The following is a 118,482-nucleotide window of genomic DNA, read 5'->3' as shown; positions in this document are numbered from 1 at the left end:
AGCAACCATTAAATTACTGTTGGGGGATTTTAAATGAGAATGTTTCAGTTTTTTGTCACTTTAATGTGAAAGTTTAGTAGGAAAAAAAAAAAACCTGGGATAAAAGACTTCATGGGTTTTGGCTCATAAACCTGTACAAAAACATGTGACCGTTTTCCATGAGTTTTTGCTGTACCGCTAGAACAGGGGTGGGCAACTCCAGGCCTCGAGGGACGGTGTCCTGCAGGTTTTAGATGTGTCCTTGATCCAACACAGCTGATTCAGTAGTTCTCCAGAGGCCTGGCAATGAACTAATCATTTGATTCAGGTGTGTTGACCCAGGGTGATATCTAAAACCTGCAGGACACCGGCCCTCGAGGCCTGGAGTTGCCCACCTCTGCACTAGAACAAACATCCTTCCCTTACTAGATTGTTCTGTTAAATCACGAGCCTCATGAAGACAAAATTGTGCATTACTTTACAAAGTAAAGAGTTGGAAATCATTAATCATCTCACAGTTCCTCAGCTTCTGAGGATACAACCCCCCTTTGGCTGGGAACCAACCTACAGCTGTCTAATAATAATAATATATCACATCGATTGCTGGGACGTTTTTCAGATTACTGATCACTGGCTTTAATATTGCAGTGACACTTCTTTTTTCTTTCAATTTAAAGAACTTTTAAGCAGATAATCTGTCTAAAGAAACACACCAAACCAGGAATTTAAACTTTCTTTCCCTCCTTCACTAATCTTGGCCCTTCACATTTGTCTCCTGGCCTCCTAGAGAGCTCCAGCCCCCTATGTTGGAAACCACTGAAGTAAAGTGTATAGAAAGAAGTTGGTAGTGGTTCCTTGGTCATTTTAAACGCCTTGTGCTGATAATTCAGAGCATCCTCGCACCTCATCGGGGACTCTGCTGTAGACCTTCCTCCTCCTCCCCCTCTTTTACACGGACGCGCCCTCCCCTTCAGCGCAGCGGATGAGCGCGCCGTGGATGCTCGCTGGAGTACAGAGCTGCAACGAGGACGGGAGGAGAACACTGACCGGCAGCGGGGGAGCGACATCGGGACTCTTCTTTTCTTTGAAAAACTAAAAGATAAAACAAAGGAAAACTTTGGAATTTCCGGTGCAAACTTGAAACTTGTGAGGTCGGAGGACGAACTGTGGGGTCAGCATGACATCTCTGATGAACTCTGCGTGCTTGCTCTTCTTGCCTGTTGCTCTGCTTCTGAGTGAGTACTGAAATTTAAGTGACTATGTCGCAACTTGTGTGCGCGAACAGTGTAAAAACTTGAGCATTGCATTTGGGAGAATTTTGAGTAATTCGAGAGGGGATTCGAGACTCTGTGCGTAACAGGACGGCACACGTCCTGACTTTTTAGAGCTTTAGATTAATGATCTTAGGTGATGTGGATGTATGTAGATGTTAAGCTGTTAGAGTTCTCTGTATGCCTCGTGTCTGATCTTAAATGAGGGGGTCCCGTAGCCTTAACTCGCTCATCTCGAGCATCCAGCAGAGCATGTGCTGCAGCTGCGGGAGCGATCTGCTCAGAGAGAGCTCGCAGCCGAAAGCTTGAATTAGTGCTGCTTAGTGAGAGTATTTTTCCCACAGCTGGATAAGGGTTCGTTACGCAAACTCACATCGTGCAATGAGTGAGGTCTGGGTGCATCTCTCCATTTCTTTCCACCCATTTAGTCCCCTTAGCTCAATCGGGTTACTTGTAAAGTAATGCAACGGTAGATATTTAAGATAAATAATAGTTCCCATGTTGTAAAGTGAGACATGTGCAAAGACTTTTAAGTACATTAATTGGGAAAATATTAATTCAAAGCGGCTATACTAGAATTTGTTAAGGAAATTGCAAAGATTGGTAAAACAGAATTGTCCTTAATGCAACATATGCTATCTTTTATTCAGCATTACTTGTCATGTATATTTAATAAATTACAATCCACAGTTTGTAAAAAGACATATTACAGCTGTTTTCAAACCCTGATTGGGAAAATAGGTGGATTATCCCTTTAAAGGGGGGCAAAAGTGATGTCTTTGAATTAAAGCTCTAAAATGTTTTAATGGACTACAGAAGGTCAGCTTCATCAGCGATTTTTAAAGCTCTTTTATAAATGTCTGGCTTGGACTAAATATAAATGCTGCTTCTCTTTTTCCTCTTTCAGAAAAATAATTAATAGTTAGATTTTTGTTGTGAGAGCAAAATTTCATTCACCTATTCTGAATACACGTTCTGTATATGTGTTTTGTTGTGTGGACCACAGAACTGAGTCAGACCGCTTCCTCTTTTCAGTCCAACAATAAAACGTTTTTAGGAGCTATAATTCAGACACTGTTGATCTAAATATAGCTCTCGATGTGCACACACCTTCTCTTTTTGCAAACTTATGATCATCATCATCATCTTTATCAGCCTTGATCATCTCACGCTGCTGCTGATGTCAGAGAAAAATAAAGACCAGGAGGCGGATGGGATGAGGTTCCCGTGGGAGTGTAACACAGTGGGGTAAAAGGGACAAAAAAAGTCCCACCGATGGGGATAAATGATAAATGAATCCCATCTGTCCCCTTACTCTGCTCAGTGGAGTCTCTGGAGACTCCATTCAGCCCTGCATACTAGCTTACCTGACCAGGAATTACTTCTATGTTGCTGCTGCTGCTGTCTGTCAAACTGCCTCCGCAGTCACTCAGTGTGTGTCACAGCTCATTCATGTTACTACAAGGGGACAGAATCAGCTCATTATATATTTATATGGTAGGATTTTTTTTTTTTATACTTGCAATTGCATTATCTATGAGCAGAGCTTCCAGGCCCGGCACCTTTGACTCACACTGTCTTACACATGCAACCAATTATGTTGCAAACTATTTTTGAAATATGTTTTTGCATGAACATTACACATATTGTAGCAACCTAACAATCTACAGGGTTTTATCTAACCTGCATGGTATTTTTAGTTTGTTGTGCACCTTTACACAGCCCACGGTGCTGTGTCATCCACCGGTGTAGAAAGTCTTCTCAGTGTCTCCAGGAAGCCTCTGCCGGGAGAGTTTCACAACATTTATACTAATATTTTTCACACGAAATACGGCAAGCTTTGATAGCCAAATGTAGACACAAAAAGGCTTTGACTGGCAGCAACACTGGATTGCAGTGTACTTCAAGCACTGGCACTTTTCTATGTCTGGATCAAGAGATTCTGACGTGTATCTAGAAGCTATGTGATGATAACTGAAATATCTGAAAGCTGTGGATACAAAATAGTACAGAAGTTTCTGAAACAAATACCTGAAGTTGTACAAAAGCTTTTATTATCTGCATTAACTACTGCAATCACATGCCAAAATGTGTGCTGAATTATTTTTTTAAGCCTTGGTCACTGCTTGTGTCCATGTGTTTTCAGTTTAGAGTATCCTCACTCAAATCATGATCTCACTAAGAAATGGAAAAACAGTGTTTAGTTCCGTCCCATCTGCTTTAATGACAAATAAAGTGCATAGCAGCTCCATAATATTGCAACAAGTGTGCCCAAACAGCTCGACAAGAGGCAAAAATTACTGTTTTTCTTAATTACATTCAGCCATATGTAGGCAACAAGATATTTAGTTGCTTTGTAGCTACAGGAAACAGCAAAACATCTTTACAACTGTAGAGACAGCCTAACCAGGGTACTGGCTCATAACAAGGTGCTGATAAGATGCTATAATGCCAGTCAGAAAAAAGTGCAGTGATGTAATACCTGATTTAGATCATTGTAATACATAAGAGAAGAAAAAATGTGAGTATGAAGCCACGTTTTTAAAGATATGGACGTATAACAACGATCATTTCATTACACTTCAGTTTTTCTGCTAGGAAACACTGAGTCACAGTAGCATGAGCATGAACGCAATGTTCATGCTCATGCTACTGTGACATGTACAAATCAACTAAACACTGTTACAACTCCTAATGCAAATGGACTTTCATAGACTGTATATTGAAGATGTCTGTAGACAATGCATTCTGTTTAATGCCCAGCAGGGGGCAACCTCTCTAGGAGCAAAAAGAAGTCTGTACAGTTTATCAGGAAATGACAGCTCATTTTGTTCTATGACGTCAACAAACACATTCCTGATGAGTCAGTTACTGGTTTCATGTTTTATTTACTATAATATGATGTTCATATTGTAAATTATAGTCACCAAAAGAATAAAAAAGGAGGATAAAGTGGTATTATTAGTTAGAGTGGGCCCCAACTTCTGATAGACAGGTTGCTACAGAATGACCAGTGACCTTGCAGGACACATGTGAAATGCTAAACTGGACTTCACAGTGACTATGTACATCTTTCATATACAGTACATACACCACAAAAATGTCAGATGTAGCAAAAATTATACTTAATATTTTATTTCTTCTTTCAAAAATTGTCAATAAGCACTCCAGTTTAAAAAGAAATAAACTTTCTAGCAAATATTTAATAGTTCTGGCTTTACAGGTCCTTCAAGATGTGTTGCAATGAAATACAGGTGTACATTTACTCAGCTTCAAGTCTGAAAAAAGGCTTACCTTTCCTTTTATTTCAGAACACACACAAAACCTGCTCCCTAATTTTTCTTACAGTTTATTTAATGTGCCAGTTAGCGTGTCTTTAGCACACCTACAATTTACTGTTGTGATTGAAAGTGCCAACGAGAAGTTTTGGTAAGAGCGTGAACAGGTAAAACCTCATCTCAAAACAAGTAGAAGGAGTCAGCTTTAATACGATAAACAGCATTGTTAGAATGCACACAGTGTCTTCTGTTTGTCTGCACTCAGAAAGCTTCAAAAGTCAGGACCAGAGAGGGGGAGAGGTTTCCCCTGGGTGCAGAGCTCCTCTCTGCGTCATCAGCGCTCCAATATTCACATTAAAAGCTGTCCATAGGCAAGAGGGAGATTATATTTGGCTTTTAATTGTTCTCCTCTGGAAACACTTCTTAACTCGCTCCCTCACTCTCCAAGTTCCCTCTTGGTGGGTCGACTCGAGCATTTTCTGTTTTTTGTCACTGCAGTACTGACACATGAAGTGGAATATTCCTCATTAAAATACATTTAAAAGTATCTTGAAAAATTGCCGGTGCCTGCCATTCGTCCTTCCTTCCTTCATAGCCCCATTTCCTTCATCCTTCTCTTCATTCACTCCTTACTTCTAGCAAACCTCACTTCTCCGTTTCCGCCTTGCATGTCTTCGCAGTCATTTTGATCTCTATGCTGTCCCCCCAATCTCTTCTTCTTCTTTTTTTTTTTTTTTTTAATTTCAGGCTTGCTCTATCTCTCGTGTCTACCCTTCCTGCTTCTTTAATCACCCTCCCCCCACCCCAACCATTCCTCCATCCTCTCTCTGTCCTTTCGCATTAGGGATTCACCAATATTGATAAATCTGATCCCAAGAATCCTGCGTCACATTTTTCAAATCAAAGCAAAGCCATTTCTAGAATTTTTTTTCAGAAGTTTTAAAATATACATCATGTACCCCACTGTTTGATTTGGTCTCATAAGATCAAAAGCAAAGAAACATCACAGAAACTATTGCTTTCATTTACTTACATTGAGGCCTCTGGAATGGACATATTCAGGGATGTGTGGCTAGCTTGTCCTCTTGTATCTTCTTTCTCATAATTTGAGAAATATGTATGTCAGTCCATTTTTTGGTCTTACTCTACATCCAAAACCATCCATTCCATCCACCTCTCACTTCCCACATTGACTACTGATGAGTAAATGCAGTGTTAAATCTGATGTCATTTGTTTCTAACCTTCCCCCTACACTGACTGCTACCAGCTCACCTGGGCATGCTTGTTTGGCTGTCTTTGTGAGGACATTCATGGACATTTCCTTGATTGTTACCCGCAAGTTTAACTATTTTAACTAAAACATAATACTAACTTTAACTAATATCAAGTTTTAACCTTCAAACCACAATTTAAAAAATGTTTTAACTGTTATTTTTCTCAAGAGATGTTTCTATTCACTTTTTCCTTTGCCAGGTTTCTTGTGACAAATGACTTTAGTAACTCACTCATGTTGTTTAAGCACCTCTGGAGAAAGCTGTAACCCAAAATCTTCACAGCACTGAACAGGCAGAATCACTTTATCAGTGTGTGTTGTGTATATATCCTTACATCCTTATAGAAGAACACTGGAAAGTTGTTGCTACAAAACTAATGTTGATTTATTAAATGGGAACTGAATAAGTGTGTGAACACAAAGAACTCAGACAGTCTTGTTCGGCACTACGCAACTAGTCGCAAGAATGCAGTGTGAATGTGTGAAAATGTTAGTAAGCATGGACAAAAGTGCTTGTATGAATGGGTGTGACCCGGAACCAGTTCATTTACCAGTTCCTATCTACGTCATCCCAAATTGGAGCTTGAACACACAAAAGCTCTAACTAAGAAGTAAGTTTATGTTATGTAACCAAAAAAGAAAATGACCAATCAGAGAGAGAGAAACAGCAAGAGAAGGAAAACAAGCTTAAAAATTAATCCGGCCAGGTGAGGTGAATCTGCCACCTGGGTTAGGCTCTCTCAAACATTCACGCACCTCCAAAGCTGATTATTATGACACTGACGCAGGTTTGGTCCATACACCCACCCTCCCTTCCCTCCGCCACTGCCACCATACTGTAAATCACAAGTAACGCAACTAAATAATTCACAAGCACTTAATCTGTCCAAAGTCTATAGCAAACACGCGGAACACAAAAAGACACGCACACACAAGCACGCAAGCATTTGTGTCCTTTGTGATCTTCACCAGGTGGGTTGTTGGTGTAGGTGTGAGGGTGTTTGTGTAGCCAAAAAGTGAAAGTTTGTGTGTACTCCCTACAAGAATTGGATTAAGACCATTTAAACAAGCTTTGTGCATTTGTGTGAGTTTCTCTAACAAATCCAAGTAATGAAGTACCAGCCAAGCATGACTCCTTTCTCCTTATCCCCAAATATGCCTGAGCATGAATATTCATGGTCACACACATACATACGGTTTGTAAGAGCTGTATTGCATCGTGCTCAAGCACACTCACTCACACACACATCCAAACTACAAAGGAGTAACTATTCCTTATTGTAATCACTCAATTGAAATTCATCCCCCACTCTGACTGTGGTCATGTGTGGGACTCATGTAATGGGTGGACGCAGATGGAAGTATTGTAATAGATATTGCCCCCCCCCCTCCATAATTTCATGCGTTCTTATCATTGTTATGTTATGAATTCAGTTCTTTATTACTATTTCTGACACATACTGTGCTCACTGGCAATCCAGCTAGGATATTCTGATGAATGATGATTCCCACGGGTGGTGCTCATGCAGGCACTGAATCAGGCAGCTTTGGGGTCCTGTGTGTTCTACTGCACAGATAGCCTGCAGAGTGCAGCTACGTTGAACTGAAGTGCTTGTGTTTTGTATTTGCAGTTTCAAATGAGCAAGTAAAGAGAACGATTCTGAACTCATGCACGCCTGGAAGTGTCATTTGTCCAAGTGTGCAACGCATGCGTGCTGATATGTGGCAGCTAAAACTGAAGTTTTTAATCTGATAGCATATGTTTGAGCTTTTGTTAGCCTTATATTTGTTTCATGGAGACCTTACCCATAACCACCACACACAGAAATTTCAGCTTTTAAGTGGCTGTTACCACATGAGACTGAAGCAAGTACCAAACTGCAATAATGAGCCATGAGTGCTAACTCCAAAATCAAGTTTTCTCATGAAATTTATATTCATTCATATTTCTTATTGTATATTATTGTATTTTTCCCATTGTAATGCCACTTTTCTAATCCTTATGCTTGTGGTTGTTTTATAAAAATTCTGTAAGTAATCAGCCAATAGGTCTTATAGAGACTTAATAATTTTGAGTTCATTTTATCTATGGCTTGTTGTTGGGCTCATTATATTAGGGAGTGCGATTTCCATTTTTTGTGTTTTTTAAGTAAATACTTTTTTATTTTTTTAATGGTTTCCACTTTTAATGCACTCTGTATGTAATAGTGTGCACAAACTATCATTCCTACCACTAACATACCAATCATGTTGTCAACAAAAGCTATGTCCTCCAATCAGATTTGATGTGCGACTCATCTTGGCTTCAACTGGAGGAGATAATATTGAACATAAAGGCATTTTGTACAGCCTTGATGATTCTGCTTGAGCTTAAACTTTGTCTTATAAGGACTTTTTGTTCCAAAAGGCAAGCTGATCCCCAAAGTGTGACTGTGTTAACAAATTAACGCTCTCACACGAGTCACACAGGTACCCACACAGAGAGAAAGAGGAGAACAATGGGTGTCCAAGGTCAGTGGAGCTTCTTTTTTTATCCTGTAGTGTGCATCCACACACACACACACACACACACACACACACACACACACACACACACACACACACACACACACACACACACACACACACACAACCTTCAATTTTAATGATTGATTAAAAAAAAGGTTTTTTTGTGATGAAAATTGAATAAAAACTAATACATGATGACAAAATCTATGATGTTTTCATCAACGGAAAAAAACTAGCTGACAATATTCTGGACAGACGAGATCCAATCAGACGTAATCTCTTTGTGCAGTAAAGTTAGACATTTAATTTTTTACATTTTCTTTGCAAATGGTATAATTCGTTCCTGTACTCCTTGCTTGTTCCTGTACTCAATGAGCTCGTCAATAGCTTCAATGCTAACATGTTAAATGTAATGGACACTATTGCTCCCATTAAGGTGAAGGTTATCTCTGGAAGGAAAAAGTCTCCATGGAGAAACTCCACACTGGTGAAAAATGAAAAAAGAGAGTGTAGGAAAGCTGAGCGCAGATGGAGAAAAACAAACCTCCAGGTTCATTATGACATTTATAAAGAGAAACTTCACAATTATAATTTACAACTGAGGAATGCAAGGAGGTCCTACTTCTCTGACATCATCACTAAAAACAGCCATAATGCTCGGGTCTTATTTTCTACAGTTGACAGGCTAACAAACCCTCCTGTGCCAGTGGCAGCTGAACTTCATTCAACCATGGCCTGCAATGACTTTGCCAAATTCTTCACAGACAAAATTAGACAAGCAATTGGTACATCAACAGCAGATCCAGGATATGTACTGTGTCCACCAAAAAACTGTTTAAACACCATGAAACAGTTTCAACCTATTAACAGCAAAGACCTGGAGGACATCTTAGGTCAACTGAACTCCTCCTCCTGCTGTTTAGATGTCCTGCCAACAAGTTTTTTCAAAAAGGTCTCAAAGACTTTAGAGTCAGACCTGTCAACTTTTCTTTATTATCAGGTGTGTTTCCAGAATCACTAAAAACTGCTGTAATCAAACCTATACTGAAAAAGGACAATCTTGACAAGACACAAATGAACAACTACAGGCCGATCTCAAATCTCCCATTTTTAAGTAAGATCATTGAAAAAGCAGTTTCTCAACAGCTCAGTTACTTCTTAAAACAGAATAATTGCTACGATGCCTTCCAGTCAGGTTTTAGACAGAACCACAGCACTGAAACCGCTCTGACCAAAGTGTTTAATGACATATGTCTGAATACAGACAGCGGAAAAATGTCAGTCCTAGTTTTACTGGATCTCAGTGCAGCATTTGATACAGTTGACCACAACATATTACTCAAACGACTGGAGAACTGGACAGGTCTTTCAGGAACTGTACTAAACTGGTTCAAAACATACTTAGAAAACAGGAAATACTTTGTATCAATAGGTAACTTCACATCTGAGCAGACAAGTATCACATGTGGAGTTCCCCAAGGTTCCATCTTGGGACCCCTTCTGTTTAACATCTACATGCTCCCACTGGCACAGATTATAAACAACAACAAAATAAACTATCACAGCTATGCAGATGACACACAAATATATATCACAATGTCACCAGGAGACCGAGGCCCTGTACAGGCTCTTGGTAAATGCATTGAGGAAATTGTGCCACAATTTTCTCCAGCTAAACAAAAACAAAACTGAGGTAATAGTCTTTGGCGCCAAAGAAAAACGATTACAGGTCACCAGAGAACTTCAATCTATACATCTAAAAACCACAAACCAGGCGAGAAATTTGGGTGTAGTGATGGATGCAGACCTAAACTTAGAAAAACACATTAAGACGATAACAAAGTCAGCTTACTATCACCTCAAGAATATTTCAAGGATAAAAGATCTGATGTCTCAACAGGACCTGGAAAAACTAGTCCATGCATTCATCTTTAGTAGGCTTGATTACTGTAACAGCATCTTTACAGGTCTACCTAAAAAATCAGTCAGACAACTACAGCTCATTCAGAACTCTGCTGCTCGAGTCCTCACTAAGACCAAAAAAGTGGACCACATCAGTCCAGCTCTGAGGTCTTTACACTGGCTGCCTGTCCGTCAGAGGATAGACTTTAAAGTTCTGATGCTGGTCTATAAAGCTCTTAATGGTTTAGGACCAAAATACATCAATGACCTCCTGACCCAGTATGAACCTTCCAGATCCCTCAGGTCATCTGGATCTGGTCTTTTATCAGTTCCTAGAGTCAGAACCAGACACGGAGAAGCTGCATTCAGCTTTTATGCTCCTTATATCTGGAACAAACTCCCAGAAAGCCTCAGATCAGCTGAAACACTCAGTTTATTTAAATCCAGGTTGAAGACACCTATTCTCAGCTGCATTTGAATAAAGCACCAAATCCACACTTTTAAGCTTAAATTTCAAAACTTACATTTAACTACTGATTTTATCTACTGTTCTGATTTTATCTGTTTTGATTTTATATACTGTTTTGTTTGTTTGTTTGTTTGTTTGTTAGTTAGTTAGTTAGTTTATTTGCTTGTTTTAATCAATTTTAAATCATGCTTTTTATTTGTTCTTGTTTCTAATGTCTCTGTAAAGCACTTTGAATCACCTTGTTGTTGAATTGTGCTATACAAATAAACTTGCCTTGCCTTGCCTTGCTTATCCTGAAAACGTGACCAAATGTCAACACTTGGTATGAATGAGACGAGTGGACATATGGACGCATTTCACACTTGAGTTTATAAAGCATGTGGAGCAACTCGCACTCAAAAACATGGGAAACTTTTACACTTAATATTTTTACCGAATGACTCAACTTTAGACTCACTCTATGATAATCTGATGATATTTAATCGACTAAACCTAAACAAATTTGGATCCCTAAATTATGACTAAAAGTTCATCAAAATCAAAATCTGCTGTCAAAACTAACATGCTAACACACAACAGGGGAGTCCCACAATGCTTACACACAAGTGAGTTACACCAACCCTTGCATAAACCATTATTATATACTTAACCCTAAAATCGAGGCTTCGAATAGCCCCTTGACGTTATGTGAGAAAGTTAGAACCAGCCGAAACGTCCTCTCTGGCAATGTCAAAAAACTTATGGTGGTCCTCACAAAGATAGCAAAACACGTCTACACACACTCAAATACACAAGTCCTCTGGGAAGAGGTGCAGAGAGACTTGGCTCTCACTGAGAAAGAAGCAGAGGTAAAAATTGCAATGCAGTTTACAGAAACACAATACAAGAGTAAAGTAAGAGAAGTATTATGGAGGTGAGAGGCAGAGGACAAGTAGAGAGAGAAGGAGGAGGATAGAGGAATTGAGAGGCACAGAGAGATCAGGACCTGTATTTATCAAGCCTGTCAGAAAAAGGCGAACCATCATGGATCACTGACCGCAGCCTCCGGACAATTCAATTTAATATGATCTGAAGCCAACAAAAGAGGTCCTGCAAAAGCTCTCCAACTCTGGAAACTTTGACTAAAAGCCAGCACAGGGAGAAACAGAAAGACAGAAATGGAAGGAGAAAATGTGTACAGAGAAAATCTTTTTCCCACAGGTTCAAAGGAAGACTTCTTTGACATGGGCACATTAGCAGTGTAAACAGAGACAAGGAGGCGCGAAGTGACTGATGATATTGTCATTAGTCAAAATGTAATCAGGCATCCCCCTGAATGGGCTGAAAATGTGATAAAGCCTGTTAGTGTAATAAATGGCCAGATTATGTAGCATCTTTAGATTGATAATGTTCTCATCTAATCCCTGATGGGGAGGACATTACACAGCAATACTGCAGTCAGCTGCTGATGTAAAAAGCTTCTGTGACAGACCTCTGCAGCAGCGGTCCGAAATCCTATGCTCAGTACTTTGCTCATTAGTGACCTTTTGTAGGATGCTGGGGATACCTCCTCTAATGCATTCTGTTATACAAAATCCCAATTAGGATTATTTACATGTAATAATTTACATGTATTAAGTCAAACTAATATCTAAAGTGAATATTTCTGATTTACATTCAGCAAGTCTTTTGCAGGTTTCTGAACAGTTTTGTTAGTTTGAAGCTTGCCGTGTGTTTTGAGTGTCTGCATGGTGCTGCAGATAAGAGAGGAAGTGGTTCGAATAAATGTACACAAGCTGAGGATGAGAAGTGACTTGAGCATTAATAAAAGATGTGCATGCCTCTGCGGATAAACATATATGCAGGCTTGCAGCTGCCGCGGCGTACGTGTGTGTGTGTGTGTGTGTGTGTGTGTGTGTGTGTGTGTGTGTGTGTTTGCATGCATGCATGAACGCCTGCGTGTCTGTGGGACGGAGGTGAAGTGGACAGAGCTCAGGTGTGTGTTTGCGGGGCCAAGGGCTTTGAGGCTTTGAGATAGAGAAAGAAAATAATTGACCGCAGACTCCTTTAGAAACCAGTCAAGATGAACCTGACACAGGCGAAGGGAAGCGAAAAGCAAGCCGATCAGAATTTCAAACAAAAGAAAATCAAAGTTTTGAAGGTTGAGGAAAATACATCTGTCTGTCTGCTTGTCGACAAGTGAATCATCCTACACAGACATTTAGAAATATATAGCTGTCTCAGTGTTGGGTATTTAATAACTTGTCACCCTAACATAACCTAAACCTATGATGCTTTGGTTCTCAACCATTTTCTTTTATATTTCATTCAAAACAGTCTTTGAAATATGCTTTAGTCTGGCACAGTTTATGTAGTGGTCTTTTGTATGTAGTATTTTCTCTTCACCTTTTCAACTTCTTGTCCTCAGAAGCAGTACAGTATCCTCTGCACATCTGAACTTCTTCCAAAAGATTTCAGCTCTCGCTTAATGTTCGCTTTTTCCTGAATGCTGATCGTTCTCACACAACATTTTGGACACGATAAAGGTGGTTACAACATGTGGCTAAGGCAGGAAGCGTGGGTGTGGGTGCCTGGCTGGAATCGAACAGCATGGAGGCTGTCCTCCCTGGGGAAAAAAACGTCAACAGATCATTTGTACAAGCTACTATAGCTCATACTTAGATTTTAAAGCTGGACATCACATGGCTGTGTAATAAGATACATATGAAATATGAACTGGTGTCATAACATTTTGACTGGGTTTAACGCTGCACACTGATAACCAGGAAAATGGGGATTTCTAATAAATGTTTAATATTTGGACCCCACCAGGGATTTTTTTCTGCCTAAACTTAACCAAACTACAAGTAAAAGGCAAAAAAAACATTAATTAAATTTTTATCAAGTCCCCAGAAGAGACTCTGATCTCCTGATGGGAAGTTTGGTGTGTTTGTGCCACCACCAGCCTACTTACCCCCTGATGTTTCAGTCTATTAAAGTCAAACCCTCTTATAAGTCCTTTTAGGAATGTCTGCATTCTTATACAGCAGGAGAAAACAACAAACGTAATTACTAATTGTTGCTTGTATGTCTGTACATTCCTGTATTATACTAATATTTAATTGTTGCTGACATAATGTTAACAATGAACAGTGTCAGACATTGGGTGTGAAGCTGACATAAATTTACTGAAAAAAGGAAAATCAGAGGAACAATGTACTTGGTTTTTATATAAACAGAGACTCATTCACCTCATAAAAACTTGTGAAACACTCAGGCTGGCTGCATGTACATACAGTCAAAGCAGGCCGAGCTAAAGTCCAGGTTTTACATGCCACGTGGGTAGAACAAGATCAAAAGCGAATACCACACAATGCATACAATAATAGTAAGAGCAAAAGAACAAAATAGCCTGTAGAAGTGAGAGAATTCACAAGTAGTTTAACTATAAAATCATCACTAAAAAGCAGATGAAAAAGTTGCTTTTCCATTTAAAAACACAGAGAAAAGGAGAAGAACTGATAAGTGAAAGATTGAGCGGAGGACCCTGAGGGAACTTATCAGAGGATCTTAATGGCCTGGGAGTAGATAGGAGGAGGCTGACGGGCTCTGGTAGGTTTGTGGGTGCCATACCATAAAGTTTTAAAAACAAAAGCGTCTTGAATCTAGATGATAGTCGTCGTCTTTTTCATTGACCTTTTTATAAGTCATTGCTTAGTCAATAACTGCTTTATTCCAGCAATGAAAGGATGTTATGCATCATCACTAGCATAAAGCTGTGATCCCAAGTTGATGTGAATGTACCTGCAGAACAACTTCAAGAACTAGTAGGTGTAGCTTTGAAACCTTAGAAAAGATCATTTAAACACCATTTAATGTAATCAACCTACAGATTTTAGCTGCTCATCCATTAATGGCTATAACCAGGAACTATATCAGTTTAGCTTTTGCTGAGCGACTCTTGAATTGTGTATCAAATGACGACCACTAAAATTTTAAACAAAAATCCCAGCTTGTGTTAAAGTAATCCGTCTGAAAGCTTAAACTTCAGTCTAAATGCTTTTTTAAACTCTTGACCCTGCATGATGTCAGTGAGAGGGGATATCCCTAAGTTGGTCGTCTCAGGCACAGAACTCTTACTTGGAGCATAGAAGCCCCACCCATTTGAAATCCTTTGTAGGTAGCCAATCAGAAGAAAGGTTGCTTAAAGGGAGCGGAAAGGAGCTATAACAGCTTATTTCATGAACTCCAGCAAGGCCCAGTATGAGATAACAATGATTATTTTGACCTTTGAATCATGCAAAGCTACACTGCTAGAGCCTATGAATAAAAGCATGAAGGTGGGAATTACCATAATAGGTCATCTTTAAAAGTAAACAGATCAGAGTTACTGATATTTGTGTTATTTAACTTTCCTCACTGCTTTTACAGTAAGAATTATGGCCACTGTTTTTACCTGTTTTAAAATAAGTGGCAACCATTTTTAAATGGTTTGGGGACTGTTACATGGCTAATATTTACACATGCACACAACTACATATACATGTAAATGAATGCTAACATATTTATCAGTACAATTCCAGGTTGTCACATTAGAATTACAGACGCACTAACAGAATCGAAACAAAACTATTTAGAGTTGCGCAATTTACTCGTGCATTCGGTAATTGTAAACATAAACACAACAACAGGGACAGGAAGACTGAAATTAGGGATTTATATGTGTCAGCTGAAGATGTCAACTGACTCTTAGTAGAACGGATCATTTAAACTTAAATAAAAAGCAAATAAAGTTTAAATGTCCATTTAATTTGACAAATGTAAAATAGAGACTGAAAGATTAATAATTCAGTCGATTGTGCATTATGGCAGTTATGACTGTGTTCGTCCTTACCTGCTACTGAAAACATCATAATCAGCATTTCAACTTGGACATTAAATTTTAAAGCCATATTGTCGGGGTTGGCTGGTGTTGACAGGGCCCAAGTGCAGGACACAGAGGAAGGTGAACTAAGCAGAAAATGAGCTTTTATTTAGCTGATGAACAAAGAATTACGATTCGGAAAAAAATGAGGAGCAAATACTGAGAAACAGGTAAGAAGAACAGGAAAGAGGCACAAGCAAAAGTAATCTGACAAAGACAGGACACAAAAATAAAAACAGGACATGGGAAAAATATTCAAAATAGTTTTAATTAAATTTGTAACTATTTTAAATATGTAAAAAGACAAATAATTCACACTGAGACAAGATTAACCCTGAACAAACTTGACAACAGACAGTGGGACATATAGTTACGGCAGAGGGAGGCAAAGATGGGGAAACATCTGCAAGACTGGAACAGTAACAAAATCAACACTCAAAAGTAGAGCTCGGGAACTGCAATATATTTTGGGTAGTCACCGCCATGTTGATAAGACAAAACCAAATCAATGATGAACAGCAACAGGTAATAATGGGGAAAAAACGCTGAAAAAAAAAAGAATGCTAAAAAAACATCAAAATAGAGAGAGCAGATCAGAGATACACAGAGAAACTAAAAAAGAGTGTTAGAAGAAAGGGTTGATACGTATGAACCATATGAAGATTGGATGCTTTATTTTTAGGATTATCGATGTTCAAGTTCCCAGAGATTTTCTCTAAAACCATGTGTGGTGAGTATCTACACATCTAACAAGTTAAGAATGATAAATCGCATGATTTCTCATCTGTCCAACAATTTGTTTCATTTTTATTATATGTTAACTTCCAAGCCTATCTATTTGGCTGCAGGGTAATTGGTAACCCTTCTATAGACTCTGGACAAAGTTTAAGCTACGGCCTAAACATAAAAACTGTTGAAATGCATTAGTTTAAAAAATTACAGTGACTGCCAGGAAACAAAACAAACAAACAAACAAAAAAGGCATGAAAATTCATGCATTAACTCAAAGTAAAAGATTACTTTTTCACCAACTCCTTCACATTTGTGACACAGCTTGACAGCATTATCAAGTCTTTTAATCTAGGTCATCTAAATTTTGAATTTTATCTATTGTCTCTTAACAATTTAAGTGCACGAGTGGGTTGTGCAGAGTTCTGGTTATGCATTCTCATGAAACAGTCTTAAAATTTCTTTCTTTCTCTTGGTTTGATAGTTTAATTGAGTATAGTACAGTGATTGAGGTTGTCTTAAAAGTAGGATTAGGTAGCGTGAAGTCAAATTCTTTCACCAGAACATCCAAAACTGCACCGCATAATTTTATAGTTGCCGTTTTCTAAAGGGTGTTTCTGCATTTAGGTTGAGTGACTGCAGTGTATCATGCTCACTATTGTCTTATGGGTTTGACAGCAGCTGTAATGGTTATGGACTGGGAGGGGAACCAACTCAAGGCGGTGGGCAGGTGCAATTACACATGTCATGTCTGACCACGTCACCCATTTAAGGCACAAACCATGAAAACCTGTTTGTGAGTTTGTCTACTTCTGAATCCCAGGAGACTCTGCAAGAGTACAGGCTGCAAGCTGACAGTGTGTGTGTGTGAGTGTGTGTTTCTGTGGCTCAGTGGATCTTTCCGCAAACAGATCGTATGTGTGTTTGCTTGCTTTTGTGTATGCACGCTCCCCTGTGTGCTGTGCATCTGGGGAGCGGGGCGCTAACAGTGATAAGTTACAGCAGCAGCTCCAGGTGCTGGAGTCAATAAAAGCTCATTAACTCAACAAGAGGGTCAGTGGTTCCGTCCACCACAATATACCTCCCACTTTGTCTTCTTCACAAGGTGCAGAGATGTGTGTGTGTGTGTGTGTGTGTGTGTGAGTGTGCGAGAGGGTGGCTGCGTTTTCCTTTGCATATGTGTGCATGTGTAAGCTGCCGGATCAATGATACTGCACGATTTGTTTCCTCTGACTTTGCAAAGATGGAGAGGGAGGAAGTGGAGGATGGAGGAGAGAAGGAATGCAAGCAATTTGACCAATAATAACAGTGATCGTGAGAATTTCTCATTATGCGTTGCACCAATTTACGAATTGGTTTCTGACAGAGTTTTGCGTCACTTCATTTCAGCATGAATTTCAGAAATTTAAGATAACTAAGATAACTAACATTCCTTTTTGTGCTATATATATATATATATATATATATATATATATATATATATATATATATATATATATATATATATATATATATATATATATATATATATATATAGCGGTTCCGAATGACAGCAATATCAGGAAGAAGGAACACGAGAAGCTGGAGAAATACCAAGGGCTCAGAGAAGAGCTCGAGAGGATGTGGAGGGTGAAGGTAACAGTGGTCCCAGTGGTAATCGGAGCACTAGGTGCGGTGACTCCCAAGCTAGGCGAGTGGCTCCAGCAGATCCCGGGAACAACATCGAAGATCTCTGTCCAGAAGAGCGCAGTTCTGGGAACAGCTAAGATACTGCGCAAGACCCTCAAGCTCCCAGGACTCTGGTAGAGGACCCGAGCTTGAAGGATAAACCGCCCGCAGGGGCATGCTGGGTGTATATTTATATATATTTATATATATATTTTTTTATCATGGCCAAAGTATTTAAAGTATGCGACTGTAGTCTGTGTCTATTTTTTCTACTCTTGCCTCTATGTGATGTCAGTCTATTTAAAAAATAAACATAAAAGGACCACCCACCTGCTCTATGAGGGACAGCCAATCAGAAGAAAGTTGTTTTAAAAGAAGGGCAATACAGCTAAAATGACTTATTTCAAACAGCAGATGAACTGAGGAGCTACATCAAGGCCTCATTTAAGATAAATAAGAATTGTGACTCATATGAAGCTACTCTAGAAAACTCCATGAATAAAAGTAAGAAGCTGACAATGGGCATACAAACTTTTTCCCAGGTAAAGAAATACCACCAGTTTGTCGTGGTATCCTGTTTTTAAAGTCTCCGTCTGCTTCTTTCAGTTGTTTTATCTCCTTTTCTGTTGACTGTTTCAATTACTACATAACGACTTTCTTTATCTAAAGCTAAGCTTGGACAACAAGATTTTAGTTATATCTATGCAGCAGGTTTTCTTTTTCCACACAAACTTTTGAGCTTAAGACAAAAGCCCCAAATGTGGACAGATCTTATCACTTTAGGTTAGAGCAATGAGAAAAACACAACCTCTCCTGCTCAGGAAGTCTCTCCAGAGCCTCTAATATTTTGTATTTAGCTTGGCATTGTTGTCAAAATAGAAATCAAAGGTGCTCTAAGAGAGTGGTTTGTAGTTTTAATCATTGAGGAGCATTTTGCTGAAGAGAGTACTTCTTGATGAACTACTTTGCCAGCCCATTGTGGTATATTTTAGCATGCTGGTCTGGTCTCTACTGTCATACCCTGCGTTCTGCTGAGTTGTGTTTGGTCTGAAGAGGTTGTATCTTGGGTCTCATATGGAGATGTTGGCGTCCGCCTCAGGGAAAACTTCGTTAATTCATCAGAGGTCTCTCTCTCTTGCTCTCTTTATGTGTACTAGCTTTGCTTCTGCTCCTCCAGCTCTTTCATTCTCTGGTTTTCTCATCATCTCCGTCCTTTTCTGCTGTTTTTTCCCCCACTTTCACACTTATTTCTTCTGCTCCGTGTTGGTGTGTTTGTCCTGAGTCTATCCAGTAATGCCATCTTAACTCTCTTCCCTTCCTCTCCCTGTCTTTACATGCCATCACCCGACCGCTGCTTTATCACTTTACATAACACCAGCAAACTAAACTGTTTTTTACTCATCAATGTTTCATCACAGCACCGTTGTGAGCTCTCTTTAACAAGCTTTTAAGCTGAATAATGCACCAACTGGTGGCCAGTGGCCTCTGCTGCAGGTCCATGAACATCAGTTGTCTGTGTGTCTATAACGGGGCATTCACATTCTTGTAGGTCAGTTCATTTCCATAGCAAACTGCAGTCACTCCATTGACCCATCTGTAGCTGCCATTGCATTGAACAGCTCTGTTCCCCTAAAGGGAGGTTGCAGGGTTAAGTGCTTGGCCTGAAGGGAAAAGTGGATAACTTGTGGCACGCTGTACCACATTGTCGCTGTGGCGTGAGCTATAATCTGTTAAATTAGGATACATCATCATTGAGAAAAATGAGTTGAGCTTGGAGGTTATTAGCAAACATAAATGCACTTTGTTTTGTTAGCAAGGTGCGTCTGTAATTCAGTGTAATTTTAAAATGAAATTCTAATTTAATTAAGATGAATATTCAGATAAAATAAGCACTTGAGTTTCTTTTTAGGATAGAAGAGCTCTCAGCAAGACAAAGTGGCCACTCCATTAAGCATAACTTTGGACCGTAATTCAACTACATGGATAGTAATGTAAGACATTATCCATGTATAGCTGGTAAATGGAGAGGTTAGCTGTAGAGTCCACTTAAGCAGTTTCACAATAGGCTTATATACTGATATATTTGGAAATCCTGATGGTTTTCATTAGTATAAGAAAAATACAGAAACTCCTCTTTCTGTTAAACTGATATGATGACATGATGCTGACTGAGCCACGATAGCCAACTGCTGAGCTCAGTCAGATGTTAAAAATGACAGCTGTCCTTATTAAAAGTGAACTCCGTAAAACTGGTTAGAAATGAACTGTTTGGGTTTATTAGCTATGATAAAGGCGAACAAGGCAACATGGAGCTCTGTGCACTATTTAGCTTATTCTGTTTAGAAAGATGAGGCTTAAGAGGGAAACAACTCAAAGTGCAACTCTCCTGCACAAAAAGTAAAATATAAATTGCAACATTGGGATGTAGGTATGCCCAGTTATTAGATTAGTAATTAACATCTAAGATTCATTAAAAAAAACAAATAATTTTACCTTTTAATTTTCACCTTGTATAGTAAAATAGATCCCTATTAATCAGTCAAGGTTAATAGGACACTCATTAGCCAGTCACAGCAACCTTAGCTTTGACTGAATCATGTTTTTGGCTACCTGATGAAGCCAAACTCCAGTAAAACTTCCTTTTGTATCTGTATTGGTTAGTAAAACATCAGGCTGTTGACTGACCGTAAATGCACCTAGTATAAACGTTAATTTGTCACTTGATAAATAGTTTAAATTAATGAAGCAGTGTTTGTTTGTTGTACATCACGGCTTATTACCCCCAAATTGCTCTCTGTTCCTGCAAATTTTGTGGGTTGTTCAATCTTAATTAGTTAAGAGCTGCTAAAGTGCTTCACAGACCTGCAGGAATAGACAAACTTTTGTCCATAGTACGAGTGACACCTAACCTCGGACTGTAGAAAAATAAAATTTGACAGTAATAGTTTAAATCACAGTCTGCACTGAACAAAAGTCTCACCGAACTGAATGTGATGTACCGAATAGTTCAGGACAATTGCATCCCTTCACTCCCCTGATGTTGTGGTTCAAGCATTTGATATTGGTGGACATAACTGATAGTGAATTACAATTATGAACAAAGTTGCAGTTAGGAGAGAATTTAAACTGCGATAAGGTCTGATTGTGTGTACAGTGGAATAAACATAGTGAGAAATTCGGCTACAATTGCAGTATGGATCCCTTAATCTTTGGCCTCAAGACTGACTTTAAGACTGACTGTGACTCAGACTTGTCTTTAGATCTCTCTCACTGAGCCATTTAAGATCATTAATATGAACATGATTGTTCCCCGTTGGTCGTATTTCATCTCGGGCATCCAAAAATCACACAGTGTGTGGCCGAGTAATTATACTGTAGTGATATGACCAAGTGAAATCCAACACTCCAAATCAACACCTGTAATATGTCCTATAAACAGTACAGTGCAAATGTCTTGAGACAGCACACATTTCTTTATATGTCACTTCCAGGAAGCTAGACTTCAAAGCTTTTCAAGTGTTTCTTTGCACATTGGCTGGTTTTTCAATTCAGTCCTTTACTTTTACCGTATTATTCAGGCTATAAGGTGCACTTAAAATCCTTTAATTTTCTAAAAAATCAACAGTGCCCCTTATAATCCAGTGTGCCTTTATGTATGAATTCTGGTTGTGATTACTGACCTCGAACTGATTTTATGTGGTACACGGCGCTCAAAAATATGTCAAAAAATGTTTTAGTATGACTTTGGTAAGCTACGAAGCTGCACCACTTGGTGGATTGTCAGAGCATTACGGCTGCCGTAGTCAGGAGCCTCGAGGAGTAATCCGGGTCCAAACTCCACTTCAGGTCCCAAAGTCAAACGAACACTGCGGCATCACTGAGAGTTAAAAACTGTCTAAATTCTTCCATCTTTAGTAAAATGATCAAAGTTGCTGCTTTACCAGGTGTAACAATTAAGTTTAACATCCAGGCATTAATGAAAACAGAATTTATTAAACTTAACGGAGTTAGAAGTTAGTAGGGTTGCCAACTCCCTGAAAAATAAATAAGGGACACCTCGTGGCCAGGGCCGGGCAACCCAGTTGTCTTCACCCTTCCCAGTGTGGTATCTCTTTTTTTTGGTGTGTGTGAAATAATTTTTTAACCATCTGACTTGAATTTGATTTAAGCAGATGCATATTCTTTGTGATATGACCATATGGGAAACAAATGATCATTTAGCCATTTATTTTTAGCTCAAAATGACAACATTAACACAATAAAACAGGTCTCTTTCTTAAACAGAAGCCTGTCATGCTTAACTTTTGAGAATATAAGTAAATCTTTCTTTAAACGAACTCTGTCCTGCTTAACTTAAAATAATATAAATTAATAGAAAGCAATAGAACAAAAAATATTCTTGTAACTGTGCACATTTAGTGCATTTAGTACAATTGGCTTCAGTTGAGGTATTATTTCAGCTTTTCTAATGCTAATCAGCTGCTCCTGTTTGTAAACCCGCTTGTTCCCATGATTACGCATCATAACTCATCATCATTATTCATCTATGTATTACTTTTATGTATTAGTCATCTATTTGTTGTAATCATCTATCCTTGCAGTTGTTTATTACACAAAATAAATGATATTATCACACTTCTGGCCACATAGCGCTGATATTCACTGCACATGCCCATAATAACCTTAACCAGAGGGTTTAAAAAAACAAGCCAGTGTTTACATACCATGTCTGCTTCTGCCGTGGCCTGGTGGACAAAAAATTGGTGCGCACAGTGCAGTGCGCTTTATAGGTGTTATCGTGCACTTTTCCAGCCAGGTGTTTCCCCCGTACTTTTGCAGCCTTTTTTTTTTCTTTCTCTGAGCGAACAAACATTGCTGCTCTAATGCTGGGCTTACACTGTGCGGTTTTTGGCCCATTTTGAGACGATTTTTGAGTCGTGCGACCGATTTGGTGATCGGCCCGATTTTGGCCTTCATCGTGCATGGCGTAGTATACGTGGGGTAACGAGACGGCTATGCAGCGTGTGATCTGGACACAAGCGATGGAACTTTGGAAAGCTCATCCGAGCCTTTTCGATGTGGCATCACAAAATTATCACGACCACAACAACCGTGAAAATAGTTGGATGTACATTGCTGCTCAATCACAGCTGCCTGATCAATGTTTTTCATTAGCAATTTAGCAAAGTTGATCGTATGTGTGTCTGTGTGAGTGAAAGACAGAGAGAGAGAGCGACAGAATTTCTGTTATAACCTTCATTTTATGGAGGCACAGTGTGAGCACTCAGGTCACATCAGAGCATCGGGCGGTATAGTGTGAGACCCTGCAACGTGACCTATGAACTTCTAACCCCTGCGAGTCAATCATGCAGTTTGAGCAGGAGCTGAATAACGTGACTGAAAAAAATCGCACAGTGTTTGCCCAGCTTTAGGTGTACTGTCGTCCGAGACTTGCACCGCAGTGTCGGCGTTTGTTTCCCTGTTGGCCATGCTTCTTGTTGTGGTCATCTGTTGTCTTCCGGTATTTTCTCCGTAAGCGACCTTTCCTCGACCAATGAGATGAGCGGTAATCTGAATTGTCATACTCGAATTGTCATAAGTGTGCTGTCAGCTCATTGGTCACAAAGCAGGAGAGGGGCTGGGAATTATGCTTTCAAACAAAGCGTTAATTCCATTAACATTTATAGACTACTTTTGATTCTCACTGTATTACGGGACAAAGTGCGTCCCTTATTAGCTCAATACGGGACGTGTACTTTTGTTTCGAAATACGGTACGATTCCGTTTTTTAAGGGACGGTTGGCAACCCTAGAAGTTAGCAGGAAGTTAGCTTGCTAGTTTTTACCTAAACATGATATAGCATGTTCTGACTGAGAGATTTCTGAAAAAATTCAAACGTACACCTCTGCTATCACTTCCAACATAAATGAAGATAGAAAACTAAACAGCAGTGACTTTTTTAGGGTTACTGAAGTTGGACTAGCTGACATATAATGAACAGTGTTGGGCAAGTTACTTTGAAAAAGTAATTAATTATAGTTACTAGTTACTTCTTCAAAAAAGTAACTGAGTTACAATATTCTAAAAGTAATTAATTACTTGAAAAGTAACTATTGCGTTACTTTAAAAAAGATGCTTAACCCTCTGGGGTCCAGGGTAGAATTGGCCATTTTTAACTACTTTTGATTTTACCTCCACATTTCACCTTTAAAAACTATTTACTTTGCCTTGTTTGGTATCATCCTTTTCAGCACAACCTCACATGTCTGAATTTACAGTTATGTTTTCATTTTGATGTACTGTATTAACACAATTGATCTAAAATCAGTCAAAAAACAAAATCAGAGTAGAACAAGTGATATTTTTTATTGTAAAAATCACAAACATGTTTAATGAATCATATTTCATAACTTTGACAGTTTATTTTTGCATTTAATCTTAAAATCCTATGCTCAAGTTCTGCAAACAACAAAATTATTTGCATCCATTTACCTTTTACCTTGATTTTTTTAAATAACCATTTCAAACCATTCACAGAACAATCAGCTGGTTCTGCATTCAATAAGATGCCACACAAATTATTTGTGCCACTCCAAAAAAATAATTTCTGTCCACTATGAAGGAGAACATCACAGCCTGATACCTGCAGGCCTGACAGCAGCAGGTGTATCACTCCTCCTGTTTTCATTCAGTAGTGATGTGCAATACCACTGATTTCCTTTCCGATCTGATACCAAGTAAAATTCAGGGTGGTATCGACAATACTGATCCGATACCGATACTTTTCACAAAAACTTATTTTTTTTACTGTATCTTTTATTGTATCTCAAATTATAGCTTCATAATGATTGCAGGACATCAGATTACTTCTTCTTCTTATCACTCAATATGCAAAATTATTATATGGAAATAAAAAAAACTGAGGTTGTGCGCTATTTGAACACCTTGCCTGCCTGGAGCACTAAAGGACTCCGTGAGAGACGTCTGTCTCGCCCTAGCAGCACCTGTCCTTCTCGTCTTCAGTTCGCCTCAACATACACTCATCATATTCTGTGATATGATTTACTGTGAGGTGTTTGAGGAGGTTAGTGGAGCTGCCACAACACCTCACTTTCTTTCCACATGTATCGCAAACTGCGTCTTGGCTGTTTGTGGAGGTAAAATACGTCTGTACATGACTCCAATTACGCTCAGCCATTGTTGTGAGTGTGCACGCCAAGGGCTGCGACACATTTATACAGCTGTATTTCGCACATGACTATGAAAGGCGGAAGAGGAAGTAGTTCCTTTGAATGTAGACAATCCGAATGATATAGTTTCTTTCCACTGTGTTCCTGTTAATGATAAACTACAAATTTACTCTAAATTACTAAAATATCTATATTTTAATATGAGAATCTGTCATGATACGTTGTGTGGCAGGCAGGAAAAGGACCCAATAGCAATATTCACAAACACGGGGATGAACTAAAGAAACACAGCTTTAATGCTGGCAGGACAGAATACAGGACATGCAAAACTAAACCGGAAAAACGTAAACTAATACTCGAAGGTAGACACAGGGAGATCCACACAACATGAGGGAGAACGCGACGCCGAACAGAGGGAGACTCAGACAGAAATACACAGAGGGTAAACGAGGAAAGTGGGCACACACGGAGAACACAGGTGATACTGATAATCATAACGAGACAGGGCGGGGTGAACTGAACATGACATGTACAGGCACAGAGGTTCAGACAGGAGGAGAGAGAGCACGGGGAAAACACAGACATAACGGGCTGGGGAAACATGAAACAACCACAAAGGGAGACGAGGGCTCATAAATACATAGAGGGCACACAGGGGGGAGAGAGAGCACGGGGAGAACTTAGACATAATGGGCAGGGGACACATGGAATAAAACATAAGGAGAGACGAGGGCTCACAGATACACAGAGGGGCACACAGGGGGTAAAAGCCATGAAGGAAAAACACTTAGGGAACAACACAACAGGGCAACTCAGAAAACATGGCCTAAATAAGGAACGAAATACAAAAATACAAGGAACTAAGAATACTGGGCCCACATGGCCCAGGACCATGACATCACCCCCCCCTAAAGGGCTGGCTCCCGACAGCCCAAACCCGAAAAACAAAAACAGAAAACAACCCACCCAGGGCGGGAGGCGGGGGACCAGGACGGAGGGACCAGAACGGGAAACAAAACAAACAACAGAAAACACAGGAGCACATGACCATAGTCAAAATAAAGTTCAGGGGGCCGACCCAGAGCCCACAGGCACAAGAGTTCACGGGTCACACGGTCGGGGGGCCGACCAGGCGGGTGGCACAGGTGGCAGAGCTGGTCCGGAGGCCGGCCGTGCGGAAGGCAATGGCGGCGGCGACGAAGGAGACGACGGAGCAGTTCAGGAGGCCGGCCGCGCGGAAGGCAGCGGCGGCGGCGAGGGAGACGACGGAGCAGTTCAGGAGGCCGGCCGAGCGGAAGGCAGCGGCGGCGGCTCTCCAGTGTCAGGCGTACTGGCCGAGGCCCGGTGGGCACGGGACCAGTCAAGGCGGGACCAGGCGAAGCACAGGCTGAGGCTGCAGCAGACGAAGGCTCTGAGGCTGCAGCAGACGAAGGCTCTGAGGCTGCAGCAGACGAAGGCTCTGAAGCTGCAGCTGACGAAGGCTCTGAGGCTGCAGCTGACGAAGCACAGGCTGGACCAGGCGTAGCAGAAGGTGGCTGGATGGGCTCCTCGGGCCCTCCAGCTGATGTGGCATGGTGCTGGACGGGCTCCTCGGGCCCTCCAGCTGAGACAGGAGGCTGAACGGGCCCCTCGGACCCTCCAGCGGAGACAGGAGGCTGAACGGGCCCCTCGGACCCTCCAGCGGAGACAGGAGGCTGAACGGGCCCCTCGGACCCTCCAGCTGACGAGGTAGATGGCGGCGTGGGAGCCGCGGAGTCCTGGATGAGCTCATCCGAGCTCCCAGCAGGAGCTGATGCAGAGCCAGAGAGATTTGAGACCCCTGGCTGAATGTTAAGCTGACCAGCGGACCGTACTGCTATCGGGGACTGGGCTACAGGAGCTACTGGGGCCTGCGCTACAGGCGGCACTGGAGCTACTGGGGCCTGCGCTACAGGCGGCACTGGAGCTACTGGGGCCTGCGCTACAGGCGGCACTGGAGCTACTGGGGCCTGCGCTACAGGCGGCACTGGAGCTACTGGAGACTGAACTGGGGGTGACACTGGAGCTACTGGAGACTGAACTGAGGGTGGCTGCGAGGGAGCTAACTGAACTGAGGGTGGCTGCGAGGGAGCTAACTGAACTGAGGGTGGCTGCGAGGGAGCTAACTGAACTGAGGGTGGCTGCGAGGGAGCTAACTGAACTGAGGGTGGCTGCGAGGGAGCTAACTGAGCTGGCCTGGGAGGAGAAACACGAGCAGGAAAAGGAGCAGGCTCAGGGTCGACAAAAATAGCTCTATCAAAAATGAACCCGCCGTCCACTTCATGTTTTGTAGTCTTAGCATTGTCCGGTTTATGGCGGCGGGCGCGCCGCCTCCTTCGAGCAGAGGAAGCTGGCGCGATGGGCGCTGATGGCGCCAACACAGAGGGTGACGTAGTGGTGAGTTCCCCGTCGTCCGCCCCCATCCTTGCCAGAAATGAGGCAGGCGAAAAATAGCCTAAGCGGATCGGAGACGGCGAGCGGCTGGTAGGCTGTGCAGCAGGTGAGAGGTCCTCCTCCGGGATGAGCCAGGGTTTCCACCGGAGCTCGTCCTCCCGATAAGCCCGTAACACCTGCTGCCGCTCTTCCTCGCCAAAGTCTATGGCTTCCGTTGTCTCCGTGCGCCACGCCGTGCGGCCAGACCGCGGTGAAGACGCGGAAGCCGGCGGGGTGCGGGCGGAAGGTGTGTCAGTGGCGAGCCTCACCGTTCCAACTCTGACCGTTACTGGCTCATGAGACAGCGGCGATGACACCCGTTCACGGGACGGAGGTGTGGGTGCTGAGGCGGCATTCAGGACCCTCTGGGCCAGCGCACGGGCACGAAGCTCCTCCTTAAGGGGGCCCAGGGAGTCAAACGCCTCGACGAGGTGGGGGAGCTGTCGCAACCGTGGCTCCCGCAACAAAACGGCGTCCACGGCCGCCAATCCTGTGGAAACCACACTTGGATCCGCGCATCCGATGATGCGATCCATAATGCGGCAGAGCCGGTTCAGCTCCTCCCCTACCTCCTCTGAAATGTCCGCTGAGTCCGACATGGTCGCGTCGTCCTGGAGGTCCGCGGAGGGGTTGTGAACTGCTGGGTCCATATCGTGGTCGCGTTCTTCTGTCATGATACGTTGTGTGGCAGGCAGGAGAAGGACCCAATAGCAATATTCACAAACACGGGGATGAACTAAAGAAACACAGCTTTAATGCTGGCAGGACAGAATACAGGACATGCAAAACTAAACCGGAAAAACGTAAACTAATACTCGAAGGTAGACACAGGGAGATCCACACAACATGAGGGAGAACGCGACGCCGAACAGAGGGAGACTCAGACAGAAATACACAGAGGGTAAACGAGGAAAGTGGGCACACACGGAGAACACAGGTGATACTGATAATCATAACGAGACAGGGCGGGGTGAACTGAACATGACATGTACAGGCACAGAGGTTCAGACAGGAGGAGAGAGAGCACGGGGAAAACACAGACATAACGGGCTGGGGAAACATGAAACAACCACAAAGGGAGACGAGGGCTCATAAATACATAGAGGGCACACAGGGGGGAGAGAGAGCACGGGGAGAACTTAGACATAATGGGCAGGGGACACATGGAATAAAACATAAGGAGAGACGAGGGCTCACAGATACACAGAGGGGCACACAGGGGGTAAAAGCCATGAAGGAAAAACACTTAGGGAACAACACAACAGGGCAACTCAGAAAACATGGCCTAAATAAGGAACGAAATACAAAAATACAAGGAACTAAGAATACTGGGCCCACATGGCCCAGGACCATGACAAGAATCGATTCTAGAACATAAATGACTGGTATCGGAGGAATCGATATTTCAGTATTGATCCACACATCACTATCATTCAGCAGTCACCTCATTGTTCTGACACACAACACAAAACAATCCACAACACTACACAAGACAATACATTGACTACACACTCCAAACATGCTAAACGTCACAGATCTCTCACATCTCATAACTCGCTCTCTCTCTTTTTCTGCTCTCTCTCTCCGTCACTCCTAAAACTTCCCCTGTTTTTTTTTTTTTCTTTTGCTCATAAGCAGAGAGTGCTCGCTGCGCTGTCCTTAGACAGTAAACGTGACGAAACTATTGAGGAAAACACAGGCGTATATATTGTTTATCATGACTCTGGTTTTACGTGGCCTATCGACACAATTTATAAACTGGTATATATCACCTTGTTGCTTTGTCATCTTTAAGTGGTCATGTGATTGGCTTACCACGACTACTTTATTCTTCCTCAGTCAAACAGCAGCACTCATGCGATTGGTTTGCCCCATTAGCTCCAGGTGTTGTGCTAGACAGTGATCGTGATTACCGTCCGCGGGAGCGCGCAGCTGCTTAAAGCTGTAGCGTCTAGATTACTTACACCTACTTCCGTGCAACTGATATAAGATGCGGTAAGCTGAACACAGCTTCAACCGTCTGTTTGTTGAAAAATAGTAACGGGCCGCATTTCCTTGTCAGTAACTGTAATGGCGTTGTAACGATAGGAATAGTAATTAGTTAGATTACTCGTTACTGAAAAAAGTAACGCCATTACTTGTAATGCCGTTATTCCCATCACTGATAATGATTTGCTACGTTAGCATAACATAAACACGTTGAAGCTGGAGGATGAATGCTAACTTTTTTCCACTCGTTAACAGAAGGGTTCCCGATGGTTAGGGACGAATGCAATCGCATGGCAGGATGCTGTAAACGGACCAAACTTCAGTCCAGAGAACAACTGAGATAATTCATCCAAAATACGAGGTTAGAAATACTGCAACAACACGGGAATAGAGCAGCTGTGAGAGAATTAAACATTAATGAATGAATGCTACGGAAGTGGAGGAAGCAAGAAGAATCAGTAAAGTTTGACTTATCTGACTGTTTTGTTTCGCTTAATGCGCCTTATAATCTGGTGCACCTTATTGTCTGGAAAATACGGTATTTGTTTATTTGTTTGCACAGGTCACACTGACCTAAGCATAAATAAAGCACCTAATTTGTTTCCATTTTTTTAGTCGAATCCTTGAAAAATGCTAAAGACAACACAGTTTGACTGGCGTAAAAGTACAAAGTATTTTTTGCACCAACGAGGTTATCCAAGCTATTAGCTGAAAACATCTCACCATGGTTTGCAGTGTGTCCTTCAAAAGAAAGGAAACTGGATAAGTAGAGGACAGAGGAGAGAAGAGTGACAGTGGAAAGGTGGCTATTAAGAATCCACTCTTAAGGAAAGGAAACAGGGAGGAAAAGGCTATGGTATGCCAATTTATGCAAGAACTCAACTGAATATCAATGGCAAGCAATCTTATGGAGTGATAAATCCAAATTTGATATTGACATTGTGATTACTATGTACGGAGGAGGTCAGGGGGAAGGGACAACGAGTGTCTACAGTCATTGTAGAACACAGAAAAGTACAGTCTGATTTTTAAAACACCTTGCAAAAACATCTGGAAAGTGAGTGGCAACAGCATCATTTTTTAGCATGGCAATGAGCCCAAACTGCAGTCAAAACATACCTGATAGAAAAACACAATATGGAGGACTGTCAATCATGGATTTGCCTCCCCAGAGGCTGGACTTCAACATTATTGAAGCAGTGTGGGATCATCTTGACAGAAAACAGAACAAAAAGGCAGCCAACATCCAAAGAAGTGCTTTTGATCCTTCAAGAAGCCTGGAGAACTATTTCTAAAGACTACTTGCGGAAATTACAAAAAAGCTTGCCTATGAGTCAAATATTGACTTTCAAGCTTGCGTCATATAGTGTATTCTGTTTGCATGTTTCAATAATTGCCAGCACCTTTTTCTGATTTTACTAGCAAAGATAGAGTTTTGCACCGCACTATATCTATAACAAATCTGTTGGTAAACGCAAAAGATTACTGGACAGCTTGTCAGTTGATAATATTTAACATGTTCTAAGGTCTTCTAATGCAGCGGTCCCCAACCCCCGGGCCACGGACCGGTACCGTGAGTCATTTGGTGCCGGGCCGCGAGAGTTGAGGCTCGGGTGTGAAATGTATGGTTTTCAGGGTTTTTATCGGTTTTCAGCGTTATTTTGTTATCGTTTTTATCGTTAACTCGGTTTTCCTGGGTCTTTTCACGTGTGTTATGAATAAATCTTCTTTTTTTCGGTACCGGTACTAGTTTTATTTTGTTGTATTTATCCGCGACACCTTAAAGGCCAGTCCGTGAAAATATTGTCGGGCATAAACCGGTCCGTGGCGCAAAAAAGGTTGGGGACCGCTGTTCTAATGTCTTTCACATTCGCAGGTTGAACGTTATTAGCAGATTTATACTTCAATATCTGTGCTGACAATAACTGCAACACAGAGGATCATCACATTGTGTTTCAATGTGAAAAGCCAGTTTTCGTAGCCGTCTCATTAACTAAATCTGCTCTTTGTAGCTAAAGATGAGGTTTCCTGTCTGTGTAGTGTAGTCTGGAGTGTTATCTGTGCCATTTCAGTGCTCTCTGATAGGCCGTTATGTAATGAGTGTATTACTCCACACAACACTTTGCAATGCCACATGGAGACTTGCAAATAACGCACACATTGTAACTGCATAATTTTCACAGAAACTGTTATAATTATTTTTAGTCCATGACTACATTTGCATAAGCTTTGAGTGGAATCAGAAATGGGCACAGACGTTGGATTATAAACAAGGTAATTATCTCAGGGTATCTTAGCATGAAGGAACAAAAACAAAGTGAAGTTTCACCGCTCACAGAGAGCAACTCTGAGTCTGACTCTTGCCAAATGGGCTTCCCAGAGGTGATGTCAGTCACAACAGGGCAGCCAGTAGTTCTAATTTTGTATTTCTAGAAATGTTTATTTTACGTTTTTCTTTTTCATGTTACCTTGAGGTGACGTTACAGTTAAACACCCACAGAGCTGACTCCGCCATCAGGCAGAAACTGCTAAAAGCAACAATAAGTTTCAGAAAAAAGTTTGCTTTAAATGTCTAAGTACCTGCCAGCTCGGTCTAAGGCACAGGACAAAGTACAAAGGTCAGGATGTTAGCGAGCCAAGATTTTTCATTACAAAAAAAGCTATCTGTATTCCATGATGATATATACTTCTGCCAAGAAACAGCTGATGCTTTTATGTGATCTTTTGGAAGAAGACTTCCTCTAATGGCTCCCCTCTCTGGTCTCCTGCGGCACCGGTGCGTTTGTTTTATTGTCAGGCCCCATCCCGACGTGCGGCAGGGCCGATGGGAGCGAGTCTGCTGAATAAAACACTGGCACCAACGTTAAAAGCTTCCTGCCAAAATGATTAGATCCACCACCTCCTGAGGTGCAACAGTCACTGAGGTGTGCGCGCGTTTGTACGGCTAGAGGCACATTCAGCTATTTAACGCCTGCGGGAACCCCGACCACTTTGCATCCACGCGCATAGATATTCCTCAACAACAGCATTTGCTCAGAGGTCTTTTTAATCACCCCGGTGTTCCTCTGAGGGGACTGAAACTGAGGCGTGAGTGTGTGCACTGTCAACACTCACACAATGGTGAGCAAGACCATTAGGGAAATCACCAAGAACAATCATGGCCACACATCGCTGCCTTCTTTATTTTATAGCAGAGACTGACAGATATTTACCACAGCAGAACAGCTTTGTCTGTGTCTCATTTTCTGTAGCTTTCTGTCATTCTCTTTTTGCTTCCTTGTCTACTTCCTCTCTGAACTTTTCCTCCTTCTTTCCTGTCCACAGCTGCAACTCCGTAAGGTTTATAACTAACTTCCAAACAGAAAACTTACGTCTGAGTGGACTGGCTGCATTTTCCCTTCAATGTCAGTCATTTTTTCCTTTTCTTTTCTCAGTCTCAAGGTGTCCTCTTCTTCTTCTTAGCCACCACTATAATTCATTCTTTCTTTCTTTCTTTCTTTCTTTCTTTCTTTCTTTCTTCCTTTCTTTCTTCCTTTCTTCCTTTCTTTCTTCCTTCCTTTCTTCCTTCCTTCCTTCCTTCCTTCCTTCCTTCCTTCCTTCCTTCCTTCCTTCCTTCCTTCCTCCCTCCCTCCCTCCCTCCCTCATCACCCTAGCTGTCCCCAGAGTCTTCTCCAACTTTCCTCCCATTTTTTGGTCCTCTCTTAAAATTCTTACCAGCTTTCCTCTTCTTCTCCTTGTTTCTCAGATAAGTGCATCAGTCACTCCCACTCAGAGGACTGCCGATGTTAGATCGTCTTGTGTGAGAGAGAGGTTGTACCCATCAGAGTCGGTCTCAGGAGGAATTCACTTTACACATGTGCTGCTGCAGTTCAGACTGAGCCTTATACATATTCATCAGTGTAACTCAGCATTTCCAGAAATATGGAAAGTCTGATGCATACTGTCTAAGTTTATTAAGCTAAGTTATGTGCCACTCTGCGTGATGAAATGATACAGAGGAGGCTCAGGGAACCCGCACAAACTACATTTTTTACCCCAGGTTTGATTCAGTAAAAGTTATAGTAACTCCAGGTTTTCAGTTTTCACTTACATAGTCAAATTATCATAAATTTACGTGTGTGTCTATCTATCTATCTATCTATCTATCTATCTATCTATCTATCTATCTATCTATCTATCTATCTATCTATCTATCTATCTATCTATCTATCTATCTATCTATCTATCTATCTCTATATCTATCTATCTATCTCTATATATATATATATCTATCTATCTCTATATATATATATATATATATATCTCTATATCTATCTCTCTCTATATATATATATATCTCTATATCTATCTCTCTATCTATCTATCTATCTATCTATCTATATCTATCTATCTATATCTATATATCTATCTCTATATATATCTATATATCTATCTCTATATATCTATATGGTGTTGAGGAATCAGGGCACCCTGACGAAAAGTGGGCTACTGGAACAAGAAGGCATCGGTGGGCAAGAGATGAAAACAGGGCGTTGTTGGAATGCTACTACGCAAGTAACCCCGGCGGAAGGGGCTACATGAATAGGATGAGGGACCTATGGATTCTTCGATACCCAACATCCACAATGACGGCGAAACAACTAGTAGCTCAGTGTTCCAACATTCGAAAGAAGGGACTGCTCTCACAGCTAGAGATTGACGAGGTACAACACAAATGCTACGGCAAGGAGGAGTCAGGACGCCAGGTCAGGGGGGAGATATCATCACCCCCACCCGAGATTGGGTACATAGCCCCAAGTGCGATAGGAGAAGGATCGTTGAGTGCGAGAGGAACTGACCTGAAAAATAGGATCATGGCCAAGCTTGAAACCTGGATCCCCCGTAGCCGTTACCAAGATTACGTGAAGTACCCTCAGAAGGTCTGCTAGATGATGTTAATGCAGCACTATGGACAATACCTACAACCACGATTACCGACACTAACAAGCTGATCTACAATACGGCAGCAGTGATCAGTGAGATGCTTGGCTACAAGTTGAACGGCTACAAGTTGAACAGCCACAAGGGGCAGTACCCTCCATGGAGAAGGAGGCTAGAGGGCAAGATCAAAGTAGCACGGAGGGATGTTAGCCAACTAACGGAGTTGCAGAAAGGTGCGACAAAGAAGGTGCATAAGAAATACAGCAAGCTGGCCATACCTGAGGCCTTGGAAACTGCCAAGCAAAGACTCACAGCCTTGGCCAGCCGCTTGAGGAGGTACACCAGAGAGATAGAAGGCAGGAGAATAAACCAGCTGTTCTCCACAGAACCAGCAAAGGTGTACTCTCAGTGGCAAGGGAACAATAATAATAAGAGAACAGCACCACAAAGGCTGGAGACGGAGCAATACTGGAAGAGCATATGGGAGAAGGACGCAACCCATAACGGCAATGCTCAGTGGCTAGTGGATCTGAGGGCAGACCACAGCGACCTCCCTGAACAGGGTCCAGTGGCACAGTGGCAGATATCCAAGAAAGGGTCTCCAGTATGAAGAGTTGGACAGCACCAGGGCCCGACATGGTTCACGCCTACTGGCTAAAGAAGCTGACTGCACTCCACGAGCGTCTGGCAGCACAAATGAACCAGCTGCTAGTTAACGAGAGACACCCGGAATGGCTAACCAAAGGTCGGACGGTCCTGATCCCCAAGGACCCCAAGAAGGGACCGGTCCCCTCCAACTACCGACCAATAACCTGCCTCAGTACTACATGGAAGTTCCTGTCAGGCATCATATCGGCTAAGATGAACAGGCACATGGGTCAATACATGAGCGGGACACAGAAAGGAATTTGCAAGAATACCAGAGGCGCAAAACACCAGCTACTGGTAGACAGAACAGTCAGCCGAGACTGCAAGACCAGACTGACCAACCTGTGCACTGCCTAGATTGATTACAAGAAGGCCCCACAGCTAGATACTGGAATGCCTAGAATTGTACAAGATCAATGGGACCCTAAGAGCCTTCATCAGGAACTCAATGGGGATGTGGCGTACAACACTAGAGGCCAACTCCAAGCCCATAGCACAAGTCACCATCAAGTGCGGGATCTACCAAGGAGATGCTCTGTCCCCACTGCTGTTCTGCATAGGCCTGAACCCCTTCAGTGAGATCATTAACAAGACTGGCTACGGATACCGACTACGGAAAGGAGCAGTTGTCAGCCACCTCCTGTACATTGATGACATCAAGCTGTATGCCAAGAGTGAATGAGACATCGATTCACTGATCCACACTACCAGGCTATACAGCAATGACATTGGAATGTCGTTCGGACTGGAGAAGTGTAGTCGGATGGTAACAAAGAGAGGGAAGGTAATCAGAACTGAGGGGATTGAACTACCAGAAGGCAACATTGCAGACATAGAGGACAGTTACAAGTACTTGGGGATCCCGCAGGCGAATGGGAACCATGAAGAGGCTGCTAGAAAAGCTGCAACCACCAAGTACCTGTAGAGGGTCAGGCAAGTCCTGAGGAATCAGCTGAATGGTAAGAACAAGATCCGGGCCATCAACACGTACGCCCTGCCCGTGATCAGGTACCCTGCTGGGGTAATAGGCTGGCCAAAGGAGGAGATAGAAGCCACTGACATAAAGACAAGAAAGCTCCCTACCATGCATGGAGGGTTTCACCCCAAGTCCAGCACCCTGAGGCTGTACGCTAAGCGGAAGGAAGGGGGCCGGGGACTGGTGAGTGTCAGCACCACAGTCCAGGATGAGACAACGAACATCCAAGAATACATTGGGAAGATGGCCCCAACTGACCGAGTGCTCAGTGAATACCTCAGGCAGCAGAAACCCAAGAAAGAGGAGGGAGACGAGGAACCATCATGGAAGGACAGACCCCTGCACGGTATGTACCACCGGCAGATAGAGGAGGTGGCTGATATCCAGAAATCCTACCAGTGGCTGGACAAAGCTGGACTGAAAGACAGCACAGAGGCACTAATCATGGCAGCACAAGAACAAGCTCTGAGTACAAGATCCATAGAGGCTGGGGTCTATCACACCAGGCAAGATCCCAGGTGCAGGCTGTGTAAAGATGCCCCAGAGACAATCCAGCACATAACAGCAGGGTGCAAGATGCTAGCAGGCAAGGCATACATGGAACGCCATAACCAAGTGGCCGGCATAGTGTACAGGAACATCTGTGCCGAGTATAACCTGGAAGTCCCGAGGTCAAAATGGGAGATGCCCCCAAGGGTGGTGGAGAATGACCAAGCTAAGATCCTGTGGGACTTCCAGATACAGACGGACAAAATGGTGGTGGCTAACCAACCGGACATAGTGGTGGTAGACAAACAGAAGAAGACGGCCGTAGTGATCGATGTAGCGGTTCCGAATGACAGCAATACCAGGAAGAAGGAACACGAGAAGCTGGAGAAATACCAAGGGCTCAGAGAAGAGCTCGAGAGGATGTGGAGGGTGAAGGTAACGGTGGTCCCCGTGGTAATCGGAGCACTAGGTGCGGTGACTCCCAAGCTAGGCGAGTTGCTCCAGCAGATCCCAGGAATAACATCGGAGAAGCTCCCAGGCCTCTGGTAGAGGACCCGAGCTTGAAGGATAAACCGCCCGCAGGGGCGTGCTGGGTGTGTGTGTGTGTGTGTGTGTGTGTGTGTGTGTGTGTGTGTATATATATATATATATATATATATATATATATATATATATATATATATATATATTAGGGGTGCAACGATACACAAAATTCACGGTCCGGTTCGATACTTTGGTGTCACGGTTCGATATTTTTTCGATACAAAAAAATGTTCATGCATTTTTAATTTGTCATTTATTAAAATTATAAATATATATTTTAACTCAAAAGTACAGTTTTTAAATTTAACCCTAACCCTAACCCTTGTGCGCGTTTTTTATTTTGACAGCGAATGCGCACCTGCGGACCACTTATGTGCAGCCCTGGTTATATAGCTCAGCAGAACTGAAATGCTTTTACACACTCACTCACATAAGCTCAGCAATTCTCTGCGCGATCAACCTCTCACATGTTTAAGCTTGCTGCGGGAGATTTCACTTGTCATGTTTGCATAGTAAGCTAACGATTAATAAGACGATGTCAGAGGAATTGGTGCACAAATTATCATCACTCACAGATCAGTGCTGTCGCTCTCTATACACAGTTCGCACGATTGCAAAGTGAAAGCAAAAAAACAAGCGCAAATTCAAACGCGACTTCAATATGTCACATATTGACAGTGGCTCACCGATGCCAATGACATAATTACCCAGCTACATTTCTGAAAGAATGCAAAAGCATTGACATATATTTTTCCTACAATAGCCCGACGGGCAGGGAAGAGATAGATTTTGGTAGCCCGACTGAAAAAATCGCTAGCTCCGGGACGTCGGGCTAGCGATATTGCAAGCCCTGTATCTGATTGAGGAATCACTCATCTTTGGAAAAGAGAGTTTATTACAGAGAAATGGCTCTTTCCAAAATAAAAGCTATACTATCCGCTTCTTCTGGGCTATATTCTCAGCAGCATAAGGAGAATCATGTGCTAACAGCTGTCTAAATGACTCGGCTAAAGTTAGTAGCATGCTTGTTGTTTTTGTCTTTGCACTAGGATGATGTCGGTGTAAATGTGCAGTCATATTCGTTGTGTTCCCACTAGTGCTTTCAGGTTAATCTCGTTGAAATGACCTTAACGCCACAACACGGCAAATCTCCGTTAACGAGCTACCGCCAATCGCTCCGTGCATGGGGCTAGACGGCCAACACGTTAACGAGCTAACTGCGCTAACACACTAGTTCACACCAATGTAATTGAGCATTGCATGGCACATCCAACATACTGTTTTACCTGGCATATGCATATATATATATATATATATATATATATATATATATATATATATATATATATATATATGTATATATATATATATATATATATGTGTATATGTGTGTATATATATATATATATATATATATATGTGTATATGTGTGTATATATATATATATATATATATATATATATATATATATATATATATATATATATATATATGTATGTGTATGTGTATGTGTGTATATGTATGTGTGTATGTGTATATATGTATATGTATATATATATATATATATATATATATATATATATATATATATATATATATATATATATATATATATATATATATATGTGTGTGTGTGTATGTATATATATATATATGTGTGTATATATATATATGTATGTATATATATATATGTATATATATATATGTGTATATATATTATCTCCCAAAAAAGATCTAATAAAACAAATAACAAAAGCAGAAATGACCAAAAGTACACATACATGCAAAAAAAAATCCTTAAGGTAGATGTGGGTGAAGGTTTTTTTTAATAGCTGCAGATTCAGTTGTGTAAATAGTATCATAAATAATAAATGGGTCAAAGAATGTTTGGCACCCTACACTGAGCTAAATCTGTGATATTACTTTCACTGTTTGCATCACAGTTAGCACCAAAGTGCTAGCAATGTATTATAATTTTTATCATAACATTAAAACTAGGACAGGAGCAATTAAGCAGCATGTATCACCTCCTCAAAACATCTCAGTTTTCTAACTTGTGTACCCGTCAAACTATGAAACATCGTGCAGAGTCACATCCATAAATATTGACTCTGAAGTGGCCAAGAGGTGGAGACAATGGAGGGTTGAATGGATGGATGAACAATAAAAATATTGCATTAGCTGTCTGGGCATTCCATTTTTAAATATGTGTTTTTGGATGAAAACCCTTTGCAGGCAGCGATGGCCTGAAGTTTAATCCCCGAGTGCCCTTTGAGATGCTCCACCGGGCCTCTTTTGCAGTTTCCTTCAGCTGCTGCTTGTTTTTGTATCTCTGCCTACGTAAAAGTTTGTTTTCAGTAACTGAAAAGCATGCTCTGTTGGGCCGAGAGATGGCTGCGGCCATTGAAGAATATCTAATTTCTTTGCCTTGAGAAACTCTTGGGTTGCCGTTGCAGCATGCTTAGGGTCATTATCTATCTGCACCGTGAAGCTTTGTCCAATCAGTTTCGCAGCATTTCACTGAATCTGTGCTAATAGTCCCGTACAGATTAGGTTGATGCACTTTTGTACCACCCTGGAGAATTTCTCTGGTTTTTGTCCTTTTGTTGTTGGGCATGATGATGGAACCAACAGAACCAACACAACAACTATTTTTGGTATCTTTTTGGAAATGAAGCCGATTGAAGTAGAAGCCAATTCCAGTAAATTTACCTCAATAGAAAAGGTAACCAAACTGGATAAAAAGGGCTTATTTCTGTGAACAGAAGCAGAAAGTAAGCATGTATTGAGACTAAATTAATAAATAAGAAGCAGCAACCCAACAGCATAAACAAGCTATGAACACCTGTGACCTAGTATGCTGATATTTATTTTAAAAAGGGAGCTAATAGTAGTAGCCATACAGTCTGTGGTGATAACATTAACATAACACACTTTCGTCTGCTCTATTTTGCTTTTTGTTTCTTTGTAGATTTGATAATCATGCTTATAATGCTGTTGAAGTCACATTTTTAGTCTTGTTTTTGTTTATAAAAACTAGCAATGATCAAATTAGTAAACCATGACTAAAATATGAGCTAAACTTATAAACGTTGCAAAGAAAAACTGCACAGTGTGGATGTTGGATGTAAAAGTGGGGATGCATTTCTCTGCTTGTTGACATTCTGGAACAGATCTAATCAATCAAATTTTTCAAATTTCCTTCAATCATTTCAACACATTTTGAGAATTAATCTTTTCCACCAGTCAGCTTGCTAGCTGGTTATCTGCCAGGGTGGCTGATTGAGGCAGTCACTCTGCCAAAATCCACCAGTATCGGCTGGTGTTCATTTCACATTCTGTGTGATCTGTCCAACTTTGTTAGCAGTGGTGCCCGCCTGTCTGGGCTTCAGCCCACCTTAATCACACTCTCGATGTTTGTTTGTCAGTAGGCAATATGTCTTTGCAGTCAGTCAGTGTAATTGGCTATGCACCAGCAGCCTAAAACCAAAACAGAGCCTTATTATGCAGCTATTCCCCAGCAAATCCTACACCAAATTGGGATTTCATCCGGTGACAGTTAGTAGGATATACAGTGCACAGTGTTGACTAAATAAGAGTTAACACATGTAGGGGTAAACAAAACTAGTGGGAAAAATGTTCATCAATTTATAAAGACGAAGTAGAGTGAGAATTTTTGCAAGAGCAAGATCAAGGAGGGAAACATTCAGCTGTGGTGCTTCTGCTATACACAAGTTTTTACTCTCACCTCTTGCTCCAACCCTTTATACTCACTTATTGATTCAAATGCCACAGACATATACTGTATCACCTGGTGGAGACACTATAGTCGCTGAAGGCTACTGCACTGTGCTGCAGTCATTTCCCATCAGTGGCCTCCTAACAGCATCTTGTTCTTTTGGAACAGAGGGGATGGACAAGACCTCAGTGCGGCAGATTTGCCTGGTGAACTGAGAGAAGCTCGGTGTAAAAGTGGAGTTGGGATGATGTTGCAGTACTAATGCAGCACAGTTCAGTGTTAATGGCTCAGAGACCAGGAGATCTGCATTTGTAAATACAGCATTTTTAACTTTTCTGTACAAAAGGGACCCGAAACCCCTGCCTGTGACGTCACCAAGAGACACTTGGAGAAGCTGCTGCATTTAAAATTAATGAGCTTGTGGATTCAGTCTTAATATGGAGGGATATGCATATAATAATGGATAATCTCTATTTATAGAGGGCATTTTTTAAATGAGATTACACGAAGTTGCACAAGTAGAAACAATAAATAAATAACCAAGTGGTGCAATAAAGAAAGAATCCATTCACACAAATTACAAGACAACAATTTACTCAGCCCATCTCTCACTGCTGCACTGTTGTGTTGCAAGTTACCAGGTGGTTGGGCGAGGAACCAGATACAAATGTTCTGTTTAGTAGAAGCAGTGATGAAAGAAAAGTGTTGATGTTACAGGGCACTCTCTACAGAATGCATTAAATAAAAAACTCATTATTCGTATATTATAGTCATGGCAAAAAGAAAAACCCTCTTTGACTTCTAAGGTTTTACACATCAGGAGGTAATAAACTAAACAAATTAGGGACATACAGCCTCAGATGAACTTGTAGCTCATGACATACTGCACTGAATCATCACTTATTTAAGAAAAGCTAAGCCAAAATGCAGAAGCACTGTGTGAAAAATAAGTACACCCTTACTGCTAAAAGCAGAAGAAGAGCACTGAGCTGTGTGCCAACACGGCAAGAAAGAAAGGAAGACATCAGCAATGATATTAAAGAAGCTATTTTTGCTGCCAAGAGGGAGGGGTTATAAAGCATTTGAAGAGTTTGAAGAGCATCAGTCTACAATAAGACAGATTGTTCCCAAGTGGAAACATTCAAGAGGGTTACCGATCTTCTCAAGAGTCGACACCCCAGCAAATTCACCCCAAGGTCAGATCATGCAGCGCCAAAACATCCCAAGAGCTACAACTCCTCCTCAGTTAGCATGTTAAATGTTAAAGTTCATGACAGTGCAATTAGGTTAGATGCCTTAGGTTTGCAAAGTTACATCTGAACAAACAACACGATGAACAAACCATTCTTTTGTATTCTGTGTTTCATTGGGTTTCATTGTGTCTGTTTGGAGACTAAATGTCAAGTCAAAGCAGGTCATTGTTATTCATATAACACATTAAAAATAACAGCAGCTGACAAAAAGCATTTTCCAGACACTTTGACCTTCCGGGTCTCCAAATAAAACCTATAAAACTCATTTAAAAAGCAAAAATCCTACATAAATATGATCAGGAATTACAAAAATACTGCAAATTTAATAAATTAATAAATAGTTTAAAACCCTGGGATAAATTATAGAAGGAGTCTAATAAAATAAATATATATTCATGAATGAATGAATAAATAAAATCTAACAAACTAACAACTGTTGGAATGAAAGAGCAGTAAGAAAACGTTCACAGTGAATATGATAAAAACCCCACATGTACTCAGCCTATACTAAAAGCAATAATAGAGGTAGAGTAGGTCATTAAAATTGGTTTAAAGGTGTCTGTCATTGGAAAGCACAGCAAAGCCATGGTAGAGACAGTAATTGTTGGATGACCTCAGCAATAAAACGTGGTGTTAATAGTTCAGTGATATAGTGTAGAGCTTTGAAAACAAATCATTTTCACAGGTAGCTCATTGCAATTAAGCTAAAGCAGGACTCGTTCTGCATTTCTTTGTGTAAGTTAGAGGTTTAAGGGCCACATTTTGAACAATTGAGAAAGAGTGGAATCTTACATACAGGGATTTAAAGTAGTCCAGCCCAGAGGTAATGAAGGCGTGGATGACTGTGTCTAAATCCTTTAGAAACAAAACCTACTTTAATTTAGGTTGGTAGAAGCTGCACTGGAGCAAGATTTTTAACTACAGTTCAAACATAAGTGGACAGAGAGAGGACCACGCCCTTTAGTTAGGATATTTGTGGTGTCAAATATCAGAATAAATATATGTGCAAGGTTAAAAATCTGTCTTCATTATATAAAAGTTTTTAGGATTGTACTTCTTTTCTAAATGGACTGAATCTTATATAGCGCTTTTTTATTCTACCGGAGTACTCAAAGCACTCTATACAACATGACACATTCACTTTCTTCTAAGCTTTTAGTGCTTCCTAGCTAACATTCATATACGGATGCATTGGAAAGCAACTTAGGGTTAGTGTCTTGTTGCCTGGAAAAGCCAGGGATCAAACAATGAGCCTTCCAATCATAAATGTATGTTAATTTGTTTGAACGTGAATGTTAAGGAGGGGTGCAACACAGCTTTGTTTTAAGGGACCTCCAACCAGACAAATAGATAAAGACTGGAAGAAAAACAAAGAATAGGACATAAAACGTGTTTAATCAATTCCACTCATTCTCAATCGTGAAGGAAACAGTCGTGGTCACAGAAAAGTCTGTATGAACCTTTAGTTTGGAAAAAAACTGATGAATCTCGTCAGTCATGCCTGCCACATGACTAAATTGTTACAGCACGCCATTCCTTTGAGAAACATACTTTGAATAACCAACACGCTTTAACTGTAGAGCCAACTAACTATATGTTAAACTACTCCAGTGTCTCAGAACTAGCTTAACACTATATATATCAACAGAATCAGGGAAGGAATCAAGTTCTCATTCTAATTCTGTATTTTTTAGGATAGAAGTTCTGTCTCTCCTTCAAGTTGTCTCAAGTCTTCTTCACATGCCCTAAGTTAGTATTTTACAAAGTACCATTTATAAATTATATGCCCCACAACTAACTGAGACCTAAGCCTGGAGCACATGTATGGTCCATGTATTATATCACAAATACAGTACATGAGAAAAAGGTCGGTGCATGAATGTGGCTAGACATCATTCATTAGCTGGTTACCAAGCAGCTGATGAATGAGCTGCTGATAAAGAATGAATGAAGTAATGTCGGTTTCTAAACTTGTCTGCAGTGTCGTCTGGTTGTTGCTCAGTATAGAAGTAATTTCCCTACAGTTTTTTCCCAGTAAAGTCTTAACATAATATATATTTTGTCTTTTCAGTCACAGTACATGAGATTTGTCTGATCAAAGGCACGTCTGACATTGATGCATTTCTGAACATTTTTTTTTTCGTCCTTATGTGAAAGGCTTTAAGTATAAAGTTAAGACAACAGTTGGAACAATTAGTAAACCCCTCCAATGAGCCTCGGTGGACTCATCATTTCTCTGCTGTGCTCCTGCCTGCTTTAATTTACACAGTGTACTACAGTTTATCTGTGTGACTGATTTCCTCCACAACTACAAGCCACCTATAGCATCGTTCTTTAATGAGAGCCAGTTGGATAAAGGCAGCTCCTGTGCAAGCCTTCACGATGAAAGTAGAAATAAATGCGATAATTGATTGGGAATGACAACTATATCAAGCAAATAATGTGTTTCACACATCGAAGTGCAGAGATATGAGCTCTTGTGTTTAGCAGGTAACTTTGGCCAGTCTCCTGTGATGGCTGTGAATAACACTTATTTTACACACAACAAGTGCTAAACTGTAGCCACGAGTCAATTCATCACCAGTGGAGAACAGGAGAGAGCACCTAAAAACAGACGAGGACAAACCACATTAAAGACGTCAGCCATCTGTTCTGGAAATTATTGACCTACTCCAACAAGATCAATCAAATGAGCTAAATCTGCCAATTTGTAAGAAAAATCAGAGTCTAGCAAAGAAGCAAGGAGTTCTCATTACATCCACACAGTGGGCAGCAGTGATCACCCCACTGTGTGTTGGAATATGCGAAGAGTCAGATCCACTTGTTAGCTAAATGATACAATTAGCACTGAGCTCTGGAGGAATTCTTGAGGAATGCGAGGAAAGTGGAATTTACTAAAAAATGTTCTTTTTTCTCCCCAGTGATCATAGTTTGTAAATGCTAGGGTGCCACATAGGTGAAGGCTTCATTAGCTGTGTGGTTGTAGCAGGTCTGAGAGTGCACCTGGTGTGGAGCTGAATTGATTTTCTCAGGCTATGTTGCCGCGGAGCACAGCGGAAAAGCTACAACAGCATACAAAGTAGAAGTGGATGTTCCGCTGACTCGGCACACAGAGTGTAACCATAGCATGTTGTAACCATAGCAACATTTATTACAGACCAAAGGTCTGGTTTTAAGGTTTTTGACATTTTATGCTATTTTGCTGCTTTAACTTAAGCCTCTTTCTTGTCTGATTTTTGTGCCAAATGCATTAAATCATTGGGCTACTGTTACGTTTAATGACTGTATTAAGCTGTTCGGCTAAAATCACCTGATTCAGCAGTTCCTGTTTGCGCTGGTAGTAGAATAGGTTGTCTCAGTAGCTCATTAGCATGTGTAAAGGATAACGGTCCCATGAGGAGAATGAGGAGCAACGGCCATACATCACTGCAGGGTGGGTGTAGCCTGTACGCTCCGACTGTTCTCAGGATAAACTCCAGCTGTGACCTCAGATGTGCAGCGGTTCGATGAATATTCATTCACTTACAGTCAAAAACCTAAAGGGGCTCGAGTCGCTTCCAATCTTTTGCTTTGGCAGAGGTGGACGAAGAGTGAGAAAACATTCGCTTGGCGAGTTATGAGGAGAGGAGGATTGATCTGAAGCATAAAAGGCGGGTTTTTCCTATAGTGATATTTGTTCTTTATGAGCACCTGCTCTGCAACAGGACAAGAGAGATCTGCAAAATACAGCTACAAGCTCCAATTTTACCAATTTATATCAAACAGGAGAACACCCACATGCTCAGACCTCCCTCTGATTAAAGCCAATTTAATCAGTGATCACAAGCCATATCAGACTTAAAAGCCCAGCGTAAAGCTTGAGGACTCATTTCATTTCGTGTCTGCTTTAGAGGGAAAGTTGTTCTAGTCCACCTAGTTGGTATTAAACATCTCATTCCTTGCCAACCTTCTAATGCACCAAACGTATTAGGATCAGAGCTGAGACTCGCTGTGAGTGCAGTAACGTCTTGAGAGTTGTGCTGATACTATAAACACGGCATCGAGCCAACTGTGAGAACATTATTCTTTCTGCTGTTTGCAGCACTAATAATGTTTTTAATGAAGAGAAGAAAACAGGATAACAGGATTTTTACCTATCGATTTTATGCAGTGTTTGATCCAGAATTATCTAGGAGAAGGTCACATCAGCTGGTCATACTTTTGTAGATTTAATAAAAGAGGTTATGCTAGACACTTAATCAATTACACTAAATATATTAGAATTTTAATATATTATTAAATCATATGGATAAAAAAGTAAGAAGATATCAGGAAAACTGTACATAGAGTACAATGTAGTATACAAACAGAAATGGCATTATATCGAGAGCTATGGTGGACATTTCTCTTCTTGTGTCTCTGTCATTAGAATAATTACTTCCCAAGAACATTTTTTTATTTCATTTCCTCCAATGGATAACGCAGCCTTTTGCAATTTTTGTTTTGCAGAAACATCGTTGTCCTTCCCAGCTGAGCCCGTAAAGAGCATGTGTAACTGAGGCAGTACAGTAGAAATACGGTCACAGCTTTTACATGTTCTTCCTTCAGAAGTGGTTAGTGCACCACATGAACATAACAAGGTGGCAACTCAGACTGGCCATTATGCCATCAATGACGCTCAAACTAACTGTGTTCCTGTGAGCCCAGATATGTACAGGGAGTGCAGAATTATTAGGCAAATGAGTATTTTGTCCACATCATCCTCTTCATGCATGTTGTCTTACTCCAAGCTGTATAGGCTCGAAAGCCTACTACCAATTAAGCATATTAGGTGATGTGCATCTCTGTAATGAGAAGGGGTGTGGTCCAATGACATCATCACCCTATATCAGGTGTGCATAATTATTAGGCAACTTCCTTTCCTTTGGCAAAATGGGTCAAAAGAAGGACTTGACAGGCTCAGAAAAGTCAAAAATAGTGAGATATCTTGCAGAGGGATGCAGCAGTCTCAAAATTGCAAAGCTTCTGAAGCGTGATCATCGAACAATCAAGCGTTTCATTCAAAATAGTCAACAGGGTCGCAAGAAGCGTGTGGAAAAACCAAGGCTCAAAATAACTGCCCATGAACTGAGAAAAGTCAAGCGTGCAGCTGCCAAGATGCCACTTGCCACCAGTTTGGCCATATTTCAGAGCTGCAACATCACTGGAGTGCCCAAAAGCACAAGGTGTGCAATACTCAGAGACATGGCCAAGGTAAGAAAGGCTGAAAGACGACCACCACTGAACAAGACACACAAGCTGAAACGTCAAGACTGGGCCAAGAAATATCTCAAGACTGGTTTTTCTAAGGTTTTATGGACTGATGAAATGAGAGTGAGTCTTGATGGGCCAGATGGATGGGCCCGTGGCTGGATTGGTAAAGGGCAGAGAGCTCCAGTCCGACTCAGACGCCAGCAAGGTGGAGGTGGAGTACTGGTTTGGGCTGGTATCATCAAAGATGAGCTTGTGGAGCCTTTTCGGGTTGAGGATGGAGTCAAGCTCAACTCCCAGTCCTACTGCCAGTTTCTGGAAGACACCTTCTTCAAGCAGTGGTACAGGAAGAAGTCTGCATCCTTCAAGAAAAACATGATTTTCATGCAGGACAATGCTCCATCACACACGTCCAAGTACTCCACAGCGTGGCTGGCAAGAAAGTTTTTCTTCTTTTATACCCTAATGACATGGCCACCTTGTTCACCTGATCTGAACCCCATTGAGAACCTGTGGTCCATCATCAAATGTGAGATTTACAAGGAGGGAAAACAGTACACCTCTCTGAACAGTGTCTGGGAGGCTGTGGTTGCTGCTGCACGCAATGTTGATGGTGAACAGATCAAAACACTGACAGAACCCATGGATGGCAGGCTTTTGAGTGTCCTTGCAAAGAAAGGTGGCTATATTGGTCGCTGATTTGTTTTTCTTTTGTTTTTGAACGTCAGAAATGTATATTTGTGAATGTGGAGATGTCATATTGGTTTCACTGGTAAAAATAAATAATTGAAATGGGTATATATTTGTTTTTTGTTAAGTTGCCTAATAATTATGCACAGTAATAGTCACCTGCACACACAGATATCCCCCTAAAATAGCTAAAACTAAAAACAAACTAAAACTACTTCCAAAAACATTCAGCTTTGATATTAATGAGTTTGGGTTCATTGAGAACATGGTTGTTGTTCAATAATAACATTATTCCTCAAAAATACAACTTGCCTAATAATTCTGCACTCCCTGTATGAGATATCTGAGTCTCTCAAGCCTCCTCTTTGAAAACTGAGCTTTTCAATTCCAGACTAACAGACGATCTACAAATGTTCAATCGCAGTCAGCACTCAGCACAATAAACCCAGTATTGCTGTCTAACAACAGTCGCCTCAAGGTACTTTATATGGTAATCTAAAGACCTCACAATACAGAGAAAACTCCACCAATCAGAGAGTCTGTTATTAAAAAATGTTTTGGGGATGCTCTGCCCCAGTACAAGGTTATAAAGAGCCTTTTTCAGTGGAAGCTGTTCTTCAGTATACACTGATTGAATATAATATTGTCTGTGACAGAGAGCGTAGTTTGGAAATTCACTTGCATTAACCCCCCCCCCCACACACACACACACACAAAACTAAAGACTTACCACCATGAGTTAGCAGGAGGTGGTCAGAGCTGGGGGTCATTTTCGTGGTGGACACAGACGAGGCCTCCCTTGCGCAAATAATCGATTGACTGTCTTGTTTTCTTCATGATGAATAAGTCTCTAGAATTAGCGGGGCTTGTGGAAACACAGACCCAACACTGTGATTATATTTTTTGTATTATAAATATATATATAAGGTTGTGATTATTCAGCAATGCTGCCTATTTCTGAATTTATTTATAAATATAAAAGAGAATTGCAAATCGGTCAGTAAAAAGGGTCACTAGTGCTCATTTCCACATTGACCAAAAAACTTTAACTTTGCTTTATCATTCTTTTATTGAGTCTATTTTATCCTTTTGTTTGGTGGCATGGTACGGTCAGACCTCTGTCACAGAGTAAAAACTCACTGAATGAGATAGTGAGATGATCCAGCCGTCTGAAAGGTGAGTCACAGGCCTGTTAAGCCTCCCTGTACTCTAAACCGGTACAACGGATGGCTTTATCAATTTTAAGTAATGGTTCCCATCCTTGACGGGGTGAATTTCAGTTTCTTTCCTAGGGGAAAGAGGTTTCTAGTTCCAAGATGCAGGACAAAACATTATAAAAACAGCTTTGTCGCTGTTGCTGCCACTGAACTCAATAACAAGTCTTTTGATTTGATTCATTTTGTTTAATTACAAAATATGTGTCTGTCAGTGTGTGTGTTTTGTGAAGGGTATCACAAATTTACCTACGGGTATAAATAAAGTAACCTTAACCTTAAACACCTGGTAGGCCCTTAAAAAATGCACCCTTTATAGGCCCTAGTGGACCAAAACGTCCACCCCCCAAAAAGTGCAATAAAAAGATTATATATTCATATTTTTTTCCACTTTAAATTGGTCAGTCTTTTAAAACTACTTCTCCCTGAAATATTCATATAAAGTTTTAATTACATTTTCGTTGTTTTAACCCTTTAAATCCCAGGTTTATTACAAGAGCGCCCTGTTTTTTTAGCCCCAAAAAACAAAAAAACTAAATATTTTCCAAAAAAAACCATTTGAAGTAATATTCGTTTGTTATTATAATTAGGCCTTTAGATGGACCAAAGATTGGCACTAACATTCATTTCGATCCACTTTTATTTTTTTTGCAGGAGCGCATTTCATAAAATGCACACACTATCGGTCCTAATCGACCACGCCCAAAAAAGTGCTATAAAAAAATTTATATAATAATATTTTATTCCACTTTAAATTAGCCAATCTTTTAGACCTACTTCTCCTTGAAATATTCATGTCAAGTTTTAATTACATTTCGCGGATTTTAACCCTTTATATCCTGGTTTCGTCACATGAGCGCACTGCTTTTTTTGCCCCAAAAGACATAAAACTTGAATATTTTCCAAAAAAAACATTTGAGGTAATATTCAATTGTTATTATAATTAGGCCTTTAGATGGACTAAAGATTGGCACCAACATTCGAAATGAATGTTGGTGCCAATCTTTAGATCGCCTTTTTTTTTTTTTTCAGGACCAGAAAATGGTCTCCAGGCGGCAAATGCTCCTCCTCTAGGCCGAAATAAATGCATGTTGCCGGGGTAAGTCGCGACGATTACCGGGGCACGATCACCGGGGACCCCTTTTTCCAGCGCACACGTCCGATACCACGTGACAACAAATACGTCATTTCCTGTTGACTAAAAAAAAAAATGCACCCTCTCACGGCCCTAGGGACCGAAAATGGTCCCGCCCGATCAGCGGGCGAAGCCGCTGCTGCACGCCGGAAATGAGGCTTCATTTCCCGCAGGTCTGTCCAAGCAGCCCGCTGTTTTCCAGCAGGGATCAAATGTGGAGCAAGGGCGCCACCCGGTGGACAAATAAAAAAATTACAACTCTAAGGCCCAGAGACCAAAACGAAAGGGAAACATAAGTAATCACCAAGACATTAACGGTAATAATTCTGCAGTGAAAAATAGCGTTTATAATGGAAGTCAATGGGACGAAAACGTCCACTAGGGCTCTAAGAGGATGTGTATCGTTAGCTTAGCCACTGAAGCTAATTTAAGGAAGTCAGACTTGAATTTTGAAATAAAATTATACCAAACTTTTTTTTGGAGAATTTGGCTATATTCAATTAAACACAATGCAAATGGCTTGGAATTGAAAAATGCAAAAGCCACAAAAGGTCCCCAGGGCCTTTCATAGTACAAACCCTCCCAAATGATCTTGCTTGTAGCTTAGAAATAGCAAGAAATGCAGACGGTGTGTGTGTGTAAAGATTTAAATGAACTAATTTTTAAATGAACAAATGAAAACTAATTGTTTTGTTTGCGCAACTCATGGAAGTGTGTGTGAATAAGGCTAATATAGTTGTAATTAAGCTATAAATTATGTGTGTTCCCCTTCGTCGCACATAGAAAGGAATAGTGAATCGTGATATCAAAGACATCATGAAGGTTCCTTTCAGAGTTCATTTTATGCCAGTTAGCTCTTCGGCAGCAGAGCGAGCACAGAACATTTGAGCGTTACAGAAGAGAGCAGTGTCAGTCCAAAGATCCTCCAAAGGTCCTCTGCTGCACAGACAGGAGGAAAAGATCACTACATGAGCTGCAAACAGTGACAAAAATGATGGTGCTCTTCCTATGTTATTTAAAAATCTCACATTTCAAAACATTTCATAAAACATTCCCAAAGGATTTGCAAATCCCAAGAACAAGCTGAATTTTAGCATTTTAATTAATAAACACATGATAGGTAAATAATAACAGTTATAAACAGTTTTTTCCAAAAGTTGATTCTGTTCATCTGGATGTAGCGTTTTTTGGGAGAAACGTTTCGTCACTCATCCAGGTGACTTCTTCAGTCTCAGCTGACTGCAGGTTTCCCCAAATCTTATAAACAGTATATTTGGATAATGACTGAAACCAGCCCACTGAAGGAACAATGGGCTGGGAGGTCAGTTCCTTAATCTTAATTATGCAAATTCTCATGACCATTGATCAACAACCACTGACCAATAACTCATGGATCAAAGACCACTGATCAATGGCCATGAGTATCATGATACTCATGATCAATGGCCATGAGTATCATTCACAGAGAGTTGGGGAATGGCTGCAATCACAGCATTGTAAGATGGCGAAAGATGTACGTAGCCTTCTTAGACTGTGAGATTTCCATCAGTAATGGGGGACATCTAAAAGCTGACGTGTACCGTAAACCTACACATACGGATCAGTATTTATTTATTTGACTCTCATCATCCCCTGGACCATAAACTGGGTGTCATCAGGACGCTACAACACAGAGCGAACACCATCCCCACTGACACAGCGGCCAGGGAGGCAGAAGAAGAGCACATCAAGAAGGCCCTGAGTAAATGTGGTTATTGCCTCCCCCCAAAACCCTAAACTTCTGAGCAAGCACAGAGCACGCTGCCATGGGAATGTGAAATTCACAGAGAAATCCCCGGAATCTCGGACACTGACATGTCTGCTGCAGCACACCTGCACCAGGGCAATCCTCCACCCGCCCCACTCCTGCTAAACAGGTGAAAATAGATTTAAAAGCGACAGGACTTTGTGTCGCTGAATCTTTGATTTCATTTATTTTCTGCTGTGTTTTACTTGCATCTATTTGAAAGAGTGAGTATAAACGCAAAAAATATTTTATTTTGTATGCTGGAAAATGCAAAAATAGGTTCAAATGTTCAACAATTTCCTCAAGTCAAAGACTGTTGCATATAGTTTAATTTTTGCTTGTTGCAATGTGCATACAGTTAAAAGATTAAAATGAATAAAAACAAATATTTAAAAGACTTTTTCATTTGATTACATTTTATATGATGGATTATGCATAAAAATAAAACCTTCCTTCTGCACAGTGGGACGTGACAGATATTTGTACACTGATGCCATGACGCGCAAAATTTTACTTTGGAGAAGTTGTGCTGCATCAGTGATCCCAAATCACTTTAACAAATATGTTTTTGTCACCTCTGAATAATGGTGTAATAGGTTGGACGTTCTTTTTGCTTTCTTAACTGTCTTAATTATTTGTGGCATAGATTCAGCAAGATGCTAGAGACATTCCTCTGTGGTTTTGGTCTGTACTGACATCATAGCTTCACATATTTATTGCAGATTTGTGCCATACTCCTTCCATTTCTGAATGATCGCTTGAACAGTGCTCCGTGGGATGTTCAAGGCTTGGGAAATCTTTTTGTAGCCTAAGCCTGCTTTAAATTTCTCAATAACTTTATCCCTGACCTGTCTGGTGTGTTCTTTGGACTTCATGGTGTTGTTGCTCCCAATATTCTCTCAGACAACCTCTGAGGCCGTCACAGAGCAGCTGTATTTGTACTGACATTAGATTGCACACAGGTGCACTCTATTTAGTCATTAGCACTCATCAGGCAATGTCTATGGGCAACTGACTGCACTTAGACCAAAGGGGGCTGAATAATTACGCACACCCCACTTTGCAGTTATTTATTTGTAAAAGATGTTTGGAATCATGTATGATTTTCGTTCCACTTCTCACGTGTACACCACTTTGTGTTGGTCTTTCACGTGGAATTCCAATAAAATTGATTCATGTTTGTGGCTGTAATGTGACAAAATGTGGGAAAGTTCAAGGGGGCCGAATACTTTTGCAAGCCACTGTTTAAATATCTGCTCCTCTTTCTTTTTTACTACTTTTTCAGTATTTCTGATGTGCAAAAATAAAGACAGTGTCCATAAATTAGGCAGATAAACCTAACATTGCATTTTAAAAATGGCAAATGAATCTAATAAAATAAAAAGTAAACTTAACAGCCAAATCACAGGGTGCTGAGCTGCACTCAACAGATCTCCCAATTCATTTGTTTACTTATTTAATTAAAGTGACTCCTCTGGGAGCGTTAAACTGTTATATGTGTTAGAGCCACAAATATTTGGGTTAATTAAATCTGTGGGAATACACATTTTATGGTCTTATCTCCAAAATAACTGTACAACCTTTAAGTCAAGTATCGCTTCCTAAAAGTCATCGCTGATTCTGAAAAGGCAGCATAGCTCCTTTTTCACACAGTTACACACATCCTTGCCTTGAGCTGCCTAATAAAACGGGTATTGGACACCGGGCAGCCCCAGTGGAGCACTTATGGGTTAAGCCTTGCTCAGAGGCATCTCACAGGTGGAACTGAAGGACAGGAATGGACAGTTCAAACTGGTGACTTTTCAGTCACTTTCCTGTAAGTAAGGAAATTGATTTATAGGCCACCTTTTGTGGAACTTTTATGCTGACAGTGCCGTTCAATTTATACTTTAAAGAGAAATGTATACTTAACTGTTCCAGTTCTGGATATTAAATGAGGCCAAAGCATCAAGTAAAGAAGTAGTAAGCATACACTATATGGACAAAAGCACTGGCTCCCAGCACACAGTTTTTGTGCTGATGTTAATGGTAGAGGAACTCGTTGTTTCGGCCAGTATAGGATACAGATGACTGGGAATAAAGTAATAAAGTAAATGAAGTAGAATAGCAATGTTGGGGTTTGAGGCTTTTGGGAATTGGTGATATATAAAATAAAATTGAACCAATACTATCAAATAAAAAGATAAAGCTACTTATAATCCATAATTAAGGTGCTTAAAGAGAGTAATCTGTCCATACATGCCTAAACTGCAACCAGGAACCTTTCAATAGTGTCAGTTTAGCAAAAAACATTAAAATTAGACTAAAAATAATGCAATGAGGTGCAAAGTCTACCTTCCTGTATACATCCTGAAGAATAAAAATTCTACACAATAAAAATTAAATGTTCAAGCAAACAGAATAAAGGTGAGTATCCAGTCGAGTGAACTTCTAGGAATTGCATTTCTCTTGTGAAGAAAATGTTCTGCCTCTGTGTGAGTGTGTGTGACGTTAGCAAGGCTCATCTGGGGTTGGCAGAGTTTATATTAATAACACATTAATTTTAACTCTGTGAAGCATTTCTGTGTGGATAAAACATGAGCCCCAATTTAAACAGTTGTCATCTGAGGAGGAGGAAAGGAGTCCTGCGTGGGAGGAACTTCACCTCCTCAGATTGAAGCTTCAAACGACTGGAAAATTAAGTTTACGAAACCCCGCCTCACCTAGTCTTTTCACTATACCTCTCTCTTGCCATCTTTTCATGTTAACGAGCGTTGAAGTTGGCCACAAAGGTGCCCTGTTCTCTCTCTTTTTACAGGTTGCACAATCATCTAAATACAGTCACCTAAAGCCATTCATTAATGAAGGGGCCTGCTGATTGGATGTCTTTTCATCCTGCTCCTTCCTTTACCTGTCTTTTTTTCTTCCTTTCTTTCATTTCCACTCCGTCCTGGACTTCCTCCTCTCCCATACAGAGATAACAGGCAGTGGGAAAACACACACACACAACACACACAGAGGTGTTAATGGAAAGGTTTTGTAGACCAGGTTGCCCAGTCACACTGAGGAGTCACCTGACCTGGACTGGTCTAATTATAAGATGTTGTTGTTCACCTCTAGTCCCGAAACACACACACACACACACACACACACACACACACACACACACACACACACACACACACACACTAAGATATGTTTGGATTAGGATGTGCCTCTGTACGTATATATGCTAATTTGTCCTATATTTTTTGTTTTACATAAATTGCTTTTAAAAAAGTCTTCTCAACCCCATCTCTCTCTCTCTCTCTCTCTCTCTCTCTCTCTCTCTCTCTCTCTCTCTCTCTCTCTCTCTCTCTCTCTCGCACGCATGCAGACACACACACACTCACACACACACTCCTACATGTAAACAATCTCACTGGGACGTTGTTTCTCACGCAATGAGTCTGGTCACCCTGAGCATCATTACAGCTTAATATATGTTTTCATGAAAGGGTACATCAGAGGCTAAAGTTTCCATAGTAAGCGTTACCATGGGATCAACTATAAACACTCGCTGTTTGTGCGTATGTGTCGGAGGTGGTGCAGGAGGGTCATTAGGAACCACGTGCATCATCCATGATTGGATTGACACCGTAAGAAAAATGGCTTCAGGTCAATCAATGTGAATGTGCTCCCCAGAGACACAGTGTCTCTCTCTCTGTGTGTGTGTGTACATGTGTGTGTGTGTGTGTGTACATGTGTGTGTTTGTCAGGTGAGGTGAGCAGCAGGCATCAGCAGCATTTCAGTCCAGTCAGCAGTGGTCTTGCCAGCCTCTGCACGAACAGACTCATGAATAGATCAGTGCACATGATTTTACTACGGATGTGTCCAGATGCTGTCTGTAATAATGGATTGGATTTATATAGCGCTTTTCAAGTCACCCAAAGCGCTTTACAATGCCACTATTCATTCACTCTCACATTCACACACTGGTGGAGGCAGCTACAGTTGTAGCCACAGCTGCCCTGGGGCAGACTGCTAGAAGCGAGGCTGCCATATCGCGCCATCGGCCCCTCTGGCCAACACCAGTAGGGTAAAGTGTCTTGCCCAAGGATGCAACGACCAGGACAGAGAGCCTGGGAATCGAAACGGCGACCTTCCGGTTACAGATACACTTCCCAACCCCCTGAGCCACGGTCATGGTAATTTTAGACATTTATGACATGTCTTTGCTTTGTTCTTTTTCCACAGTGGTAGTCCTTTTTTACAACTGAAAGTTTTTCTTTTCTAAGATTTGTTTCAGAGCGTTAATTGGATCGATCAATACTCTGAACAATGGGAAAAACCAAGGAACTCAGTGACAATCTACGAAGGAGCTTTACACCAGTTAGGAAGGTCTTTTAGAGCAGTGGTCCTCAACCTTTTTTGCGCCACGGACCGGTTTATGCCCGACAATATTTTCACGGACCGGCCTTTAAGGGGTCGCGGATAAATACAACAAAATCAAACTAGTACCGGTACCGAAAAAAAGAAGATTTATTCATAACACACGTGAAAAGACCCAGGGACACCGAGTTAACGATAAAAACGATAACAAAATAACGCTGAAAACCGATAAAAACCCTGAAAACCATACATTTCACACCTGAGCCTCAACTCCCGCGGCCCGGCACCAAACGACTCACGGATCGGTACCGGTCCGAGGCCCGGGGGTTGGGGACCGCTGTTTTAGAGCTATTAAGCTATTATTTAAACAACTACAGATTTCAAGATAATCAGTTCAACTGTACATAAATACAAGTTATTTGAATGCAAGAGTTTTACTTTGCCATGGAGAAAAGAGCCGACGAAGAAGAAAGCCCTGCTCGTGCTTGACTCAAATTTGGAGCTGCTCACATGAATGAATTGAGAAAAAATCTATTGGCAGACAAGACAAGGATTGAACTATTTGGCCACAATGACAACAAGTATGTTTAGGAGAGTAAATGTGAGGCTGTCAAACCTTAATATTGTACCAGCTGTAAAGCATGGTGGTGGTAGCATCATGATCTGGGCGGTATTGATTCCTGTAGGACTGGCACATTGGACAACGTGGATGAAATAATGAAGGAAGATTACCTTGAAAAACTTCAACTTCACCTCAAACGAACAGCTAAATTGTTAAAAAATGGGCACAATTTGCTGTTCTGAGATTACAGTGATCCCAAACACAGATTAAAAACTGGTTTTGGAACGGATAGAGCAGGCTAACATTTAGCTTCTGAACTAGCTTTCCCTAGAACCTAATATCAACCCCCATCGAAAATGTATGGACTATGCTTAAAATCTCTGTTTGTGCTAAGAAACAAATCAATAAAAAAAAAAAACCTACCAATTCTACATAGAAGAGTAGTCAAATTTGGTCAAAATTTAGATGGCTGCCAAAAGGATCTTGTTGAGATGCAACTTAGTAATCGGCAGTGTAGCTGTTACTGCGGGATCTTAGTCTAACAATATAAAGCGCCTTCAGGCAACTGTTATTGTAATTTGGTGCTATATAAATAAAACTGAATTAAACAAATATTCATCAGAGTGTATTTTTTAAGGCTGTACATATAAATCTTGACCCTATATGGATTAGAGAGAATGCAAAGTTGATATTTATGCAGCCACTTATTATTTTTAAGTCTTTCAAGATGTTTGCTGTACAATCATTCCACCCTGAAAAAAGATCAGTTCAAAGAAATCAGTAAAAGCTCAAAATTACTGTGATATTCATGCCCATGATGAGTCTATGTAAACTTTTGTTCCCAGCTTTATGTCAATATAACTGTATCTGTTGTATAAAATTTATAATTTTATGTAGACAATAAAGTCAGTGAAAAAATACAAGCAGGAAAGCATCACTCACTGAGTTTGGGCTTTAGGGAATACTTGTTGTCTGCTGTAACCAAGGTTTAGATTTCACAGCAGTAAGTATGATATCATTATTTGTAGCAATTTAAAAAAAATGTCTTTCAGTGTGTCTGGCATCATTTTGTGGAATCAATTTACCAGCGCCACACACTTCAGGGTTTCATTTTCAGGTTGACTGGTGAATTGTGCTGCTTAGTCCGGTGTGAAATAGAACACAACGCTACTCGTTTGAGCCTTTCATTTCTTTTTTGAATGAAACCAAACACAATTTGGGGTAAATCTGTTCAGGTAGAAAGCTTCGCTTTAATCATTTGCTTGATTTGCAAACAGATCAGACACTGACCTTCGTGCTCATTTGATGGCATCACTTTAAACAACAGCGAACAAGTTTTGGCCAGAAAGCTTTGCATTTACCGACCTCCGACAGTTTAACTTCTCGGTGTTCTCCAGTGATGTAAACGTTTGCTCCAGGGTGTGTGGGTAAACTGTGACATTGCTGGTGGGTGCATGTGCAAGTTTACAATGGCCACATACAACTCAGTGGTTGACAAACTGTGCTACATTAGACTGAGAATAATGGCAGTTCACAGGAGTTCATAGGGTCTGATGAGCTACGGGCCTATAGAAATTTTGTTGCGTGTTATGTCTTGTGAAACATCACGTGAAGGTTTCTTCATCGCACAGCTCAAATCTACCAAAAAATGTTTGAAGAAGACCTCATGCTAAAAGCTGAGGTTTAAGAGGGGGTGGTTCTGCTCAGGGCATCAGAGGAAGCTAATAAGTTTGACTTGGCCTCAGGCAATATTTTTGTCTGTTGCAGTGGTCGGTGTGACAGATTGGTGATAATAAAAGATATGAGAGACTACATTTTACTCTCCTAGCTAGTGGTTTCCAGGAAAAGACTGTAAACAGACAATGGTGATCAAAATGATGACACTAGGTTTATACTCCATTTCACATTACACTGTATACTACAGCAACATCATTACTCTTTTTAGTGAACTTAGTGTTTTTGTCAGGATCCCACATCGAGGGCCGGCATAACTAAATGGGGCAAAATAGCAGATGAACATAATCCCCAAATAGTACTGATAGGTATGATTAAGTCTCTTTTCTAAACACAGGTGCAAGCATTTCTATTCTATATGACAAACCTAATAATGTCGTTCAAAGAAAGAGTCATTATAATGGAAACCCTGTCAATTACTGGATTGGTAATTAGATGCAAATTGTGCAACAATATTCTGAGAGTTTGTGGGGCAGTCTCGCAGTGTGCTGTGATCAAAATTTCACATAATGCCAAAGTGCCTGCTGCTGAATTTGTAGGTCCACCACTTAAAACAGTCCCGTCGGTAGAGTACAGCTCACCAGATCACTGAGAAAACCATATGCGCTGTCCATGGTCCTGAAATGTAACAATTTAATTCATTTAGTGTTTCACACTTTAAGTATAATTAAACCTTATTAATAAAAATGTGATTTTAAAGTTTGTTAACATGAATGCATTGGTTAGAACAAAAACAATATCTTCAGGATAGAGTTCAAAGGAAACTTTGTCATCCCTCCATTCTCTCTGTTTTTCAGCTGTTTTGCTTTGAATCTCCTTTGTTACAGCCACTGTATGACACCGAAAGCACCTGTTATTGCATGGCGCCTTTTGTTTGAAAATTCTAGGTCATCTCTTACTTCATTATCAAATTTAGGATTAGGTGGCTTTGTAATCTACTGTATGTTTTTATCACATTTTTGAAACCATCAACTCTTCTACATGTGTTCCTAAAATTCGGATTCTGATTCCCCCACTGTGCATCCATAGCTACCACCACCATATCAAAAAATAAGAGTTGCTTCTTTTGGTGCTAAATATCGGCACAATAGGTTTGAATGTCGCAAAATTGGTTTAAGCATTATCCTTGCTACATGTTGCTCCAGAAATCCTTATGAAATAAAGTTGGGTTGCAAAAATCTAACCTCTTAGTAACAATCTTGTCACTCAGCTGTCTTTGTAAATACCGACAGTACTTCTTTTAACGCACTGGCGTAACAAATTGGTAAATCTGGCTCTCAGTGTTTGCTCTCATCCTTTAGGATTATGCAAAATAAAGTTATCAAACTTTATGCACAGTGCCCATTTTCATTCCAGGCACAATGCAATGCCCTAAAGCTCACATGCTGTTGTTATGAACGAGCTGAACTGATGAGCAAATCAAGATAATGTGCTAGTTCCTGCAAAGAAAAAATATAGAAGGAAGTTATGGTGTAAAGATAAATGCTGCCAGCATGATTGTCTTTGTGATGCACTGTGCGCACCAAGCACTTTTATTCAAAGTAATCAAAACAGAGCTTCAGTCAGTTTTGACAATTAAATGCAACAGCAAGTTTGTTTGGCTATTTGTAAGAAAATGATGCTAAAGTGCTCTTCACGTGAACAACAAATCCCAATATTTTTCCTTATAGTTTTTCCTGATTTGTATACTTATGCTGGTGTACGATGGTGAAATGGTAAATGGTAAATGGCCTGTATTTGTATAGCGCTTTACTAGTCCCTAAGGACCCCAAAGCGCTTTACACATCCAGTCACCCACCCATTCACGCACACATTCACACACTGAAGCTACGATGTGTGTAGCTGTGTGTGTCCCAGCTGCAGGAGCTTCACAGAGCCTTGCTTGTAGAATAGAAGAGCAGCTGCTGGTCTCATCCTTGGCCATGATATTTGAAGGTGACTCCAGCAGGTGTCTCGCTTACAGTTTTGGACCTCTGGAGTATGTTAAACTCAGCCTAGGCCTTGAAACTTTTGATACCCTTTACTGTGACTTTAGTGTGCGCACACTAACTAAAATGAAGAAAGAGCAATAAGAGGGAATGTTTGATTTGTGCAAAATACATCAAGCCACTTCTAGGTGATAAAAATTAAACATATACCAACAATGTGTTTAAAAAGTACTTGAAAGATCAAGCATATTCTTCTTACCGGTAAGTTCATCTTAAACTAATAATGTAGAGAGAGACTGAGAAACTCCTTCTATTAGTGCGTATGAATTTCAAAGAGCTGGTGGAATATGAAAGGTGAAAAGGCAGGCAGCTCCAGGAGGACAAATCAAAGAGATTAAAAAAAAGCAGACGATCTTTTTGAGTTTCACAAACAGTCTTTATAAATGTGAACGCCTTGCAAAGGTCAACAAATGTGTTACATCTTCCAAAACAACAACATAAATCACATTGCACTTTGCCACTGTGCATTGCTTACTTTGATTGATATAGTCTGTTTCTTTCAGGTACATGCCTCCATGATCCTTGTGTTCTGTATTTTTTCTACCTTTTTGAAAACACGAACATACTTTGCTTTTTACATAAAAAGAAATGTGTCTGATGGAGTTCAATAAATGCTGAACTCTTCTTCTATTTAGAGGTGGTTGCATGGGATTAAAGACTAAGTCTGGCAACATTCTCTTTGTTTCTTAATGTCAACACCTATTAAACTTTCTGCTTGTCTATGTGCTCAGGCATCATATATTCCTGTAATGCAAGGTTCTGCATATGGAAGTGCACATTCGCTGTAGATTACTGTAATATTTCTCCAGCTTCACCAGGGATGACAGATAAAATGTCAGGGCTTTGTGTGCGGGCAGGCGGAAATGTGGATCCAAATGCAGGACTCCGAGACGAAATGTAACTGAAAACCACAGCTTTTATTGCTGGCACGAAACAGAAACCAAACCAAGCAGGAACACACAGGTAGGATCTGAGGGTACGACACGACACTGGGTTGAGGACAACACAGGGCTAATATACACAGGGTGGTAATCAGGGAATGGGTAACAGAAGGGAGACACAGCTGGGGGAGATCAGGGCTAACGAAACGGGGGAGCTAAGCTGCACACACTAACATAAGACAAAGACTTTCACAATAAGACAGGAAACAAGAAACCACTAAACAAAGATGCAGACACGACACTGAACAGAAACTGCAATACACATGAGAACCCAAAACCTAAGAACTGATCCCTCACCAAGAATAACAGAAACAGATCTATAATGATAACAATAAACAAAGCACCAGAACATCAGAAAACAATCCATAATGCAAAAATAAACCAAAATATAAGAAACTCAAAATGCTGGGTCAACACTGACTCAGAACCGTAACATAAAACAGTGGATGCCAACTTTCCAAAGTTATAAAACCCCCTCCACATTATAAACACTGATTGGTCAACGTGAACATTTAAAGCTATATGGTAATGTTGATATTTATGAAGCTCATCTTTCAACCATCTTTGCGAGGTGTCAGATTTACAAAGCAGCGCAAATGGAAGTGAAAAGTTCTGCAGGGATCTCCGGTAAACAATGTGCAAATGTATCAACGCAGACACAACCGTTAAATTTTTTTTATGATGATCAACACAATCTTCAGTGCTTTATGCCCTTTAGTAACACACTAACACACAAGTGCCTTTTGTAACTAGTAATCTGGTAATCATAAGTGTGGGTTTATCCTCAGAGGAAACAGCGTAAGGCAGGGAAGGAAGTTCAATATGTGGAAGCTACTGCAGCTGTGCCATGTGCACAGATGTGCAGAGTGCTCTCATTTTTACTGCATGCTGCTCGATTTCACTGGTATCTAATCAGACACATTTCAAGCTGTGGGCAACAAAAAGGACATCAGTGTGGTTAGTGTTTCAGCAAACTGTCCAACTGCATTCAGTGACACTGTCATAGATTCATTATATATTCCACAGTATTAGTGTGGAATATACTAACAGCTGCATTTTATCAATTTGTTATGTAATAGAGGCAACACAAGACAAAAAGGCAAACTAGATGAAATTTGATTTCTCTCAGTTGTGCACACTGAGAGCTCAGTGTGCACAACTCTGACAAGGCAAAGAATTGCTTATCTGTGAGCAACAATGTGCAGGCAATTCTTAGAGACTGGAAACTGCTTGCTGTAAAACTGATAATGCATCCATGGCATAAATGCTTCTAACTTAGCAGCTATCCTCCTCTCACTCCGTCCTTACACGTCCGCTCTCTTATGTTAAAATGCCAAGACTGAGGACCGAAGTGTGCAAAGCTAACCTTGAACATTCTCAGTGGCATCTTGCAATTTTGCACTTTGAAAGGCAAACTCCAACGAATACATTTGCAATAATGCCAGTCGAATTCATAAAAGTTTCCAGCTTTCAGCTTTCAGTCACAAACTCACAAAGCATCGCTTTGGTAGATCCTAAGAGCAGTCTTTTAACATTAAAAGAGTCCCGGCTTCTTTTTAAAAAAATGCTGAATATACTATATAGCTAAAGCTGATGAGTCACTAGTTCTGTAGATGTTTGGCTCTGCTTGAAGATTGTGCTAAAAGAAAAGTTAAGGGCTCAAAAAAATCTATTAACATTTGTCCTGCTGGAGATCGTGACTGTATGAGGTAAATTTCATGGCAACCTACAGTTTATCACAACAGAGACACATGTAACTCATAACCACAAAAGCCAATCTTTTGATTGGATTAGAAAAACAAAGGAATCACCATTGTCAGAAAACATAATCCTCTGCGACCCTTTGTGCATTGATCTCACCTCTTTGGCAAGTGGTGCTGAAGCCAAACTCTAATTATACCGAAGCAAAATACCGACTTGTTGAAGTCTCGACAACAGCTCGTCCTCCTTCCTATTCAGGAATCAGCTCCTGTTTATAGATCACTATATACCCCATATATTACTCAAACTAAAGTAAATTTGCATTATTCATTTAATTGTATTCAGGTGACTGAAACTGAACCGGCAGCTACTTGTCCAGCCAGTTGGAGTAGACGGTCATGAATAATGCAGGTTTGATGTGAATCACTTCAGAAACAGAGTGCCGGAGTATAAAGGGGAATCTGGATGAAAGGTAAAATGAATTTACAGAAATCAAATGGGAGGAGTTTAGATTAGATTTTTAAAAAGTAATACATAGTAACTCAGGGTATTTTAGACAGTCTGAAAGGAAGGCCCTATTATGATCATGAGAACATTTATCATATCAGCTGCTGGTTTGCTTTAGCAGCAGATTTCCCATAATTCCATATAAAACAAATCGTTTTATTCAAATATAATTGCCAATAGGTGCAGCCGGGGTCCAAGAGCTTTTTGAGCTGATCTGCCTCAGCAAAGAAACTAAAAGATATTTAAAGATAACCCATCATCTTTTAGAAAAATGTCTCTGTATATTTGTAGTTCTAGTCTCATTATCTTTATTCGGGAGCTGATGAGCCATAAAGTACTGACAGGCAGAATTACACACCCTCTGTCTTTTCATAGGATTGTTGACAATTTGAAAAACCCAGAAAAAAGTCGGCCTGGTCCTTCAGCATTTATCATATTGATTTAATAACCCAGCGCACTGGGTGAAGTGAGAGCAATGTTTCCTAACATCAATAGTTCTAAACTGTTGTGCCAAACAAATACTATTTATCAGAGCAATTCATCAGCCTCATCAGAAAAATGTTTTTCTACACTTCTTCATATCTTCTGATCCTCTTTATTTCTCTCCGATTGCAATCAACTCTGCAAAGCCTGGAGATTTCTCAAGCTGCCTATATCAATCAGTCACTCGACCTCTCCTCTCCCACTGTGCTTTTTTTTTTTTCTCTCTCCTTGGGCTCAGTCTTAGTTCAGATATCAAATATTAATCACGGCAGGTTGAGAAGCAGTTGATCGGCTGTCGCTTCATTGATCTGCCTGCTACTCTCGGCACTGAGGAGTCCCCTGCAGTTGGAGTTATATGTTCAATAAGCATTTGGAGTTTCAAATGTGATTTGTCTTCCCCTCCATCACTCTTCTATTTATATTGTTTCTATGTATGCCTATATTTTAGCAACCTCTCTGAAATACATCTCTGCAAAGTTGTGATGTTCCAGAGTTTAAATCGGGCATGTTAGGGAAGTTTATTGAAGTTCTGACGAGTGAGTGCACATCTGCACTAACCTTGGCAGTTCCTGCTACTGACTAATGGAGAAAGTCCTGCAAGTGCTTTAATAATTCTCAGCAGACCCATGTTATTTAAATTCAGATTTGGACTTGTTCAGTGATTTATTTTCTTAACCTGCTTATCCCCTCTAAAGGGGAATGGATCTGTCCCAGCTTGCACTAAGCAGGGCTTGAGGTCAAACCACAGAATACACATCCAATTACACTTAGCAACAGATAGGCTGTTGGCCTACTGTGACCCCGGACACATCTTTTCAGGACTTTACCTTCATCTCAGCTTGATTTCTCTGGTCCGTGATGTCCAAAAAGGTGATTCTATGATGGCGATAGCACATTCCTATGATGTAAGAACTATGAGGTTTTACTTTTAAAATGTATAGAAAAGAATGGTAGCACAAGTGTGTATGTCTTTGTGTTGCTGATCAGCTATGCTAGCAAGGCCCTAGAGAAACAGAAGCTAGTCAAGGCTTCTGGAGGGGCTGGAACCTATCCCAGCTGCCATATGGCAAAAGGTTGAGTACGTTGTGGGCAGACTGTCAGTGTATCACAAGGCTAACACAGAGAAACAGACAACCATTCACACTTACAGCCGCTTTATGATCACCAGTTAAACATGCATGCCCACGCAGCCTCAGAGAGAGCAAATTCCAGATAGGAAGGCCCAACTAGCTGTTGGATTCAGACCCAGGATCTTCTTGCTGTGAGGAACCACTTGAGGAAAGCACTACATTATAGAGAAGTAACTTTATAGAGTATTCTTTGTTAGAGCTTTTACAGGCTCAGGTTACAAGCTAGGTTTTGTGATCACTTTTCATCCAGTGTTGACTGGTCAGAGTTATTATTTTCCAGCACGGATGTTGAACATACATACTGCAATATTCTCATTATGTACACGGTGGCAACATTAAACATGTAGTGTGTAAAGGCCATTTAATCAGCAGATATGCTGCATGTGATAATCTTTGTAGAAACTGCAGTGAACTTTTGGGAAATGTACACAAATCAGTATCATGTCAGAGACATTACAAGAGAGATGCTTATGTTAAGTATGGCCTAGGAGCTTCTAGTGGGATCTTGGTTGTGTCTTTAACTTTTAGATCCAGCATTGTGCTGGGAAATTTTAGCTTTTTTTTTTTTAGGCAGTTTGTGTGATGTGAAAAAGTTTTGACTAGACTACACTATGAAAAGTTGCTTAGCAACCATGTAGCCATCTGGAAACATCACTGTTCTGTGTTTTGACTGCGGCAGCGTTGTGCAACACACCAGCACGGCTCTCATCTACCTCTGATTCTTCCAGCCTGTAAACCACCGGGCATCTCCCTGCCTCGGCACTTCATTTAGTACATCTAAATGGCGTGGGCTGTTGATTAATACAGAAGAAAATGTGATGTGAGCTGACAGGAGCCGGAGCCGCTAACTAGTATGATAAACGTTGTTTATTATCCTGGATTGGATAATCTGATTTTGAGACTGACATTTTTAATCATTGATCTGTCTGTTGTCTGCTGGCGCAAAGACCTGTGCTTATAGAACCTCACTGCAATCCATAGTGATGACAAAAGGTGAACTGCTGTTTATACTAAGCATGAATCTAATTTATGAGTTCAACTTACCAAATCTCAGCTCAGATAAGACTGCAGTTAACGTGAATGAAAGTGATGACCTTGAGTTCTTTGAGTTTCAATCCTGGCTTGATTTGATTTCAGATAAAATACATTATTATGCAAATCTATGGTAAGTTTACATGTCAATCATTTGATTCTGGGGTGTCGTCTTGATGTGAGATCACAGTGTAAAAACATTAACCCTTGCTCTGTCAGACCCCTCTGCTTGGAGACCTCAGCATGAAGTGGAAAATCTCCTATCCAGTCTTGCAACCAGATGATTAGTTTACAAGCCAAACCAGAGACAACAAATTCCTGCCAGTTGAACAGATGTGCTTTCCTGCCTTAATTTCCCAGCTGCACTCTGAGTAGTCATTCCAGTTTCAATAGCGGCTTGTGGAGATAATTATAAAACACGTTTTTGAAGAGGACCTCTTCACCAGAAGTGTTGAAATTCAAATCGGTGCATCGTGGGACTACCCTATATCCTGTTGATTTACATTTCCTTCATGCAAATGACTGAATTAGACATAATTCCTATGTAAACACATTACTGCAATAATTTGGTACCTATTAGGAAAATGTGCCATCTCTTTTGTAACACCATTGTTATTTTTTTATGAGACAGTTGTAGTAATGTAAAAGAATATTTCAACATATAACTGGGTAATTACTCTCTCTTATTCAGTTTTTCCCTTGAATGAGAGTGAGATAAGATGCCAGTGTCATAGTTTTGTTTTAAGCACAAGGATTTATTCAGGGCCCTGTTAGCCCAGGCTTACCTGAGGGTTAAAAGACGTAGCGTCGGCAACGACCAATCACAAACATGGACAACTTTACTATCAGCCAAGAGCAAAGCAAGTTCACTAGTGCTAGGATATATATATTTTTTTCCTTTTCTGGATTCAACTACCCTTTCCTTAGGAATCCTGTTAAGCGATATCAACTTGGTAAATCAAACCAATGAGTCTGGGGGTAAATAGAATAGAATGATCCTTTAATTGTCCCGCAAGGGGAAATTTGGTTGTGACAGTAGCAAAAAAAACCCCCAAAAAAAACACATATACAAACAGAACAGGACACAGAACAAAAACACACACAATTTTTTTTACAGAAAAAAGTATTTACGTCATGGACAATAGTTACAAAAACAGAATACTGTACAGTTATTAAGATTATTGTACAGATAAAAATGGCAAACCCAGGTTGTAGTGTGCAGACAGAGCAGGGTACTGGAAAATGTTTAAATAATTAAGAATATTTAGAATATTTAGAAAAAGTGCAGATTGTGCATTGTACCTGTGCATTAAAAAGTAAACGTGTAACATCCAATAAGTTAGTATATATAAACTGAGAAAAATAATGTGCAAGTTATAACAGTAGTAGTTGTTCGGCTGATTAGTGCAAATTACAGCGCTGATGTAAACATCTATGTTTGTTGGGAGCAGTTTTGATTGTATAGGCAGGTGTCTCCTGGCAGCAGAGAGATATATTTTACAAACAAACAAAAAAGATATAACATTGAAAAAAATCCCAAAATCCAAAGCTTTACATGTAATACACACCAAACACAGTTTACTGCAGTGAAGACAGTGTGTCAAAGCATGTGTAATAGGAGGAATACTGTACAGTATGTATAGTAGGCCACTCAAAAGCACTTTGCATGCTAAGACTGGACAGGTCCACTTAAAGCCGGGAAGGAATGCATGACTAATGAGGAAAGGAAAGCAGTGAGGGCTGAAGACTTTCACTGCCCATCTGACCACAGATTTAAGATGGGGGTATACTTAAAATTAAATTCAGGCACTACTTAAATATAAGCAATTTATTCTTTTGGCATGTTCATGACAGTTTTAGTCTTTTTCTTCCAGTTTCAGCAATTTTTCACAAGTATGACAGCGAACATGGAAAACAACTAACATGGGCAGTTTGGATTCGGCTAACAGAGACACTCTCTACTAACACTTTACTTTTTGTTAAAGTTTATAGTTATGACTCGATCAAGTTACCCTGAACCCTACCCTGAACTGCTACATAGGCTTAGGCTGCTGGGGGCTTCCCATGATGCACTGAGGTTTTCTTCTTCACTCACCTCTTTCACTGTGTGTTTAGAGACCACTCTGGATTTAGTAATTAATTATTACTAATCTCTGGCTCTTTTCCACTGTGTGTATTTTGTTCTATTTTCCTCCCCTCACCCCCAACTGATCACAGCAGGTACTTGCCCCTCACTGAGCCTGGTTCTGCTGGAGGTTTCTTCCTGTTAAAAAAAGAGTTTTTCTTTCCCCCTGTCACCAAGTGCTTGCTGAAGTGGGTCATCTGATTGTTGGCGTGTTCTCTGTATTAATGTAGGTTCTGTATCTTAAAATATAAAGTGCACTGAAGCAACTGTAAATAAAATTGAATTGAATTGAGCTGGTATTTATTCAGTGCCTTTCTACTCTTATGTATTAGTTTGAATATTTTCACATGAATCATTTGATTAGTCAATATTACTCAGGGTTAAACTTGAAGTTAGCTCACTAGGCTTTGTGATAGATTTAAAAAAATATTGAACAAAAACTGTCTTTAAAAATGATTTTGAGGGAAACATGGGAACTCTTTTTTGGTAAACAACAGCTTGGTGACCTGTCACAGCTTTAACTTGAACTTAAAAAGTAAGGTCACAGCATTACGCCTATTGTGAAAGAAAAACGGTCTTTTCCTACATGTCCTTCGGCAGCTTCTCTTCACAGTCACACTTTTTTTTTTTTGGACCATGTGCTCCTTTATTGGTCATTACTCATCCTCTCGTCCTCCCCCATTGTCTCCTTTTCTCTCTCACACATTCATCTTTTCTCCTACTCCAGCTGTTTTTCCCTCCTCAGGTCTTCATTAAAACTTGATGGAGATGAGTGAAGCCAATAATCTTCAAACTTTTTGAACAACCAGGCCTGAAATCAATAGGATTCCTTTAAAAAACACAAAAGGAAAATGAGAATAGGAGAAGCTCTGGTTTATTAAATATTAAACAGTAAATCTCTGGGGAGGTGGGGAGGAGCTGTGGCGATGCAGTGTCTGACCCAATTAGCATCTCCTGTTCACCTGCCAGGCTACAGCCGTGGTTCCTCTCTTGACTTTTACCCATCACGACAAGCCTCTTCTGGGACAGACACACTCTTCAGCAGTGTTACCTCCGCCGTCTTGTACACTAATTATGACATGATGCATCTGTGCCTGTCACACCATTGAAGAGGGCCATTTTAGCTCGGTCACTATCAGCTCCAAAACGATCTCACTCTTCGGGAGAGATGGCTGTCACAAGTCACTGTGAGGCTCCTCTGGGATGAGCTAACTGTTTTGTAATGCTGCCTCAGCTTTTTATGTCACCTGTCTTGAGTTTCCGACAGATATTTTAGCTTAACTTTAGAAATACTCTTATGTATACATACACATCTATTTTAGCAAAACGTTTTAAGATTTAAATCTGCGTTATTCAGTCTGATTGTTGAGGCCCCGCATCATGTCGCATTGGGGACATTTTTGAGCACTATAGTTAGAATTACAGCCCATAACAGCATCAGATATTGTCCTGTTTGAAGTATTTTGTTCTTTTAGGTGCATTAGGCAGAAACTATGGGAAAAATGCACATTTTAAAAAATAAACCTATTGTTTTGCGGCTCTGCCCTCTTCACATAAGATGAGCGTAGGAATATGCCAAAAAGCTGTGTACGCATAAAAAATGATGCAATACTGGACTGAACTGTCCAATCCCTGGTCTATAAAGACACACTATGAGCAATGTTTTATAAATCCTGAAAACAAAGCCCAGAGGAGTGGCAGGAGCCTAGTTCTTTCTCTGAATTACAATATGCTCAAAGGTTATTATGGATTTCTCTGTCTGATTATGCCAGAAACATGATGGTTATCCCCCAGCTTTAAATCTTTAAGCAACTAACCTTTTAGCTTGTGTAAAGTCTAGAAAGTTTGTGTGCACTATTATCATAGTATCTTTTTTTTTGTACGTTTGTCACACTTAAAATCTTTCAAATCATCTAGATGAAGTTGTTTATTATTAACAGGAATAAAAATAAAAAGGGAAATAAAAGCTAACGGAAAGCTAAGTTCAGTTTCTCTAGCCACACCCAAACCTGATGACGTCCATACACATTCTCAATAAAGAAGAGAAAATGGAGTAGACCAAAAGATCCTGTGAGCTAAGGAAATTGAAGTACAAATGAGAAACAAAGTCACTGAGATCTCTTCGTTGGGAAAAGGCTATAAAGCCATTTCTAAAGCTGTGGGAACAGTGAGAGCCATTATCCACAAATGGTGAAAACATGGAACAGCGGTGAACCTTCCCAGGAGTGAGGAGGAGATCAAAATTACCCCAAGAGTGCAAGAACGACTCATCCAAGAGGTCACAAAAGAACCCAGAACAACATCCAAACATCCTGAAGGAAAATGTCCAGCCATCTGTTTGTGGCCTCAACCTGAAACACATTTAGGTTCAACAATGATCAAAACACTCCAACAAGAATTACAACAATAATGCAAAGATGAGTGGGACAAAATTCCCCCACAGTGCTGAAAAAGACTCATTGCCAGTTATTGCAAACAGTTAATTGCAGTTGTTGCTGCTAAGGGTTATTAGGTTTCGAGTGCAACCACTTTTTCACACAGAGCCCTGTAGGTTTGGAGTTTTTTCCTTCCTTTAGAAACTGCATTTTGTGTTTACTTGTGTTATCTTTGACTGATATTTAAATTTGGGGGTCACCAATTTTTCTGACAAAAACTTTAAGAACCAGAGGAGCTCCCAAAAGAGTTTCGATCGTTTTGCAACTCTAATTATGTTTGCTACATTAAATTCCCCTTTTGTTTTGTTTTTCCACAGCCGATGACTGTGGGTCACTAACATTAACTCTGAAGCCACCAAAGCTGAGCTGTGCTTGAATGCAAAAAAGTGCTTTTATTTCTAAGCATGCAGACTCCTCCACAGAGGTTTTATCTATTAGTATATCCATTTTGCTTACTTTACTGTGTCCCAGAGAGCCAGCACCATACGCTGACTCATTGTTATAGCTATTTTAGACTTGTACATGGTGTCCAGTTTTTAATGTAGTGTAACCATAGTATGCCCCCTCCACTGTATAACTAATAACCAAAACCTGTAGATATATCCAGTTATATCTAACACAGAGTTACCTAAGAAGGTATAATTAAAGATAAATATTATAGTTTTTGTAAGAAGAAAGGGCTGTTTTTTTAATCTCATGTGTATGCAGTGATAACTATTCAAACATTGTGATTCAATAAGCAACTAGTCATTGGTGTGCGTGGCCCATCACAAGGCAGGAGCCTCGAGATGAAAGAGCAGGCAGATGCATTTTTAAAAAAAAGGAAAGACAGGAATAAGCAGCAGATGGCAAAAGCAAGAATCTGCCAAAACATTTTATTGCACCTCCTCTTGTTTTCACCTTCTTCATCACTAGCGAGGAGACAGAAGGTGGAGGTAAGGAAACGCCATAAACCAAAATAATTCTGAAATCTTTGTGTAAATCAGGCATGTTTGTTTTCTGTTTCAACCCGTCACCTCTCAGCTGTGAGGTGAAGTGACGGGTGACTTAGTGTTTCCAGACACACGTCAGGTGTTCTATTGATTTCCTGTCTATCCTCCACCTGAAGCAATGAATCTGGGACGTACTTACCTGTGTAAAAAAATATCAAGAATGAAAGAGTTACTAGTGAGGAAAGATGTAGCAAGATAATCACACTCTACTGCAAATTAATAATGACTCTCATAAACTGTTCATATTTTTTTCAATTTAAATAAGATTCAAATTAAAAAATAACTAAAAATAAATAAGAGTTTAAAAAAAAATCCATTTACTTAAATTATTAGGATATGCCTTAAAATTAGTCAGTGGGTATTATTGAAGCCTGTGTTGCTTTGACAGAAGCCCTCAGCTCATCGTTTTTTGGGGGTTTGGTGTTTCTCTTCTTCCTCGTTATAATACTCCATAGATTCTCTGTGGTGTTCAGGCCATGCAAGGTGGCACTGTGGGAAGGCACTAAGTCCTGCTGGAGAGGGAAATTGGTGTCTCCATAAAGCTTGTCAGGAGGTGGAGGAATAAAGTGACCTCCTGGTAGATGCTGTGTTGACTTGGACTTGTTAAAACACAGTGGACCCGACCGCCTCCAACACCAGCAGGTGAAACGGCACCCCAAATCATCACAGACTGCAGAAGCTTCACACTGGACTTCAAACATCTTGGATACTGTGCAACTTCACTCTCACTCCACACTCTAGGACCTTGATGTTCAAATGAAATGCAAAGTTTACTTTGATCTAAAAAGAAGACTTTGGGCCACTCAGCAACACTGCAGCACTTTTCCTCCCTAGCCCAGGTATGATTCTTCTGACGTAGTCTCTGCTTCAGGACTGTCCTGATATTAGGAATGTAAAAGCTGCAGCTCGTTTCCTGAAGACATCTGTGCATGGTGATGTTTTCATGGCTGATGCACTGATACCCGCCTCAGTCCTTTCCTTGTGAAGCCTTCCCAAGTTCTTGAGTTGATTTTTCTTGACAGTCCTCTCAAGGCTGCACCTTTTCCTACCACAATTTTTCTTCCATCAACCTTCCAATAATATTTTTCAAAAGCCAGTTGAATAACGGCCTTTTCAGCCCTAATCGTCTGTGTTTGAAGGGGTCTTTATGTATCTTACAAAGATACCTCCCATGTGCCTCTTGGGTGAGGTGTTCGGGGCACGTCCAACCGGGGGGAGCTCTTGGAAGACCCAGGGCTTGCTGGAGAGATTGAATCTATCAGCTGGCTTTGGAGAGGTTCTGTGTCTTCCTGGATTAGCTGGAGGAGGCGGCTGGGGAGAGAAAGATCTCGGCATCTCTAAGAGACTGCTCCACAGACCTGGAAAAGCAGCAGAAAATGAATGGATGGATTTAATTTGATTCATTATTAATCTACCTGTTGTTTTCACATTAATACACGCTTTACAACACAGCTCAGGGTGACTGTGTATGCTTGTCCTCTGCTGTTCTTTTTAATAGGCTATATATTTGAGGATAAAGATCCGGTGTCTTCTAGTTTAGATTTAAACTGGAAAAAGGCAAAGCATTAATTTGATATAAAAACTGATGAGCAAATTTAGCAACATTTAACCAACAATTCTTAAATAATGGCATCAAAGTTTGACTATCCCTTACCACTTGCCTCTAGCTTGTGGGAGGCACATAATTGTAGTACTGGGGGAAAAATATTTTATGTAAACCCACAATCATTACATATTCCTTGGCAGTTTAATTGGGAAGACAAGTCATTATTATAAAAAACATATTTTCCAAAGAATAGGGTTTATATTTCTGGCTCAGGATGGTGAATCCCCGTTGTCTATCTTATAAAGAGCTGATTGGTTTGTTTTTGGGAATCAAGCTTGAAATGTTGAGATTAGAATTAAAAGTGACAAAAAGTTAAAAGCCTGTGATGGAATAATTCCTTCTTTTGCTTTCATGACACTTTACCAGTCCCTGAAGTCTTCTCAGGCCTCTGATTCATATTCATTTGCTGCTGCTTGAAAGATGAGAAAGAATCATTTGAATCAAACACTCATGCCTCTGCCCTGAAAAAGCTCTCGTTGTCTGAGGCGCGTACATGAAAGCTTGGTTCTCTGCCATTTCAGGCCTCAGTAAATACCAGCGCAAGACCAAAACACGCAACACTTTTTAAATTATTACTTCAAAATGCATCACCTAATTGTGCATCTGTGGAAGAACTTCCTCTTCTTTCCAAACTCAAGTGTGACAGATGAGATGCTGTAAACAGCTATGTGACTCGGGGCTCTCGGGAGTGGCATTTGCACTTTAGTGGCAGATTTTTTATGTCCTCAGAGAATTTTCATACACAAACAAACAAGAAGCAGATTTTTGAATGGCCTCTATATTTTTTTATTTCTCTCGATGTGTCATATAGGGATGAATCATCATGCTGAGAACAGTTAACCTCAAATCTGTAATATATTTAACAAATTTATGACTTGATTTGAAGTATTCACTTCAAACTATAACATCAGACAATGTCATTTAACTTGAATTCACCTGTAACCACTTTCTGACACCGGAAACTGCATTTTTAATATGAAGCGTTGTATTCCCCCTGTGTCAAGCATGCTCCCCCGATCTTTACCAGATACTTTGAAGTGACAGCAAACAGCTCGTCTTGCTTGTTGTGTCCCAACAATGCACGCTGTCAACTGATATGATGCTGCTTGAGCTGCTTGACACATGACAGATTTGTTGTTGTTGCTTCTGGTTGTATCCTTTTCTGAAAGGTATTTGTATTTCTGCAGTTAGCATATTTCTCATTCAAGCTGTAAATGCAAAGCTTCAAAATCAATTCTGATTTGAAGAACGAATGAAGTGACCTTATATGCGTAAAAGAGGACAATCAGAGAATATCTGCTATTCTGCAGCTTTCCCCCTCACTTTTATTATGTTTCAGCGTCATGGGGTTATTGCTTTTTTCCAACATGCAATATTTCTGTCATTTAAAAAAAAAAAAAAAGTGTGATCCAGTTCCAAAATGCCTGACAGACGCGTTGCAGGGGTAGGCAACTCCAGGCCTCGAGTGTCGGTGTCCTGCAGGTTTTAGATCGCACCCTGGGTTAACACACCTGAATCAAATGATTAGTTCATTACCAGGCCTCTGGAGAACTTCAAGAAATGCTGAGAAGTCATTTAGCCCTTTAAATCAGCTGTGATGGATCATGGACACATCTAAAACCTCCAGGACAATGGCACTCGAGGCCTGGAGTTGCCTACCCCTGCGTTAGAGAGTAGCTGCTAGACATGGTGGAGCTTTAGCAGGTGATGCTACCACAGATTCTAACAGAAACACCTCTTCATATGGTTATTTTAAACAAGCAGCTGGTTGCTATCACCCACATAATCAGGTGACCCTATATAAGTTGTAAGTAGGTCATCTGAACTGGCTAAAAATGAAGTGAATATGTTAATCCCAAAAAATTAACTTTCTCGAATAGTGAGGAAGTGCAGTTTGAGGCCAGAGCCAAAAGAAGCGAGCCAGTCGCCACAAAACACAACGGAAAAAAACATGTTTACAGCCTGGTATGAAAATTGGTTTAGGTTTCAGTAGCTGATTGCACGGGGAGTGAATTTTTATAAAACTTATGCATTATTAAGGGTGTGGGTGCTTTGAGTGACAGGTGGGTGCTCTCTTGTGTTCAGTGTTTGGTTGTGTTAAAGAAACTCTAAAGATGCTGCTGTTCATGTTCTGTTTTCCACTATAGTATGCAAAAGAATTCTCATAGGATACAGTGGGACAAAACATGAGACACCAGGTGACCTGAGGTTGAGCAGGCCCCAAATTACATGCCAGCAGCAACCCACAGATCAGCCCTCTTAATCCTAAACCACCTTGTAACTTTTTCTGCAGCTTTGCTCACAGATTGAACGGCCCTCCTCTTGGCCTCTCCTGTAAGTCCCAACCACGTGAGGACTTTGCAGAATGAATGTCCTGCAAAACCTCTGCATCCGACTTCAAGCTCATAGAGGATTCTGATCTGATCTCCAGCTTCTTTTTATTCTCTTAAGAGAACCCTAGGCTCTCTCTTTCACAGCATGTCTTCCTCGCCTTAACCCAACTGACTGCGGCAGATGGCCGCCCCTCACTGAGCCTGGTTCTTCTGGAGGTTTCTTCCTGTTAAAAGGGATTTTATCCTTACCACCGTTGCCAAAATGCTTGCTCATAGGGGTCATATGATAGTTGGGGTTTTCTCTGTTTTCTTTGTATTATTGTAGAGTCTTCATCTTACAATATAAAGCACCTTGAGGCAGCCATTGTTGTGATTTCATGCTATATAAATAAAACTGAATTTATCTGATTTATCTGCAATGACCCCTATACATTATATACATTCTTTCAAATGGCAGTTGATCAGGGTTAGTTGGGGCAGGTCTGTTCTACTAATTGATGCATGCACGTCTGTATGAGTTAGCATGCCCAATCAACGTGATATGACTGATCGTGAAACATGCAGGCTGTTTTCTTTTGCATTGTGCGCCTATTTGTAAATATGTTTCATGGATTTTGTGTCAAAATAGCCAGCTGATACAAATTCTGATCATATTGTGAAACTGGGATTGGGTGCCCTCTTTTAAAGCCTGTTGACTGTACAAACTTTCTTGAGAAGATTCTGGACGGGCATAGCTGTGAACAGCGACGTAAATAACTGACTGTGAATTTAACACTAGTTTGTTATGCTTTGTTTCTATAAAATGGTGATGAACAGGAAAATAAAAGTCAGAAGAACAACTGAAGGAATAATCAAGAATTTGTGTAAACTGAAATCTCATCTTGTTTGATTTCATTCTGCTTTTCAGTTTGACTTTGTTTGTTACCAAATTTCTCATTATGGGAAATAAAAAGCAGCTGCCACTGAAGCTACAGTAGCAGCTGCTGGTATATACAAATATAGGTGTTTACATAGAAATAATTATTTCTGCTTGTGGACTTAAAACAACTTACCTGATTGCATCTGTCTCACTTGCCAATACAGTAATTTTTTTTAATGGGCAGCTAACGAAACATGAAAAAGAGATGACATTTATTTTTTATCCCTCATAGTCGGCTCTAATTGGTTGGCTGCTCTCCAGAGCTGGAAATACAAATCAGTGGAAATAACACTAGCCTTCAAATTGCCGAACAAATTTGAGATATGGGTGATGATTCAGATGTCTGAAAGGAGACTACATCGATGGAATTTGAAGTGTTTCCTCTTTTTGAATGAAAATAGGCATCTTGTCTGGGAGCTTTCATTAGTCTGAGTATTGGCAGCATTTAAACATGATTTGTGTAGGTTGTTACTGAGAATAAAAAACAACTCCGACTGGGCTTTTCTCTTCCATTTCCTGGTCACCGAGCCTTCATGTGTCTCATATTGTAAGCTATAAATCAGCAGTGGGCTTTAACTCGGAATGATTGAGGGGAGAAAAAGATCAAAGTTAGGCCTACCTGTAGGTTATACTCAACTCTTCAGTCCTATAACTTTAGCTCCACTGATATACTTTCTATTATTAGGTACAACAAAGTGTTACGTTTACCGCTAACTACTGCAGTCAGATTTCAGCTCAGATTAATCTGTTTTATATGAGTTATTTTTTTCAGTTAAATTTTACTCTGTACTTGTGGTTTTGCAAATAGTTACGTACTTTTTGTGTGTTTGTGTTTGTTTTCCAGTGCTGAGTCCGTGTTCTGCAGTCTCAGCCAGAAGGTGTCACTCCATCTACAAGGGTTTCGCTCAGTGTCTGATAGCTCTGGGCGACAGTTTGACGGACAGCGCCCGCAAGGAGGAGGACACGCACGAGATACACTCCATCTGCAGGTCATTCACTGCAGTCACAACAGTGCAGTTTCCCTCAGATCACTTTCAGTATTCAAACACTTGTTAGTGCGCATTTGGTTATTTAAGAGAGTGGGTTAAGAAATTAAAGGCAGAAGCTCTGTTGGGAAAGAATTACTGATTCTTGGAATTGGAAATAGCATGCAAAAAAGTTTAGATAAGAATTTTGCAATTCCACCTGAGTAGCCTGCTGTCTGAAATCGATAAGGCAGATAGAGGCCAAAGAATGGTGCAATCTGGTACCACAGACTGAAGTCTTGTCTCTCTAATTCCTCACTATGCTCGGTCTTGCCTTTTTACATGCAGTTATGAATAGATTTTTCTCAAATTATGCTGTGTGAACATTAATACATTTTTACCAGGATTAATAACTGCCTGTAAAGAGTTTACCCATCACTGTGAGGCAGAATAAGCCGTAATGCAGTTGTGCGCTTTACTTAGAAGGCGTTACATCCTTTAAATTGCACTCTTCAGTGTCTAGTGAAAACATAAATGAGAGTATTGCTGGGAATGTTCACTTCCTCCACAGTATATTTGATAAAAGTCACTAAACCTCCAGCAGTTATTTGTACAAAACATTTTGTTTGGGACAAATAAAAAAGAAAAAAAAAGTTAAATTTATTACAGTCAGAGATATTCAGACACACAGCTCACAGTGTGTGCGAAGGTAAATGAGGATACTATCTTAATTGTCTGCTAATGATTAGATGATTAGATGATTAGCATTATCTACACTGACATCATGTTTTAGTTAGCTGTTTTAGCTTTATCCCTCTCCAGCACATGTCAGTTCTCAGATAGAGCAGTTTTACTCTCCTTTTAGAAGAGTAGCTTAACTGGTTACCCGTCACTTCACGATGCTAATTATTACTTTTCCTTTTACTGCTAAAAGTCACCATTATTAACTTGATGTTCCACTGGTGGGTCTCTAGCTGGCACTTTGATACCAGTCTCTGTTTTTGTGTTGGTATTAAACTTCATATATGATTAACATACCAACATTTTGACCCAAAAGTAAACTTGGGCATTGAAAATAAAACTATTCTGAAAAAATGTTAGTTATATTATGCTGTTTGCGTACCATCACACAGAAGATGCTGGACCACAAAACACACATTAACTGTTTATATTTCATCTATTTATTCCTCCTCTTTTGAAACGTAATATTAATTTGCCTTTGTGCTGCGTCTTTGACGAGTCAACATCACAGGACTGTGAATGTGCTCCCCAATAAAATAAAAATTGATTGAACAGAGTGGGTTATATGAGAGGAATATCGAAGCTCTTATTTAAAGAGACAGAAAGATCATGGTGATGGAGGTGAAATCAATTTCAACATGTTTATCTTGTTCACTGTTTTGTTTTATATGACAGTTAATTTGACACTGATGCTAAGCTGCAACTGTGAGCCTACAACGTTTTAAGCTATGAGTGAAAACAGGATGTTTAACTCCAAGCCTGTTTGGTGAGTAGATACCACCACAGTTACTGGTTTACTGTCACAGAATCTTTAAGTCAAAGCAGGATGGAGGACTTAAATGCAGAAAAAACTAAGAAAGCTGTAACAGTTTCAACATCTTTATCGACAGCAATAGCAACAACGTTATTTAGAAGTTAGAAGTTAGTTCACAGGGACAACTGGAGTTGATCAACCCGTCCAAATTAAAGGGGTCCACTAGGAGGGTGGACCCCTCTTAATGCGGCCAAACCAGAGATAAATGTTCCTCAGGCAGAATGCAAAGCTGACTGAGTGCAACTGACTTTATCTTACTTTGAGGACAGGGTGAGTCCTTCGTGGAGGGAGGCGGCTGGTTTGTTGACTTGTAGGCAAGTGAGTTCCAGGAGGGCAGGCGACAAGAGTCAGTGATCTTGGTGAGAATGACCAGTTTCATGGGAGGAAGGTCCCTACACCGATCATAGGCTATGTCTACACTAATCCGGATAAATTTGAAAATGCCGTTTTCGTCTAAAAACGCTCCGCATCCACACTATCGTTTTCAATCGTTTCCTTTTTTTTTTTTTTTTTTTTTTTTTTTTTAAATGACATCAGAAACAGCAGTATGCGACATTACGTGATGGCAGAGCTTCAGTTCATCCTTTGTCATTTTTTTTTTTTTTTTTTTTTTTAAATAAATAGGACAGGGGGAATGAATGAGAGAGAAGAGGGGGAGAGAAAGAAAGAAAACCAAAGGGGAGAAGAGACGGTGAGAAGGGGGGGGGAAGAGAGACAAAAAAAAAAAAAAAAAAAAAACTCCTGGGTCACCTGTATGGAAAAAAACAAACAAACAAACAAACAAACAAAAACAAACAGAGGAGACAGCAAACAACAAAGAGCAACATAATAATAGAGAAAACAAAGCACCATCACAATAAACTAGCTAGTCATAGATATCAGTATTTACTAAGTAATAAACGATATTGTGCAGCACGCAAGATAGACAGCGCACAGTGTGCTTTGAGGCAGCAGCCAAGAAAGCTTTAGTCCGCGTCTGTGAATACCCATGTGTGCATACCTGTGTGGATCAGCATGCTTGCATTCCAAAGGTTTCTCCATGTAATGATCTGCTAGGGAGTGTGGGGGGGCCACAGCCCCGTCCTCCAGGGTGTGAAGCGGGTATGGAGGAGATCAAAACTCCAGACATCCAGAGGCCCCCAGAACACAAGAGACCATGGAAGACCAACAGAGGGGCAGCCGCGCCACTGTCCCAGTAAGAGCTGAGGAGAGTCCCAGATGAGGGCTCGCCCAGCAGCCGCGGAGCAGAAGTCAGGGGGAGTTGCAGTGACGCGCCCGTGAGCTCCGCCGGCCCCCAGCTGCGCCTGAGTGACCGAGCCCTAGGCCGAGAGGCCGGGGGCACCCCACCTCCAAAGGGGCCCGAGCGAGCCCCAGGCCCCAGGCCCCGACAAGCGGCCGCCAAGGAGTGAGCCGGTGTGTACCCGGACGCCCACCCCCAGACACAAAGAACCACCAACACACCGACACCTGAGGGAGTCCGCCACCGGCAGGGGAAGTGGTGGTGGGTGGAGATAGGCCTCCAAACCTTGGAGGGCCTGAGGTGTCCCCAGAGAGGTGGCGTCTGATACCCAACCTGACATATAGACACAGACATACAGGCACACACAGACACAAACATCCATTCCCACCCTCATGCTCTCATATGCACTCACTCCACACTCAACCAACGTGGAGACAGACATAAAGAGACGCTGTACACACAATCACACTCCCCAAGCGTACTCTACAAACCGGGTCTAGGTACCCTTGCCCCTGGAGGGGGGAATTGCACCCAGACCCAGGTGGTGTTACCCTTTTCCCTGCGGTGGGGAGAGGCAGACCACCCCGACTCCGCAGCAGCAGGGAGGCCCCACACCCCAGACCGCAGTCGGACGGCCAACTCCTCCTACTAGCCCTCCCGCTCCAGCAGGCCGCAGAGAATGGGGGTGGGAGAAGACTCCAAACCTCCCTCCACCCGCTCATTGTAGTGTTGATGCATATGTGTTCTAAGGTGCAATTAAAACCCAGGAGGGCATGGAGCTACCTGCCAAGGAGCAGCAGGTAAGCGCATAGTCCCTCCTGCTAACCCTCAATGACTAAGTGTATTTAAAATTGAGAGGTGGGCAACGACGTCAGGGGTGAGGTATACACCCTGATGGTGATTTGGACTCCGTGATTGTGCCCACCCCAAGATCCTATATGTATGTGTAATGAGAGTGTTAATAATGTGAATGTCTAAGTTGTGGGATAAAATTGAGGCAGAGGCAGCCAGAAGGGGACAGGGTAGCCTCCTCTGCACCCTGGTGACATACCCCCACTCCAAGGCCCTGCATGTGTGGGTGGTTGTGGAGGAGCGGGAAGAGGGAGGCAGCTGGAGATGGGGAGGGAAGGAAGGGAGGGGCACATCACAGGACTGTGAATGTGCTCCCCAATAAAATAAAAATTGATTGAACAGAGTGGGTTATATGAGAGGAATATCGAAGCTCTTATTTAAAGAGACAGAAAGATCATGGTGATGGAGGTGAAATCAATTTCAACATGTTTATCTTGTTCACTGTTTTGTTTTATATGACAGTTAATTTGACACTGATGCTAAGCTGCAACTGTGAGCCTACAACGTTTTAAGCTATGAGTGAAAACAGGATGTTTAGCTCCAAGCCTGTTTGGTGAGTAGATACCACCACAGTTACTGGTTTACTGTCACAGAATCTTTAAGTCAAAGCAGGATGGAGGACTTAAATGCAGAAAAAACTAAGAAAGCTGTAACAGTTTCAACATCTTTATCGACAGCAATAGCAACAACGTTATTTAGAAGTTAGAAGTTAGTTCACAGGGACAACTGGAGTTGATCAACCCGTCCGGATTAAAGGGGTCCACTAGGAGGGTGGACCCCTCTTAATGCGGCCAAACCAGAGATAAATGTTCCTCAGGCAGAATGCAAAGCTGACTGAGTGCAACTGACTTTATCTTACTTTGAGGACAGGGTGAGTCCTTCGTGGAGGGAGGCGGCTGGTTTGTTGACTTGTAGGCAAGTGAGTTCCAGGAGGGCAGGCGACAAGAGTCAGTGATCTTGGTGAGAATGACCAGTTTCATGGGAGGAAGGTCCCTACACCGATCATAGGCTATGTCTACACTAATCCGGATAAATTTGAAAATGCCGTTTTCGTCTAAAAACGCTCCGCATCCACACTATCGTTTTCAATCGTTTCCGAACAACTGTTCATCCACACTGTCCATGTCCATGCGTGAAACGTAAGACGATTCGACCTGCTCATTTCTATCTGCTGTTTATTTACTTTCCAGCTCTTTGAAGTGTCGTGGCAAAAAGTTGAGGAAAAGCACCGAGTTTTTTAAATTGACTGACAATGAGGTGGTGTTGTTGCAAAAGCGAATGAGAATTAAAGAATTTGAAGAAAAACTATCTGGAGCATGTACAAACTGATATTTATCTTTAATAGGGATGTCAAAATTGGGAGCAAACAAAACAACTCCTGTATAATGCCCTCTGCTATCTTAGTTTAATTGGCCACATGACTGTATCATATGACTAAAACACATCATCGTTTTCGAAAGCATGCGGTTACGCTGTCCACACTGCAACGCGAGCACCATTTTTAAATGTATCTGCTTTGGAGAGCATTTTCCAAAAGCTCAGTTTTCATTGACCAACAACGCAGTCTGAGTGTGGACGGAAGGCCAAAATGGAGAGAAAAAGATGTGTTTTCAAACAAAAATGTATTAGTGTGGACATAGCCAGGGGCGAAGCGTGGGGGTGGCTTACTGGGCTTAAGCCTGGGTTGTTTTGTCAGAAGCCCGGGGTCTTTTGGAGTGTAATTTTTTCATAGTTAGATGCCTGGCTGACAACTGTATAAAACAAAAAGTACACACAATATTCGAAGCACATAGTGCACACTGTGGGAATTTACGACTGTGCGTGAATCCCCCCTGATATTGGTATGATCCGAGCTCAGACACTAAGCGACTGAGTGAGGGGGCGGGGCAGCTGCTGCCTGTGAGTGCGCTGTTGGAGAAACGGAGCCAGCCATACTAAGGAGAGCTTAAGTTTGACCAGGTACCAAAGCAAATCATTCGTACTGTACAAATAATGTAAATATGACGGTGCATCACGAAAGATTGATATCAAACTGATCACTTGACCAATATTACGTTACTTGCTCTTCAAGTGAATCAACAAATGGCGAAATGAAAAGCCGAACAAATGCTATTTTTTAGAGTCTTAGCTTACATGTGTTTATTTCATATTTTCAGTTCTTACCCTCCCCGACTAAATCGGTTTCAGTTATGCACTGAAATATAAGAATGGACATTAGAGGCTTCTTTCAAAGAAAAAACTCAGGTAAATGTTATTTTATATATTATGCTTTGTATGTTGTTCAGTATATTTCTATGCAAAACAAGAGGGATTTCAGTACACAGCAGGATATTCACATTTGTAACCAGATATTTACACTTTATGGAGAAAACATAAAACATTTTTACTGTACAACATCAATTTAGAGTAAACTTGTTTTGTTTTGGATAAATATTGAAATATCTTTTGAATTAGTTAAATGTCAGAATAAAGAGAGACAGAGCTTTCTATTTTTTATCACTTTCATCAAATTTAGGAGTACATGTACACTAAGTTTATTGTTAATTAATAAGAAAACTCCAGAGGATTCCATTCTGAGCTGAAGAAGCTTCTGATAGGTTAGTAGAGTCCATGTGAGTAAATTGGTGACACACCTGTGGATGCATATAAGGCAAAACACAGAGCCTGTTTCTGTGACATGGGAACATCAAGAGATGTCAACAAAACACCAGGAAGAGAATTGTGGAGCTCCATAAGTGTGACTCAGTTTGAATGCAATTTGGTGCCATTTGCAAATAAGACATACAGATAGTTTCTCTCTTTACTCTTAAAGTTAACAAATATGTTTTTTATATTTATCAATCTAAAAAAAATAAACATTTAGTCTGATTTGATGTTACAATTAAAAAAGTGTTTTTATCTGAAGAGTAAATATGTGGTTTCAACTGTATATTTGATGATTGTCAGCACAAAGAGGGAGAGAGAGGAACAGAGAGGGACAGAGAGGGAGAGAGGACAGAACAGAGATGGAACAAGAGCAGGTGAGACACACATGTTAGTTAGAGCTGGGCGATATGAGATTTTTTCATATCACGATATGTTTTTTTCATTTCAGGCGATAACGATATCTATCACGATATAAGCCAAATAACTATATTTGTAAGATTTAAATGTGCCGTTGCTCACAAGTAAAATGTGAAATAATCAGCAGCTTGTTTTTATTTAAATATTTATTTCCCATAATAAGTTCAACAGGGTAGATGTACTTAAGGAACATGAGACTTTTTCAGATAAATAAAGGCAAATATTGCAAACTACACAAAAGGCAGCCGCTAAAGCATTTAAGTTTCAAAATAGAACAAATGAAACAGAGTAAATTGTCAATTCCACTTAGAAACAAAATATTAATTCTAAAAATAAATCTTAGTTTGTTTTACAGAAGAACAGACAAAACTGACTAACTTTTGTTAATATCAAATAAACTGAGAACTAAAAGGAAATTCTCAATCTCTCCTTGTTGTATAGCTGAGCTTTTCAAACAGTTTTAACAGTTACTTTAGTCTGACAAAAGCCGAATGACGAATTAGCGCTTCCAGTCAGAGACTGAGGCTACGTCCACACGTACACGGGTATTTTTGAAAACTGAGATTTTCCGTTTTCGTTTTAAAAAATAATCCCGTCCACACATAAAGGCAGAAATGAAGGAAAACGCTGCTATGAACATGCCAAAGCAGCAGGTGGCGCTAGATTCCTAACCGTGCAGAAATGTTGGCCAATCAGAAGTCTAGAAGCCTCGGTGGGAAAAAGTAAACAAAGCTGGGGCATAGAAGCAGAACTGAGTCGTATGTGTGGACGGACAGTAACTGTGTGTATATGTAAGCATTTAAACACTGCAGAGAGTAGAAGTAACAGTATTGTAGAAATTCATTTCACCGAAACAATAACGTGGCGCACAGTGTGACGCATGCACCAGTTTACTGTATTTCCAGACTTGCTTTCGGCACAATTTACAGTGCACGCTACTCTGTTTTTTGTCAGACTTGAAATAGCCAAAATACCTTCACACTACGGAACTTCTATGGCTCTTCCGTTCGACAATCTCTCCGGCGTTGGAACCATCATCTGTTTTCTCTTCGGTCACGCTCATTTCCTCCATTATGCGCTGGCTCCATTACCCGCTGGCTGCTTCCCAAACAAACACGTGCGGCTTGGCACTTGCGCTGTACGTAACAAGTCACGCGACGTGACGCTGCGGCTGTGATTGGTTCGGCTCTGCGCTACTGAATTTGGATCGGCTGACCCTTTATTTTTATTTATTTATTTTTTTTAAGAGGACAAGAGCGGCGAGGTCTATCGCGATAGCTTAATTTCTCTATCGAGTAAAAGTTATATCGCGATACATATCGTTATCGTTCTATCGCCCAGCTCTAATGTTAGTCAAATGGTTGTTTACCAAAAGTATCACCGTATCATAGGTACTCATGTATCTCGTACCTAGTGTTTCTTTTTAGGTTTGTTATTTTTCAAATTCTATATTTATTAAGTTATGCAGGCTTGTTTGCACAACAAGGCTAAATAATTATATAAACTTTTCTCAATCTAAATAGTGGACTTTGGTAGAATTAAAAAATAAGTGTAGCGCAGGTCTATGATGATTTTTAGTTCTATTATCATCTAGTTCTGATTCTTGTTCTGTCTTGGTTAAGTCCTCAGTAGTCCTGATTTTGAACTGTTGTAGTCCTGTTTTAATTCTGGATCAGTTCTTGGTCTGGTCGAATTGGGGTTTAGTCCCTGTGTCTTGATACAGGCCCGACTTTGTTCTGCCTTGCTGCTTAATTAAAAAACTAGTTTATGGTGTCCTGCATATGTGATATATTTTTATCCTATATGAAGTCATTCTTTTTTGAACAAAACTCAAAACAGAGCCTATTAATCTTTCAGTCTTTCAGTCATTTCTAAAATAATAATCCCACATGCATACTACCCTTTAGGGCTAAGCCCCGGGTGTTTCAAATGTCTGGCTCCGCCTCTGGACATAGCCTTAGGTGAGGGGAAGGTTCGCTGGAAACAGGGAGGCAAAGGTGTTAGCAGCAGGGTGCAGAAGGTAATAGTGTAATAGAGTAATAGTGGTAAGCTGATCCTTAAATGCTAGTGGGTGGTGAATTCAGTGAGTCTAAGGAAGGAACCTGAACTTGTGTTGGAGGTTCAGGGATACTGTCAAGGAAACACCCTTGATACTGGCTATAGTAGGTTTCACAACAACCTAATAATCAACCTCCACATGAGGGGCTGGACTATAATTATCTGAAGTTTTCTTTACCGTCGAAGTATAATCAAAGGGTGCATGGAAGTTTTCCTGAGGTGCTTTGATGGGATGGAGTTGTTAAGGCCAATTCGGTCTCTGTACAAACACAGGAAAAGGTTAGTCCTCATTTGAAGGGGGAAACTGATAAATGAATTGGTGTAGCATATACAGTGATGTGGATGAAATGCATATCTTTTATGGTAACAAGAGAATGTAGAGTTGATCTTGGACAGCTTTTCTGTCCATTTTTGCTTATGGAGAGCTTTGCAGACCGTCACCTACAGATTGTAGCTGTTTAGTGTCTGCAGATATTCTGGTGCTTGTGTTTCTATTATTGTTGGTTCATTAGCAACCCACAGTGCAAAGTGATAACTTACAAAGAGCTGAAGTGAAACAAGTATTACAAAACAGTCCACTGCAGACATTGGCTGTTCTTTTCATGCTGTTGATCTTTGATAGTTCTTCACTCTTCTCTCTATATGTGGTGAACTACACTATCATTGCCTTTTATATGGCAGACCACTTTTCAGCCAATCAGCAGTCAGCCTATGTATGGTGTTGTCCATGCCAAGCTATATGCTTGTTGTTTTTTTAGTTGGCTTAAATGCAGTCATTTTTACATAGGTTGCATTCCCATCCGTGCAGGCTCTTCATAGGCAAACGGACACAAATATGCTAAATCCCACATTACTGGTCAATCTATATTGCTAACATCAGAAGCTGTGGATGGCAACTGAAATAATAAGATCGCAGAAGCAAGTGGCAGATACGAGGTTTCACTGAAGGATAGCTAAGCTCTCCCTTAAAGTCTGACTCAGTTCCTCACTGTTTTATGAGGGGTTCAGAGTAGAAAAGAGCCAGCTGAGGTGGTTGAGATCACTCCCCTTTCACACCTCGTCGGTGAGGTCTTTTGGGCATGTCTGACTTTGGCAGACAGAAGACATCCTGGAGATATTGCGTCTCTTTGCTGGTCTTGGAATTTCGTGGTATACCATGAATAGAGCTGGAGGAGATGGCTGGGGAGAGGGAAATCTGTGAATCTCTGCTTAGTCTCTTACCCTATGACCCGGACCTGGAATAAGCAAGAAAAACTGGATGGGTGTTAATAATAAATTTGTATAGAAGTTCATGCCGGCTATACAAGTCCAAAGACAGATAAGTCAAAGATATACTGATTTAATCTTGTTTTTATTTCAGTTTGACTTTAAATATAAAGACTGCTGTCTCTGACCTTCTTACGGCGTGTCTTAACTCACTCTTTAACACTCCTTTTAGCCTCTCGTTGTTTCAGCTGGAGCCCTGAACATTTATCACTCCTCTTCTCTCCTCCTCTCTATTCTTTCTGTCTTCACTTCATTTCTCTATATCCTTTATCCATCCATTATTCTCTCCCTGCCCTTTGTCATCTCCGCTCACCGCTCTATTTATACATACCTCTCTCATCCATCTTTCACAGAAGACCTCTTGGGGAAGAAGATTTCTTAGGAGGGTCTTAGAATAGGACTACTGATCTGAGAGCAGTGTCTGTCAACTTAAATTTGTACAGATGCAAAAAAATTATAATGAATTTCCAGAGTCACCACATTTAAGTGTACAGAGATGCATCCCATCCAAGACCACTGAAGGAAGTCAGAGTGGGAGTTGCACAATTGTGCTAATTAAGCGGATATTTAATGAACTGTAATATGATATTTGACCAATGTTCCTCTTGATATATAGAATTTATCATGTGCATAAAGCAGAGGTGTGGACTCGAGTCACATGACTTGGACTCGAGTCAGACTCGAGTCATTAATTTTATGACTTTAGACTTGACTTGAAAAAATGTTCTAAGACTTGTGACTTGACTTGGACTTTTACACCAATGACTTGGGACTTGAATTGGACTTGAACCGGTTTACTTGAAAAGACTTGATATTTTACCCCAAATATAAAATTTAACACGCATATTATATGGAGATTGAAAATGTGACGTCATTCACGGGTAGAACCGCAAAGGATTCTGGGAACTCGTGGCAAGCGGTACTAGCGCACGCAGGCTTTCAATTAAAATCAGTCACACAGCGATAAAAAGAAACACAAAAATGTCAAGAAGCTGTTGTATTATTAACTGCAATAGCCGGTCGCATGACAGCCACGGAAAGCCGACGGGTAAAGAGATCGGTTGTTATCGGATTACGTCGTGGAAGAGAAATTGTTCGAGCCATGTTTCCGAAGTAACAAAGAGGCGACTGGATTGCAGCCATTCAAAGATCAAATATAACGTCCTAGAACACTCCAGCTCACAGGTTAGTCTGCTCCAAGCATTTACACAAAGGTCAGTCTGCTGTTGTAGTTAATGCGTCATTTTTCTTAACATAATTGGTGATATAGGTTACAAGCAAGTCTGGCGCTGAACAGAAATTGTTGCGCTATGCTCCTTTATTTATTGTGCATAAATAGTAAATTGTCCTGACACAATATTGCGTTTCGCTTCTGTTATTATGGTACACTGACAAAAACACATACTTTTATTCACAGGATAAAACAGGTTTTTTGTATCACTAATTGCCCAGTAGGATTACAGCATACAATATTATTGTCACTGCTACATTTCTGTGATGGGTACCAGAAATTATTTCTACTACTAATTAATTACCGTTGAGCTCAAAGGTCCTATTAATAAACGGTTAACGAATGTGTATTTATGAAGACGATTTGTGAGACTGGTAAACTTATGATACGTACGATGGTCTTTCGTTCTACACGGTGCATTTCAAGGTCCTGCACCCATCCGTCGGTAAACTGTACCTGGGCTTGTTGCAGTGACCGGAAGTTACTAAACTTCATGAGTGTATGCACTCACTCCAAGAACCGTATAATTATAAATATGCATATAAATATGCTAGGATGAGATAGCTGACTTCATCCAACTAGCAAATGTTGTCCAGGCTACGTTGGTGATACAGTTTTTTTTAATGTGTATGATATTTTTGTCATGCGATTTTAAAGCTGGTCCTACAACCGCATCCAAGAATAACATGCAGCGTATCTCAGAACTGTCGGTGAAAATTATTCTTGGAGCTAAGTTTAATTGAGCTGCATTTTAAAGAGGTGCAATTTCACAATTTGTGTATATTTTCTAAGTTCACTATTTTGTATGTGTTGAGAAAAACACAGATTTTAAAATTACATGGTCTAATATTTACATTTAGCATATAACTGCAACATTATTTTTTCGTTTGTTTTTTTTAAAGACTCGAAAGGACTTGAAATTCAAAGTTTCAGACTTGTGACTTGACTCGGACTTTTACACCAGTGACTTGAGACTCGACTCTGACTTGCCTGACATTACTTGAGACTTGACTTGAGACTTGAGGATAAAGACTTGAGACTTACTTGAGACTTGCAAAACAATGACTTGGTCCCACCTCTGGCATAAAGCATGCATGCTCCATACACATCACTTCTTCTTCTCGAATTCATAGAAAGATGTTGCTCAGCTGACTCAGCTGACTCAGAAAAAACTAACTGTAGGGAGACTTTTTGTGCAAGACACATTTTCATCAAGATCTACAAACAGTGTTATTAAAGTCCTTGAAGAAAAGCTAAAGGCATTGTTCTGACTATCTTCTTCTGTGACAGTGTCTGTGTGTGAGCCTCTTGTTGCTGACTCATTTTTATTGTTGATAATTTTGCTCTAGCATCCAGACTGAAATGGAAATATCTTAATAACTGTTGGGTCAAATGTAGAGGATGAATCCCTTTGTTGCTGGTGTTCGCCAAGCTTTCCTGCAGCACACCAATGAGGGTCACCATCTTGGTCTTTAGTCAAACTTCAGCTATTTGTTGGAACAGTCCGGGCAGCCTAGAGGATCTGAATTATGTTGTTTTTCTGGTGCTAACATGACACTGACGTTTCCTGCACAGCGAAAGGCCATTTCCCACATTTCTGCATCCATTCTTGTCAACAGCTGCTGATGAACAGAACAGCTGACTTGCAACTATGCAAACTGCAGTCATGCAGCATTTGTGCATGAGCATGATTCACAAACGTGCACTAAAAAACATCAAGGTGGAAAATGAGTAGCTGCTTTGTTTGGTTGGACAATTACAACATGTCACAAAAAGGGTCACAAAAATTCCCATTTTTGCGAACAGCTGCAAACCCTTGTGAAGATGAGTGGACGCTAAAATTTAAATTACTTTTAGCAAGCCATTCTTCTCCTATTTAGCTTTTACTAGAAAAACCTATCCTGGTTTTCATCACGCCTGCTGTGCTTATTTGCTTCACTCATGTACAAAAACACTAACATTACTTTTTTTTTATGTTTATGATATCACTGTATATAGTGAGATGGTAAAGACAGCTGTTCATAAACACCAAACAAACAATAAAAAACCTTACTTCTTCTTTGCAAGCCGTAAATTCATTATATAAGACAAAGTCATTAATTACAAACACTCTTAGGGTCATTGTTTGACCAACACTTCTTTACAGATTTGCATGGCACTGTTACCTGTTTAGGAGAAGACTGAAGTGAGTCTTTTATGCCCTCATTGCCAGGGATGTGGTGACGCCACAAATGTTGTGCGACAGAACCAGTATAGTGACGTAAACTGGCTCAGAGCCACAAAAGGCTGATTTCAGCCTTCTGTTCATTGTGTTATGCTGAAGTATATTCATGGAAAGTAGAAAACTAGAAAAATGTGAACATGCAACAGGGATAGCAATCAATAACACTCAAGAAGAAAGTCCACTCAAGAACTTGGAAGAGCTTCACAAGAAGTGGACTGAGGCAGATATCAGAGCATCAAGAGGCACCATGCACATACATTTTCAGGCAAGGAGCTATAGCGGATGATCTGATATCCTCGTGTTGGTGTTGTTCCCAGACCATCATGAAAATGTTGTTCCAGGTTCAACATTGCAAGTGACCAATCACATTGTTGTGACGTTATTCTTTTGCGCGCCAAGCCATTCGTGCATTTATGAAATTCCAATGTTGCAAGGACAATATCAATTCTGCTTACTGTTTATTAAAGGGTTACGGTTAGGGTTAGGGTCAGGGTCCATTTATCGGCGGACAGAGGCGGTTTCTTGCAGCTTAAGTACAGTTTTTTGTTTTACGCCAGTTTTTCCCGAAGTCGCAAAAGTATGACATCACAACATTCTGATTGGTCACTTGCAACGTTGATCCTAGAACAACATTTAGTATGATGATCTGGGAACAACACCAACACGAGGATATCAGATCAACCGAGCTATAGCTGTCACATTCCTGATATCAAACCAGTCCTGAACCAAGGGCAACAACAGAAGCAGCTCACCTGGGCTGAGGAGAAAAAGACTTGCACTGTTGCTCAGTGGTCCAAAGTCTTTTTTTGAGATGACATCAACATCCTAAAGTCTGGAGAAAAAGTGTAGAGGTGCAGAATTTAAGGTGCTGGAAGTTAAGTGTGACGTTTCTGCAGTCAGATGATTTGGGGGGTCCCACGTTATCTCCGGTGTGGGACGGAGAGATTTCGCAGGTTTTTCCTCCCCACTGCTGTCAGACTCCACAACAAAGACTTTAACTGAACAAACACACACATCCACACATGTGCAATAACACTAAGTGCAATAATCCTTTCTGGCATCGTTGTATTTTTACTCAGTTGTATATAGCATTCGTATTCTATTTTTATCTTATTGTATATTTTTATTCTATTTTATTCTACTGTATATAGTATATTATTTTATTCTATTCTGTACAGCTGTGTACTGTATTTATTCTTATTGTATTCTAATTTTTGCATCATAACTTTTGCACTGTCCACTTCCTGCTGTGACAAAACAAATTTCCCACGTGTGGGACTAATAAAGGTTATCTTATCTTATCTTATCTTATCTTATCTTATCTTATCTTATCTTATCTTATCTTATCCTGGTGTTGGTGGTGGTTGGTCCACTGTGATTCATCAAGTCCAAAGTCAGTGCAGCATCCACCAGGAGATTTCAGAGCATGTCACGCTTCCACCTTCGTGCAAACTTTATGGATAACACCAATTTACTTTTCCTGTAGGAGTTAAAACCTGCCCACAGCGCCAAAGCTGCTACCACATGGTTTCCTGATGTGTTTTTACTGTGCTTGCTTGACCAGCCAATTTACCTGACCTGAACCTGACATAAAATGTATGGAATATTGTTAAGACGACTTCCACTTCCATGCTGCACTGCTCTGATGTAGCAATTCATGGTTAAGCAGCCCAGCCAAGGACTGCGTGTATAAATGAGTACACCTTCCCAAAGGGTTTTTTTTATCTATTCTAAATGCTTTTTTTTTTATTGATCTTAGGAAATATTCCAATAACAGATACTTTTTTCATAAGCCATAAACTATAATCATCAAAAATACAAGAAAAAAGGCTCAAAATTTCAGTTTACTCTAATATAGAATAAATCAAAGTTAACCTTTTTAATTAAATTTAAAAAATAACTTTTTATTATAATCTGTGTTTTTGATATGCACTAGCTCGCTTAACCCTCTCAGGCTCAAATTAAACTTTTTGTTGCTAATGCACAACCAAGTCCTGCAGTGGTGCTTCTGAGTAAAAAAAAACTCATAAAATATGTATGTGGGGTAATCAGCTTGTTAGTTTTTAACTGTTGCAAATCTGCAAAGCCTGCCTTGAGAGGGTTAAAGGAACGTAACAGTAAAATGGAAAGTGCACAATTTCTTGCAATTGTTTCTGGGGGACGCACAGTAGGACACAGGCAGGTTTTTTACAACTCCACACAGCTGGCCAATAAAAGCATGAAGTGGGTGAGAGTGTCAGATTGTCGGTTTTTGAAAAGTTGAAGAAATGTTCGGCTGCAGACCTCAACTCTGTCATCAGAAGGTGGTGGAGAAAAAAGGTTTCTGATCAGCAGTTCTGATTAGGCATTGTGGCACCTTAAGTACAGCTTCACAGAACGTCCAGCTTTACACTCTTAACTTTCTGCTTTTTTTTTTTGGTTCACCTTGTACCTTTTTCCCATTTCTTCCCTTCCTTACTTTAACCTGCCCGTTCTTGCTCTTCTTCTCATGTTTAGGTGTTTTAATGATAATCCATTCTTACTTTTATGAATTTGAAAGAGAGAGTTTGGTTTAACAGTAACGTCTGATTTAAATCGGGGTAAGGGGGATTATTCAAGAGAAATAATCATTTGTCCATGTGTGTGTGTGTGTGTGTGTGTGTGTGTGTGTGTGTGTGTGCGTGCGTCACCACAGCCCTGCAGCCCACCCCTGATACCACTACACTGTTGTTAAGTCTCTTCTATTCCTTAAGGTACCAATTAAACTACTAATCCTGCAACCCAGCCACCTTAGTGCGACTGTTGCCTAATGCAGGCAAACAAGAGCTCATGCAAACACAAAATCCTCTTGTCCACATACACACTTCCCCCCCTCTCTGTGTCCTCACCTCACTTCTTTGTTCTCTCTCTTTCTACTTCTCTCACCTCCCCTCTTTCTTCCTCCCCTTTTTCCCTCTCGTTCCCCTCCTCCTTCTTGCCTTCTCTCACCACCTTCCACCTACTTCTCTATTCTGTTTTTCCCCTCTTACGTTTTCCCTCCTTCTCCGCACTCAGGAACATGGCTTTAGCGCTTCAATCAGAGCCACCTAATGAGGAGATTGTGCCCCTCTGAAGATCCACAATCACGTGCCCATTCAACAGTGCACACGTTTTCAAAAATGCACACCGTCACAGCGCGCACACACATGTATGCTACAGTGCAGTCTGAAAGAGGGGATATGATTTGCATCTAGGCCAAGGCTGCTCCATTGTCAGGGTTCTCCCAGGAGTACAGTACTGCTTTTATTCCTCATATTCACAATAGGCATTTTGCACTCGCAATCATTCAGTGCGGATTGAGAGAAGGCGAGGTGAAAAGGAAATGTTTGGGGGTAAACATACTGAGAATTTATTCTCAATAGAATTAAAATGTAACCTTTTGCTAAAGCTTTGAAGGGAACACATGAACAATGGGTATCGCTTTACTTTGTATCTCCTATTCCTTTTTACTACTTACTTTGTCAGTGGTTAAAGAATATAATTTCTATTACAATTTCAAATTGTAAATTTTACATATATCTGATACACATGCCAATTTTTACACCTATTTTGAGGGAGAGTATCAACATCTGTAGCATCAGGCTTCATAGCGGAGTATACAAAATATGTCAGACGTTAAGTTTCATTTTGAAAGAATAAGACTGAAAGACTGTGAGAATCGCTCCATCCATCCACCCATTCATCCATCCATCCAGTCACAGAGCGAGAGGCAGAGTACACCCTGGACTGGGTGGCAGTCTGTCATCCATTCACTCTCAGTGCTAACCTCTGCACCAATGTGCTGCCCAAGTTATGTGAGAATGTGTGATTTAAACTGGTCTTTAACCCTTTTTCTTCTTTTTTAAAATTAAGTAAACTTTTCCTGAAAATTGATTTTGCGATTGGAGGAATATTACCAATTGAAATTTTATTAATGGCTTGACCAAGTGTGAATCATGGCATTGTGAACTCGTGAATTTGTGGGTTTTAGCAAACGTAGACCTTGAGCCCAGGCCAGCTCTAGTATTTTTGGACTAAATGTGTTTTAATTTGAGTAACTTAAGGCTGAATAGATCAAGGCTTCATTTATTCCCCTTGCAGAATGTTATCCTTGGAGAAAGTACAGTTGTAAAGGTAATTGAAGTATTTCAAAAAATGGAAAAATCTGTCTTTTGAGAGATGTTGAGAGGTGCTTCAGTTATTCTTCATCTCTGCTATGGCCTTGTCTACAAAGGTTAGGTATGAATCCATCCATGGGAGCTAAAAAGGATATGTCTTTTTCTTTTGTCTTCATGTCTATGTAGTTTTTGCTGAAGTCTGAAAGTTCAAAAAAATACAAGATTTGCATCTAGGAAAGTTTAAGCCTTTGACAAATTACTAATAAAGACTAAAAGCTTAGAAGCAATCACTTTTTAAAAAAAACAAAGAACAGCATACCAGGTGTGCCTGTTGGGAAATCAAAAAGCTACAATTTGCTTTGTGCACACACTAAATAAGTAATAATTGTTTTTGTTGACATGGAATGGTTTGCAAATTCTGAATCTCCAAACTCTTTGCTTTTAAATATGAAGCTGAAATTTGGTTTTAAAGACCAAATGTGTTTCTTGTACAACCTCCATTTTTCATCCCCTTAGATCTGAACATTGACTCTCAACATTAAAACTGTATGCGCTCTCACATAATGTACATATTCCACTATTACAAAGTAAAATTCATTTATTAAGTATACATGTAAAATATACAGTACTGTGCAAAAGTTTTGAGCCACCTCTCCAAGGAGCCAGACTTTCTTGCAGGATCTTGGGCACTAGTTCTTGATGATTCCCAAACAGCTGTTAGCTAAGAAACATATCTCGGCATGGTGTGCACTATGTCCTTAAAAAAAGAGGAATTGTGGCAAGTGGACAAAAAGAAGAAGTGTCAGGCCTAAAAAGCTGATTACAGCAAATGAACAGTATCTGAAAGTCATGTCCTTAAGAAATAGGAAGAAATCTAGCAAAGACCTGACACGAGACCTGAGAGATGATCTGGTCCTTCAGTTGATCCATCTACCTTTTTCTGAAGCTTCAACAGAAATGATGAAGACTACTTAAAGAAATTACTAGAAAGCTTGGTGAAGATAGTTCAGGCTGTGTTGAAGAAAAAAGGTGATCACACCAAATACGCATTTTATATAAAGTCTGTTTTTACCTGTGCTGCATTTCCATGTACAGTGGTGGAAAAAAACGTTTGCCCCCTTCTAGATTTCCAATTTTTTTGTATGTTTGTCACACTTTAATGTTTCAGATAATCAAATAAATGTAAAATATTTAACAAAGATGTGCAGTTTCTAAATGACGGTGTTTATGATTAAGAAGAAAAAAACAGATCTACATGGCCCTGTGTGAAAAAGTGATTGCCCCCTAAACCTAATAACTGGTTGGGACACCCATAGTAACAAAACCTGCAATCAAGCATTTGTGATAACTGGCAATGAATCTTTCACAGCACTGTGGAGGAATTTTGGCCCACTCATCTTCGCAGAATTGTTTTAATTCAGCCACATTGGAGGGTTTCCCATGATAAACCGCCTTTTTAAGGTCATGCCACAGCATCTCAATCAGATTCAGGTCAGGACTTTGACTAGGCCACTCCAAAGCCTTCATTTTGTTTTTCTTAAGCCATTTAGAGGTGGACTTGGAGTGTTTTGGATCACTGACCTCTTCCAAGACCCAAGTGCGCTTCAGGTTGAGGTCACACAGATGGCCAGATATTCTCTTTCAGGATGTTTTGGCAGACAACAGAATTCATGGTTCAGTTTACCACGGTAAGTCTTCCAGGTCCTGAGGCAGCAAAACAGCTCCAGACCATCACACTACCACCACCCTGTTTTACTGGTGGTATGATGTTCCTTTTCAGAAATGCTGTTACTTTTACACTAGATGCAATGGGACACACAACTTCCAAAAAGTTTAAGTTTTTTCTCATCAGTCCACAAATTTTCCTAAATGTCTTAGGGATCTTCAAAATGTTTTCTGGCTAAACTGAGACGAACCTTTTTGTTCCTTTTGCTCAGCAGTGGTTTTCATCTTGGAACCCCGCCATGCAGACCATGTTTGCCCAGTTAATGTGGAGTCGTGAACGCTGACCTTAACTGAGGCAAGTGAGGCCTGCAGTTCTTTGGATGTTGTTCTGGGTTCTTTTGTGACCTCTTGAATGAGTCGATCTCGCACTCTTGGGGTAATTTTGGTCAGCCGGCCGCTCCTGGGAAGGTTCACCACTGTTTCATGTTTTCGCCATTTGTGGATAATGGCTCACACTGTGGTACGCTGGAGATCTACAGCTTTAGAAATGGCTTTAGAACCTTTTCCAGACTGAGCAATCTCAATTACTGATAAAGTGTGAGAAAAATACAAAAAAATAAGAAATCTGGAAGCAGTCAAACACTTTTTAACACCACTGAATGTCTAAAAGATAACATATAGGCAGTGATTAAAACCTTAAGAGTATCTTAAGAGAATATGAATGACAGGATGCACTTTTAAAATAAAGCTTAGAGAACTCCTGGTTCTCCTCTTTTAGCTGAAGTATTTGTGAAGTGTGAAAAAACAGCAAGGTAAAATCCAACATTTGTTTCCTTGGTTACGGTTACACAAACAAAAGCTGGAGTCTACCGATCCCTAAAACGGGTGTTATCAGAAAACCCTCTCCTCTTTCACTGCAGCCTTGCTATTTGCTTTTATATTTCTATTCTCTACAGATTTAGATAAGGCCATTCATGCTTTCATTGCATCTCATCGCAGTGCTCTCTATTCCTATTCCTACCTTAGTTTAAAGTCACTTTCAGCTCTACAGCTCATTTGGGATGCAGCAGTTAGGATTGAAACTGCTGCCAAACAAAGAGGCCATAATATTCCCGAGTTCAGCATCTCTTACTGGTTATCTTAGAGATTTAGAAGTCATTTAAAGTGACAAGAAGGGAGGCTTTTGTGCTTTACTTTTTCATTTTCCCATAAAAAGCTGCCAAATATTAAACAGTACCACCACAGATGCATAAAAATCCTCTGCTGCTCACGAGTTCAACATGTTAGGCAACAGAACATGTATAAAAATAGTCATTTCATGTTTAAACCTTTACATGAATACTGCAGATGCAAAATATAGACCAACTCCTGTGCAAAGGGAAAAAAGGATTTCTTTTTCTTTTCAGCAAGGCAAAGGAAGCCTTCATGAAGCACGTCAACCTGGTTACACTAATGGAGGCCGGTGAAGGTGAAGTCTGATGGTTTTAATATGAAACATTTTTTGCAGTCTTCCTCAAAAGTAGCTGACTTGTTTTCATTCATTTGCTTCTTTTTAAATATCTCAACTTAGTGAAGCCGAGAGGCTCCAACAGTAATTTTTATTTATTATTATCATTATTATTTCATTTTTACCTTTAAAACCACAGCTTTAGACCCAGTAATCACTCTGCTTTCTCCAGTGTCTGCAGGATGCTACCAAATGATGTAGACAAAATCGTTTTTACATACGTTTTTACATTACAAATCGATGGGCTGTGTGTCTGTGATCCAGTTCATGATAGTCTCAAATGCTTGAAAAGAAAGCAACTGAATTTCTTTTTTGTTCATGAAGATGTTTCAACACTCATCCAAGAGGCTTCTTCAGTGTAAAACAACTGGTGGAGAGTCCCATGTGTTTAACCCCTTGTTAACCACCACTTATCCCATCTGCCACAGAGTGGGACGCTATAACGTTATAGAATAGAATAGAATTAGAATAGAATTAAACTTTATTGTCATTGCACATGTCACAAGTACAAGGCAACGAAATGCAGTTAGCATCCATCCAGAAGTGCTTTAGCCATGATATAGATATATATTGGCAATAATATAGAAATATAGATATATTACAGAAATGGGTCTGTTGAGGGTACAAAATATGAGTCTATTATGGGTATGTTACAATGTATACGGTATGAAGGTATGTTATGAATCTGCTATAACTATAAGTATGTACAGGCTGGAGTGGGTGTACAAGCTATGTACAGGCTATGAACAGGATATAAATATGAAAACTATACAGAAATGTGAAATTTAAAAAAAGCTATGCAGAAATATGTCTGTGAAGGTTCTCAGTCATCAAGGTCAGCGTAGTCTAAGGAGCTTGCAAAGAAAAGCGTCTGGACTTCTTTAAGTTGCTTGAAGACGTTTCACCTCTCACCCGAGAAGCTTCTTCAGTTCTAAGGTCAAATGGTGGAGAGTCCCAAAAGGACCCCCTGATGATCCTCTGCCTAATCATATGAGCCAAGGTGTGAAAGCGGGTGTGGGTCACAATCAGCCAGGGTTTCGGTTGAGCTCATTGTGAAACCTGGCCCCACCCTATCATGTGATTTCCTGAGGTCAGATGGCCCAGGATGTGAGTGGACGTTAAGGCGTCTGGGGAGGGATCTCAAAACTGGATTATAGATGGCAGAGAGTTGGTGTTGTAAGCCACCGCCTCTGTTCAAAGATGGTCGCTCACAGTGGACATAAATGGCTTCTTTCACTCCTCTTTCCTCTTTCTGTCCTCTCTGTCCAAAATGTGAACATTGGCATCCTCGAAAGAGTGTCCTTTGTCCTTTAGATGCAGATGGACTGCTGAGTCTTGTCCTGTGGAGGTGGCTCTTCTATGTTGTGCCATACGCTTGTGAAGTGGCTGTTTGGTCTCTCCAATGTCGAGGTCTGGGCATTCCTCGCTGCACTGTACAGCATACACCACATTGTTAAGTTTGTGTTTAGGAGTTTTGTCTTTTGGGTGAACCAATTTTTGTCTGAGTGTGTTGCTGGGTCTGAAGTACACTGGGATGTTGTGCTTGGAGAAAACTCTCCTGAGTTTCTCTGATACACCGGCTACATAGGGGATGACAATGTTGTTGCGTCTGTCCTTCTTATCCTCCCTCGCTGGTGTCTGGTCTTCTTTTCTGTGCTTCTTTGCTGACTTTATAAATGCCCAGTTAGGATAGCCGCATGTTTTAAGTGCTTCCTTTACATGTGTATGTTCCTTCTTTTTCCCTTCAGGCTTAGAGGGAACATGTTCTGCCCGGTGGTGTAGGGTCCTAATTACTCCAAGTTTGTGTGATGGGAGTCAAAGAGGAGGTACTGGTCCATGTGTGTGAGCTTCCGGTAAACTTCAATGTTGATCGACTACAAGAAGACCGCTCCTTGGAGGACAGGACCAACTTCACACCCAATCAGATCTGCACACTGTTAGACCTCTGCCTCACCACTACATATTTCAAGTACAACGAAGGCTTTTACAGACAAAAACATGGCTGTGCCATGGGCTCCCCCGTGTCACCTATTGTAGCCAACCTTTACATGGAGGAAGTGGAAAGAAAGGCTCTTGGCTTTTTCAAAGGAAGAGTACCCAGCCACTGGTACAGATATGTGGACGACACCTGGGTCAAAATCAAAACACAAGAAGTGGAATCCTTCACTGCGCACATTAACACTGTGGATAAAAACATCAAGTTCACCAGGGAAGACACAAAGGACAACTGTTTGCCTTTCCTGGACTGCGCCATGCACATTGAAGAGAATGGCAACCTCAACATCGAAGTTTACCGGAAGCCCACACACACACGGCCCAGTACCTCCTCTTTGACTCCCATCACCCTCTGGAACACAAACTTGGAATAATTAGGACCCTCCACCACCGGGCAGAGCTTGTTCCCTCTAAGCCTGAAGGGTTAGGACAAGAAGGAATATAAAGTCAGCAAAGATGCACAGAAAAGAAGATCAGACACCAGCTATGAAAAGTTTTTCCACTGACATCATCAGATGCTGTGTTTCCTCTCTTAATATGTTCAGACAGGCCTTTACTGCAGACACTTTCAGTTCCTGCTTGTTTGTGGGTCTCTGCACATTTAGTTTTTTTATTTAATGTCTGAAAGCGATGCTCTGTTGGGTTTGAGATCAGGTGACTTACTTGGACAATGAAGAACAACCCACTTTTTTGCATTGAGATAGTTTTGGGTTGCTTCGGCTGCATGTTTTGAGTTATTGTCCATTTGCACTGGGAAGCGCTCTGCAATCAGTTTAGCAGCATTTGTCACAGTCTGAGCAAAGAGTACTGCCCTGTATACTTCCTGCTACTTCTATCAGTACTCACATCATCAATGACCACTAGTGACCGGTTTCACTTGCAGCCATACATGCCCATGCCATAACATCAATGTTATCTGCTTCACATCATGAGCTGCTTCTCTTTTTCCATACTTTTCTCCTTGTACAAGTTATTTTCAATATTTTGTGACCAGGCCTAATCTGGACTTTTAAGTGTAAACATAGTTTTGCACCGTCCAATAAAGACTGTATATTCATTCATTAAAACATTTCTTGGTTGTAGATGTTTAAAGTGATAGATATACCTGAACAAGAGTGTTCTTGACTTGATGAGATGTTGTGAAGTTGCTTTTCTTATCCTTAGAAATAGTTTGTTTCATTTGTCATGAAATAAAGAAAGAACGGGTCTCAACTGGCTATTTTCAACTATTTTGGGTTTTTTTAAAAATGTAATGAAATCTATATGTAGTCCCCCTCTGAAATTAGGAGGCTACATATAAAATGGCTTTAATTCCTAAACAGTTAAAGCAACTTTTTTGCAAAACCTACTGAATGAAAACTGAAAGTCTTCACTTCAATCACAAATTGACTCTTTCACTTACAACTCAACCCTACAGGTGAAAAGAGGAAAACTCCAAAAGCTGTAAGTGTAAACTGATTTAATGACTGAAAGATTAACTTGAGCAGTGTCAGCTATAGTCATTAAATTTTTTCATTTTTTATAATTATCAATGTAACAGCTGTAAAACCATCATGTAGTCTTAAAGTTGGAACTCCACATGATTCTATGTAGGTTACTAACCTCGAGAGTATCAAACGGTGCTCTAATTCTTCTCAGATTTACTACATTTAGGGTACAAACTGTCTCTCCGGGCTACTTTTTGAACCTTTTTGTTGCTTGTGTTCTCTAATATCTCAGTCTCTCCTGTTCTCCTCCCTAGCACTGTTTTGCCTCCCCAAATCTCCTGAACTAACACTGTTTTGACGAAAGTGTTACATACAGCTTCCTCGCATGTCAGTAATTGTTACCAGTGACAGAGAGCCACGAAACTTAGTGAACACCCAGATGGTCAAAATAGAAAAGAGAAAGCAACAAAAAAAACCAACTCAGAATTGGTGTTTGGAGATTTTTGGATGTCAGCAGCAGCAGCATGCTAACAGCAGAACAGACGTACTCTCAGGAGGTTTTATTATTGTGAAAGCAGCTGCTTGTCTGTCAGTGTCCTCGCTGCGTTTGTGCTGTCTCTGCACCACCTGTGACTGTGTGCAGAGACCCGTACTCTTACGTTCACAAAACACTGAAGGAAAGATACACAAACTCACACCCGAATCAAAAAAAAGAAGAAAAAAAGCTGCACTCCTGCGCAGGACGCCCTCCCTTCCTGACTTTGTCTTTCCCGTGTTATCTTCTAGACACACTCCTGCACTCACTGTTTTTTGTCCACATACACACAAACGATAGCCAGATGCTGCCCTTTCCACCTCCTCCATCAGCTGCTCCTCCCACAGCAGCAGGAAAGCTGTTGTCCTCTTACTGCAGCCCTTTTTGTCGGAAGTGGTCCACTTAAGTCCTGGATAAAGGCCAACACACACACACACACACACACACACACACACACACACACACACACACACACACACAGTCATTAAGGGAAGCAAAGCCTGCAGTAATGATGGCTACTTTAATTATATGAAGATATACGTGGGAAATCATGCATGTGTGGTCCCTTCTCTGAAGACGGCTTAAACGAATTATACTTGTGTGTGACAGAAAAGAAGGCGGAAGCGTGCTGGAAGCTGTCAGAGGAAGTTTAAAAATGTGTGTGTCTCGGACCGTATATGTGCGTTTGTATCTAGGTGCTTCTGATCAGCAGCAAATGTCATCAAACTGACATCCTGTACTGATACAGTAAGAAAAGTCACCCAGAAGGAGAAAATGATGTTTCTATGTTTAGAGCTTCTGCTTCATGAGTTCACTTTCGGTGAAATTTACAGCTACATTTCACAAGATTAATAACGACGTCAGCCCTCGGGGCATCACAGTGTTAGACTGCAACAAAGGAGAACATCCTGTCTCATTATGATTTATCTATTTGTTTGAATTAGATTCGGCTGATCAATTCTTTTAGCAGTGGACTCATCCATAGTGTTTTCCTGCAGCGTGGAAAAAGCCATAAAGCATATGGCTAAATGAACTGCGCTGACATTTTGTGGAAAGTTAAGAGCCAGAAAACACTTTAGTTTGATTCGCTTTTCAATTTGAATCGATTCTTCATTTCAAATGGGGCCACAAATTTTCACTGTGACTCCAGTTCAGTTCCTGTCCTTTGCCCACTGCGAACAACTATGTTCTGATGTGGGTCATTTTCTCACTGCCTAAAAAACAAGCAGACAGAGGAATGTGGCAATTAAAATAACTTGAGAGCACAGTTTTCTTTTTCTTTCTGTATAAACATATTTCCACAACCCTATTTATTTACGAGGTTGAGAAAGTAGATGGGTGGAAGGATATTTTGATATTCAATTTGATTTAATAGGTTGACATAGATGCAACAAAAGACTTGATAAGATGTGTAATGCTTAAAAAACACCTGGTCAAACAAATTAGCATCCTAGAGAGGCTGCGTCCTCCAGAAGTGAAAATGGGGAGAGGATCGCCAATCTGCCAAACACTGTGGGCAAACTGGATGCTGTGAATTTTGGGGTTTCATCATCTACAATTCAACAATAGATCAATAAAAGATTCAAAAATCATTAATGAGTGTTTTTAAACTCGAGGTACTCAGGGAGCTATGCATTAGAAACAGATTGCGATTCTGCAGTGGCAATTTAACGCACTAAAAAACCACACTGCTTAACACCGCCATCAACACTGTCCTGGAAATCTGAGACATTCCCAGTGCTTGATAGATCCATCCATCCATCTGAGTCAGAAATTACCCAGAAATGATAATATTAAAACTAAGTAGCTGCTGCCATTGTTGAAAAATGGAATTGGCTGGGCTGCGCTATGAATTCTGGGATAGGTGACGAGCCAGGCAACGAAAGCTGTCCCAATGTCCCAAAACTTAGTTTTAATATTACTCTTTCTGGGTCACAAAATAAACTTTTATCAAGACATCACATATTTGCAAAAGTGCTCCGACGTTTTCGGAGACGTCTGTTACTCACCAGTTCGAAGTTTTGCGAGATCTTGCAAAAGTTCAACTTCAACTTTTTTCCCCATGTCCCTTGCAGGGCTCCATAGAATCATAATAGAGGTTATCTGTCCTACAGATAAAGCTTGGCTTTAGCTATGCCATGCACAGTGGTGTTGTGTTTAGCACTGTAGCTTTACAAAACTCCCAAGTTTGAGTCCCCCGAGATTAAATGATATTTGTTTCAATAAGACGCAGTGGATGCAGTATCTAAATAATATACCTTGTATGTATTGTCCAGTAATGGGTTTAAATGTAGCTCTTGTCTTTTGAAAGTTGGAGTGCCGCATGATGTTTTGCCAGCATTAATTATGAAAACTTTTGTGTTTTTTGAGTGCTTCTGTGGCAGACTTTGAACAGAGTCATCTGCTTCTACTTTTTCCCCCAACTCTGCGCCTCGCTTCTCGTAGTTAACTCTCCTCAGAGACAATTTAGGCAGCACAGCCACAATGAGAGGGAGAATTAGCAGCCAATTACAGCCAAATAGACTTGCTGTGGATGTGGAGCTCAAGAGTGTTTGGAATAAAGTTTAATTTTGTGTTTCGCTGCAAGATATCCTTTAAAAAATATCTTTGTGCAAGATTACTTAAAGTCACTTCTTCCTCACCTGCCTCTCATCGTAAATAATGCTTCCTTTCATTTGGCTTTAAAATAGATCTAAGAAAGTGTGTCAAATTCATGTTTTGTTGATGGGTATAACACAGCAGTGATTCAACAAACACGCATTTACCTTCCACACTCTAATGAAGGTTTTTCCACATTTCAGTCTAACCCGTAGGGTGACCCTTGCTCTCAGAGCATCGAAGATCAGCAGATGGTCTCTTGGCAACAACTGAACGAAGTCAAGGGAGCAAGCAAACAGGCTGGATTTGATTTACTCGGTGAAAGGACGAATGCTTCACTGTCAGCAAATCTTTACCAGAACTGCCTGTTTAAAATCTTTTCATATCATTTCATTGAGAATAATAATGGCAATTAATTATTGATTTGGGTTGTTTATACTCAAGGTGTAACTGACTTAGATTTAGGTGAAAAAAGAAGTCAATGAGGTGAAGACACAGTGACAGGAGGTTGAATGTCAAACTTGAATGGAAAAAGTCACATATTTTCTGTGCTTTTAAAAAGTCTATTTAATGCACAAGTGCAGAAAAGGAAAGTGTCATGGTCGGCTGTGTGGCAGGCAGGCTGGAGTGGTGGACCCAAAATGCAGGACTCTTTGGAGACAAGATTTAAACTGAAAACGCAGCCTTATTGCTGGACAAACGTCTACATAAAATAAGACTCACAAAAGCAAAACAAAACTCTAAACTGAGGTGCTGGAGGACTGGAAATCATGAACACACAGCAAGTTGAAGGTACAACGCAACAGGGAGCACAGGAAAACACAGGGCTTATATACACCGGGGAGTAATCAGGGAATGGGCAACAAGAGGGAGACACAGCTGGGAGAAATCAGGCTAACAAGACAGGGCAGAGGTAAAACTGAACGCACTGACATGAGACATGAACTTTCAAAGTAAAACAGGAAACCAGAAACCATCACACACAGACTCAACACTGAGAGGCAGACAGAAAATAACGCATGGAACCCAAACTATACATGAGGCAACAAATCCTTAAACACGAACAAACAGAAACCTAGAAATCCAATAACGATCAAAGCACAAGAGTATCAAAGGGCAGCCCATAGTGCAAAAATAAACCAAAACATCAGAAACTCAAAATGCTGGGTCGAACCGACCCAGAACCGTGACAGAAAGAAAGATAAGGGTCTACGGGTAAAATAACATGATTTTGAGGATTTGGTTTGAAAAGCCCCATGAAACACCTCTCATACAAGGTCAGTGTGTGTGTTGCTGGTTAACTACACATAACTAGTTTAAAAGTTTCTAAAGCGTCCTGACGATGCTGCAACAGAGTAATGATGCAGTGTTTGAGTCACCTCCGGGTCAGAAACGTCTAGCCTCCAGTTTTCAAAGTATTATAAAACTATTATCAAAGTTCTTTGGCAGGAAAACTCAGGTAGAAGCAGAAAAGAGGTTTCCAAAGAAACATTTAAAGTCTCAGACTCACTGTAGATATTGCAGTTCACTCTGAGGGGGTTATGAATACTTTGACAAAAGTGTTTGAGATGTTTCACTGAAGACATCAAGGTGAACGTCACTGGCGATGCTGAAGAAAAGAAAAATGTGTCCTACAGTAATCATGCATGCAGATTTTATAGTTTTTCGCTTAAATGGGGAAATCCTTGATTTCCCAGGGGCATACAAGGAGGTATCAAGGGACCCATCCCCTGGGCACCATGAATGTGTGTGCTGCCATGATAATCAATTTGGTAGTTATTGTATTTCATTTTGAACAGCTTCTAAGTGATGAACTATAGATTATGCACTCAAAATCTGCAGTCGTTAGAGCGGAAAGTAAATTTGAAGTTTAGTCTGAACCATAGACTCACTCACCTCTCTACAAAGGAAATGCTTTAATAATTCCTGTTTTGTTTACATATGAAGTTACAGCTTTCTGGAAAAATCCAGCATCTAGTGCAATAGTTTGTACAGATGGATAAAACTGCTTTGAATGTGTTGCGCGCTGAAATATTAACATGATCCACAAGCCAAATAATCAGATGTCTCCATCTTACTCTCGCTCCTCTCTGCAGGTCGTGGGATGAGTTCCATGACTGCGCTAACGTGGCGATGGCTGGCTGTCCCGAGGAAGCGGCAGCTGTCTGGGAGTCTCTCCGCCAGGAGTCTAAGAAAATGCAGTTCTCCGGAAACCTTTATGACATGTGCTCCAACCGTAACACCCACCCAGCGGCCTCGGTGTCCCCTAACGGCTCACCCAACCAAGAAGAGATCAACCAGGAGTCTCTAAGAGGGAGGGCCTATCACGTGGCAGGCTGCCTCCACTATCTCCTTCTACTGTCTCCTCTGCTGCTGCTGTTGTTGTTTTGGATATAAATACCCCCAAAGAAATGGGATTAGTGTGAATAGATATAAACTTTGTGTACTTTTTCTTCCACGATTCCATAGACTTTTCACTGCTTCTTCCTCTGCTCTGCCAGGGGTCGAATATTTCTAACTGCATGTTCAGAGGCTCGACAGTCTTTTTGATAATATATCTCTAAATTGCCTGTGCCGTTTCATGCATATTCTCTGCCTATTAATTAGATTCTCAGTTGAAAAAAAGCTCACAAAACTCACCGAGAGATACACAAGCCCTGCAAACACATACATAGTTGAGCAGATGCATACTGCAGCCTCGCATCATCCGTCTTCATCCTGTATCCTTCTAAATCTAGTTAGTACGAGCTTGCATGTGATGGTTTCAGGGTGAGTCTGTCTCCTTGAATGCAATAAGATAAGAGATTAATAAGAGAAATGTAATAACTAAGACTTGTTTGATAAACTTGAAAACAAAGCGATGAAAAGACTAGGTGCCACAACTAGTTACTGTTAACCCCACTTTTATGTGGGCTTTACATGATGAACAACACCCATTTCCTATTTACTAAATGCAGACACAGTGCTGGGTGTGAGTAGTTAAGATATAATGATGGTGATGATGATGTAGTTCTAATGTTCCGAAATTAGTTTTTCAGACTACAAAGTAATTGGAGTCATAAATTACACTTGCTGTAAATGGAGCTAACTTTGAAGCTAACTAATTTTGAATAATGTTCTTATTTAGAGAAAATGCATCACAGTGTCTTCTGTGGGTGCAGGAGCAACACGAGCTCTGAGCTGAAGTTCAATTGAAGTCAGAGTATGCCGGAGTGGTTTTTATTTGCTGCTTGCTCAGTTATGAAGTCCTCCTCCTTGGCATCCTGCATTGGAGCCCTACAGTATGGGACCAATATGTTCTCCAGTCAGAAACACAACCCACTTGCATGCCAAGTGGATTTCATGCTCCAGGAGTCATAGATTTGGCCCTGCAGGCCTGCTTGAGCTGCTTGTTATTCTAAGTGGTTGCAGGTAACAGTTGTTTCTGTCTGGCCCAGGATCAGATATATTATGAGATTAGAGACAGATAGAGAGTGAGAGAGATGAGTACAGCTGGAAAACATACAGTTCTGCCTAGTTGAAGATTGAATCCACTTGTCTCGCAGCGAGTGTGTTTTACACAGGGGGCTTTAGGTTGCAAGTTTACTTTTCCTTCTCTACAAAAAAAAAAAAAAATCAAAGCCAGGTCAACTTTAAAGAGTTACGCTAAGATGTGTGGATGCACAACACATAATCCTCAAGGGACCACAACAGTGCACCAACTTTAAGAGAGGTGGAAATAAATGAAATTTATTAGACAAAAAAGATCCAAAGAGAGCTGCGTAATAGCTGATTGAGTCTGTCTACCTTGCCAGTGGCAAGTTCGTTAAATGTACCTTACAGAGTTGAATAGAAGCCGAGAGGCATTTCAAACAGATTTATGGATGGGTGACAAATGAAAGAAAAATGCAACATAAAGTGCGTCTTGATTTTCCAAGTCTCTGGCACTCTGCTTGAGGGATGAAACATCATTCTCCCAAAGATATTCCCTTTATTTGGTGTTTTGATGATGGCAGTGAGGAGTGCTGTGTAACAAAGTAGCCCGAAATCTCCTGGAGGTTCAACGGGGTTGACATTGAATGAGAAGGTCATAGCAAATGAATCACACTTTTCCTTTCCCATGTCCATTCAGCGACCCCTTGTTTACTATAAATGGCTGAATTATCATTCTGGAACAGTTCATACACTGTATATAAAAGATAGACATAGCCACCATGGGTCTGTGAAGTCTTACCATGAAGCCTAGAGCTGAATATTGTTCTGGTTGCTTTTTATGTTTTGAAATCAGACTGAGACTGAAAAATTCAAGAGACACGGCACATATATGTTGTAGCAACATTGCACAAGGGTCCTTGTGGACGTCCATGTGCATGCCTGTGTTTTTGACCATGTGGACTGATGCACAGAGAATTTACATTGCAATGCACCAACCTAACCAGCTCCCCAAGCAACAGACTTCAAGCAGATTTCAAAGATGTATAATAACAAATATAGAAGTATATAAGAAGTAAAAATAAGTATGTCTCCATCTGCATTCACAACAGTGAAGCCAAAGGAAACCAAGGAAAACAAAATACATTTTTCTTATAGATTCACCTATAAATCGAGTTCTTTTTGCAAATAGCAGATTCACCCCCTACTGGCCAACAGATGGAGGAACATGCAGGAGGAATCAGTGGTACTGAACAGGCCAATCACAATAACGTGGGCGTGTCGAGGACACAGATAGTTACATTTCGAGAGATGTGCATGCCAGGTTGCATTGTAGAGTTTCAGAGAGGTTTGCGGTTCTGGTGTAGTTGCCACGGTAACAGTGCAAAATGCAAATGTAACAGAAGAGATGAGGGTCACATATGTAAAAGTGTATTTTCAGTTCTTGTACCACAGTCTTAGGGAGCAGAGGGGGTGTTGTGCTTTTTACTGCCCGTGGTAAGGAACAGTCTTTTAATCTGTTGGTTCGCCACGCTGGCTTCCTTTGCAGACCTCAAGTATGTCCATCTTTTATATACAGTCTATTGAAAGACCTTTTCCAACAGGATAGTAATGTTTCAGCTTAGACTAAATTACTAAAACAACCTTTATATATTTTTACATATATACTTTTTTATATAACTGGACTAAACCCGTGTAGTAAAATGCTCCGACAGCATAATAGGATGTGCTCACAGTAGTAGTAAAAGGTTCAGGTTTTTCCTATCTCCGTTCTCGGCTATTTATTTATGCAGTAATTTAGTTTGGGACATCAATGTCAAAAGCAAACTTTGCACTACAAGCTCAAAAGCTCAGTACAACTGAAACTCCAACAAATATTACATTTTTAATCATTTTTTTAAATGTTAAGAATAAACAGCAGCAGGAACCCACTGACAGAAACAGTGAGACAAATTTACACTAAAAGAGAAAAACTCCAACCATCCCACAGCTCCTTTTTTACGTGAAGGACTTCATCCACAGATATGCATGAATTTTTTAAAGAGGCTGCTCCAGTTTTGAACTTTAATTAAACTGACAGAATTAGCAATTAAGAGGTCTCAATGGCTGACTCACTAAGGTGCAGCAATTTGAGAACTATCTTCATGGAGCTCTGATAAGATGATGCAACTGGAGATTAAATTTAAGTAAATCCTAAATGTGAGGACACACAGGAAGAAGACGTGTTTGTATAAAATCCTACAGCACAGTGAGTGCTGTCAACATGTCCCAGGGTGGTTTATGGAAATGTAACAGGTTTAGACCTGCCTTTAAAGACTCTTACATACAGAGGTACTCCAAAACACAAAGAAACCTTCTCAACTCTGTTATGAGAAGTTCTGTTGCATGAACAAATCCGATTTCAGCGATTTTTCAATAACTCTGCAGTGTAAATGCAACATTATTGACCAAAGCTGAGCAGGGAATTATTTCCCAGCACTGCATTTGAGACTATACATCTCTTTGCCTCCGGCAACAGCTTGGTGTTCTGACAAATAGCTTAAATTGGACTGAAAGGGTGGCAGGAGATGGAGAAGCAATCTTAAACACCAGTACATCACTGTCCCATCAATGGTACACTATATTTGGCTTTATTACTCTGAGCAAATGGCAGTGAAAACAACAAACATGTTGCCATTTATTCATTTCCTCTGCAGCACATTTTGATTGCTACAGAAGAGAATAAATATGGTTAGGGGCTGGGGTTTCCATTTCCTTTTAAATGCTTTATTAAAGAACCAGACTCCTCTGATACGATCCGTTTTCAATCAGCACAACTTTGCTCCGCTCTTTGTCTTTATGACCTGCAGGATCACAGTCCCACTTCTTTCACTAATTATTAATTGTTAACAGAGACACAGAAAGCCAAAAGTTTCACGCTGATCCATCATCAACTCGCTCACACTACAAATTAAAAAATTAAAATTAAAAAAGTTTTGTTAGCCTATTTAGCGATGCATGGTTATGAATGCGGAGCTGTTTCTTTGAATCATACAAACTCTGCATTTCTAAAGAGATGATAGAGAAAGTGAAATTTGTGCATCTTTTAATAACAGCTGATTCAGTTTTGGGCTTTTTAGGGAACCAGGAATCTTTGCTCACCAGGTGACAGACACTCTTACTGTCTTTGTTTATCATCCTGGCAATGTTTGTTTTTATTTATAATTCATAAATTCTTTACTACTGTTGAAGAAAGCAGGGTTCACCAACACGTATTTGCTCTACCTTCCTAATTAATCATATTATAAATGTGATATGTGAACACAATGATTTTTGTGTTTCAGAGACAAAGATGTAGATATCAAACGGAGACAAGGCACACACACACACACGCACACGCACACACATATATACATATATATATATATATATATATATATATATATATATACAGAGAAGAATGATTGTTTTCCTGATCTTGTTACTCGCTCCTCAAAAAGGAAGCACTTAAGTTTTTAAATACAGCAGTCAAACCAACAGAGAGTAGGGGTGATATCACTCACGGGGGCTCGTTCAGCTGCAATAAAAGTTAATCAGTTTCTAGTCTATTTTTCCATCAGCAAACTCACCTGGGTTTTTCCAATATCAATACACATTTTTAGTGGGAAAAAAAAATCCATTTAGTAAAAAGAATTACACACAGGGTTACCGAAGGACCTCCAACACACAGTTCTCCAAACTCGTTTATTGTTATCAAGCTTTAACAAGCACAGATGTGATCTAATTCGGATGCTCATTTTTCTGACTTTAATGGAGATCTCCTTTAGGGATATGCTGACTAACTCATCCTGTATATTCATAGACTGATTTGTATGTGAGGGTTATAGATAGCTTTCCTTTTTGTGTTCATTCTGGAGGGATCGTAGCAAAAACCGAGCACATAAAATTCCTTTTTACTGGCTGTAAGAGCATTTTTTCACTACATGAGAGCTGAGCATTTTCCCCAGCCAGCCTTTTCTATAATTCTGTGGAGGTGAAACACCAGCTCTGCCTCTCTGTAGTGAATGTTTCCCTCACCTTCAGTTTGTCTCCTGAACTCCTGTTGTCTTTCTGCCTCTGCCAACTCCTCTCTGTCATTTCATTTGGCTCCTCGTCTGTGATTCGGGTAAATATGGCAGACCCTCAAATAAGTTAAATTGTAACTTTACGTTTCCAGAAAGCTTGCACTATAAAATGGACATTCCAGACTGGATATTGGTGTTTACTTCATCCAGACTTAAACAATTGAAATTGTGTAATTTATGAACAATGAGGAAATGTGTTGGGGTTTCTTGCCCTGACTGTTTTGTGCACCTCACAGTCCTAGTCTGACCCATAAAGCTACAAAACTGACGTTTACGGTTAATACGTCAGCTTGAAAACCACATTTACATTATGTATTACAGTATGAACAAACAAGAGTTAGGCTGGAAGTAACATACAGGAAATATTGATATGAGATTTACTGGATCAGACTTGTGAAAGCACAGACAGACAGCTATCACCTGGATAGCACACACATCTACTCGCATTTAGCTAGTGACTGCGAGCTCAGCTGTTGTTTCAGGCTCATAGCTCAAACCTGAGGCCTCCAGTTATAATTACTGATAAGAGGGGAAAAAAGAAATTACTAGATACTAAAAAGTTTGGGAAGCACAAGATAAGTATGGCAGTGACCTATGTACGTCATTAAAGATGCATTTTGTGAAGAGAAAGGCAATGAAAGAAAATAATTGTGCTTTTCCCCTTCCATTTATGGCTAATATAAAAAGGAGTGAGAGAGTATTTAAATGAATCTTAATGCCTCCTCCCCTTATTAAACACCGCTCATAAATTCAAACTACTATTTCGAAAGTCAAGTCAGTTTTATGACAAGAAACGCACAGACTGACAATGAGTAAAGTCACATCACTCTGTATAGTGTGAATACTTAAATCTCTGTTATTATCAGTGTATATAACAGTTTCATATATATATATATATATCAAATGTCATATATGCCTTGCAATTGCTACTTTTAAAGCTTTAACATTTTCTATTGTAGTGTTTCATCCACTTTATTCCTCTCCCCAGGACACATTTATCTGCTCTATAACAGCTGCTACCACTGATCGTATAACATATTGAGCTTTTTAGAAAAAAATTATATTTATTTTAAAAATATGCATTAGAAAAAAAAATCAGTTCATAACTACTAGATATATGTCCTTAATGAGAAAAATTGACACTTGATTGCAAAACAAAACTCTGGAAGGTGTCATGAGCAGCTCTTGTAATATTTGTTTTATGATAAAACAATAAAATAAAATGAATTTGATTAAATGACCAAGCTAATAATCAGTTGATTAATCAGCATTTTTAAAAATGTGCTTTGGGTGTCTTATAAGCTACATGACATCGAGTGGTGGTGAGAACAGCTCTCTTCATTAGACCGTTTGTTCTATATAAGCAGGGCGTTACTGCTGAGCTGTCAGTCACCTTCACATTAAATGAACTTACAGCCAAATACATAATTGCTATAAATGATAGAGGAAAATTGACTCGGAGCGTAACAATTTTAAAGCCATAAAGTGCACGTGTAATTCAAACTGTTACATCTTCTATCTTTGCAGCTAGATTAATTGTTAATTGTAACTGCATCTTTCCCTCTTTTTCTCATTTTGATCCACGTTTCAGACTAAATTGCCGTTTTCTCTCCTGAAAACTGTGCTTTTGGGCCTCACTTTGATCTTGTCACACTTTAGCCCTTGGACTGTTGAATTTGTTTACACAAGGGCCTTAAACCACAATCTCCTGCTTGGCAATCTTGTTTTTAATATCTGTTTTCAGACAGGCAAAAAATAAAAAATAAAAATGCTAAAATGCTTCTTGTGTATAAAGTAAATCCAACCACCATGCTTTGATTTCTCAGATGGGCCCATAAACGAAGCGCTGAATGACTTCAGCTTCCTATAATCTACTCATGTAAAACACACTCTGTGTTATTTGAAATAACTAGTCTAACAATATGAAATCCTGTCACATGCTGGATTTTGCCAGAAAAAAACACAACACAAGCTTTATATGTGCATTTATTGTTGTGTGTGTACACAAACAGTGATTGTTTTCTGTGTTTAAGGTTGTAAGTGTGTGTCTGTGTGTGAGATGGAAAGTGTGGTATAAATCAGCTGTTAAATGAGTGATTTATCAACACAACATGATGTAAATTTCATTGTTACTGATTAAACTGCTCTTCTTCGACACTTTCCAAACAAGATGGCATCCCCTAACCACGTTTGTTTGTTGAATTAGCATGCAGAGCTTTTTGCCATTTTGTGCGCAAATAACAGAGGACTAGAACCACGTGTATGTACGTACATTATCATATGAAATATTCATTACATTCCTATGTGAAGATTAGGTCATTTCAAGAAGCTACTATTCGGGAGATCTGAACATCATCACATCATGGATGAAGGAATTACTCCACGGATGAAAGCGGGAATCTTCATGACAGCAGCTCTGTGCACATACTGATCACATAAGTGTATTTTATTGTGGACAGTGACAAAGAATGCGCAGTATTGTACATCAATAAATACAGCCATAAGTCTTTTGAAATGATGGAGACGCAGCATTTTCTGCTTCTAAAAAGAACTTTGTGAGATATTTCTGTATTTGTCCTTGGCTGTCTTTGATTATGTCTGCTTTCTCTCCTTTTTTCTTAAACCTTTATATCATATCACTCTGCTTATCTTACTTTTTTCCCTGCCCTATTAGAAAATCCATCTTCATGTCGGAGGTTTTGCTACCTTTATAGAAAATCATTAAACTGGTGCTGATCTGACAATCTGCTTGTCCTCATATTACTCAACAAATGTTTCGTGGTATGAAAAAAACATCTTATTTTATCAGCATCATTTAAGATCTTAGGAAAGGTTGGAGAATAAAGTTGTCAACCAGGAAAGGGTGCATGCTAACTGAAGCTGCTGGACTGCTTTGAGGCTGAGTCTTATGAACTGAGTACATCACTGAGTCCTTGCATCAGACTTCCATCCCTCCAATTTCTATAGTTTATCTGGTTTTGGGTCTTGAGATCAAAAGTTTAAGTTGAGATGCCAGGACCTTCCTCTCCTTGACCATCTCATCTAATTTCTCGGGAGGAGACACTGAGGCATTCCCAGCCAGTCAAGAGATGCTACTCTTCAGGGTGTTTTGGGTCTGATTGGGTTCTACTCGTGGCAGGACATCCCCTAAACACCTCACCACCACCTCCTAGGCCAAACATGGAAGCTCATCAACTAAAAAAGTAAGTTCATACCAGACATAAGTTGCAAAAGCTAGAACAGCTTACTCTTTTATACCTGTTGCTTCATCACTCACCTTTTTTTCACTTTAGATGTGTTTACACCACAGAATTAACCATTAGTTATTATTAATAATTGCTGCTTCTCTTCCTCCCCTCACCCTTCTGGCTTACTGGCCGCCCCTCCCTGAGCCTGGTTCTGCTGGTTCATCCTGTTAAAAGGAAGATTTTCCTTCCCCCTGTCACCAAAGCACTTGCTCATAGAGGGACATCCGACTGTTGGGGTTTTCTTTGTCTTCTCTTTTTTGTATTGTATTTTTATTTATTTTTGACAATATAAAGTGCCTAGCAGGAACTGTTGTGATTATGTATATAAATAAAACTGGCATTGAAAACTGAAAAACTGTGGCACAATAATCAGTCAAGGCCTCAAATCTAGCTCAATGTTTTGTCTGGAGATGAATGAGGACATGCACTTTGTACTTTGGTACAAAGGAGGATTTTCGTTTCATTACCGCAAGTAACGTTTGCAGATGACAGTGCCTGGAAGGTTGGAGGTATGCACTAAGGAAAAGAGCAAAGAAAGTTAGCAGAGGCAAGACAGAATAGATGTGTGCGAGGACGAGGGAGATGAGTTTAACAGAGAAGCTGTAAGGAGAAGAGATACTGAAGGTAGATTAGTTTAAATACCTGGAAGAAGAGAGTGCGAGCAGAGAGGAGTAGATGAATGTCAGCTGTGATTTGTGACAGAAGAATAGCAGCAAGAGTGAAAGGGAAGGTTTGCAAAATACTAGTGAGACCAAATGATGTAGAAGAAATGGTGGCACCAGAGCTGGAGGTGGCAGAGTTCAAGATTTTAAGATTTTCACTGGGAGTGACCATGAAGGACATGATTAAATGAGAGGCACAGCTCAGGTTGAGCTACTTGGAGCCAAGGTTAGAGAGGCAAGCCTGAGAAGGTTTTCACATGTGCAGAGGAGGAACAGTGAATATGTTGGACAAAAGATGTTGGGAAGATGGAGCCGCCAGGCAGGAGGAAAAGAGGAAGACCTCAGAGAAGAATAATTGATGTAGTGTAGGAGAACGGGCAGAGGGCTGGTGTGACAGAAAAGGATGCCTGGGACACGGGGAGATGGCAACAGATGAGGAAGAACTGACTGCATCTGAATAAACACAATACTATTTAAATCCCTTCTTAAAAGAATTATGCTCCTTCGCATCATCATCTTTTTATGCTGTGAATAAATTAGGACAACAATATGACAACATGAAAGAGAAACATTCTGATTAATTGCATTGAATCTGCTTTGTGCTTTATGTAATAAACAACCTCACACACATTATGTTAAAGTAAAAAAAAAAAAAACCCTACATAAAATAAATACTTTGACATTTTGGGACATATCTTTATTTTCTCTGAGACAGCTAAAAAAAGAAAGACAATCGAAATAATTCATTTGTTGAGGAATTCTAAGGTGTCATGGTTGTGGAACTATTGCAATGCAAATAATAACGCAGATCACGCACAGGTTATTAGCTCTTATTTTTTGCTTTTCTCTGACATTTTGTAACTCTAGATCAAAGCACTGCCAGGATACTCAGCAAGTTTGCCGCTCCAAATGTCTGCAAGTGATAAGAGTATGAACATTTTGAACTTCGATACCCAGAAGTCCTTTAAGGTGACATCAATAAGAAGCACAGCGCCATCCCATGATGCAATGCAAAGTAATGAAGTTGAAAAAGCTGTCACATTGCTGAGGGCAGCTTTTTCTGGACAAAGTGCTGCTCTCTGCTGTATGGCAGTCAGATTGAAGTTCACTTTTAAATGTTGATGCTTCATTTCCTGTCACCAGAGCAGCCAGCGCATTCAACAGCAGAGTTTTATTTGGGGTGGCTCTGCTGCAGTTGGCGGGGATTTGATACACATTTTGGTTACAGCCACAATTCATCATTTATTCTCCTAATCAATGTCACTTATGTGATGTCAGCCACTTCTGGCTGAATAGAATAGAATAGAATAGAATAGAATAGAATAGAATAGCCTTTATTGTCATTGTACAGAGTACAACAAAATTGGAGTGCCACTCCCTTGGTGCAAGATAAATAATAAATATAAATGTAAAATATAAAAAGTACAATAAAAATGTGTTTAAAGTTAGGTAAAACAAGCCAATTCAAATCTTGTGCTTGACAAGAGTTAGAATAGCTGCAGTTGAAAAAGAATGTGCTACTTTTTGTGACAGCAGAGCACCGAAGCTCAAATATGGTGTTCCATTTTCTTGAAAATAACTTCTAGGTTCCAGGAAGACTATTTTTGCACACGCTGGCCATTATGTGAAATATGATTCAGGACATTTGCACACTGACTCCAGTCCACAAGTTCATGTAAAACCACCGCAT

The 118,482-nt window shown here is 40.4% G+C and overlaps 1 protein-coding gene across 3 annotated transcripts; it reads left to right on the top strand.

Moving 5' to 3' along the window:
- The first annotated feature begins 1,006 nt into the window (after positions 1 to 1,006).
- Positions 1,007 to 115,662, top strand: nrn1la (neuritin 1-like a). 3 transcript variants are annotated; one of them, XR_014277799.1, is made up of 4 exons: positions 83,344 to 83,643; positions 83,841 to 83,928; positions 84,631 to 84,704; positions 107,465 to 107,485. XR_014277799.1 is itself a non-coding variant. In XM_082540543.1 (3 exons), the coding sequence occupies exons 1-3, from the start codon at positions 1,157 to 1,159 to the stop codon at positions 107,763 to 107,765; spliced, it is 504 nt and encodes a 167-aa protein (XP_082396669.1). In that variant the 5' UTR covers positions 1,007 to 1,156; the 3' UTR covers positions 107,766 to 115,662. The 3 variants fall into 3 exon arrangements, 1 of the variants encoding a protein (XP_082396669.1); XM_082540543.1 differs by lacking the exons at positions 83,344 to 83,643; positions 83,841 to 83,928; positions 84,631 to 84,704 and adding exons at positions 1,007 to 1,214; positions 77,917 to 78,061 and having other exon boundaries at positions 107,465 to 115,662; XR_014277798.1 differs by lacking the exon at positions 84,631 to 84,704 and having other exon boundaries at positions 107,465 to 107,505.
- The last annotated feature ends 2,820 nt before the right edge of the window (positions 115,663 to 118,482 follow it).

The sequence above is a fragment of the Aulonocara stuartgranti genome (assembly GCF_965226115.1).
Source record: "Aulonocara stuartgranti genome assembly, chromosome: 7".
Lineage (NCBI taxonomy): Eukaryota > Metazoa > Chordata > Actinopteri > Cichliformes > Cichlidae > Aulonocara > Aulonocara stuartgranti.
This window is presented reverse-complemented; position numbering and strand designations above follow the sequence as displayed.

Excerpts from the sequence above, each read along its gene's own strand:
- nrn1la (XM_082540543.1), top strand. The coding sequence starts at position 1,157 with ATGACATCTCTGATGAACTCTGCGTGCTTGCTCTTCTTGCCTGTTGCT. Across the intron at positions 1,215-77,916 it reads GCCTGTTGCTCTGCTTCTGA|TGCTGAGTCCGTGTTCTGCA; the intron begins GTGAGTACTGAA and ends TTTGTTTTCCAG. Across the intron at positions 78,062-107,464 it reads GAGATACACTCCATCTGCAG|GTCGTGGGATGAGTTCCATG; the intron begins GTCATTCACTGC and ends TCCTCTCTGCAG.